Source organism: Helicoverpa armigera, chromosome 13 (genome assembly GCF_030705265.1).
Source record: "Helicoverpa armigera isolate CAAS_96S chromosome 13, ASM3070526v1, whole genome shotgun sequence".
Classification (NCBI taxonomy): Eukaryota; Metazoa; Arthropoda; class Insecta; order Lepidoptera; family Noctuidae; genus Helicoverpa; species Helicoverpa armigera.
Window position 1 is genome coordinate 12,400,491 of NC_087132.1, and position 121,896 is coordinate 12,522,386.

Consider the following 121,896-nt stretch of genomic DNA (forward strand, 5'->3'; position numbering starts at 1 on the left):
TCCGATCCGTCTCGGCAATAGATCGTGATTAGGCGCGCGCGCAGCATGATCGCATACTTATACTAGGGTTATCATTAAAAAGAAAGGTGAAATTAAGTTTAATAAAGATAATATTATAGTAAGTGTGTTAGCAGTGCAAAAAAAAATGTTTTTCGATGATTTTGATGTTGGAGATGACAAGCGTGAAATAATAACTTAAAATTAATTCCAAATTAATACAATATTAATGAAGTTTGTATTATTTATAGTTGTCTGTTAAATCAGCGTTAATGATTTTATTAACATTTTACATAACTTAAGAATAACAAATTATTAAATCATAAACCGTAATAGAAATGACACCTACATATGTATATCTACAAACATGATTATTAAGGAATCTAAAGGAGACTTCAACCTAAAGGAGAGAATCTAAAGGAGACATAAAAAAACGGGTGATGACGAACCCGTTTTTTTATGTCTCACTGTAGGCCAGGCCTTTTCACACACGAAAGTACTTACCTACAATACTAAGGCTAGTAAATGGCATTGAATATTTTATGGGTGCTATAAAGTAGGTTCTCCTCTAACAGTCTTTCTCGATCAAGGGGCTATTTAATACTAAAATAATTTTTCAAACCAGACCTGTATTTCCTGAAATTATGGCATTCAAACTAACTCTCTCTTATATAGTTGAGCCAACCCTAGTGCACAAATTGAGACGTCGGTAATTATTTACCCGGACATCATTAGGCGGTTAACGGATATAACTCTTCGATCGGTTATTGATTTATAAGCATCGCCTCTTAAGTGTACCGCGAGTGTAACAACCTTATTTATGTTCAAATACCATACTGCTCTAGTAAACAGTATTATGTAATTTTATATGTACTTTCAAAATTAATGTTTTGTTAATCGAAATTACATAATTACCTCATAAAGGCTTATAAGAAATTATATTTTAAGGGTTTTGTAGAGGAACAGTTTATGTATCCCTTAATAAGTCCAACCTGATTTTATGTAGGTATCTGTGTACATACATACGTGCAAGTACATTCGGCCACGGTTTCACCCTCATCCTGGGGAAATGATTTAAAAGTTTACTATGTTCGTTTTCAGGTTGTTTTTTCAGGTTGTTAATATCTCAATTGGTTTACCCGTGTTAGCTTGAGTGCGTAACCAATTACCATCGCGCAACGCACAGACTTTCGCATTTATTTATAATGTTACATCGGTAAGGATCGTTGACAAAATGATAATAAGTACATAATTAAATCCTTTAAACCAGAAACTTATTTAACCATGTCTCTTCAACCTTCGAGCAACGGTTCAGAAATAAAGTTTGTATAATTTCAAAATATTTACAAACATTGAGAACTCATTCAACTCTTTAAAATATTTAGTGTCTCATAAATATCTCGTGACGAACACAAAATAAATAATATTTTACAATTGTTTACATTGCTATTTGTGACAAACATAGACGCCATTGTATCGACCAGGATTCTTACAAAGAAGGTCTATATAATTTTACTGCAGTCTCTGGCCCAAACTAGACCACTCAGTGCCACTTTTTGGTCGAAAAAATTGTTTAAACTCATAAACTTCTTTCATTTTATTATGTGAGGTTGTCATTGTTTCAAAACTATTGTTTTTGTTTGAGATTTACGATCGGAATTAATTTCGTTTTTATGATAGTTTTTATTTATCGTCCAAGTCAAAGAAATGTTGTCATATTTTCACATTGCATAGAATTTTTTAATTTGGTAATCGAGTGAGATCATTATTATGCTTATCAGCATGCCTATAGTGCATTTATATAACTACTATATAGGTAGGTACTTGTGAAACAGATAAAGTGTTGTACTTTGTCTGTTGTTCTATATTGTTAGTACTTTGTACTATGTTGGATTTTCCAAGAACGTTCGAGTGCAAACTCTAGTTCCTTTTCGGTGACATAACACCGCACCAATAGAGACTGTTCATAAAAAAATCTGAATAGGATCCAGCAAACTAGAGCACTCACCCTCACCAGCAGCAGCTTCCAAGACTTCTCTCCCTAACAGCCAAATGTTTCCTTACATCCCGTCGCGTCCAAACACCCGAAAACTTGGTCTTCAACTAGAAAAATAAGTAAAAACAAAAAGTGCAACATTTGTGTACATTTACGACTGCCGTATATCAGAGCTGCCCCCCACGGGTTTAGAGCCCCTGAATGGTCACAATCGCACAATACTTACTCGTCACAATGTCTTCCTAATTTGTTTTGGTTGTGAAGTAAATCCTTATTGTTTCATTGATTTGTTGCTTTGATTTGTATTTTTTGTAAACAATGTACAAAATCTACGGGAGATTTGTTGGTGAAATTGTTTGTAATGTTTGTTTTGTGATGCTTTGGAAATGTTTGAAATGTTTTTAAAAATATGTTATGTAGAAAAGTTTGAATTTGATTGAATATCTTTAATAGATTTCAATTTAATTGTTAGCATTGGTGGTACTGAGGTATGTATGTAGCTGATGGATAGAACTGAATCTTAGACTTCATTAAAAACTATAAATAATTTAGAGACCCATTTATATACCTACTTACCTTATAACAACTAGAACATGTTGAGCCTGAGCATGTCTTCCTGGCAGTATGGTTTGTTTGAGCGCAACTGAAACACAGGTAATGAAAATAAGAACATAAATAGGGACATAAGCACCAAAACTTTTGATAACTTAAAAATCTATATTTTTCCATAATCTTCTCACGTCGACACCATTCGACTTTACGCTTACAAAACCGTAAAATTCAGAATAAAATCATAAAAGTGAACCGTTAAACCGGACATTTACAGCCGGTGTAAATCAGGGAGGGGACAAAACATTGTTTTTCGTGTCAATAAAGTTTTTTACTTTAGGATTTTTAATGATTGGCCATTCGTTTTAAGTCGTCAGTATATTAAGCAGTATTTTTATCAGAATCGCTATCTGTTACAAAATCATAAATCGAGAAATTGATTGTGAATTAAAAAGAATTACTACTTACCTTATATGTATTTCAAAGTTTACAAAAATATTATTGAAATGTTCACGAAATGAAAAAACGGATTAATTTCATCATTCAACCTGTTCACTTTTTTTTTTCATTTTAGCAAAAACGCGCGTACCTTCCAAAGTCAATCTGTCAAACTTTCATTCGTGGAACGTGCAACGGCAACACCATTCAGCCTGTCCGTACAGTGCGCCCATTGTTCTAGCTTCAAACAATGTTAAACAAGCATTAGGACGCATTGAGAGCCACTGTGCGGACAATGCAACCACCTCGCACTATAGGAAGGATATAATGACGAGAGATGTATACAGGGTGTGCGCTTGCAAATTTTATATTGGCACGATTTCATATGATGGAAAATAATTTCTGCCAATGTAAGAATATGAAAGGACATTCGTTCTGGATATTAGGAACTATTGCTTATGGACATTGATTAAGGATATTATGAATTAATGGTCAAGACCAATAAAATTGTTGTACTGTTGAAAAAAAAAATATAGCAATACAAGTTTAACCAACATGAAATATCCAGTATCAGTTATGAAACATAGGCACTAGACAGTGAACAATCTTGGAAAACTACTATGCCGTCTGTACTTAACCAGCATTCTTCAATAGAAAACAACCCCTATACAAAGCAAGGAATAACGGAACAGCCCAAGGCTGAACTGTAACCGCGCAGTAGCACCCACGACGAGTGATGGATGACTACACAACACTACTTAAACAAACGTCCAGCCACAATGGACGCACCAGCGGGCGACTAAAGACAATACAAGACGCGACAATTGTCGATAAATTCAAGGAACAGCACTGCACATAATGCTGGCCGTAATTTATGTCACTGCGCAACAACCGTTGTTGTTTAAAAATGGAATATCATTAGGATGTTGACGTGGATCTTATTTTTGTTTATGGCTCATCAAATGTTTGTTTAGTTTATAGTTATTTAAATATTAATATTTAAAATAAAGTCATTAAAAATCGGAATAAATGAGCTTTTAATATTTATGATTATGTATGATATTCGTTAATCAGAATTATTGTTTTTAGATGAACCGGAACTGAACGGAGAGAAAATACTGCAACTACAAATGAAACCATTGTTTTGTATCTCGCTCACTTTTTCAAAATCTGTGTTATTCACCCCTTATATTCTTTTGCTTATCAAATTATTGCTTTTCAGAGCTTTCATGTAGCTATTTCGTAGCATTTTCAGTCATTTTTGACTAAGTATGTAGTTACCCAAGCAAACGATTGATATTGAAACCAATCAGGTTGTCAGTTCATAGCTTAAGGCAGTGATAAACATTGCACAAGCCATTGATATGTATTGAAACAATATTACGAATTACGATACCAAACGCTCCGGCAATTTGTCACACCCACGCGCACAAAAACTTGTTAATATTTTGAAAACGGATACCCATTTCATTAATTATATTTAGGCCGTATGTCATTTGTAACGTCTCAATCAGCCACAAAAAACTGTTGATTATCTATTAATGATATTTAATAGCCAAAACTTGAATTAAAACCCTGTGATTTATGACGCACCATCTATTTTGAGAGAACACATCTACATAATCCGTTCATTATTAGAAAATTATATTTTTTTAATTTGCAACATTTCCTAATTATGCTGGCAACTACGAAAATATTTGATGAATGATACGGATATAGTTAATCTTTACGATGGCCCAGTCGATCAGAATTAACTTAAGTTATTAATTTAAAATGGTGTTATGTATTGTTATGTGAAAATCTAATATTTTATCTCCTAGGACTTGATTCTTTTTTATCTAAAAACGAGGCTATAGATAGAGTCATTAAAGATAAATGTTATGTACCTATTTTGAATTGGTATTCTCAATCGAATTCAACATGCCCTTTTCTTTAACATGTAAACGAAGACAATGGTTTATTAAAGCAATCACGTGTGCAACAAACAGACAGAAATATGTGACAGGAAGAAAGATTACGGCACTCTATCAAGCGATCTGACAACAGAGTTGAATTCCTACGATTTGTCCCGTCATTGTCCCTCGTAAAAGTCGGGACAAAGCGGGAAGAGGCGTGTAATGCTGGTTGTAAAACAATAAACCACCCAGCGCAGGCAGCGCGCAGCTACAGCGCTCGCAGCGTGAACCGAACGCGCCCATTGTCCGCGCTCACTAAACACATCCCAATATGGCGCGCGATCAACAAAAGTGCGCCAATTCTGACGTTTCGACGTAATCACTGGCTTGAAAAACATTTTTTTTTTGAAGTCAAATAATGATTAATTTACTAGGTATTTATTAGCAAATTGATTAAATTATTATTATCCCAAATAGTAGATAGTAATGCCCCTTAATTTTTCAGCGGGTTTTCCCAAACATTACTGGTTTGTTATCAGTCTTCAATAAGATTAATTGAGCTTTACCTACGCATTAGGCAAGTTTCAGATTAATATGTCAGATAGCAGAAATGTCGACATAATAACAAATATTTACGTAATGTCAGCAGTATCATGCACATCAGATAGAAGATAGGCCATCTAAATATATAGATACCTATCTAATAAATAAGTGGATCCCAAAATTACTGTTCAATTGCATACCTTCTTTATTTTTAAAATATTTATCTTTTTGCGGTGATAAATATTTAACAACTTACAATATATCAAACCCTGCTCGTATATCAAATATATCTAGAGATAGTCTGAAACCCGGGTAGGTAGTAGGATTTAAATCGGGTGAGTGGTTTTACCACAAAACCTTAAAAAACAAAAACAATATATTTTACGTACTTATGATTTTGAAAAGATTAATTGCAATCTAGATAATTCATATAAAAAACTAGCAAAAACCGGTTCAGTTTCAATAAATGTCCGAACAACAGCTAGATAACGTTCCATTATTGTCAGACAATATCTAAACTGCTGATAATATCTGAACTAGATTTCATAATAAATTGAAAGTCGATACAGATGGAGCAGCGGTTGCATATATGAAATAACAAACAATTGAAAGATCTATGCTATGCATTTAACTTTCATGAGTTATTTTACTAGATCCAACTTATTATTTCAATAGCTAAACTTAGGTTGTTAAACCTCCTGCCGGAGCTGCTACCTAGGTATATTGTTCGAAAATGTTGCCGCGGCCCTGGTACCTATACCTGGCTTAAGACGGACAATGATGGGTTTCAGTTTGTAAGAGTCTGACACTCCCTCACACTGCATCCACAGCGGGAGAGGTCATTTGATGATTTCCTTTAAAAAAGGAGATGTTAAACCTAACGTTTTCTATTCAAGCACTCCGCCGGGACAGTATCCGTGGTGTAGCCACACCTGGAAGCTATTCCTACCCTTATTTTTAAGTTTACTACTTCTTAAAAAGCAAAACAATTACAAAGCAATATTAAAGTTATTAAAGCCTTTTCCCAGCTATGTTGGGGTCGGCTTCCAGTCTCACCGGATTCAGCTGAGTAGGTACCAGTGTTTTACAAGGAGCGACTGCCTATCTGACCTCCTCAACCCAGTTACCAAAACCTTAACAATTACAAAGCAATATCCAGATTCGTAAATAACGATAATATCACAGTTTAAGGTCATTAGAGCCCACGCGACAATGATGTCATCTCATCCCGTCATCACAATATATCGATGCACGAGCTTGAGATAAATCTATTAGGAGCCGACGGCCGTCGATATTATTTTAATGTTATAATACAAATTATAATAATCTTGGACGCCATATTTATAGGCCCGGTAATCTCTTTTGATTCGCCGCTTATGAGCTAAGGCTAAACGTATATCACGACGGATTTTTTATGTTTTTGAAAGAGGAAAATACAGCGTAGTTTGGTTTATAGTTAAGTGTTTTTGGCTGAGAAATTGTGAATTTAATTGCATGATTACCTTTTTATCCTATTGACAAAATGACCATGCACGAAGCAAATTGCCTTGTCAGTCAAATTCAAGACACTCTTCTAAACTCTCTGTTAAAAGCCCGCAAATTATGCTGTACCTAACTCACCCCCTTTTAATATCCGAATCAAATATCCGCTTGTAAAGTTCCTTGTGAAGTGTGCGCTCCCCCTTACGAGGTGTAAATGCGGCGTGATATACGCGCCGGGATATATCGGGGACAATTTATTTGGAGCCCAACAGCCTCGCACCCTTTGCTTCCTCACTAACACCTAAGCAAGGCAAAACCAACCCTCTGTCCTCAGCAATAGAACTTAAAATACGATAACAAGAGTTACAAAGATCGCATTAAGTTATCTTAGGAGGAATTTTAAAGCTTATATTAAGAGGAATAAGGTAGGTTTTAGAACGAAGGGATGTAAGAAGGCTTTGCGCTCCTCGCAGGCACCGTGCTGAGCCGAGATGATTGCAAAACGAATAAATAATGCACACATGAACTGCGCGCGCGCATATTACATGTCACACGTATAAATGTGTTTATTTTTAAACAGGTAACGACTTTTTAAGTTATTAAAATTGTTGTGTTGTTGCGAAAAAAATATTAAAATTACTTTTCGTGTTATTAGTTTTGTTGTTATTCATTCATCTTAGCGTTCAGATATTTTAATGAAATGATATTACTTAGAAAAATCAACGACGTCTCACTAAAGTGCTATCTCTGACTATAGGTACCTAGTCTTGATTTCAAAGAATCAAACACGTTTTTGAAAAGAAAAATGTTGTAAGTTGTAATAAGTTTAACTACCAAACGAGCTTCAATGACTTAGGTAAACTATAGATCTTGTACAAACAAATGCAGGTTAATTAGTATCAGAAGAACACAATATAAAAATGTAAATGATGACAACACGATACTTAGCGGTAGGTGCTTAAGTACATGGCATAAACAAAAAGGTTTTTTTTTCTACTAGATCTTCAAACCCATTGAAGTAAGGCACAAACCCTTTTCCAACTTCCATAGACTCAGCAGATACCAACGAGAACAAAGCACATTTAATTTCAATAAAATATTTATTCGAACAGCAAAACAGACGCCATTTGATTCACCTTTTATTTACACTAGAATAATAGCATTGCTTATATAATTAAGGCTGACATTACCAAGCCGTGTTCACAAACCTAAAGGCTTAAACATGTGAGGAAGTGGAAACCCGATGCGTTTCCGATGCTCGTTCGTAGGCGGGGGTTAGCGATCAAACGTGCCGCCGGCTGGCCACGCCCACCCCGCCTTGTGCGCGCACCGACAACCCTTTCACCGGTTGTTCGTTAACTAATAGTTATGTTGCTTTTGTTTACTTTGAGTCAGGTTGCGTACGTGTTGGGAAACTACAGGAAACTGCTCCTGCTTTGTGTGGCGTGTTAAAAATGTATGATTGATAGGCTTGGTTGCTGATGAAAACTTGATGCAAAGGAAAAAAGTATACTAAGAACTTGGAGTAAAGGTTGACTGTATCCACCTCCTTCAAGAAATTATAAAAGATTTTTTAAACGGTAGCCATGCTATGTATGTTTGCATTTAAACTACCTTGGTTTAATTCACGAGTTAAAGCAGTTACGACACACGCCAGCTGCGTCAGTAAGCTCTAACGTTTTTCTTCGTATGGCACACCTAACTATTGTTAAGCCTCGGTAGAACTTCTGTTACAGTTACAAGCAACAGTCCGAAAAATCTAAACTCGATGTACCTAGGTAATATAAATCTTTATGTTACCTAACAACGATGTTAGTACAAAGGTTGGTAAATACACTAGGTATCCATGTAATTATTGTTGTTCTTATCTATTACAGCCATATGACCTTTTGACCGGTTCAAATGTACATGCATTTTCTTACATCACTTAAAAGTTTAAACTTAACATTCGGTAATTTTACTAAAGGTGTAGCCTTAACCTCTTATCTACGACATCATCTTCATACATGGGATTCTACGGAACATTACCAAAGGCCGTGATGTTCTATCATAACAAATAATCACCATGGCAACCGTGAATAGGTTACAAACAATAGCCTTATTCATCAAGTAGGTAACTTAATACCGCGGCTGTGCTTCACAAACACTTGATACCTACCTATTTCATGTTTTTACTAAACTTTTTTGTAAAAGTAAACACCGAAGTTTAATGATGGTTCAATTATTTAGTTATCATTGTGCTTTGTGTGATTTGCCGACCCCGCAATTCCTGGTTAGGAAAAGGCTATGAGATTAATTCTTTGTCTGTAGTCACAAGTGTTGTGTGTATTTTGCGATACTTAGGTGTTTTTTTACATAATTATTGAATAGAAAAGCGGAAAACATACAAGATTCCATTACCTATTACACTTTTTCTACAAGTTTTTATATTATGGTCTTGGTGTGTTATTTAATTTACTTTGGTCTTTAAAGCATTTCGAAAAAGTTAAACAGCTAATAATTTTTCCTACATAGGAAGGTACCTAAGTAATTTTTAAACCATTGAGAGGGTGCTCAATAGATTTTCTGCTTTAAGTAACTTTTTTATGTACAGTCTATCTAAATATACCTAAGAATGTAACAAGGGGTGAGTTAGCATAAAAAACAACGCGCATAACATGTTACAGCTACTTAAAACATCAACAGTAACGGATACATCAGTGATGTGAACACGTTTGTTCAGTAACACGAGACCTTACACTAACAACTGTAACGAGCCAAAACACTGCATTGAAAACAGCAGCCCAATCTGTAGCAATATTGAGTTACACGCACTGACGGCTTGACGGGACGCACGCTACCACCGTGTTGACTTTAAACTTCTTTAGACTAATAAATAAAAACAACAGAAAATTTCCCTAGTTATAAATATAATATTTATTTGGTAAAAGGATGTGAAACCAAAACTTTGATTTTGTTTTCTAGCGAAGGCTTGTTAGCGCCATCTATTAGCGAGTAGCAAAACTAGTTTTTATAAGAATTACAGTTTTCTCATTACAGTTTTTGTGTGCGTTCGCGCAGCGGAATGTTGTTGAATTTAAAGATTTTAATTATGCAGATAATTAGTGTAAGACGTCCTATAATTGTGTATGGTAAATAAAAATTTGTGTATGCAGCCATTGTGGAGAAATTCACCAAAAACAGATTCCGCTGGGCGAACGTTGGCGAACGTTGTCCTGGCGGAACTTTTTTTAATTCATAGACTTTAGAAGAAAAGAGATGTGTCCGAAAATTAGTGTGTATTTGTGTATAATTGATTATGTATGAATGAAATCAGTGCATGCATAAACTTCGGAGAAATTCAAGTTTCCGCTACGCGAACGTTTGGCCATTAGCTAGTTTTCATATAAAGCGCTTACATAGAGAGCTGTAGATTTTTACATACGTTGTTTTGAATTTGTTTATATTTGTTTAAAAACAGATTTAGAAAAAGTCGTAGGGTTTAAAAGATAAAAATATAAACGTAAGATACACTTATTAGGTCTTAGTTCTTAAAGTATGCAGTTTGGGGTCTAGATTTTCACGTTTACACAAACCTTGTAAGTGTCTCCAACATGTTGCCAAGTATCAATGATGTTCCGTTAGTAATTAAAAAGTTATAGGATATTTTACCATGAACAGATCACTGTTTACAAAGCAGTCGAATATCACGACGTTCTAAAGGAATTGCATGGTAAAATTTATTCCAATAATTAGTTTAATCATTCAACTATTCACTTGCAAAATTTCATGTCATTAAATTCAGTAATTAAAGAAAGACAATTATAATACTGACGGAGCATCGAAACCCTACATAATCCGACCAAGTTCGGATAGCTACAAAAAAGCGGCCGTGCCATTGTATAAGCAACGTTCTTAACTTGGTAGGTTAGTATTTATTAATATGGTACAGTAGCGTATACAAGCGTTAGGAAAAAATAAAACAATTGTATTTCTTGATTGAAAAATATTTTTTTATAATAATGTCACTATCTACGATAAAAATAAATCTTCAATTAACAAGTACTTCTCTATTTAAATATCCGTGTACAAAAATATTTTTATTATTATTACTTTCATAAATTACTTGACTACGTGATTAAAAATAACGTTAATAAACGTTACGTATTTTAACTAAAATGTTAGATAGTGGCATAAAATGTCGTAGATAGTGGCGTCATTATTAAAAAAATATTTTTCATTCAAGATATGCAATTGTTTTATTTTTTCCTAACGCTTGTGCACGCAACTGTACCATATTAATAAATATACTAACCTTCCAAGTTAAGAACGTTGCTTAGACATATGGCACGGCCGCTTTTTTGTAGCTATCCGAACTTGGTCGGATTATGTAGGGTTTCGATGCTCCGTCAGTATTATAATTGTCTTTCTTTAATTACTGAATTTAATGACATGAAATTTTGCAAGTGAATAGTTGAATGATTAAACTAATTATTGGAATAAATTTTACCATGCAATTCCTTTAGAACGTCGTGATATTCGACTGCTTTGTAAACAGTGATCTGTTCATGGTAAAATATCCTATAACTTTTTAATTACTAACGGAACATCATTGATACTTGGCAACATGTTGGAGACACTTACAAGGTTTGTGTAAACGTGAAAATCTAGACCCCAAACTGCATACTTTAAGAACTAAGACCTAATAAGTGTATCTTACGTTTATATTTTTATCTTTTAAACCCTACGACTTTTTCTAAATCTGTTTTTAAACAAATATAAACAAATTCAAAACAACGTATGTAAAAATCTACAGCTCTCTATGTAAGCGCTTTATATGAAAACTAGCTAATGGCCAAACGTTCGCGTAGCGAAAACTTGAATTTCTCCGAAGTTTATGCATGCACTGATTTCATTCATACATAATCAATTATACACAAATACACACTAATTTTCGGACACATCTCTTTTCTTCCAAAGTCTATGGATTAAAAAAAGTTCCGCCAGGACAACGTTCGCCAACGTTCGCCCAGCGGAATCTGTTTTTGGTGAATTTCTCCACAATGGCTGCATACACAAATTTTTATTTACCATACACAATTATAGGACGTCATACACTAATTATCTGCATAATTAAATTCTTTAAATTCAACAACATTCCGCTGCGCGAACGCACACACAGTTTTTAACTAATAATATTAAATCAAACGCAATCAGTAGATTATGTTTGATTGTACTTATATTTTTTTTTACAAGAGAATGGAATAAAAACTGATACAAAAGAATAAAACTTTTGAGCTGCGAGTTTCTCATTCATCTATTCAAAACGCTTTCGTAAGTAACACATTATTACATACTTATTAAAATTGTTGGACCGAACATTTAGACACCTTTCGGCATCAAGGAAGAACACTTGACATTTCCATTATAAGTTTACACTACAATGCTATTCCCACGACTGGAAAGCGCATTTTTATTTACAAGTTCACTGATGTGGAATAATCCGAGTGACTTGTTGACATCCCGCTTTGTGCGCTTTGTTAGAATTAAACTTTGAAATACTTAATAAGTATTCTCAATGGCACTGGTGCAAGGTGTTTCTTATGGTATTTACAATACATTTTATACAAATGGTAAGCTAGGTAAAGCAGTAGGAAAGTGGATGAGCAAATATCAATGTTGTAGACATTACTACACGCATATCTTAACACCAATAAATCAAAATCATGAAAAATAAAAGATGTTTATGATAAAGTTCAGGAAAGAGCATGAAAAATAATTTTGGTACTTACATAAAAAACTCCGAATAAGCATCCAAGTTAAACACGTACAGCGACATCTGTCGTTGAGTAGCATATTTAAAGCAACTCATCAAGTTAAATGAACATATATAGTATTCAATGCTTAAAATAGATGGCGTTGCAATAAGTTCCTTAAACTGGATTTTAAATTACTAGAAAAATCTCTTTATTCTTTTTGGTTTTGAATTCGCTGGTTTTGAATTTATATGTTTTACATAAAAAAATATTTAAAGAATAATGGGTGGACGCAAAGATGTCTTTCAGCATTTTTTGGGCCATTGCTCTTATATTCATCATCATCATCTCAGCCATAGGACGTCCACTGCTAAACATAGGCCTCCCCCTTTGATCTCCACAGATACCTGTTGGAAGCGACCTGCATCCAGCGTCTTCCGGCGACCTTTATAGGGTCGTCTGTCTGCTCTTATATTATTATTTTTTTTTTTAAATAAAAGATCAGAGTCGGGAAAGGCAAGATAAGCATATCTAAACAAACCTAGTTCAAGTCAGTTAAACTAAGGATAGACTTAACTCTAGCCATACGGCTGCACCTAATTCTATAGGCAACCATAATAAGAGGTCTTGTATGAAGGTAGGTAGGTACTCTGATTAAATTACCCACTAAGTATTTAATTATACACTATTTAATTATACACTATTTAATTATATTCCGCTGTCTTGAAATGGTAACCATTTCAGTAGGTATCTATTTGATTTGGACCTAAAGTCACAGTCTTTTTACACGAAAGCAAATGCAATATACCTACCACGTAAGCCACCACCAAACTGGTCTTCAAAGTATATTGAGTTCACAAAACAAATTAATGCAAATTATATTTATCATCTCCTCATACATATGCATATTGTCAGAGGATATTTTATTAGTGGTACCAAAAACGATCTCAGCCAGTTGTTCCCTCGAACTGAACCAGCATGGACTTCACTGACAAAGTGGTGCTGGTGACGGGCGCGAGCGCCGGCATCGGCGAGTCGACGGCGCTGCTGTTCGCCGCGCTGGGCGCGAAGCTGTCGCTCGTGGGCAGGAATGAAGGCAAGCTGCGCGCCGTGGCGGCCGCGTGCCACAAGCTGCGGGGGCTGCAGCCGCTGCCCATCGTCGCGGACCTCGGCACCGACGAGGGCGTCGAAAAAACGGCCAAGGAAACACTTGATCACTTTGGGAGGTAGGTAAAAAGATGAATATGGTAGCTATTTTGTATGGAATAAGGTAGTTAGCCGGGGATCGGCTATTTGGGAATTCAACCAAGAGCTAAACAACCAGCGGTAACTGATACAGCTTAACTTATGATTTGAATGTAGAAGCATAAGGTACCAAGGTAACCAGGTCCCTGCGCATCCTGAAGGTTTGGGATCCTAATCCAATAATCTTATAGTATGCGTTATTATCATGTGCAAACGCCTTTGGATTAGGATAAACTCCGAAAATTTATTAATATCGCACCGAATTCCTATCGTGTGACCGGTTTCTTATCTTATAATAGTTCAGTTATTGACAACAGATTTAAATTAATAATAAGGAAAATATTTGGATGTTCAAAACATGGTTTCGTTGCATAATTATAAGACTTGTTTTCGGCCTTGAGTAAATTCGAATTGACCTGACATAATCAGATTTTTACTCAAATGAGCAGACTTAGTTAGTTTTTCTGATATTTAGCATTTCAGTGCTGGTGCTAGACCGGGATTTTTTCTGAGATAGCCCTTCCCTATATCCTCAACGCTCATTACGAATTTGCACGACAGGCTAGACGTCCTGGTGAACAATGCGGCCGTGGGTGCGCGGACCAACATCCAGCTGGCCACCATGGAAGACTTCGACCGCGTGTTCAACGTGAACATCCGAGGAGTGTACAACCTGACGCGGCTGCTGGTGCCCGCGCTCATCCAGTCCAAGGGGAACATCGTCAACGTGTCCAGCATCATGGCGACCATGGTCACCACGGGGAACCTGCCCTATAGTCTTTCCAAGGTACACAAGTCAAAAAATATTCTTTAGTGATTCAATACCAAGGGTTTTTGATTAAAAACTTTGTTATTTGTTGACAGGCTGCTCTGGACCACTTCAGCCGTTTAATTGCTTACGAGTTGGCGCCTAAAGGAGTACGCGTTAACGTTGTCAGTCCTGGCATAACAGTGAGTAGTGATCCTAATTTACCTACAAATTTAAACCCAGGAATTAAGGCACTAATGACAAAACCCTTTTAGGTAAGCACCTTCGTCCAACGCTTAACCGGCTACTCGGATGAAGAGTACCGGGCGTGGCTGAAAACTGCTGAAGGCACGATTCCTATGGGAACAGCTACTACTGGGGACGACTGCGCTCAGATGATAGTGCAGCTGGCCAGCAATGAAGCCAGTAGAGTGGTCACTGGCGCCGTGGTGCCAGTCGACGGCGCTCTGCAGTTTGCTGGCTCGGGCAACAGTGAGATTTTGAAGGATCAGGTTAAATGAAGTGTGTTTTGTTATTTTTGTTCTGCCCTACATTGTTTTCGGTGTCCTTTACTTATTAGCACCATTATTGTATTAATCTAATACAACTTTTTCGTTTGGTTTATCTATGTATATTTGATATTAGCAATTAAGTTAATTGACAGTTGTAAACATTCAATTATTATGTAGGTATGTGAATTTAGGTACATATGAGCTGGCGAATATAGCTTTTTATTTCTCCAGGTGATACTTATTTCGCGCCTCAATGCATATGGATGAAAATACTTCACACACATATGATGAGATCTTATTAAAAAAACGTGTTTGATACCCGCACAGACGAACTTGTTGTTGTATTGTTTTAGTTCAACACGTGTCGTCCAGACACAGGACATCTGAGGATATTTTATATTATAATTTGATAGCTTTTATAAATATGGAGTGTCTAGCGATATTTTAAATTTTGCGTTGTTTTGACAATATTTTAATCAACCTGTTTCGGTACGAATATTATTAAAGCTTTATTAAAGATTTAATACTCTGATTTAAATTAAATTACAATCTAGCATCAATTCCTGCACAGCAATCTTACGTCACAACACACCCACAGTTCAAGTGAATCCACATTCCTGTTTGTTGAGACTTCACTTCAGCCCGACTCCCTAAGTACTCAAGACTTCATCTGCTGTGACAATAAGTTCGCTGGGGGAGCGAATCTCAGCCCTCCGTCAACTTCCACTATAGTGCCCGTGACCAGGCGGCTGTGGTCACTGGCCAGGTGGACGATCATGCGAGCAATGTCCTCCCCCTCACAGACCTTCCCCATGGGGGTAGCCGCGGCGGCAAATGATAGCCATTCTTGGTACTGCTCCTCAGTATAGCCTGTCATACGCTTCACTATATTTGATACCTGAAAAGTTTAACAACATAAGGTTTTACTTACAGCCAAAAGTATCTACTTAGTTAGAGAGTGATACCTGAGGATAGACAGGTCATGTGGTCTATTTTGATATAGAGAGAATCAGTATGTATTCAAGATAAGACTTACCGTAACTCCAGGGCTGACGGCGTTGACCCTGACGCCCTTAGGAGCCAGCTCCAGTGCGACCAGTCGCGTGAAATGGTCTAATGCAGCCTGTGTACAATACAAACAAGATAGGTATAAGTTACATGCAGTGCAGGTTACGTATTGAGTAAACATGTTTTTTACGCTTTTGCATAATAGGTAACAACTCCACAAACGGCTGAAATTGCAATTCTTGTTTAATATTGCGGAAGGCGAAACAAACCGAGACGAAGCGTCGCCGTTAATTTTAATGATCAAATATTAAAAACATATTTGTTTAAAAGAGTCCATTTATCTGCCGACTTAAACAAACTCCACAAAGTACCTACCCAGTTTCCAGTATCATGAGTGCCACTTCATCTTTGTATTTTGATGACGTGAGATAATTTTGTGGGATTGACAGGATGCAGAACGGTAAATCTGATTGTGGACAATGTACACTGATTTAGTTGCTAACCTTAGCCATGCCATAGGGTAAGCTGCCCACAGCGACGACTGTAGCTGCTATACTCGACACGTTGACGACATTCCCCTTGGACTGTACGAGCGCGGGCACGAGCAGCCGCGTCAGGTTGTACACCCCTCGCACGTCGATGCGGAACACCTCGTCGAAGGTCGCCATCTCGGCCAGCTGCAGGCACGTGCGAGCGCTGATGCCGGCGTTGTTCACCAGCACATCCAGCCTGGAACACGTTGATGTGGTCGGTTATATGGTGCTCAAGTTATAGCATTAAATTTGCCATAAATACCTACAAGTGTTTGAACCATGGAAAAGGATATAGGATTCTTTGATAGTATATTTGAAATAGTGTGTTGAGTTCTGAGTTACCGAAATTGAATTTACTTCGTTCTTAAGTTTGACTAATGCAAATACATTTGCATGGCATTTTGAACCAAGAGTTTCCGTAGTACAAGTACAGTCGAGCAAATGATAAGAAAAAAATATGTTGTGTCGGTCAACAACATTATCTGTCTTTGTTTATGACTGATAAACTGAACAAAATGTTTGCACCTACATATGTTGTCACGTAGGTATCTGTTAATATGTATTATCTGTAAACGTCTACCAAATCTTATTCACTCTGATTTGCGGAATCAAAGGAAAAATACTCACTTTCCAAAATGGTCGAGTGTTTCTTTGGCCGTTTTTTCGACGCCCTCGTCGGTGCCGAGGTCTGCGACGATGGGCAGCGGCTGCAGCCCCCGCAGCTTGTGGCACGCGGCCGCCACGGCGCGCAGCTTGCCTTCATTCCTGCCCACGAGCGACAGCTTCGCGCCCAGCGCGGCGAACAGCAGCGCCGTCGACTCGCCGATGCCGGCGCTCGCGCCCGTCACCAGCACCACTTTGTCAGTGAAGTCGATATTCATCTTGCGTGCGGCTCAACTGAACGCCTGATAAGTACTGAAGTACCTACTCGCGTGCACAGCAAGCGATCGCATCCCGCTAGTAACTGTTCTTAATACCTACATAAATAAAGTCCACATCAAGTTCGTTGACTGGATAATCGTAGGACGCAAGGTCCAAGGCCCTATCGATAAAATGGGATGAAAAAGCAAATTTAGTGTAGGTAAACTGTAAATAAACAATGCCTGTCTAGTAATCGCAAAAGAAGATACAATAATATCTTATCGCTGCTGATTTCACGCAGATTATACGGTTGTTGATAAATCATAATAAAAAGAACAACGGTACAGATAAATGGTTGCGATTACAAGCTTGACTATCTTGTAAGATATTTTTAGATAAACGTCGCATGAATCTTACTAAGAAGAATGAGAAATATTCATAGATAACGATTTTATGACAATGCAGTTTCGCAATTTTCAAAATTCAATTTATTGCCTTTTGTTTTAATTTTGTCCCTCTGATTATGCCGATGGCTTATTGAGGTGAGGAAGGACCTCTACTTTTACTCGATCCACAGTAGGCACTCCTCTATAGTCGTCCCTTTCAGATATCTCATAATATCTCTCTAAACAATGAATGTGTGCAATGAAAGTCTGTATAAACCAGTAGGCGAGCGAAACTTGGGAAACCCTTGATCGCATCGCTTTTGATAAGTAGGTTCCTCCAATTATAATAATCAATGACTTGTAATTTCTTAATGTTGCACATCTTTACGTAATATTATGAAATAGCTAGGTATCTTAATATTCATTTCACGAAGATATGCGTGGGTCCGTACTGGGGTACATACTTAAGTACTTAATTGTTCAATTATACAGCTGTCAAAGAGCAAGTAATGACAAACGCACAAATCAAAAAGTAAATTCACATGCCTGAATATTAGTTTTGTTTCTACCCTCTGTTTTTTTTTAATTTCTTTAATTAGGTAGTACTTTCGAGTACCATTCTATAAATAAATCGATTTTGATATCATGTCTTCATCACGAAGAAGTTGTCTCAATAACCCTGAATGTATTTTGTTATATTTGTGGGTACTACATAATAAAAAAGTTCAGGAAACGTTTGCAAAATTTGCTCTGAACACTTGAAACAGAGGGTCAGTGGTAGAAGAAACCGTATGGGGTTCGGGGTGCCTATACCATGGAGACAAGAAAAAAATAATACCACAAGCAGCACACGAGTATAATGCGAGGATCAGCCATCACTCTTGAATCACCCACCCGCATTGAGGAAGAGTGGAGATAACGATCAGTCCTTCTCAGTGTGAGAGGAGGCCTGTGCCCAGCAGTAGAACGATAACAAGGCTGATGATGAGAACTTTACCGATAACAAATCATCAAATGACTGCAAGATTCCACTGGACCTCTTTTGAATCATCTGGCAGCCTGGGCAAACTCAGGTCGCTAGGAGTTCCAACGTTCATCTCCAAGAAGCTACGTCTGGATTTGGCAACTAATATCACGTTTTGACTTTTTCTACTTGTCATTGCGCATATCAAGTTGAAGTTTAGATAACATGTTCTGAAAACCGACAAATACCGGTAGGTACTGCAATACCTTAAGGTAAGCACTGTAGATAACGCTAAGACAAAAACATAAATATCGATCTTCCGTATTTGTTAATGTTACGCAAGAACATCTTTTGCGTAATATTATGAAATTCCTCCCCCTTCATTTCAGAACCGCAAGGCGGTGCACGGTAGGTACACATTACCCGTACTTATACAATGGGATACCATAGTGCATACCGACTGTTTCTGTTAAGTAAATCCCTGTGAGATTATTTTTTCCCTCAGCTTGCAGTTCTTGCCACACTGCTCTAAACATATTTATGGAAAAATAGGTCCGAGGACCCTCGCGGTTTTCCAAATATCAACGAAAAATGATCTTCTTCTTCCTCTCCTGTTCCCAATTTTATTTGGGGTCGGCGCAATATGTCTTCCGCTTCCATTCTTCCCTGTCACTCGTCAAACTGACACTCACTCCCTTCTTATTCAGAAAAATGGTATTGGAATATTTACCAGTATCTACAATTAGAATATCTAAACTTGAAATCAGCTTTCACACCTTTTAAAATCAATGTAAAAATATTGTCTCCTAATGGTTTCAAATAAATTATTAAGTACTCCTCCAGTCTAGATGTGAATTACTTTTACAGGAATATTCACGGGCATTTTGAAAAATCATGACGACATCGACAGTCCTAACCATTTCTTCTTGATACTGACCTATTTGATAAAGTAGATATGGCTGACAATCGCAAAGATAGTAACCACTTATATATAGTGAGGTAGAACGGCCTTAAGAGTCAGTAGTTCTCTAGCGATTAATTTCGGACCACGGTAACGCTGCACATTTGAGGCTTTAATTATCACTACAAAAAAAAGTTAACATGAACTTCGACTTCACCGGCAAAGTGGTGCTAGTGACGGGCGCGAGCGCCGGCATCGGCGAGTCGACGGCGCTGCTGTTCGCCGCGCTGGGCGCGAAGCTGTCGCTCGTGGGCAGGAATGAAGGCAAGCTGCGCGCCGTGGCGGCCGCGTGCCACAAGCTGCGGGGGCTGCAGCCGCTGCCCATCGTCGCAGACCTCGGCACCGACGAGGGAGTCGAAAAAACGGCCAAGGAAACACTCGACCATTTTGGAAGGTGACTTTTTTTCCTTTGATTGAGCAAATCACAGTGAATAAGATTTGGTATTTATAAGTAACAAGTGCCAACTAATAACAGATAGTTTATCAGATGCAAAAAGTGACAGATAATGCTGTTAAAGAGGAGTTACGACCCCTGTGACCCTCCTTTTATAACGTAACGTAACCAAGCACCTAGGTGCCGAACGCTATCACTCATGACTGAAATCGTTGGGACGCCAAAACATTTGAGGTCCTCTTCTCGCCACTAGGCGTCCCGACGTTTGGCATCCTGACGCAAGAAGTCCCGACACACCCATTAAATCACTCACTTATTCTTTATAGACTGGATGTTCTTGTGAACAACGCAGCTGTAGGCTGCAGGACTACAATCCAACAACTGGACATGAAGGCCTTCGACGAGGTGTTCAGGATAGACGTGCGCGGCGTGTACCATCTCACCGGTCTGCTGGTGCCCGCACTCATAGAGTCTAAGGGCAACATCGTCAACATCTCCAGCGTAGCCGCGACGATGGTCTCTGTTGGCAGCTTGCCTTACCCCATGGCAAAGGTGAGAGGAACCTCTAACCTAGATTTGATATTTGGGTTGAAAGTTCGTTTCCCATCTTTGAGGCTGACGGATCAATTTATTTCTGTTTCAGGCTGCACTTGACCATTTCACACGTAACGTGGCGTTAGAGCTCGCTCCCAAAGGTGTCAGAGTAAATTCCGTTAGTCCAGGAGTTACTGTGAGTATCATCTATGTTACGTCAACATAACAGTACATATTGTAACAATATTAATAGTTTGTATTTCTTACCATGAAAACGCACGTCATTTCGTTATCTCGTATAACATTTGCTCCTTCTTAGGTATCGGAATTCGTGACACGAGTGACGAATCAATCGGAGGAGCAGTACCGCGAGTGGCTGGCGCAGATGAGCAAGAATGTGCCCATGGGCGAGCCGTGCCTGGGAGACGACATCGCTAAGATGGTGGTGCACATCGCCAGCGAGCACAGCCGCCTCGTCACCGGCGCCATTATCGAGGTGGATGGCGGCCTCAGGTTCCGCGGCATCGGCAATGCCCTCACAGACCAATAACTCAATAATTTTTGTCTGATGATTCGGCGAAGTATCTATATTATTTTGTAAATATTCGTGATATTATAGTAAAGATTTTTTGTAATACATTGTTACGATTTATTTCTTTCTTCTTAAAAGAGTTTTACCCATGTTTTACACGGGGTAACTATTTTACACATTATTTAAAGGCAACAAAAGGGCTCGTGGCTAATTTAAAGTCGCGCGGATCGATCGATCATAAAGTTAAGCAACGCTTGGCGCGGTCGGTCCGTGGTGACTATCTTGTCATGACGAGTTCTTCTATGTTTTGGAAGGTGCGAGAAACTGGAGGGTCCCGGCTGTGATTTGAATATTTTTGGCGGCCTTTACGGGTAATCAGAAGCCAGAAATTCTGGCTGATAATCTGTCTTACATACCTAGTGGTAAAGGGTTGCCCATGCAATCGGTTTATATTCAGATTGGCAGTCATTCCATGCAAAACACTGGTACATACTTAGCTAGCTGCATCAGGTTAGACTGAAAGCCGACCGTAACAAAGGTTGTTGGGAAAAGCTAGGCAGATGATAAAAAATAAGCGTGAAGTTTGGAGTCGCAGATTACATCGCTGTAACCGTCTACTGCTACATAATTAAAACGATATTTCTGAGGCATCAGAAATACTATGACTTCTTCTTCTTTCGTGTCGATGACATTTCTTATGAGTCTTATCGTGAGACTACACTTTGTCAGCCCCATATCCGCCACAGCAAGAGCACGGCCGAATAGGTACTATGCTATGACTGATTTCTGTTTAAAAAAACGGGCACCGAGCCCTTTCAGCTGAGACCCAAGAAATTCAGATTTCTAGACAAATTGTTTTTAAAATCTCACGGGACAGTCGTATAATAAATCTGAGTATCTGACTTCTTTTCTCCTTTTATTCCCTATTTTCTGTTTTTTATTATTACGTTTTGTTATACGACCTGAAAATTACATGACGTTGATAAGATATGACGTACCGTTCCTTGCATTCACGTACCTAGATCAGCGCCATCTAGTCATCAGCTAGGAATAGAGGAAAAAGATAATCCCTCATTGATCTTTAAGATTTGGTAGTTTTAAAATTAGGATTGTTTTCTCTTCTCGGGTCTTCGGCCTTCTTCTTTCTACTCTAATAATCTAATACTTCTAATTTTTATATCAAACAATGTTTAAGGTTCTTCCAACCTACAGACAGACGTGTTGCTGGGGAGTTTGTTGCGCCACTTCTTCTTCCCAGCAAAAACACAAAGGAAGTGGTGAAGGGTGGGCGTTTTGGGGGCTGTCTCATGTAAATTCCTGACGTTCAAAAAGTGCTGTCTTGCAGCCAAGTTTGAATAAATGATTTTTGATTTTGATTTTACGAGCCTTACCAAAGCATTTGATTGTATTGAGCATATTACCTACTGTCTCTTGCTCATTATACGCTCAGCTCCTACGGAATTCTTGCCAAAGTCCCTCGTTTGCCCTCTCCTATGTTACAAATAAACAACAAAAAGTGCTTATAATCTAGACCAGTGGTTCTTAACCGGTGGTCCGCGGACCACTGGTGGTCCCTGGAGGCATTCCAAGTGGTCCGCGAAGCTTAGCTTCGCGACGTTGCTATACGTTATCTAACTTAATTTTTATCGAGTTATAATTGCGAGCGGGGGTTTTCGCATGGACGTACCTATATCGGGTGTGTTGTACCCCCATTCATGTAAATGTATGTTTGGACTACATTTACGTAATTTTGGTTTTGAGTCTTAAAAAATAATTAAAATTCCGCGCTCGCTTCGCTCTCGTATTCAGGAACTATATGCCCTTATTTTTGCATTTGTCAACAAACAAAAAGTTAAGTACGTTTGGGCTAAATTTTACGTTATATTTGGTTGTAGTCCAATAAAAATTTTGCGCTCGCTTCGCTCGCGTATTCAGGAACTATATGCCCTTATTTTGACATTTGTCAACAAACAAAAAGTTAATTAGGTACGTTTGGGCTAAATTTTACGTAATTTTTGTTTTAAGTCCGATAAAAAATTCGCGCTCGCTTCGCTCGCGCATTTAGAAACTACTTAGGCATGTTTTTCTTTATTTGCATTTGCTTACCTACACAACTGCCGCCATGTGTTTAGCTTTGAGTAGAACTGACCCAAAAATTCATTTTTTTTTAAATATAAATAATAAAGAAGTGAGTGCTAATTTAGGTAAACCGATGAGGTGGTCCCCGGCAAGACAATCTTTAGTTAAAGTGGTCCCTCATGTCAAAAAGGTTAAGAACCACTGATCTAGACGAACTCGTCTGGCACAATATTCAAACAGGGTGTACCACAGGGTTCAATACTTGGTACCATTTTGTTAATCAAAATGAACCATAATGAAACATGTAATTGGATTTTATATGATTTCTTGAAATTCAAACTTGTATAAAAAAAACTAATTTTGGAAGCAGCCTTTAATACAAGCATATAACATCGATCAATAACGTTAATTAATATTTACAAAATTAATCCCAATTAGAGTGTTCCTCACGTGGAGTCCTGCAGCATTACCTACTACCGGCTATGGGAGTGAACCGGAGGCCGCCGTCCACCTCGACGATGGTGCCGGTGACGAGGCGGCTGTGCTCGCTGGCGATGTGCACCACCATCTTAGCGATGTCGTCTCCCAGGCACGGCTCGCCCATGGGTATGTTCTTGCTGTACTGTCCCAGCCACTCGCGGTACTGCTCCTCCGTTTGATCTGTTATGCGTTTTATGAAGTCTGAAACCTGGAAAAGAAGAAAATTCAACATTTAACATTTCGGATAATCAGCAAATTGATGAAATGACCAGACAGAATAATCTGACAAGCAGTAGGTAATAAATAGGTAAGCAATTAAATCAACCAATTAAAGTTAAGCTAGTTTCTGCAAAAATATCTCAAAATTAAAAACTGAATCTCTTACCGTGATTCCCGGGCTGACTGCGTTTACTCTGACGCCTTTCGGTGCGAGCTCGAGCGCCACTATGCGAGTGAAGTGATCCAACGCCGCCTGGAAACGATCACATATTTTTATGAAGTTCTGGTGTTAGGCATAAAAGGTTTTTTTACTCTCAGTTGGGCGAAATGCCATTTTCGGCGATAACCAATACCAATCATCAAACCGGTGATTAAATAAATCTAAATGAAAAGTCTATATAAACTACATTAGGTATGTACAATGACAACCTTCCGTTAAAATAGAAGACGTGGTCGTGACGTGTCGCAGGATTAGCCTCTGTCATTCGGCTGTTAACAACTTTGCAGATTCAACAAAAACTTTGACATCTGTTGAACACTTGTCTAAAAAAAGTATGGCTGTAAAACGGACCTTATTTAATCCGCCATCTTGGATCTCCGCCATCATGGATTTGTGTCATGTGAATTTTTTTTTCGTATTACTGACAGCAAACCCTTTCATTTGGTGCATTGCAAAACAGTCAGTCCGCCATCTTGGGGGGGCCGCCATATTGGATTTGAAATGACGTTTCTTAGCTAGTCATGTATTGTCATCAAAACTCAGAGCGTGTGAAAAGTTAATCAGATATTTAGACACCGGTAAGCAGCCCAAGCTTATAAAAAGCGTGTTAAAAATCTACACGCTACAGCACTGTACTCAAGCCATTCTCACCTTCGCCATGGAGTAAGGCACGCTGCCAACATTGACCATGGTAGCGACTATGCTGGAGATGTTGACGATGTTGCCCTTGGACTCTATGAGGGCGGGCACCAGCAGACCGGTGAGATGGTACACGCCGCGCACGTCTATCCTGAACACCTCGTCGAACGTCTTCATGTCCAGCTGCTGCAGGGAGGTCAAGGCACCAATGGCTGCGTTATTCACGAGGACATCCAGTCTGTAAGAATAATTGGATGAGTGAATTCAAGTAGATAAGTACACATTCTGTCAAGTGGATACGTTCTGTACGTAGGTACTTAATTTGTAGCATGCTGATAAACAGGGTTTTACGATGGCTGTCATGGTCAAGACAATGTAGGGAAGAGCTTCACACACAGTAGACCAATGATCTCCATACAAAGATCACAATGTGGAGAAAATACGAAAAGCCTATTTTGAGCAGCTAAAAATGGCGTACTCTCGTCTGAGAAGACTATGACTATACTGTAGTAGAGGTAGGAATGGTTATAAGAAGATTTTAAATAGAAGCACTCTCAAGCTTAAATAATTCGCCAGATAGCTACATATACCCACTATTTGATCTGCAAATTTTCTTCCGAGAAGGACCACTTCTTAATCCCAGTATAGATTTCGCTATTTTCGTACTGTTGATTGCCTAAATTGTGACCTTCAGCGGCGATTGGGGGCCATGTGCCGCATTCAATTTGGACAGCATATACACAACGTGCAATATACCCACTCTTATAACGAATGTACAGACTTAGGTACACCACTAGGCTGTGTCAGAACATACGAAAAACATGTATGTGATAGGTTTTAGTAGATACATAGTGTACCTCTTTAATATAGCTAAGATTCATTCTATCGCATAAAAGCTATTAAAATCGATTAAACAACTAGATCCCTAGTGAGCAACTCGTTGCTCCTTTAATCAATTTAATAGGCAATCCTGCATTTGAAGGAAACGGTTGCTCATGCTAATCTCCAAGACTAACAATGTAATTACCTACCCATTAATCTGTAAATTACATTTAGGTATTTGCGATATCCAGGAGCTAAATTCCGTCGCAATTAGTAACTAAAGTATCCATTAAAATTATGAAAGTGGTACCTTCCAAAATGGTCGAGTGTTTCCTTGGCCGTCTTTTCGACTCCCTCGTCGGTGCCGAGGTCCGCGACGATGGGCAGCGGCTGCAGCCCCCGCAGCTTGTGGCACGCGGCCGCCACGGCGCGCAGCTTGCCTTCATTCCTGCCCACGAGCGACAGCTTCGCGCCCAGCGCGGCGAACAGCAGCGCCGTCGACTCGCCGATGCCGGCGCTCGCGCCCGTCACCAGCACCACTTTGTCAGTGAAGTCGATATTCATGGCTGCTTATTTTTTGAATTAGTAATATTCTAGGAACAGAATGTAGCCACACGTTACAGAGTTACCGTGGTGTTTAGTCAATTACTTGAGCGTTACTGAATCCTAACAGAGTTTAGCCTCGGTATATATAGGCTCTGCCGTTAATCAAACATTGCAAGTCATGCCCGGTATCATAAATGGTTTGTATGGCTGTTGGATAACATCCTAAAATTAGATTCTTCGTACAAAAAATTAATTAGTAGGCAGGACATGCTCCCTATTCGGGAAAACAAATAATAAGTAAACGTAGGGGGGATTGACAAGTCTATTAACATTGAAAGCCTCTACGTTTTGTGGATAACATCAGCTATAACTAGGTAACCTACTAGGAATACACAGCCAATATTAATTTCACACATCATCGTGACTGTTCATTTTATTAAACCTATTTCATAATATTACGCAATGATTAAGGAAGTTGCAAAATTGCACAACAATATAAAAAAATTGGTAACGTATCTTAGTACTGAAAAATATTTTGGGTAGATAGGTAGTCCAGGATCCAAACGTAGCTATTTTAAGAATTTATTTAAAATAATATTTTATAATTTTGTTGTACATGCTATTCAGGCCTTTGAAATACCTACGTTAAGTTACCGTGTAATTGTGCCGCCAGATCTTATAGTGACCGATTCATTTGTCCATTGTTTTTACTAAGGTAAAATACATAACTGAAGTCCAGAACATAAAGTTGCACTAGCACGTCGGGATTTAAAATTATACCCCTCTTAACTTACTGGATAATTTCTAACCAAAGCATTATATAGTATAGTTACTACTTTCCCCGGTGTAACAGCACCGTGGACCGTGCGGCGCGGGCATGCCGTTCATTTGTCAGCGATAACTTGTTATTTGAATTTGACCCTTAATTCTTACCTCATAAAAACATTTTATAACGCCAACATGAAACGCTAACGGCGCGGCGATAGCGAGCTTTCAGCTACCCTACAAAAGTTGCACCGTGCCGTGCCATTCATGTATGCCATTACCTGAAGTCTAATCTAATTTGCTAATTTGAAGCGCTCTACTTGAAAAAATAACTCACTGCTAGATGAGGAATATTGATCTCATTTCCATTATGTTGCGTTTATACTGGACATTAAAACAACAACATTTTACAGTTAAGATTAACTTTACTATGCAATTTTAAATACATAAAAGCTACAAAATATAATACACAAAAATTTAATAAAAACTAAATAAAAAGTTCAGTATTACCCTACATTAAAAAATTCGATAGATATAATAATTATTATTATGCCATAGAAAGATAGTTCAGTCGTTCAATGTGAATGGAAAAATACATACCTACTTGTAGTTTTAATTTCAAATTACTATCAGTCTTTATACATATAGGTATGTCGCTCTCCGATCGTATAATTGGCTAGATCACATACAACCTCCCCATTTTTTGGAAAGTATCCAGCGATATGCCAAACATTATACATACACTATGAATGGATTCCTCTTGCCGACTTTACCTTTAAAAAGGTACATACTAGGCATGTGGCTAGACGACCTGGCAGTAACAAGGGGCTCGTATGAATGGAGCCCTGGGCACGCGGCTGTAGTATCCAGTGGACAAGGTCATGATAGAGGAATATCATTATTTGACCAATTATACAAACAGCTGAAGATATTATGTGATATAAACCAACTGCATGTAAACTATTTCAAAATAAGCATCAAAGTTGGAAAGTCTAAAACCATAATATAACATATTTAATCTGGTATAAAATTTTTACAATCAATAAAATCAATCAATTGATACCAAATATACTGATGTAATCAATGTTCAGTATACTTCATTTTATTACATTTGACATCTAATATGCATGTACATACTTAAAATATATTTCATAATAGGTGTGTCAATTTTCCCATTAATTGATCGAGAATGAACTACCTCTACAATGTGCCACAGTCATGGATAAACTTAGATATATCAGTGTATAATACATTACAATATACAATGGCACTGTATAAAACAAAGATTTCACACACAAATCTTATTTGTGTTCCAATATTGTGTTTATGTTGTCAGTTAGCCAATCCAACGCGTGTCTTCTTGCCGCGCGTCGACGTCACGCGGAGCGGCGACCGCACTGCTGCGCGACTGGCGAAGTAACAATCTTAATTAACACTACAGTCTAAACACATTCATCAATCACAAATATTCTGACGGCCCTGCTTCGTCAACGCCTGCCTCAGTTACATTTATACAACGAGTATGCAATACACTAGTATCATAAGTTAAATACAATTATCTAGATGCTAACATGGACATACATGTCGATAATATACAGAGTGCAATAACATTACAGGCACTGAGCAAATTTATACAATTCTAGTCTTGTCAAGCAATGGAAGTCCAACAAGGGCAGAGGAAAAGTAATGCCTTATCTTAGTGATTAAATTAGAACAGCAATGTTAGCTAAACCTGATCAAAACCTGCTACAAAATTATCCAATTTGGGGCAACCATGAGCCAATAGTTAAAGAATATGAAACATTTATCATATTTGTGTTATTACAAATGGAATGTGTACAATTTTTATACCTAATGTAAATATAAATTCATTATTTTATCTAGTATACAATACTAATGACGTATAGTAGAGGTCCCTAATCCAATTTAATCAGTAAGTGAATAAAATGCTCCATGTCTACAAGTTTCCTTTACATAAGTTTATTGACTCTACCCCTGTACATCAAGTATGTCTACATCCATAAATGTCAATCTGCAAGAAAGCCTGCGACAAGTCCATTGTCTTATGCACAGAAGAATTTCCTTTGCTTGAGAGGTTCACTATCATCACTGTCAGAGAAGCAAGCAGCAAACCCACTCTTGTCTCGTAGAGAGTCCCGTAGTGGACTTTCCTGCTTTTCAAGTGCTTTCTTTGAACGTGAATGTCTTGTGATCCTTTTCTTCTTCTTGAGTGTATCCCTCTGAGGTGTGGGGCCGGCCACATTCATGGTCACCATGGAGCTCACCTGCTCTGTAGAATTGCTCAGAACCAGAACAGAGTTCTCAGGCTGCCTTAGTGTTAGGCCAATGTTCCTGCCACTTCTAGTCCTAGAAACCACTGCAGCTTCTGGATTCTCTTTTCTATCAGAATTGTTAAAGTCACTTGAATTTTTACTAATCTTTCGTTTTTTGTCTGCTTGGTTTGAATCACCAGTATCCTCTACCACGTCTGATGTGGTTTGATTGCGGTAGCGTTTCGGATACCGTGATGTGGTGCTCTGTGACTGGAATGATACATTCAGGTTGGCCTTGGCTCGAGTTCGGCTGCCATCCACTTTATTGTTGGACTCCTTTACACTTTTGCTATTTTTTACATCCATGAACTTGAGTAAAGATGTACTTTTGCTAACCTTGACAGACTTATCAACACCCTTGGTTATTAAGTTTAGCACATTTTCTGACTCCGTACTGCAGTTCAGTGCTGCCGATTTAGGTATTCCGGTGTTCATAGACTTGTTCACACACACTACCATAGTGTTGTCCTTCTGTAAACATTGCCGTGATTCTTTCACCAAGTTCCTACTATTTTTACATCTTAACTTTCTAGGTGTTTTGGTAGACTGTATTTTTGTGGACCTTATGTAATTAGCAGTAAAGCCAGACACATCACTGAGATCTTCAAACTGTCCACTGTGCAGCTCATTTTTAGACCTGTTCACCTTGCTGGCTGGCGTGTTTCTTTTATTATCCACAGTCTGGTCTCCTCCTGCTAGTAACTCTGGAGACTTCTTCAGCTTCTCGGGTGACTTGTGTTCAATTTGAGCATGTTTATTGCCATTGATTAGACTATTATTGAATATCTCAAAGGAACTATTAAGCTGAGTGTTGTTGTTGAGGGTCTGTTGTGCCTGGCGCACACTCCTTCGTAGGTTCATCACCTTGGGAGTGGATGTGATCACTTTATTCTTCTTGTGCAATGTAGTCCTACTGTTTTTCTGTTGTCTTGATCTCTTGGACTTGCCTTGCACTGAAGTGTTCTTGATATTGAAGTCCAGGTCTGAACCTAATGTGTCAGACTTACAACTACTCATCACAGTGGGCTTCTGCTGTTGAGAAGAATCAAAGTAAACATTTTGCTGCTTCTCCGCAGACCCAGAGTCGTCTTCTAACAGAGACAGCTTTCTCTTCTTTTTCTTTTTAGGCGAAGGCACCTCGGCAGCACTGGGAACACTTTTTGGTTTACTTTTGGAACACTGTGCTTGCTCAGTTTGATTTTTAACATTGTCATAGTTCATCAGGCAAGGTGCCCGCTTGGTGCAAATCCAATAAGATATTTCATCCATGTTGCTCATAAAGGGAGCGAGTGGTGCGAGAGCGTTGGCGGCGACGAGACCCGCGTGAGCTGGCACCATAGCGCCGCCACCTGCGCCGACAGCACGCGAGCCAGCTGCCGCAGCGGCGCCGGCCACACGCACGCGCCCGCCGCCGCGTCCGACGCCGCCGACTGCCCGAACTGCCCGCGGTGCCGCAGACACCCGATCTCTTCCATTTTCCTCGTGAGACTCACATTCCATACACCTGAAATGTCAACATTTTCCTCATCACATAGTGTCCACGTAACAGTGACACTGCTCACACAACGGACATGTATACTTACTGTTCAAGCTCTCGGGGTTAAAAGCAGAACACTACGAATAATCTGTTACATAGGAACTTACACTTCTTTAGTATCGAGATGAAAACCAAGCGGTGCCTAGATGAAGTGCACACAAGTTGTAACGGACATTTGTAGCGATAGTTCCAATAAAATAAAAAGTCAAATGTAACAATACAATATTGGTAACCGTTCAGTATATTCTCTGCCCGTTTTAACGATATTGTTACACAGAAACTTGAAATTATAAGTATTTCTTTTCACATCATCACAACAAAATAGTAAGGCAAAAGCAAAGCAAACGCGCTTGGAAATTTACCAAAGACATCTTGCAAAAATATATTTCCACCAATCAAAATACTCGATCGAGACTTTATCATCTGTCAGACTTTCTCATTGGCCATTAGAAAATAATATAAAATAGTCAAAGCGAACAAGCTTCTCTATGTCTATGGATAGAGTAATGACAATAGTCAATCAAACCTTAAAATAGAGGTCTCAAGTCTCAATAAAAAGTATCTTGAATCCGTATTGCATATAAGGAAAACCACAATCATGTATCTTGATAATTTTAGCTTAAATTTTTAGTAACAGCAAAGTTCAGTATATCTTCCAATATAACTAATTTTTTTTATAATTTTTATGTGTAAGGCTGGCCCCAGACCTACTATCACCTTTCTTTTCCATCTCGCCATTGCGGCACACAATGCCGGTCAAGCGGGTCACACCTCTTTCGAACGGGTGAGAATCAACGTTCACATACTTTACTTATTAGTACTTTGTAATATGCGCATATTGATACTTACAATTTCCGATAACGATTCCCCAAAAAATATCATCTATAATGTTAAGGTCGATCCTTGTATTTCTTATTATATTTTTCTATTTGTATGCCCTGTGTGGCGGATCACGGCACAAACATATTTTTTATTTAAGACCTATTTTAATACCTGTCTATCACTAATAAATGACTTGATTTGATATAATACTTATAATAGAGTGTAAGGGTCTATTCTAATATATAGATAATTCTTCAATAATGCAATAAAAAGAAACTAACAAATATAACATTGATTTCGCTTTATTATTTTTGATATGCAACTTTAGCAAACATTGCCCCATTCATTCGCCATGTCTATTTTGTGATTTTGACTTTGACGTTTCGTTGCGCTTTTTCGCGCCATATCGTATCGTATCTTGTCGTGCTACTGGATGTCTGTTGTAGACATGCGCAAAACAGTGCAACACGAAGTAATGTGATATGTCATTACATTTCGTGCCGAGTAATATTACAGTTTACCATCACTTCAAACATCACGCGTGATGTGGCGCCATGCGATAGCACACTGTCGCGCATGTTCTAATGTAATACAATGTTTAGGTGTAATAGAACATAACACTTAACAGTGAGCGATATGATGTTTCATAGTGATGTTCAACATCATGATGACATGAATGAAAAGTAATGAGCACTAAGCTACCACCCGTCGCGCCGTATTTTACGAAATTTAACAAAGTTGATTTCCCTTCATACTTAAACCTTACAAATTACTAACGGTTTTTCCAGGCTTAGGACTGGCAATATTCATGGATTAAAATAACTATGAAAGTGTAATGAAATATCCCATGAATATAGGCGTATTTAAAATCAACTTTATGTACAATGATTGCATTTTTTTATATACATACTAAATATACTATATATACCTACCTACTATATACACATTAAATATCTTTATATTTATATTCATCAGAATTATTATACATTTATGTACATACCTACATACATTAATATAAAATATATACATAATATACAGTATCTATTTTTATATTATACACACATAAAGCTGTAAAATATTTAATTACAGCTAATAAATATCAATTCTGACAGTTTTTTTGTTTTGAGTCGTGTCCGTCTCTCATTCAATATTAAGCCAGCTTTGAGAAGACACGCTCGCACGGTACTGATGTGGCTGTGATGTTTAGGCGTTTCAGCATATATTTATATAAGCGCGGATACACGCACTTCCGATCTTTCCACCACAGCAGTGGATTTTCCGTTCTTTAATAAGCGGTTCCTCCATGTACTTATCGAACTCCACAATACCGGCTGCAGTCGGATTTTGGGAATATGAGCGGAAATTTCTTCATCGAACTCATCCCAAATAGATCCAGTTTTCGGCTGAGGAACCGGTACTTCTTCAACAGATTCCTGCAAAACCTGGGTGCGATCTGAGCCAATTCTTAATTTCAAAGTTGAAGCAGCTCTTTCAAAATTACGAAAGTTACTAAATCCGCTTTTTTTAAAACGCGGGTCTAATATGGTCGCCTCGCAAAGAAGCGTATTATTTTCGACTTCTCCAAACCGTTGCTGCATCTGAACTTTCAGATTATTATGCATCTGCTGAATTTTTTCATTGCACTCGGGAACGTATTTGTTTAGAGCCCGGTTAATAATTTTACAAAATACTATGTATTTTGAGGCAGAAACATACATTTCACCACTAATCTCAACCGTTATTTCGTAAAAAAAAAGTTCTGTCGCCTTTTCAATGGTCAGCCAGTCGTCCTGCGGTAAACTGATATCTGGACGCATTATTGCGAGAGTGGCGATAAGGGCTTCCTTTATTTTTATTATTCTTTGTAGGGCATCATACGTGGAATTCCAGCGAGTAACGACGTCTTGTTTGAGTTTTAGGGGCGAAATATTCATTTGTTCTTGTATCTCGGCCAATTTTTTGCAGGAGCGCTGCGGTGAAAATATTCAATGACATCTTTAACCCTACGCATAGTGTCAGATATGGCGTCCAAACTAGACTGCACTACTAAATTAATAGTGTGCGCATAACAAGACAAAGAGCGCCAGCCGCCTAGTCGTACAGCACTTAAAATATTTGCTGCATTGTCGCTGACGATCACATTCACGTACTGACGTATGTTCCATTCTTCAAATTTTGTTTCTAAGAAACTTTTGAGATTAAGGCTGGTGTTCTCCTCAAACTCTATGCACCCGATCATTACTGTGCATAACTTGTGGGTGTCCGTATCAATAAAATGGGCAGTGATAGCAACATAACCATCTTGCACAGAGGATGTCCAGGCGTCTGTGGTTATACAAATAGCTGCAGCTTTTGCTATCTGTTCTTTAACTTTTCCAGAACTTTTGCATACACTTTAGGAAGAATGCTCTGACAGAGTCTTCCGAGTCGGTAGTGTGTAGCCGGGATTCAACATTTCGACAAACTTCCTAAACTCAACTTCGTCGACCATGCGAAGGGCGTGGTAGCCTTTTGCTATCATCCGAACTAACTGTTCGTCCAGCTGCTGAATTCGGCTTCTAGGCAGAGATTTTTCGTTTGAAGATAATCTGCCATTGTAGGTCCCTGCTGAATCTGCCTATGGCTTACCAATAAATCAGTGGCTGTCTCAGCTTGTGTACTGCATGAAGGTACCTGTTGAACATGCTCCATAACGCTATGCGAAACATGTGGTTCAGTTTCAAATGTTGTAACCGTTGCCGGTTGTCTGCTGCTATTTATTTGGATCGTGGGGTGAATAGATTTCATGTGCCGGCTTAGACTTCCTATCGAGCTGGACGAAACTGCCAATATACGGGAACAATAGCCGCATTTCGCCTTTTTGCTGGGTACAACTTCATCGAAGTGATTCCAGAGAGGGCTAAATTTCTCTTACTCGCCATAATCACTAATAAAATGTACCTACCTACACGACGAACTTGCAAAAACGAAAGTCTAAAAGCTAAAATGTTTCTAATTACAGGTATATTTACAATTTTACTAACTTATTGTCCTTATTTACAGTTTAGCACATTTAGTGTTCAGAATGTTCACAGTCCAATACTATCTACACACACACAGTTACCTATATTGATTGCAATCACTATCACCTATCACACTTCAGAGATACAATTATCGAGAGTCGACTGTATTTAAATAATGACACGACCTTGACCGCGTAAGCAAACAAATAAACTAACTAAAAATATCGAAAATAACCGAAATTTGAAAGAAAAAGACAGTACAGTAGAAATGGAGTACATAGTCCATACATTGTAAAACGATACAACGGGTGGTGTCAAGAAAATGTAAACCTTTTGCAAATTACAATAGAGTCCTAAATAAAATGTTAAACCACCTGACCGAGCGAAATTCAAGTCGCGCACGCCATGTTCGGATCGGAACTTACGAAATAAACCGAACATAGCCGAATAGAACGCCGTGCGCTCTGCATTCATTTCATTCATCGCACAAGTCATAAGTGATGTCGAGAGCTGCGCGACCGCGTAATGTTTAGTGTGATGTGTGATGCTTAATTTAGTCGAGTAATGTGTGATATTACTCTACGCGGTCGGGTAATATTACGCGTAATGCATTACTCGCATCACTTACACATGTCTAGTCTGTTGCTGTCATTGTTTTTGTCGAAACTAGTAGAATACTCTAGCCATAACAGAACAAAATGTTTGAAAATTAGACTGATATTACTCAGAAGTGATTGATAATGCGTGAAAATGAATGATATTCAGTGTTTGATTGATCGTCAGCTTGGCATTTGTAAGAGCTAAACAATATTTTGTTTGATACAACGAGGAAAGCAGGTAATAGTAATGAAATGAATGGGTTTTTACTTTTTTGCAGACTGTCGGCTGAACTACGACAATATTTTAAAGCGGCTGGTGGTGGATAGTGAAGAATCCTTCTATGGGCTGCAGAATGCAAACATCGCGGCTAACTTCGACCAGGATCCTCCGATATTCGCGTGCCGATTCTCGGAGGCTCCCGGTTACGAGCATATCCTCGCTCTCGCCAACGAGGATGGCAGAGTTGCCATTCAGGTACTATCATTAACATATTTAATGTTCTAAATCAATGCAGCAGTATGACAGTATCTCTCACGTTTACTTGCGATTGCAGGATACAACCAATGTAAAGACTGCTAGCACATTGGAAGGATTCCAGTGTCATAACAATGCTGTTTTCGATTTGGCGTGGATGCCACAGCATATGAACTTTGTTACTGTCTCAGGTAAGAACAAAATCTTCTAATATATTCTAACCAAATATCACAAAGGTCATAATCTAATTAAGATATTATGTGATTGTGAGTTCATGTGTATAAGTGCTATCTTGCTCGGTACCAGTGAAGGTTAAAACCTGGTAATGCAATTAACTCAAGTATTGATTCTATTTGCACTGTTACTATTTCTATAGTAGTAAAATAACATTGCACAAATTCACTTTTCCCTCACAACCCAATAGAGCTATGAATAGCATCTCTGTTTCCAGGGTATCTATAATATGTACACCTATTTACTATTTTCTCCATAATTATTAAATAGTTTATTTGAACTTGTAAGCATAACCAAAAAAGCATCTCACATTTGTAACGATTATCTGATAAGTACTTATAAACACACAAAATAGTAATAAATGAGTATGATAATATGTAGTAATAGTAGCAAAATTCTGACTTTTACCAATATTCTGAGGAATTTTCTTCGGAAGTAGTAGAAACAACCTAACGTTTGTCAGTTTCAAATTACTATCCAACCGATTATCCAGAATGGTCGATGATTTTCATAGCTGATGTTTAAAGTTATGGAATAAGAAATACCTACAAACTTTTATAAAAGTACTAATGTCAGCAGAGTTTAGCTCAAGTAGGAAAAAACTTTTTTTTAAACTATTAAACAATGCTTTTAGAGGATACAGTGTAAGCTTTAAAAGCCCCTCGATAGATTGTACTCAGGTACCCATTTTGTTGTACATATGTATTAATATAATGAAATGCATGAGGACATAGTATTCATGCAAGTAAAAAATATTTCAGGTGATCATACAGCTTGTCTGTGGGATGTAGCAGAGGGGGCTCCTAGAAGGGTTCTCGTATTTTCAAGTCACACACGATCTGTAAAAACTGCAGTATTCAGGCCTACCGAACCTTCAGTGTTTGCCACGGGTGCGCGGGACGGACACATTCTGGTGTGGGACATTAGAGCCAACAACCAACCTTCAGTTGTTCTCAAACCAGACAACTGCCTCATGAACTGCCACTCCAGCTTTAACCCCAAGACCCCGGGCTCGCACGGCAAGCGGCCACGCATCGACACCCCCCGCGCCATCAGCATCACTGGCCTTGTCTTCCAGGACGACATGACCCTCATCTCCTGCGGAGAGTGCGACGGTAACATCAAGGTGTGGGATCTCCGCAAGAACTACAACATATACAAGAGAGAGCCACTCCCCAAACATTCCATACCATACTGTGGTAGTTCCACCAAGAATGGATACACCAACCTGATAGTAGACGATACCAGAATGAGACTGTATGCCAGCTGTATGGACAATGTCATCTACTGCTTCAATATATCAACATATAACGCTATGCCAGAGCAGAGGTACATCGGCCACCAGAACAGCACGTTTTACATCAAGACTTGCCTCAGTCCCGACTGCATGTATCTAGTGAGCGGCAGCAGCGATAAGAACGCGTACGTGTGGAACGTGAAGTACTCGGAGCCGGTGGTGCGGCTGGCGGGGCACTGGGCCGAGGTGACCTGCGCCGCCTGGTGCCAGCTCGGCGACACCAAGCTCGTCACGTGCAGCGACGACGCGCGGCACAAGCTGTGGCGCATCGGCCGCGACGTGGCGGACCTGCCCGCGTCCGCCGCCGCCGAGCTGCGCGGACGCGCGGAGCTGGTGCCGCGGACGGACATCGCGTCGCTGCCGCAGTGGGGCGCGTTGGACAAAACTCCTAACTCGCTCAAAAGGAAACTGGTCACGACGCCCGGCTCCTACAGTGCCAAACGAATGCGTTCACAAGGCAGCGCTTCTATCAGAAAAACAAAACGTTGCCTCACAGACCTCATGAACGCTTCTAGAGATACAGAGGAAGCTGAAATTTCAATCAAAAGGCTGAAATTGGAACCTCTCCCTGAAGAAAATGAACCGAAGTTACTCCCGGCAGGAATCAAACGTCACGGAGATTGTTTAGAACAAAGTCCTCCAAGAAACATTCAAATCGACTCACCCGACGATTGGTGTTATATACCTAAAGCGGGCTCTTCATTCATGACGCCCACTAAAAATTATGAAAGTAGAAACTGCAAGTTGTTATCACCGAAAGGTATGAAGCCGTTATCTCCTACTAGTTCACATAATAGATCTCCGGAGACACCAAACAAAGTTAGAATCATATCATTCGGCACTCCTACCAAGAACCTTCCGAACTTCGTGTTGGACGGCGAGGCGCCGCACCTGCGGCTCATGTCGCCCGTCAAGAAGAAGGACGCCACCACGGACTGGCTCACGCGCATCGCCCGCGAGAAGCGCAAGTGTGGCGACGCCGACAGGACCACGCCCGCGCCGCTCAGCCCCAAGGAGAACGTCCCCGCCAGGAGAACTTCCGTGTCCGAGAGAACTCCTAAAAGTAATAAGAAAAGTAGAACGCTATTCAAATATTTTAATGTAACAGTCAAAGAAAAATAATTAAGTAGATTTATGTTATGGACTGATCTAACGTACGTTTCTTTTTTAGTATAAGTGAAGGTACAATTGATATTTCAAGTATGATTGTGATGTTTTTTTAAATAATTAATTTATAATTTGATGTGATTCGATGTGTAGGAAGAAAGAAGCTCATGTTGCCAGACAGAACAGGTAATAAAATCAAGTTCCTAAAATGAAATTTTGACATAGGTAAATCTCAAAATTTACATGTTTATTTGTAGATGTGTAAGCTTGGAAAATAACAATACAAATCAGTTTTATTAATCTTGACGTCATAGAAAAAGTGTCCGAGTGCATGTTGATTTTATACTTCGATTATGTATTTTGCTATTCGTGCATTGCTATTATGATATGTGGTCAATTTACAGTGATGCCGGCTAGAAACATACGTAATAAATTGCATTTACAATAATACTGTCGTTATATGTATTTCCATAAATAAATGTCAACTAAAATAAATCTAGTTTTAATTTTAAATCCCCTGGAAAAAACGTTGTTTAAGCTCAAGTTCGCCGACAAAAAGATACAACACTATTGTTTAAACGTTCAACCATGAAGTGTCTTCTCGTTCACCATCTTATAGATATCTCTGTTCAGAGTGCAGACTGCTTCATGAATCAAAGGACGTGATATAAACATAATTTGTGAGATTAATTCGATACAAACGAAGTGCTAAGCGATTTTAAGTTTTCCTGTAGGTAGGTATACTTTTGTTATACCTAAATATTATAGGGCGTATACGTGGTGCTGCTACTAAAATGAACTGAGTACTGTTTACCCCAAAAATGTTACCTTTAATTCATCATGGATTTTCAGAAAGAAAAGCGAGAACTTAAAAGATGTGTGTGATACTGGTAATACACTGTACATACCTTAGAATACTATGTGTACTTGAGGTAGGTAAACCGTTGTCTTGGGGGTTGTAGCAGTTTATTAATGTTCTGATTTTCAGTGTCACTTGCATAATACAAACGCATGTAAGTTTAGACTCTTAAAGCATCTTTATTTCTAGGTAAGTATTTATTATAACTTATGTAATAATTTGAATATTCACAATATGTACTTTGTATGCTTATTGGATTCGTAGGGTTAGCGTAACTAAGAATATTCAGAAGGTAGGAAGCTAGAGGCGTAGTCTAGCTCCAGCATGAGGTCGGCGCGGGCGCGGCGCGGCGCTCGTGTGGTGAGCGATGCGTCCGACAGCGCGGCCGCTACTGCCGCGCCCGCCCGCACCCCCGCCGGCGTGTTGTGCCTCCGCGCGCGCCGCCTGCCCGCGCGGCGGCGGCACAGCTCGGCGTAGAGCTGCACGAAGCACACGGCGGGCACGTCGGGCGGCGGCGCGGGCGGGGCCGGCTCCTGCGGCTGGCTCTCCACAGGAACGGGCTCTACCTTTGGTGCTACTTTCTTTGATTTCTTCGGGATAGTAAATTTTGGACCCACATGCGGTCTTCTCAAAGGTTTCCGCAAAACTATGAGAGAATCCATTCTATTGGGTTATTAGAATAATAATTGTTCAATCCATATGGGTTATATAATTTGACAGAAAATTTGTTTATATTCACTAAATAAGTTGTCAATGTCAGATATCATACTTAAAGGGTTCTTTCATGGTTCTTTAAAATTAAACGCTTGTTGTAGAATCTAGAACATCCTTACTAATATTATAACTGCCTCGTTGGTCTAGCTGTCGCAAGTGCGGCTGCTGAGCACGAGGTCTCGGGTTCGATTCCCGAGTCGGGCCGAAATCGCTTTGTGGGTTTTAGAAGACTTTCACAAAGCAGCCCGGAGCTTGGAAGCTGGTGATTGATACACCCGTGCATCGGAGAGCACGTAAATGTCGGTCCTGCGCCTGATCTCTCTCCGGTCGTGTCGGATGGCCGTCCCATCGGGTTATGAGAGTGAAGGAATAGAGAGTGCACCTGCGTCTGCGCAAATGCTCGTGCACTATAATATGTCCTGCGTAGTTGGCTAATCTCCTTACATGAGAACAGCCGCCGTAGCCGATAATCGGCTAGGAGGACATCATCATCATCATCATCAAATGCAAAAATAACTGTGTCTCTTACTAAACCACTGAACTGATTTTAATAAAATTTGGTACAGAGAGTTGATCTTAAGAAAGAACATACATAGGTAGGATAATTTTTATCCCGGAATTTTGAAGAGTACCTACTGTTAGAAACATGATATAACCAAACTCGGCGGAAACTAATAAAATAACCACGGCGGCCACGGCGGCTATTCTCATTTAAGGAGATCAGCTAGCTGCGCAAGACATATTATAGTGCACTCCCTATTCCTTCAGAGGCCATGAGAGGCCCGATGGGACAACAATCCGACACGAGCGGAAAGAGATCAAGCGCAGGACCGACATTTACGTGCTTTCCGATGCACCGGTGAATCAATCACCAACTTCCAGACTACGGGCTGCTTTGTGAAAGTTTAAGAAAACCTACAAAGCGATTTCGGCCCGACCCGGGAATCGAACCAGAGACCTCGAGCACAGCAGCCGCGCTTGCGACCACTGGACCAACGACGCAATAACTAATACAAAATATGTATCATCTGTCACGCGATTAAAGACGGGCTAGCTTGAACACAGGAACCACAAAGAATTTTGGAAAGAGAGTAGTTCCTAAACTCTATAGGTACAGATGACCACAAGAGCTCATGTCAACATGTTCGCCAAAAATCGCTCAAAATTGACTCTTGTGCAGCAGTTTTGGAACTTTGGATTTGTATAGCAACTTTTGGAATTGGCTGTACTTCTAACTTCTAAAAGTAGGTAAGTAGGTATACTTCTCTAGGAAACCACTCAAACTTTCTTGTCTTGAAAACGACACGAAACGAGTATATTATTTAAATAAGAATTATTAAAATCAGTTCACGTACACAATCCGTCTAGTATGTAAAAATTATAATGTATTTTTTTCAAATTATGCATTTTACCGAGAGATGTCGCTGTGCGCTACTTCGCGTTCGTTGTTAATTTTTTTCCTGAGTTATTATTGGATTCCTACACTGACCGTGGCCCAAAATGCTTTTAGCCGGTAGTTTGCTGATACATAGCACAGTTATAGCATAACCAGCCTCTTGGGCAGCTGGCCGTCACGCTGGCTGTCACCTGCGTCCCGATGCAGACCACTTACCGCCCTAAACACATCTACTTAGTCGAAACTGATGTAAAATTTTCCTTTCTCTAGATAGGTACTGACATCGTGTGGCGGCATTGTCAGTGCATCGTGTGTAGTGTTGCAAAAAAACCGTTTTTTTTCCAGTGTGAAAAAAAACCAGATAAAAAACTGTTTTTTTTCTGGGCCTTGTTTTTTTCAAGAGTATAATAACTCTAAAATTGTTAGGGCATTTACCGTTAAAGATTAATACTTAAGGTTACATAATAGAGTCTTAGGTTTATTCTTGAATCTACGGTACTTTTCTGATAAAACAGAACCAAATTTCATGAAAATATTGGCAACATTCATTGATATTAACTCAACGAAAGGGAAATTTTGAAAATTGAACTAAAAAGTAGGTTAGAAAAAAAACCAAATTTAGAAAAAAAACAACGATGCAAAGTTTTTTTTCATGTTTTTTTTCAATAAAGTGAAAAAAAACAAATCGTTTTTTTTCATTTTACATCACTAATCGTGTGCACAACTTGATATCGTGGTAGTCAACTGAGCTCTTGTAGTACAAGAGTACGGTGGCTATATAGTACCAGGGACAGGGAATAATGAAACATTGATGTAAGATGTGCTTTTGCTCACTCTTTATTACGCTTGTTAATATATAAAAACATAATATAAATTATTTTGTAAAATATCACCACTGATTGATGCAAACAACTTGACCGCAAGCTCGGCTCGAGTGCCGCACGATATAGTCTACGTACTACCTCGGTTACTGATGCTATTACACACATTTATATAAATAGTTCAATACATTTTATAGTACACATGTTTAACATGTTTCACAAGAAAATGTATATGAAATCACGAAATTGCAATATTTTCTTAATTTTTTGCATTTTTCAATTGAATGTGTATAGAGCACATAACAATCTGCAAATTCGTGTTTCAATTTCATTCACGTGTAGTCGGGAGCTGTTTTCTCCTCTATCTGACTACTCATAAGCTATATATCCCCTAGAAAACCCATACAAAAATGTCCATTATTCACATATTACTGCTATTCTCGTAGTCGGCTAGAGGCGACACAGCTCAGCATCCGATACCGAGTGTCGGCAGTCAGGCTGTTCCCGCGTAAACTATACCAGCAGTGTGACACATCGTTGAAATGAATTTAAAATTATTCATTTCTACAAATTAATGTTGACAATAATCATGTAAAAATATGTAATTTGTATGTCGAGTGGCGTTGTCGAATGTATTAGTATAATTGATATCTAGTGATAGATTCGCAAACATGGAGATCGACATTGGACGCGGCCGGCTCGCAGTCGGCTGGGCTCGATAACAAGGAAACGTCAGTAACGAAACTAGCAGAAATAAAAAATAACACAATTAAAGAAAGTCGTTAACAATAGATCGGGCGAGGCCGGCAGGCGACGCTCGCATACAATTTGTTATACCTACTACATCTAAGTCTGCACTTATACTACGTCTCTTAACGCTATGTACATACAATATCTTTATCCAAGCGATTTAAAAAAAAGTCTTAGTACTTTTTATCATATTAATTTGAAAATTTGTTAAATGTCTTTATCGTTAAATTCACTGACTCCACTCGCACCACGTTAACTTTATTATGTTTCATTTTTTTTCGTTTTCGTTTTATAACACAATACAAGTAACAGAATATTTTAGCCCCGCTAAAAAACTACTAACATAAGTATACAACTAGAGTACAACCGATACAACTCGTACGAAGCGCTCGTGCGGTCACTGCCCGCAGGAGCCTTCATAGCAATTGACATTTAACTGGTAAAATATAAACGTTAATCTACGAAGGAATCACGTTTTGTGTGGTGAGCGCGGGTCAGCCCGCAGCTCCCCGCATGCGGGGCCACGACGCAGCCCGCATGCGGTCCGTGTCCCCACAGCCCGCATGCGGGGCGTGGAGTCGGCTGCGGGCTGGCCCGCGCTCAGCGTGTCAGTCGCAATTCGAGATCAAAAACTCGAGGCGATTATATAATGTCACACCTCCAGTGACGAGCGCCGCGTCGGACTCCGACACAGTACAGTGCAGTGTAGTACAGTACAGTGCTGCTCGGCGGACACGACGCGACGATCGATATCAGTCCATTGAAATATCATTACAATACCATTTTATCACAATAGACAAATTAAAGTAATTTCGGGCACGGACCCGAGCGATGGCCTCGTATAAACTTGTAGTTTCGTTGACATCATTAACTAAATATTTATTAAAAATCCCGCGTTCTGACAATCTAGTCGAGTATCAAACTGATGGATAAAAACACAGTATTCAAAACGAGTAAATTCTTCGAAAAACAGTGTCGGCTTGCATCACCGGCCCGAGTGGCGACTGGCGACACCCCTTAGTATCGTAAGTTTGTACTTTGATCATTATTAGAGTGCAATTTACAGAGGAACTGGATGTCGGCCGCCGCCCGGCCGCGGCCTGCCGGCGGCACACTGCGGTCTGCCGGCGGTACGCAGCGGTCTGCCGGCGACACGCTGCGGTCCGCCGGCGGCACGCAGCAGTCTGCCGGCGGCTCGCTGCGGCCGGCAGCGGGTGGCGGTGCGAGGGCGGCGGGGGCGGCTCAGTGCCGACGCTCTGGAAAACACAAAGTTCTTTGGCCTATTTCCTCTCATTTTTTTCCTGTAAATTGTGTGGTTAAGTAACAAGATCACTTATGGAAGGTTGGTTTAGACTTTTAGACTGCTGATTAATCAATTTCATAGGACTCTTGAGTTGTATGAAGTTTGTCAGCATTAGACCTCTCAATCAATGGGATCCATTTTCCTAGGACCATCACACTCGCGTGTCCCAATAGGTCCCAATTTTTTGAAGCACCTGTAGTAAGAGTATAATAACTGTTGGTATCCATTTATTTTCTTTCTAGATTTTCAACATTCTTTAGTCAAAAGCCATTCAGTATATTAGGATATCCTGGTAACTCCGAGGAGGTCAGATAGGCAGTCCCTCCATGTAAAATAGTGGTTCTTAGCTGTATCCGTAGACTGCAGGCTGACACGGAGATAGTAGTGAAAAGGCTGGACAAACGTTGATATAAAATGTGCGTGTGTGTGTGTGGGTACCTGTGTCGGCGCATCACCAGCAGAAGACGGAGAGCTCGCCGCCGTGCGCGCCGCCCACCGCGCGCCACGACCGCACGCCGCCGCCCACCTTCAGCTGGGGACACTTCAAACAACGTATTCATTGCCATACACGTCCTCACGCCTGTACTCGCTTTGGTTATACATCTGAGGCGTAGGATAAGTAAGCATGAAAACTAAGTATATCACCTATGCTAAATACATTTCTGACGTATGGAGCGTACATGCGTGAGGGTGGTAGAACTACTCAGAAATCTTCTCAATATACAACATCTTTAAAATTAAATAAGACTCGGAACTGAAAGAATAAATGATATTGATTTGCAAACCGATTAAATACAATGCTGTTAAACATCATATCTCCTATCTAACTTGAGAAAAAACACAGAAATAAACTCAAATGTCTCTTTTAAAGTCTAAATATCATGACTGCATCATAAATGAGCAAAAAATTATGGTTCTACTACTGATCGCTACCGAATTATGTTTATTATATATCTACATTGTAGAAAAAAACTTATTTTAAGTAAATATCGCCATTCGTAGAACACAACCTTAGAAACTACTCTATCATCAGTATAAATCTCGTAGAATCCAGTAAAATTTAAAAATATTCCATAACAAGGCAACTTCCTGTACGCAGAAGTATGCGATTCACAAATGTTGTGTGCCGTATAGGGCGCGCTGAGTCGATCTCTCGGAACAAGAAGCACGTTTGAATCGCAACACTTCTTATTACTTGGTACGCTGCCCGATAAAAAGTGTAATGCGTCGAGTTTTCATTCCACGTCTCGCCATATAGGGGGCGGCCGTGTTTAGCCGGTCTGCGCGCGCAAGGAATGCTGTTCATTGATGCGACGTCGCGGACACTCAATGAACCCGCCGCGGCCCCATTGAGTGTCCGCACCACGTACCACTGCACCCTCATCATATATTTAATCAAAATCCTTTTCAATTACAGAGGGTTGTTGGGTAAAACAGTGACACAGCTATTTTCAAGGTTGGTCCTTCCAAGGGACTTTTCACTCCCTTGCATCGGCCTCAGCCTCAAAGGACCAATTATCTTTTTCCCAATCACAAGAAATATGTATCAGCTTAAAGGTATCAGCGTAATTAGCTATTCCAGGTATTTTTCTCGTCTAGTTTACTAATGATTAACACATAGAGTGTAGTGTAATTGGATCAATGTTCAATTACAATTTGGCACGCCTTGAATCAATATGTAATTATATCCCGGATGTGGTTTGACGCGGAACACTTGACGGTCAAGAGCTATCGAATTCGCTGCTATAATAAATAATGCTATTTGTTGTGTGTTACATGACATAATGTTCCAACAATTGCATGTGAAGGACATCGACATAAATACTCCGACCACGCGTAAATCTCTCTTTATCTTACAACTCAATGAAAGAAGATGAACTAGGAAAGTACTTGTTTATCCAAAACTATAAGTAACACACACAAACATGTACGAGCTATCTCCCATGATATATTCAGATATTATATCTTGTTTGATAAACGATCTGATAGGTGGTAAGGATTTATATTTATCATTTTGTTTACAAGTGTTAGTTAACGTATGAGTTATGCTGTTGTTATTGTCTATTGTGAGAATATCGGCCACCGATACAACAACATCTGGCGGGTGTCTGTGTGTGCCACAGACGCGAGCGCCCGCATGCCCGGGGTCAATGATCCGCTGCCCGATAAGGGCGTGATAACGTATCACCAAAGGTGCAACCATGAGCCTAGCTGCATATAGCGGCTTATGTAAGCACATGGCCTGATAGCGACACTATACCTACATCGGTGTAGGTATAGGAAACGTTTGTTCATGATATCGGATGGGGTCAGGAGGTAAAAACCGTCAAAATTACGAACAAGATGGAAAGACTGATGAAGAAAACCATGGCATGCTTAGTTTTTAATAAAACACATTTAGAACAAGAAGGTAAGTATAGCAGAAGACCGTGGCTATCGATTTTCCTCGACGCTGAGTCGTATCGATATGATTTCCGGCGTCAAACATTTGAGTATGATTTGGCACAAAACGTGACGCTCAGAGCTGAGGATACACCATAATATTGATCGACCAATGAGTAGTAAATACTACCCCGTTATGCTAGAGGTTATGAATGGTATTCAGATCATCTTCAGTTTACTCGTATACTCCATTGCTCCAACCACCAAATTGTGTGTCCTATCTCAACCGCATTACACTTCAGGAGTCACAGACTAGCAAACATCGACAAAAGAGGAGAATATAACTGTAGAGAAGAAAATATATATGTAAGAAAGCCTCTGTAAACTGACTGTGTGTTAAACTGATTGAAGATTAGTGACATATTTTAAAATATCCTAATTGGATTTGTGTTTAAAAAGCTTCATTGCTATTTCGTTCAACTTATAAGCCTAAACTGAACTCCCATCCAGAATGAAAGGGCATGTACACTAATAATTTCTAGCAAATACAGAGAGTGAGGCTTTTTCGCCAGGTCGGTTAGCCCGTGTGGTGCTCGAGCCGCGAGCGTGGGAACGCGGCGCACATGTGCGTTCATTATGCGTCGCCATGTGCGCCGGCGCAGATCACGCCATCACACACTATTCACCACAGAATATACTGACAAAGATGGAGGTGCAGCTCGAGCCGAGGTTATTATATCCGCTATTTTATGACCGTTTCTGTACAGACTTAATAGTTCTAAACTTAGGTTATGTGCGCTGCAGTATCTTATCAACACTGTGGATCGCGCTACGGGGGGCGAGAAAAAATAAAACAATATGGTTTAAGTCATCATCACAACATGTGTGGAATTATGGAAATCTGGATAATATCGCGAAAGCACACGTAGGTTATTGTGTATTTAGGATCTAAAACATTTCAATGTCAAAAGAAAAAATAAATAAAAACCGTGCATATCGTATCATTTATGAGCAATTAGTATGCATTTTACAACTCATTACCTACGGGTATTGGGTGACCCGTGTGAACTACTGAGCGCACCAGTATAAGTGAGCAGGTATACTTTAATTACTGCAGAATTGCTCTTACTTGGGTGTTGCAACGCCTAGAAAATATGAGCTGCAAGTTTATATCAGCAGAAACAACCGTAAGGTGAATTTTAGATATTCTGTTTATGGCCATCAAGATTTAGTTATTATTAAGTCAGTGGAAGTGAACTAGCGCGAGATTATAAGCAGCCAGTACACAGAAGGTTTTAATTACATTTCTAGTTATCCGTGTGAGCAGTATTATGTTGTGCAGCCACTAATTACCGCTATAATTGATATCGCACAACTATGTAACATCGAGTGCATAAATAACGTACGTGTGTAGGTAGCTCCGGCGTTTCATATTAATATACAGCTCACAATTATGAGCCACGGTCCTCAGCTATTAATAAAACTTGCTGGTTTTTAGATAAACTATTATTTTTACGTAATTTAGAAGGTGTTTCACTTCTATCAACCCCTCAATTCATCAAGCATCAATCAAATCGACGTATTTCGTAACAGCTCTAAGTTGTCATTCGTGAATTTTCCGAGCAGTTAATTTTACTATGCAACTAACACAATTAACTGTAATCAAGCTACGAGTTGATAAGACTTGAAGTTAGCTCATTACTCTCACATAGCTATTTTATTTCCTCTTTAAGCCGCTCTCAGGCTTATTAAATAACTAGAAAAATGCTGAGGAAATTCTCTTGCATGTAGTCGTTTATTTTATGCTATAAAACCCTGCCTTATAATTCCTTTGAAGGTCGCTTTGTGAAGATAATGTTTAACTTATGTTCGTGAAGATGTTATTTCGCAATACGATTACGTTCTCGATATACCTTCTAAGTAAATCAAGGCTAAAAAGAAAAGTGTTTTACACAGGAAGTACCTACTTAATACCGTGCCAAATACGGAAACCTTAACATAAATGACTGAGCAGAACCTGTGTGCAACAGGCTAATGGACGAAACAGTTTTTGGGAGTACCTAGTTGCCTCTTAGTACTCCTGAACTTCACCTATCTCGGTACCTCCGTCAAGAAACCCTGAACATCGAAATCGTAAAGGTAGATAAAGAAAGAAGTAAATAAAAACTAAACCGCAATCCCATAATAGTTTTAAAATGATTCATAGGTTTTATTGAAAAGGCTGGCCACCCATCGGTGCTGGTCGCGAGGTAACGCCGGCACCGTGACCAAGCGATCTGGCAGCACTGCTAACTGTTCCCGAGCTGTGACTAAACGATAACTATCTGCCATTGGCTGCCTATCTCACATTTGCGTTCGGAATTAGTCGCGGTTACGTTTTGGCACATTTGGGAAGATCACTCGCTAAGACTTGATATTGTGATTAGTAACAGTTAAATGCCTTTAACACATTTCGAAGGCGCTTATACGACCATTGTTTGGAAGAATTCATCATTGGATAAACGATGGCAGTGTACAAATCACAAATTCTGCAATTAAGTCCCTGGATATGGAATTCCTCGGATTGTGAGTGCTCTTGAACAGGGTACACATGGATATTAGTGTTTCTGTAAATAGCATCCACGAGTGGCGATATGTACTTATACGCGTGACTTCCGTTGGCTGACGAATTTTTGAAAGTGACCGTCCAGAGCGTTACAGAAATATGTCAGGCGGCTGTACCTGTTGCATCTTGTCGAAGTCGAGCGCGGGCCGGTGTCGGCGAGGGGGCGGCAGCGGCAAGCGCCGGCGCCGCGGCGACAGCGGGGCCCTGCCGCGCGCCGCCGGCCCCACCGGGCCCCCCGCGGGCCCCGCAGCACCCGCGAGGGTCCCCGCGCCCGTCACCCCACACGAGCACACTCCGCGTCGCGGCTTTAGAGCCTCCAGCGGCGGCGACGTGCGGAAACGCACCGGTGTCTCCACCTGAAAATGCCCAGATATCTTCTTTATATACAAAAGCTTCAAACCCTGGTGATACAGGCTCCACTCGGACAAGCGGTTCAAGGAACTTGCCAAATATACTCCATCTTATGGCCACATTAGTAATCCAGGTACCTAGGTCCTTTAGTTGCAAAAACTAGAAAAATATTTTAGGAAGCACACCAATCGGTGGATTTCGTTCTAGATTTGGAACTGAACATCAGGTCGAGCAAACAAGAAGTGTAGGTAGTGATTAGAGCACACATGAGGTCGGATGCGACTAGTGGGATGCGGTGTTAGCATGGCGTACCTTGGTGTCGTCGTCGTCGGAGGAGGCGGGGCGCGGCGCCAGGTCCCGCAGGTCGCGGTAGGGCTGCGCGGGCCACTTGCGCTTCTCGGGCGCGGCGGGCGGCGGCGACGACGCCCCGCGCCGCCGCGACTCCGCCGCGCCCGCGCCGCCCGCGCCCGCGCCGCCCGCCGCGCTCGCGCCCTCCGCCCCGCGCGGCAACCCGTTGATCACCTGCACGCCGCACTCTCACATCACTATGCTTCACTCATTCGCATGGGGACTCGATGTCGGCCGAGCTCATATGTTTACGCTTCCATCTAACGTGTTCATGTACCAGGTGAAACGTTCGTCCCACGCAACACACACCGAAGGACCCTGATATTGGTCCAAACTGTCCAAGATATGTCCGATATATCTCCATTCATCCGGGACTTATAACATAGCAACTTAAAATTCTAGACCGAAAAGAAGTGCTCCCACAGCTCCCACAGCTTTTTTGAAATATGACACTGTATTATAGGACATGGGGCAATTTTGATCCATCTTCTTTGTTTATGAGGATTGATGAAATAATTTAGTGTCTTCTAGTCACTAAAGGATCTAAACCAAAAATATTGATGAGGGCGTCGTCTCTGCGCCGATGCACTCAGCACGTGTATTATAGCGAGATACATTCGCGTCTGGCGATAACACTTCCAAAAGGACCAAGAATGGAAAGAAAGGGCATACGAGGTAAACTCTCATCTGAGAAGTAGGTACGCGACGGCGTTGAATATTTCAGCGTGTAATTAGAAACGCGTTGAGAAGTCGCGCCGAGTACTGTTAGGTGCGGCGGAAAAGTTCTGCGGAGCGCCGGCCGCTCGTTTATTATGGATGGGCCGCGGCCCGCGCCGACGAGCCTTTGTGAGGCGAGCGCTGCTGCGCCTGCTGCCTCCGCACTACCACTGCCACACACGGTCGACACCTTCAACTCAACTTGAATAGCTGCAATAGGATTTTAATATTTTTGGAGTATATGGTGGTTTAGTTTATGTACTTTAAGGACTAGTTCTTAATACATTTTAGGTATGTTAGGGTGCCAGAGAATCACTATTCGCCTAGTGGAGTGGGTAACCACTCCAGATATAGAGTCTCCTACGCCTCGTTTGTACTGGTTATGGCTACCGTGCCATCCGAGGATCACGTTACCGAGCTACTTAAACGATTTATTGTTTTTTGCTGAACCTGAACAGTTCTTCTAGAGCATTGACTGTATAGAGTAAAAATAAATGCAAAAATAAATCACAATTTTAGCAGAAAGAAATATCAACATTACTTAACTATAACAATATTGTGACAGTTTAAGAAAATGTAATATAACTCGAGCTCCAATCCGCCAATTCCAGAATTAAAACAAGATGTACTGCTGCGAAATAGTCCAGAAAGCGCCTTGAGCCTGTGCATATTGGAATTAGTTTGCGAGGCAGGCAGGGTGCTCGAGTCATTAAAGTGTTCGACGGGCAATAACATCACGTTGCACAATAAGCCGCGTCCCGGCGCGTCGCCTAGCTGTCACACACTAATAAGCCCTCCTTAGCGGGCCATGCTGAATACTTCGCCAGACCAAACAATGCAGGAATGGCTTTACGCATTTAATATTATCACACGACGTTTTTCTTTCTTTAGAAAGCCATTTCCGTTTCCTTTTTGCAATTAAAAAAGTGCGGAGACAAAAGAATTTCTAATTTCAAGCCAAGCGCAAGATAAACAAATGTTATGCAGGCGGCAGACGGGAAACAATGAATAAAAACTCACGGATTGTTTTGTCTTGTTACTGAAAAAAAACAAGCAAGCGTCAACTGAAGACAGGGAGCGTGTGCAGCTCGGCAGCTCTCCACGAAAAAAATGGCAGCCGCCACTCGTATCGATCCACAATTTCGCGCGCTCCACATACGCGTTGTAATTGAAAATAATTGTAGTGACTTGATAACCTAATTTGTTTACGAACCACCGGAGCGGTAAATCTGGTTCGCGATCTAATTAGAGGCTGGTCGCATCGCCGCTGTTAATTGTCCACGCACTCTGAATACACTTGCAGATTTATTTTTGATCCTCAAAACCCAAGCAGTCTGAAGAATAGTGACTAGGCCAGGTAATGGGCGACGTCGGTCGAGGTGTAGGTACGCCTTAACGCATCTTATAAAGGAGTGCGGTACACAACTCAGTGGGAGACGAGTTGATGGTTCCATTATTCCGCAGAGCAGATAATCGGCCACAGTATAGCTATAGAGAGAGACCCTTCAGCAACAATGGAAGTCGACAGCCGGCCTGCACACCGCACACCGCATGCTGCCGACTGCCGTAATAGCAGTCGAGGTGCCGTCACACCCCATCGCTACTGTTTACTGTATCATTAGATTGGACGCTAGGCAAAAACTATTCTGCCCGGCTTACACGTGTAATATGATGTCAGTCTTTGAACATACAAAAACAGCTTAATTAACTGCCAAAAAAACGAAATGCAGATCTCACAATGCACGAGTGAGATGGTAGCAAATAACATAATTTTGTACGTATAGAAAAAGTGCATTAAAAACCTTCAAATTAGTAGAACGTATGACGCTAGGTAGATGAGGTCGGCAGTTTTTTTGCTCGCGTCATTTTCGCTCGCTCGCCTCGCCGGAGGGCGTTCACCTGCTCTCCTAACTTTTTAATCTCTTCACGTCATATAACTGCATCGCTCCTATGTATCTGTCGCGGAATTATTAACTAAGATGTTCAGCTCGCGGTGCTGCTACACCGCTCGAATTGAACCGACTGCATCTGACACTACGCGCATCATCATGCACTTACATGTAGGTTTGTGTATCCTAATAGCAAAGTTATTTGACACGCTTCGTAGGGACGATCGAGTGGTAATTAATTATACACAACTTTTTATTGCTAGGATGGGTTACGTAATTTAAAAAGAAATAAATGTACTTTTTAATCGAATATTATGATTTGCATTCAGTTTGTTTAAATTGTAGATTATAATGAATTAAGTTAGACGTATTATTTATTATTGAATTAAGAGGGTTTGGAAAATGCCTTTTATTTTGAGGACTGGTTGTTGTTGTACGTTGTACATTGTCATCTTGTATGTTCTACAAATTCTCAAGGGGTGGCAATTTTGTCGAGTTCAATTCTGACTGATTTAAATCCACCCATGCGGCGACCTTCAGAACTTGGGCTTAGCGAGTTCTCGTTCATTCAAAGAAGAGCTCCTGTCCTCATACGATGAGGGAGGCGCCATTATTTACACCAATACCGGCGACCTGTCTAATTGAACCATACCTGCCGCCTCCATGGTCGAAAATATTGAGGTGTACGTCAAGTGTCTACCTAATAGGCCCCCTGACGACCACTACGGGGTGCGGATGGGATGCAGGGGGGTGCGGGAGGCTGTGCGGGCGGGGGAGAGGTTGTCTACGGCTGTAATTTAGTTGCGGCGTGTCGTTGCGAATTAATGCGGCATGCGAAGTGCCGGACATCGGCGCTGTGAGATACGGCCCAGTCTCCCGCCTCCGTTGCGCAACCGACCGCTTTTTATTGACGACCAATTGCCAACATAAAAGTAATCAATTAAACTCCCAAACTTAAATTGGCGCGCAATTATCAGACCGGTATTTTAAATGGATAAAACATTTTCACGTCACATTTTATTTCGAGCTGAAGGAGAGGAAAGGGATCCATACTTGCAGTCAGGCAAGTGCCCCCTGAGAACAATGCCGACGTCTCCGCGAGTATTAAGTGGCTAGATCCAGTGGAACCCACTGCCGCAGACAAAATGGTCGCGCTCAAGAGAAGAGTCGGCGAGCATCAACAATAGCGGGAATGCGAGCTATCAGCAAAAAGCCCAGCGTTTAACTCCCGACACCAATTACGTCATCAACTACTCTCGATAGCGAATTATCTTTGTCTTGCCACCCCTGGCAGACTAGCCGGAGTTTTTCTGCTCATATATAAGTTCCATTACATTTGCCAGAGCACAGTCTACTAGTACTAAATGAGTTTTGCAGTTAATTCGCTCATACGGCGGACTGCTCAATGCAATTAAGGGCTCGAAGATCATTTAGGCACTGTGAATATATAGTTTGAATTTGCGAATAGTTACAGCATTTTAAGTACGCAAGTGTTGCATTTTCATATAAAATAAATTGTAATAATATTATTGTGTCATAATAAAACTGCTAACCCCGTAACCATAAAATAAATTCTGCAATATCCCGTTTTCCCGTTGGTTGTAAACTTGTAGCTAGATAATTTAAATAAGTAATCTCTAGTTACCGGTATTTTAGTTTACAACCAATGTTGTATTTTAATTTCATCAGATTATAGGATTGAAGCGTTTCAAAAGTTTTAACATGAAACACTGAGCGCTGACGTGGAGTCTACATCTAGCGCTTTGTGACTCGCAATTGCTTTGATCTCACGCTTTGAAAGATCTCAGATTATGTAGTTTTATTTGGATTTTAATAACTCTACTACAAATCTGCTGCATAGTCTACTGCATTCTCCTGATTTCTTGTAGTTTTTTATCTAGAGTACTTGTTACATTTTGCTGTTAGCTGTTACCTTGTTTATTCGACGTTTATGTGACGATGCACTTTTATTTTAATTTAAAATAAATAATGCGATAATAACATAACAATATTTTTTTATAGTGAAACTTCTTGCCGGTTTTTTGAGTGGGTCTTATAATTATTACAAACGACTTATCTTAACAGAAGCTGTAGTTCAAGCTGTTAAACTCACTTTAAGCTTATTGAAATTGCCCTTAACCCTTGCTTTTTATGATACTTTTTTTACTATTTATCCTAGTAGTCCGTAGCCTAAGCATATACAATGTCACTAATTGCAGCATTGGTAGTAGACAAGAGCAGACTGCACATGGGTTCACAAGGGTCTCGCATAAGACACCTGACAGTGGTCATTAACCAACAGGTCCCAACAGTCATCTCTGCACAAAAAATCCTAATGAATTGTATCGTGAATCCTAATCGCTATTAAGTGTAACAACAAAGCATTGAGGGCGGTGTGAACTCGCAAGGTTCTCGTACATCTCGTCTGGTGGGAGTAGAAGGTCGAAATTGAGATTAATTCTGAGCTAGATTACATTTATAGGCTGTGCGTGAGACCTAGATCTGGGGGACAGTTATTAAATCGTTCAGAACAAATTAAAATGTATTGAGTGTAGCTGGCTATGCTACTCTGTAGTACTAAGCAACTTGTTTGCTTAGGTTTGATAATATTTATTTTAGTCCAGTTAATTCGACTAATTACATGTACTTATCAGTTTTGCAACATCAGCATGATATGTATGCAAAATTTAAATTATTTTGCCCTCGGTCTTACCCTATTGGCTGCGGCATGCCTCATTTTGCATATTCTACTACTATATCCAGAGATATCTATGCTTATCTCTAGATATCTATGGTTGTGTGTTGGTGGGACTTATAAACTATAACAAGAGTTACAAAATAGTTCATATCAATTGATATTTCGCTCGGCCGACATCTCTGCGTATGACATAATTTACAAGATTGAGCATCGGGGATTTTTCTGGGACATCCAAATGCAACGTCATAAAGATAAATGATTATAGTATGCAATAGTACTAGTGAATGTTGATGTGCATGCAGTGTATCGTGGAAGGTGGTTACCTCTAGTTCCTCCTCGGAGGAGTGGTGGTCGTACAGGTGGTCGGGCTCCGGGTCCGGCAGCAGGCGCGGCGGCGCGGGGGCGCACGCGCACGCCTCGCCGCCCATGCCTGCGGGACACAACACCGCTCAGTTATCATCAGCAAGGGATCGCTTACATCTCGCAGACGAATGGCCTTCACTTCTCGTGTGAAAGTAATCAAAAGTTGATATATCGCACACATTGAAGGAATTTAGAATGTATTATTGTAGTAACTATTCAGAAAAGATGCTATGGCTGTTCAGCAAGTGCCAAACAAAAATCATGGAACTCCTAGTATCATTCGAAGATCGATGACTTTTCATATGTTTTCGCTTGTTTGATTTTCATATACATGCATAATGAAACATAGGATAGAATGGACGTTTATGATGTAACTCCGCTGAAATCTGCTGGCAGACGTATACCTATATAAATGTATACTCTTTGTAAACTGTTAATAAGACGTATGTTGAATGCAGCGCCGTAACTCCTCGTGTGTGAGGAGTTCAGAGGTAGTGCCTTCCTTATAAGTATGATTATTGTCGATCACATCCATAAAATTAAACAGTACCATTCTCATTTAATACCTAATCTATAAGACATGCACCGACTGTGCATAGTTCTATACAGATTATTTAATAGTTACATGGAGTTGACCCATGTAAAATATCTTCTTGGCTTGTGTAAAGGCAGGTTACCTATTCTCTCTTCGGTAAGTTATGATCCACAGGAAGTTTAATATTCGTTAATCTAGTGTATCGACTGTGTGTACAAGTTGTGACAAGAAGCGGCTAGTCTAGTCCAGGGTTCCGCCTACCACGTAAGTAAGCATCTAGCTGCTATGACTCATGGCGCGTATAACATTACGTTGACCTAACTACAACTGAAGCTAAACGAGCTTAACTTGTACAAGGATCGTCTTTTGTTCGTTCAACTCTATCGACCACTGAACATCTAAATTTAAAAGATATTAAAACACATTTTACCAGTATGGTTATAACAAAGATAGAATTTATTAAGAGGTCGTCATCGTCGATAGCTCGATTGATTACGTTTAAGTTAACGAGGGTAGAGCGGAAGCTGCTGGATGCACGAGACACAGGAAGGAGGCGGTAGGACCGCGAGAGGGGCCGGAGACGAGGGGAGAGGGCACAAAGGGAGGGAAGGGAGAGAGGGGATGTTCTTGAACTTGCGGCGAGAAGGCTGCGCGGCGCCTGTGCCACTTGCACAGCATGGATGTTACCTGGAGACCGGCGGGGTAAACACTTCACTACCTTTAATGCACGATACCATGAACTGTGCACATGTATATCTACCTGTACACTTTTTATATCCATGTGTTTACACAACTTGTTCGCAGCTGATGTCAGGAGGCGTACATATTATCTTGATGTCATGTTTACTAATTACTCTAAAACAGAGGGCACACGTAAGGTATACAAGGATGAGTGTTGTTTACTCAATCGTGTAGCGATAAAGTAGCGACATCCCGCATCTGACGATCGCAGATACAGCGAGTACCCTCTTATGTTGAAATATTGAACTGCCTAGATATGCAGATAGCACACAATCCACGCTGCCGGTGAATGTATCTCGGCAATTGTAAATATTTGTATACGTTACAGGCATTAATGACCATCGTGATTCCTGGCACTTTCAGTTGTGTATTACGTTAACAGTATACTTGGCATATCTCTATGTTTTCATTTGGGAAAGAGCCGATACTAATGCCAACAAAAATATAAATGTGTGTACTTGAGTTCTCTTCGTACGTCCCTGAGTTTTGTTACAGGATTTGTGATATTATATCAACTAGAATCAAAATGTTTCCTTGATAGAGCACACCCTGTCGTTAGTGCATTGTGGGTGCTGGCTTTAGTTTTTGCTTGTATTGTGAAGACGCGACCCTCCAGAGCAAGTCGCGCTGCATTGTCTTGACGGAGGAGTCTCGGCGAAGTTCGCCAAGCCGGAAGAAACAAGGGAAGCGGATGACGATCCCGATAACGATGGGTGTTTGATCCTCTCAGTTAACCCCCAACTAAGATAAATGTGTTTGTTAAGGCCACATTCATCACTATAGTTGATTAGGGTTCGAAGGAGGCTTGACCCGCCGAGTCTCGATAAAGGGCTCGCGTCTTAACCTTACGGTATTATAGTTGCACGAACTAATGAATGAGGAAACTTATTTGATCATGTAACAGACCGGACCTTCTACAATATTGATTAGTAGCTACAACCATCATATGTAATAGTCTAGTGGTCCTCCGTCCCATCGAGCTATGAGATTGACGGAATAGAACAGATGCCCTCTTATTATAAAACGCGGTATCAAATAAGTATCGGCTTTTGTACTACCTTTAATCCACCTTTAAGTACGACCTTGAAAAAACGTTATTACAAAACGCAGTTTATCGCAAGTCCTATTACTATCTGTAGTACAAAAGATAGACCATCGAGCCCCCTAGTTTAACTGCAGTACTTAGTCGACAAACGTCAAATTCCGACATTATTTACTTTTGAGGTTATTTGTTTTGTGATGAAAAAACGAAAGTGGACATAAATATGTGTGATTTGGAATACTTGGATGTGTTAGAATACTATTCAGAGTGTCCGGGGACCCAACAGAATGCGTCATCGACAAAATCTCTTCAAATTACCTGACGACAATTTTCGATATAAATATCGATTTACGTTTTTCGAAATAATAGTCAATTGAATGCATGATGATAATCCAGGATGATCCTATGATGCTCAACTGGGCTCGCCATAAAGTAAGTAGCCTTTACAGTGCAAGTAGGTTGCCAAAACATCCTAATTAATTGTATAAGAGTCAAAGTTTTTATTATGGATGTTTGTTTATGTTCCACGCATAAACTACCACATAGATTTTGATGAAACTCCGAAAATATATCAGATTATCATACAGTCTACTGTTTATTTACAGATTCAAGACTATTTTGGCGTTTTGCACGCCGTATCTCTGCCAGTAATATGCAATGTTTGTAAAAGACTGGAAGCTTGCTAAAATGTACAAAAATGCCTAGATGAGAAAGGGAACAAGATTGTGTGATGAAGAACAGTCTCCAACATGTATCAGTGCATTTGACTGTATAAATAGACATCGGAATAAAATATAATTTTCTACTTTTATGTTGTTTCAAATGTTTCATTTTCTTTCGGTAATTTAATGCACACGATATTCTGTGTGTAAGTTATTGTGCACTTAATTTTGAAGAGGTTCTAATTAGATGCACAACGTCTTATTTAATCATTTAAATCGGGATGAAAATAATCCAAATTATTTCTAACCTAAAAACAAAACATAACTCGGATACGCGCGCTGACGTTCCGTTATAAGCGCAAACTCGATAGTTGTTTAAAAGAGAATAATTGGATCATGTATATCGTTAAAAGATACTAGAAATATAAAATTACCTTTAAAGGCTCGAGCAGACCGGATGCGTATGCGTAACCACGCGCGTAGCCACACCGCTTGCGTAACGTAGACACGCGCGTCGTTACGCAAGTGTGGCCTGTCCATACATTTCCATACATTACAACTCATGGTTACGTCGTAACTACGCGCGTGACTACGCGCGTGGTTACGCATACGCATCCGGTCTGCTCGAGCCTTTAATAATAAAAAGTAATATTTCCAACTGCAGAGATATTTTTTTATTATCATAGTTATTTATTTTTCATCAAAATAGACTTAACAAAATAATGTAAAAAGGAACGGCGCATAGAATTCGGAACGATTGAACGAATTATTTAAATATTTGTTGCTTATAATCTGTGGATATTATTTGAACCATAGACAAATCGAAGTACTAAACAGTCTTCTCTTAGTCTACGTTTTGTAATAAGGATGTAAAGACTATCGTAAGTACCGTAACAAACCAAGACGTCTTCAGTCGGGTTTAAACCACTACTTGCGGCAGTTTTTATAATAAGAGGGATGAAGTCCTTCTTGCCGATTTTTCTTCAAAAACCAATACTTCTTTAACTTCAAATTGGCTTTGGAAGCCATTTATTTACTTTAAATTTTAAATAACTTTGTATTATTAATAAAGCTAAATGTATAAAACCAGAGGATCAAAGACGAGAAAGAAGTCTATCCTATCTTTTTCTATACACATATAAAGTGTACACAATGTTTAGATAAAGCATGAACAAAACAATAAACCATAATACTATGCCGATTTTTTGTTGATGCCGTTCCAACAAAGAGTAAGAGGCAACAATAGTAACGTAGGCAGTTAGCCTTATTAACAACAGGTTTGACTTGTTAAAAAACATGTCGGTTTGGATCAAGCGGTGTGTGCCGCGGCGTTCATGTAGCTCGCTTGTTCACCTTCAATGAACAGCTTACTGTCTTTCTATTCAATAATCTAAGCCCTAATTACAAATCTTTATAAAACTACCCATCTTAAGTCGACCAACGCTGAAGCGATGAGTAATGATTATGAGGCTGCTGCTGCTGTACGTAATGCGGTAGCTTAAACTTAACAGTAACAAAAGAATTTAAGAAATTCAACAGTGACTCAGACTGTTTATCAATTCAACTCAAAACTTGATTTCTGACTCGATACACGTCCACGTACAAGATTATATATCCCAATTGAAACGCCGAATCGAATAGGAACCGGTTGTACGACTATCCAAAAGTCGGTAAACAAACACACCTAGAATCGGCGACAGTAATTGAGACATTCGAATAACAGAGTGTTTAATATCCAATTAGTTTCCGTAGTGTTCTGGGAATTATTGCAAAAACCTCCATGTTTCATCTGCATCAAAATTCGTTTCGCACCAACATCGACAGTTCATCAGGGCTAAAACACTTTTTATATTATATCCACTGAACTTTTTATATTCTATCTGAATCAGCATAGGCAAGCCTTGCAAGAGCAGTAATGTCTAAGTGGGGAGAAAAGTTGAGAATGTTGCCGAGTTACCCCTTATGGAACAACGAGCACAAAGATACGGATCATTAAAACACAGAAAGTGGCGAATGGGAACAGGCAGCCACCGACCAAGTTTTAAAATAGCGATAAAAATCGTTACAAAGGGATTATTTTCATCGTGGGGTAGAACAAATTAAAATAGACAGCGGAATAAGTTTCTAATTTTGCTCCACCAGGGGTATAGACATGTTCAGAGTTATTTTGCATCTCTGTTAGTTAACTTTTTTACTACAAAGACAAGTCTAGTCTAGTCCTTTGTTTACTTTGCATTAAAAAAAACTGTTGACTTGCAAGTAAGGAAGCAGAAGCGTAATGCAAACTAATAGGTAAAGAAATAGTGAATAACAAATAGCGAGTGGAGCCAACGCGAAGCTAACTGAAAGCCTCGCAGCGATGTCAATGTCCCGCTCGGAGGAGCATACAAAGTGGAGATAAGGTCCGCTTCGGCAAAGGGCAACTACTTACGTGTGCCACAATACTGTTCCGCCTGTGAATAATTGAAAGGGCTCAGGCCTGCCCGACGCACAGATCTCGCTCTCCACTTATCTTACAACTCCAAATGTCGATTCTATCCGGCGAGTAAGAATGGAGCCGAAAGCGGACGTCGTACGGTTCAAAGTTGGAAGTGAAGCAAAGAGAGCCAGGCAAGTTATCGCCGTCGGTCAAATCAAGATTGAATGCGCCGTTGACGCGGGCGAGTCACGACACGTCAAACTGTTGCTGTGAGTCTATACATCCGCGTGGCACTTTGTGGAGCCCTGCGCGGCCTGTTCGCACGCAAATCTGGCATTCTGCTCACACGCATCCACCAGTATCTTATTAGACGCGCTCCTCAAACTGATTAGTTTATAACCATGCCTTTGAATAAATTTTTACCTTTTTGAATGCTTATACCTATACTAGGTATAGAAGAGAAACTTTATTTGATAACTCGAAATAATATTGGCATTGAGGTTATATCAGATCGTGCGAAATCATATATCAAATGTCCAGGGAGGTAACTACACAGTATTGATTTTCCTGTAACAATAAAAAATGGAATTTGGGGAACTTCTATTAATCAAAGGAATGATTTCGATGAGAAGATATTTCACGCGGATGCCTTTAAAGATCATTCACTGGAATGCCCGAGAGAATAAATACCTTTATAAATGAATTTATAAAATGAGAAGCTGATAGGAAACGAGCCTATAAAATACTAAAGATGATAAAAATAAAGCTTGAACCGAGCTGAATAATGGTCAATGTCAAAGTTAAACAGTTATTTAGGCCTTGTTAGCGGTCACGTGCCAGTAGCTTGTATTTTTGTTAAATGTTTTTTAGCCTTCAACTCTGCACATGAAAGCAGTATTTAAAAAGCACCTACAACTTATAAATAGCTATATGTGTGGGTCTCGTTAGGACCGAGAATCTCAACTATGACCACAGCAAATTGGCCTTGGACATTTGTTGCTGAAAGAATATTAAAAAGCATCCACATCTAAAATGCAATCGCACACATAAGCGAGTTCAATGGAAAATTTTATCGAAAAAGAATTTCATGCTAAATAGCACCGCAACATAGCAGCAGTTCGTGATCTCAGAAACTGAAAACTGACAGCAAAAACATCTTTCATCTGAAATAGCTATTATGATCTCTGCAGCCGATAAAAACACAGTTGAAAAACTATATCTTCAGAATGTTCTCCATTTGGAATGCAAATGCGCGTCGATCCGCGTGTCAGCGTGACACGGCGGCGTGCGCGTGGGCAGCCCTGCACGTAATGGCTCCACCATGGCACCGAGACCGACGCTAATAAACATCGCTTCGTATTATTTAGCCGCAACCTTCCCGACTAAGCGATGTGCCTTCACTTTAGCCAGCAAGCATTGTTTGTTACTTGCACACTGTTTATGTACAAAATATACATTCAGGCCGTATGTGTCATTATGCCGGTCATCACTTTGCTAGACAGATTGGCGCTCGATGATACCTACATAAATTGTAATGGGTAACTGGAAAGGTCTTACGGAATACGTGTACGTGTATGCGTCCCACGAAACGCGAGAGTTGGCCTATTCTGAGGCGAGGAGATCTCATGCCAAGTGTGTGTGTCGTAAACGACATTATAGTAACGTAACTCTGCGTAAGAAGAAAGGAGACAGCGTATCTCCAACTCTACACAAATTGAATCCCTGTTTCCGCGACGCAAGTTTGAATAACTATCCGAATATGCTAAGATAATCACAACTATTAATTTATAATGATCAGTATAGAAAGAGCGCGACTGTTCGCTTCGAGCCGGTCAAGTTCAAGGTGCACAGCTATAAAAACAATATACGTCCGGCGGCCATTAGCAAACAAAATGGCGACGATTAATCATCAAAGATTACTGATGTATTAGAAATGTAAATTTTAAGGTCAGAGAGATTAAATATGTGGTTATATAAATGTTTATAATAGGAATTTGAATATGACCTGTGTTTGTAAATACAGGTGGGAATGTGACAGCACGCTACGGAAAACTTCGATCGATCGATGGATCGAGAATCGCTGCCGAGCGACCTTGACGAAAATATTGATATAATGGCACAGATTATGTGACATTTACCAGGCCGAAACTTATATCATCTGATAATTTATAAACAATTTGTTTTTGCTCGTCGTTTTGTAATTCCCAAAGTTATATTACAAACTACTAGTAATGGTAAAAAAATCAGATAGAGTTAGCTAGCTTCACATATTGTAAATTCCCTGTAGCTGTGTTAGCTATGCATAGACAATGGCATGATCTATGATCTATTTGAAGACAGCGACCACACGGAGATTGCTATTCTAGTATTCCAGAGTATCCAATGCATTTCAAATAGCGCCGTTTCAATATCAGAAGTGCTCACGCCAACCCTTCAGTTTTGTGTTCCATGTATCAATGTTACACTCCCTCTAGTTATATCATCATGAGTTATTTAGTATCACTATGGTTTAAAAATTGTTCATCAAACGATAAGTATTCCTTAAAACCATGTTTAGCAACAAAACGGAATCGTCCAGTCCTTGTCGACGACATGCAAACATTGCACGATTTGCATAAAAATCTCAAGTGATTCGCGTTTGCAATACTGATTTGGGCATCGGGAATGCAAATTCTGTCGTAATCATTAGTTTCGATTTTTTACAAGAGATTATTGGAATCGGTGTTCGGATTTCAAATTCAAATAATGTCTTCAATTTTGAGACCGAGTTTCGAGAGCAAACGGAGATTTAGAAGGTTCGTAAGAACTGTGTTGTACTCCTTTGTGGTTGTTCTTCTAGCAGTGTTTTGTCATCAATGAGGGCCACTTTATTTGGTTTTGAGTGATTACCATGAGGTCTGGTGAGCGTTGAACCAGCGCCAATATGAGCCATTAGCAGTGGTGATAATGAGCGACGTGGCGTTATTGTGCCGCAACGTCTAGCGTATGGTAATGCGGCGGACAGTCGTACGTGCGCCGCATACGATGCCGGCCACGTCGCACCGCTCCGAGCTGTTTAGCTCCACACCACTATGTAATCTGTACAATAATGCTATACCGAATATTTCGTGTATGACAGCAAACAATAAGCTACTAAGACACGTTCGCAGAATCACTTATTATTGTCCATTGAAAGTTTACAGTCTCAAGGATCCAAGCAAGTCATGATTTGCTTTGCTGGTAAAATGTTGAAATCGAGCAAAATATTTTAAGTTCAAATTAAGGACCTACATTTTAAGTAAAGGTTATTGTTGTTCTACCAAATAGTATGGCATTAGCGTGGGGCTAGGCTCTACAACATTATCCACGCCACGTATTGCGCTCGACTCCTTTACTTCAAAGGTCTCTGTGAATACTCGTCAAACCTTATTAGTTGCTAGAAGCTAGCTACCTGCAATCACGATTTAAAGCATAAACATGAATCGAAAGGAAATATTAACAGAGTCAAAAGCATGTAGTGTAACTGCGTCCTGATGGCTCACCAGGACTCTTCTGCACTTCTTCGTAAGAAATGTTTCTGATAAAGTGCACGACTTCCCTTTCGTTCCTTGCCAGCAGTTAGTGTTGTGTACTGCAAATGCACTTTCCGACATTTCTTCTGTAGCGATGTCGATGACGCGCTCAGTGCCCAGCTCTGGACATCCGCCAACGACAACGCCAGCCGCGATAACATCTCATTTGTCCTCTTTATTACCCAATATGATTGATTCTCTAAGGCCAAACCTTTTCGGTTACCCCTTAGTATAACGTGTTTGTAATCTACGTACGTGGTGTGTTTCAGATACTGATAGTGTAGTTCGTGTCAGCTGATTCCAATTGTAGCCGTCATTTTAAGCTGATCCATATCTGATTGATAGATTCGGTTCATAAATTGCAATATTTCATGCTTAACAAATAATCCGAAACGCATTTAGATACATAATTTGTTTTTATTTTTATGATCCTTGTTTGTGCTCTTCAGACAGAGAAGAACAGATTAGATATGTACTTCAACGGCACTTACTTGTTAGATAGTGAACCCTCCTCTCATGAGTAAAACATTTAGTAGTTATTTGGTCAAAACTAATGAGCGAGTAAGAGTTCAAACAAGTAAGTTCTGTAAAAGGCAACCTGTCCAAGTTTTGGCGGGTACAAGTTCATTATAAACCTGTTGTGTGTGGCCGCGTAATGTCCGCTCGCTGGCTGTGTGCTGCGGCAGTGCGCGTGAGAGCGTGAGCGCTCGCTGGGCTAGCTCGCAACCAAACGAGTTCCAAGTTTAGCCATACACCGAGGTTCCCGCTAGCCGTTTCGATAACATCCGCCGATTATTTGAGAGAAACCGAGTAATGGACTGTGCGTTTCAGCTTTCGTTTGCACGCAAAGGGTTTGTTTAGGAGCAAGCAGGCAGGCTGTTTCAACAATTTACTATGGCGAACAATATGGACATCTTCGCGGTTATGCCACGATCGGCTTTGTGGCAATATAATAAACTGTGTGCGTCGGTAGACTGGTGGGCGCATGTATAATTACGGTATAAAGTTGAACGCTCACCTTGGCCGCGGCCCGAGCAAGGCCAAGGTCGTTAAAGCGTGCCGCTCCCCCCCCCCATGCCCCCTCGTGCCCCCCGCACCACACTCCTCTCGTCCGGCGGTTGCACGCGCACGCGATTTTTTTTGCACAGTGATGTAATCTGCAATTCGGCGCGAGCGCAACATGGCCGACCATCACGCTCAGATAAACATTTCTTACAGCGAACTTTTTAAACACCCAATTCTGTTATTAATATTATAAAAACCATATTTTAGATCGTGTGATATGTTCTGTTGGGGAATGTTAATCTTAGCCCGTTTGTGCCAAAGCCACAAAACTGAAAGAATGTTGGCACGTCTCGGGGCCGTAAGAAAGTTGCACCTGAATCAGTGGCGAGCGGATACCTAACGTGTATCTGCTTAATGAAACACATGACGTGCGAACTAGCTCTACAAACAACTTCAATACACAGACACCAGCTTACGTACAGATCGCTGCTGGCCGACATTCATGTTTGTTTTTAAATCTTTTGTTATTCAAATAATCTCCTACTCCGACTGATCAGCACATAGTAGTGGGGTACGTGGAATTAGGAAAATACATTACGAAACTCATTGATTACTCTACTGGAAACAAACTGAATGGGATATCCTTTTAATGTTACATTCAGAAGAATTATACCAAAGAGTGTTCAAAATATTGAAACCGTAAGAACTTATCTGAAACTGAATTCCAATTTCCAATTGGAACGAAAATGTTTCTGTATCATGATTTAGTAAGTCATATATTGGAGAGCGGAGTACACCGCAGGAATATTGCAATGGTGTTTGTCGCCGTATTGGAAGCATTAGCGAGGCGATGGTGTGCACCGGAGCCGACGCGGATCGCGCGTAGCAAGACCGCAAGACGCGTCGCCACCGCAAGCCACTGAGCGTGCGTTACACACGCGATTAGACCCACGCCTTGCACTGCCTGCCGCATGTTCTACAAGCCCAAACCAGGCTTTGCTTGCACTATAATAATGCACAAATTACTTCTTGTCGACAACATGTTGAACCTACGCTTAAATCCAAAATACAAATACATATATCACTTTCGTAAGATCCTCAGATGTTTAAAAAAAATATGTCAAACCTTTGGTGCATTATACCGAAACTGATTACTGAAGACATTTTAATGCAATTATGTAATTTGGAGGATGGTTGAATAAATTCAAAATACTATTCTAGCTAATCGTCAGATTTCAGCTAAAACTTCATCATTTAAGTTACTCGAGTAACACTTACTTGATGAGTGATGGATGTCTCTGATTTCTAAAGTTCAATGCCTTGGGTATTTCTACTTAACAGCAAATGGCTGTTGATAATAAAGAAACATGAAATCGAGTGACACTTTCATGTTTTTGGTATCTGGCAGCGTTGGCAAATGGCAGCCCTAGTTATTTCCGTATGAATGGCGCGCACCGCTCCGCTCTTCCTGCGCGCCTTGCCAAACTACAGGAGCGACACAACACAGCTGAACACTCGCTACTATATTCAGACGCGCTTACTATCAACAACCTCACAAACTGCAGCCACTGATCGCATTTACAAGATGTGTTTTCCTTGTACCCGTCCTCCCATGAAACAACGGGATGCGACAAAATTCTGAAAGACATTGTGACAAATCGGAATGGGATATATTTTGCTACAATATAAATATGTGAAGAAATAGTACACCCAATACATGTGAGATATATGGAAGCATGGCACAATACATATAGCCTAATCGCATTGGTTGTTCAGCAAGGACGATGAGTTTAGGAGGGATGGTCGCTCGCTAAGCCGGCCTGAGCACGTCTGAAATATTGAATGTGACAACAGGTAGCCCCTCCTGTTAAGGCATTATGTTGGCGTGCACTCCGCTCGATTGAAATCAGATTACTGGTGTCCCGAGGGAGATGTTACCGAATGTACTCGACTACCCCTTCACGTTACGTTCCCAATCAGACATTAGTAATGCAAACGGTCAGCACACGTTGGCATTTAATCTCACTCTCAAAGTAGGCACACTGTGGTGTTGCACCATTATATTATTAACGTTCTCTTAAGTTATTTAATTGGATGTGAGTTTATGTGTCACTAAATGCTTCTCTGTCATTAGAATGGCTTTGATACTCCGTACAGAAAATAGCAGCAATCTTCCGTAATAGTCGGCCGACGGCCGCTCGGGTTGAGTCATTAGTTTGATTGCTATGGTATGGCAAGGTGCACCCAAACCATCGGCCAAATTATACTGACGTTTGGAAGTGATTGTAAATAAGTAGGTGACGATGTCATTTAAAAATAAAATAAGATTGTTGTTAGAAGTGCAGCGGTGCCGGACCGCGCTCTGTACGCTGTAGTACGCGCGCGCGTGCGTGGGCGCACAATTACGCTTTCAACTGGTTTGCTCGCCGCATTGTAACAGGAAAGGAAATTTTCCAACAAAATACCTATTGTTTAATTAAACTGCTCGTTTGTTTTTATATGAATATTATTTAAATTATCGTTAACCTTATTCTAATTAATGTGAAAATACTTCCTGCCTACCTGTTTTGATAAATAAACATGATTGTAACAGGGCTGAGTAAACAGCAGCTACGCTAATAACAGTACTCGCGTCATTAGCAAATAATTAGTAAAAATATTGACGAGTGTACTGTGTGTGTTAGGTAGTGTGGCAGAGATTTGTCAAACTGTCAACTATGACGTGGCATGACAAATGTTTCTCTATGAGATTTGTATATTAACAATAGCATTGCTGATTTAGGTACCGGTCACAAGTATTCATAAAACTTTGGATCCATATCAAAATTAGGTATACATTATTTATTGCTTAAAGCACCAGTTGTTGTTTTAGGTGTAGTATGATTAATAAATAAGTCGGGACATATTTGCAATGTACAGACAGGTCGTATAAACTAAGGAAGAATTAGATTTGATATTTTAGGATCCGTAACCTTTCAGGCTAGTTGTATTTGGCTAATATCAAAATTGTATCTTTAAGAAGTAAGCAAATCAACATTTAGATAGAATATTGGGAAAGGTTGTAAGTAAAGATAAGTCAACTCACTGATATCCGTGACGTCGTTCCACTTCATGATGACGTCAGTGCAGAAGTCACCTGCAACAACAATATATTATAGCATATTATAGTGTGCGCATGAGCATAACTCGGTGTTTGTAGAGTATTGTAGAGTATTTCGTGGAGGTTGGCGGGAAATCTTTCAATATGATGAGCAATACGGTCGATATTCATCAGCTAACAGAATGTCCCGCGACTTGGCACAGATTCTTTTTTCATATTGGTATTCCGTGAATAGATTGAACATAGAATACATCAGTCCTGCCAAGCCCTTGTCACAGTCGATCAAGCAAGTCCCATTCAGCCAAATCATTTTCAAGTTAATTAATTAAACTTCTATTTATAACTAAACTACGTAACGGTATTTCATACTGCAATTGAATGTAGAATAAATGAAATTTACATTATAATGTTATTATTTCATCTGTGAGAGTGGGAAGTTTCACAATGATTGCTCCTTTAATTATAAAGAAACATAATGCTAAAGAATTGGCAGTGAAAAAATGTGTTATATTGCATACAATGAGTGTTGGTCTGCGTCTAGCTAAGTGTCGGCGCACACGCGAGCCGCTGATTGTTCTCGCAGCTCGTGCTGCGCCCGCGTACACATTTCCTCTACATAGTACATCAGTACCGCGAGACCTGATGCCAGCCAGCGTGTTTGCTGTCAAACAACAATGACAGACTCCTCGGCATATAGCTAACAATTTGTCTTCATAAGCCATCTTCGTCAACGTGTATTGATATGCAAATGCATATTTTCTATTCAGCACGAGTCGTCTGTAAAAGCCCTACGGGAAAATTCCACCGCGCTAGTCGCTTGAAACTAATCTGACATTATCTGATTTTCTTTCAGATTTGTGTTTTGTGTGGCTGATAAATACTTATCTTGTAGGCAAAGATAATGACAAAAACAATAAGCGTGTTCTAATTTTATACCAAAGACATGCACTTTGTCGATAAGATTAGGTTATCGGTAGTAAATAAAATATATAAGAGATTGGCAATAGGTAGCGTGTGAGCGCGGCCATCGCTCGTCGTGTTTCCACACTCGAGTATCTGTTGCAACACGCAATAATAATGATGGGATCGATTAACGTTAAAGCGCGCCGTACAATGTGACAGAGCGATGCGATGTCGCGTCACATCGCACTTGTGTTCTCAGCTTACCGGCGCTTTCATTGTGTGCCTGTTACTTTACACCTAATGGCGGTGTGTAGCCGACGCACGTAAACGTTCACACTACAAATATTTCATAGGATCGCCTGAGCGCACAATTAGTGCGGTGTAGCGCTGCACCGGCACCGCGCGACCTCCGCCCATTCTATTTCAACTGAGTGTTTGCAATCCGCACCATTCATTAACGTTCACGATCCAAAATGTAAAACAGTGCGAAAGGTTTTTATTTTACGAAATCCTAAAGTAGCCGGGAAAATTCAAGATATCTATTTTCTGCGAAATCGTTAGCGCAGCAATACATCGTTCAGCAGCGTGGTCTTGTCTTACATTTTGCTGTGGTTTGTTTGTTCATTTTAATATTATTTAGGGTGACTGATTTATTGGAATAACTTCTAGTTATTTAGTAGAAGGTAGTAGTAGGTCGACGTCGTACTAGACAGCTCTCTAAACGTGTTTCAGCGTTGAACTGAGATCCTTATCCAGACACTTTTTGAAGTCGGTTAATAAAAGATAACACAAAGCACTAATGACAAGCCTTTCAAAGGTTTTACAAGTAATCTAATCTTTTTGTTATGTTCTATCAATATATGACAACTTATCTGTTGAGGAAACATTTAAGTTTCGCGATATATTTGCAGTCATCAATGGCTTTTGTGTTTTGATGTTTTAGATTACAATATAGTCCCATGAAATGTCTTTTTCAAACATTTTTACATTGTCATGTTACATTTTTACATTGTCCGTGAGTGGAAATCAATTGTTGAAGGAAATTCTGGAATGCAAAGAAAACAAATATTGATAGTCAGATAATTGCAAGCAACTGGTTCATATCATAAGTACGTTTGATGTGACAAAATAATGAAATCTTACCTACATAGGTATTTACAGTTGGGGATTTGTTGGGCGAAAATTCAGTGAAAATCTGTATTGATACTGTAGCACAGAACTATACCATTTTCATTAAAACTAAAGCATCAATAGATCCAGCGCATCTGGCAGCTCTATTGGCCAGCAGGCTAGCAGGCAAGGTAGGCAACAGCCACAGAATTAATAAATAAACGTATCGCCGTCTTGCACTGGGTCATTAAAGGCACAAAACAATAAATATCCGCGACGAGCATGTGTCGTCCCGTGGCCGGCCGCGGTCCGACCCACTTTAGGCGACCGGCGACCGGTGACCGGCCGGCGACCTCGCGATTTCCTACTCCTTTCGCTAATTCATTACGGATTAATGAGCTTTAGATGCAGCGCGGTGTTGCACGCTAATAGCTCGTCATGATGCGCCGCCAATGCATCGCTCTCGCTTACAGACGATGATGATGTACACGTAGCTACTACATTATTTCGTACATCAAAACTACCAGATTAGACAACGTCAAAGATACGACTTAATTATACTGATTATTTTTCCGACCCAAATATCGACCAATAGAATTGCACCATTCGACGTCACGTGGTACAACCTACATGGTATTATACTGATAATTTTTTTTGAATATTTTCTCTGGTAGTTGCTACGTCAAACTGACAGGTTGTGGCCGACATTTGGGACGGAAAAATAATCCCCCGAATACCACACGAGCATCAAAATTATCTGGCATTTCCCTCAAGGTTCCCTGCAAACAAATAAAGTCGTCAAGTTTTTCAGGAATAAAAAATTAGGATTTTCAGGAAATAATTTTGAAGCTCTTGTGGTATTATAAGTGAATATTGACCATATGAAAAGTTCGTTTCATGAGGCGAGTCAACGCGGTATTTTTATTTCTGAACCCACATCTTAATTTGAATAAATTACTTTTTATTGAGAATGTTCTGTAGCAACAAACATTCTCGAGTAATGATTACGTAATTGCACTTAACCCTAATTATATTCTAGGTACACTGTCTAGATGCTACCTAAATGGAGACGAATGGCAATTTCCTATAATTACAATCTTAGAAGAATAAGACAATAAAGCATTAAAACAATAAAATGATTGTCGATGGTCCTGCATCTGCATAATGGTGTTGATGTTTGTAAGAGTTGCTTTATATTCATCCACGTCAGTCAAACGAGTGGGCCATTTTAAATGGACGTTCACCTTTGGCTCGGGAACGTCTAGCTGAGCTACAAACGTGTTTTCCTAATCACGAACACCCCGGAGCGCGAGCATTCGCTTCACAATGAGCTAATGCGGCTCGGGTTCATACAACCTCTGTACAATCACTATGTATATCGCTCCTCATGACTTTACACATTTATTTTGCTGGCTCGAAACACTTATTACAATTCAGATCATGTTTGCTGTATTAGCAATCGTTACGAATATTATTTTCCGATTTTCCTAAAAAAGAGGTCAAGTTACAAGGCTGACACGACAACAAGTCTGATGTAGTCGATAACTGTTGTCGAAAAGTCGCCTTTTAACGAGGATTTGAGGCTATTATTTTTATTGACAGTTAAATAATTAAAATGGTATTCATAAAATTTTCCATTAATGATTAGACATCTCGAGCTCCGGCAGTGTTGCTATTCTGCTAGATAGGAAAACGTATAAAATAGTGTAAAGTTACATACACTCCATATGAGCATTTTTTCTTATCCGATAATTAGTGCGACATGGTGCAACGTATCGGAGTAGTCGGGGCGGAGCGCCACTGGCAAGATACGCACAGTAAGTCATATTGTAAATTCTATACAATAAGTGATTAAAACTTTAGCAAAAAGTACTCCAGTCAGGGTTCAGAAATAAGCAAAACTGAGATCTCCAGATTCAGCTTAATAAGAAAATTGAAAGATTATTTCATTGGCAATACAGACCCGTTGTGTCATCTACGTATAGACAAGTGGAGATCTTTATGGGTCAATGCTGAAAAGGGAAGCCGGAAATGTTCTCCTCATTAGAAGCTGGGATCAGTAGTGGTGGTGCAGACTGCGAGCTGGTGAGGATTTCGCAGTTGCGTTTCTGTGCGGGTCTGCAGCGCGGGCAGCGTGCGTCGCGGTAACCTCCTCGACCCCGTTTCGGTTCAGAGTTGAACGGCCGCGCGTACCTACTGCTTGCGCCCGCCGCCCGCACCGCCGGTGCACCCAGATACCTCCCACCACACACCAGCTCACTACTCACTATGCGCCATAAACACACGCTTTATGCCAAACCGACAAATTATATGCCTCTAGGGAAACTTTACAGCTTGACAGCCCAACCAAACTAGAATCATTGTGGAAACGTTGCATTCATGACCCAATCAACTATCGATAAAATGGGGGCGACAATGTCAAGACAATTTATCTCAATTGTACGAAAAAGAAAAATTGTAACGAGATTTGGCATGCGTACAAAAATGTTCTACATTTGAATAAGAATCCGTGTTCAGAGTTGTTTCATTACGCTGAAACAGATAGCTGTTCATAACACTTACTGATTCTGACGTTTCAGGTACGTACCTATCGTTCCAATGTTTCATGTCATATGGAAATATACCTTGACGTAGCATACAAGCTGACACATTTTATATTATTACTAGATACATAGATTCTTTATTAGGTCCACTAATTTTTAGACGTTTGGTTTAAGAACTAATTAAAGTAGGTGACATAATGGGCGGCCATATCTTTCAGACAACCTTTGGGTGGATTGAGACGAGAAGGAATATTACAGAATTGGAGTATATTTACAACATGAAATGAAAAATTAAAACAATAATTTTGCGATTATAAGTAGTCCGTTGGTGAATTTGAAAAACAATGAATGTGGATGGATGGAGAGATAGAAGTAGATCAAGGAAAACATGGATTGTTTACCTGAAAAATTACATAAATAAGAAAGTGGATTTTAGTATTAAGACTGACAGAGAGGAATGGAAACGAAAAACATTGCGCCGATCCAGATGACTTGGGAACAGGACAGGAAGAATATATGGTGTTGACAGGATAACAGTGAATGACAAATAAGTCCACCATAGCTGATATAGGAATGGTATCAGAAGCAGCTGTACGATGTGCTTGATGGATAAGCATAACAATAACAATGCAAGACCCTATTCACTTATTGCTCATGGCTATTCGGTCTAATTCACTTTTCGTATCTTAAATACATGCCATAAGCCTACCATAAGCCATAAGCCTACCAGGAAAAAGGTCATAGCTGGGCATCGCCACGAGTGTTGCCAAATGAACTATGCATAAGAACTACGGCTATTTAAGGACATTGGCTCACGAATCAATTGCAGTCGATCGATGACTCATAACAAGCTGGCTTCGTTGCTCGGTAGCGTCGAGCCTACAGCTACTGGTATTGACGCTAAGATGCCAGCGAACATTGTTGTACCGGGCAGAGGTCATCAGACTGACTGCACTGATGCTACATCTAACTGATTATCATTTACTTGACATTAGACTGATTGTCAGGTGCCGCCAGAATAGCGGCCGGACATAGGGCGGCGTGTCACATTGCTCGTGTAATGACAGAGGCACGGCTACTCGCACCTGTACCTACAACTTCATTTTACAGATAATATCCTGCGCCGCGACCTACCACAACTAGGTATGTATAATCACACGTTATGTAACGCAGGTGACGTGGCCAGCACACTGCGCTAACCAGGTCTTCTTCTGTTTGTGACTCAATCATCTCTCAATGGAATTGTAATTAAACAGTGAATTTGTTACATCTTCATCAACCGCTACTAGAACAAGTTTCTTATCATTTTGCATGGAAGTAAATACTGCAGGTATATTATACGCAGCTTCGAGTGAGCACGGATAAAGTTGAACGATTAAAATTGCACACGTTACTCGTATTGTCGTCCTTAGTGACCAGTGAACGGACCAAACAACATTCGCACTGATAAATTTAAACAGGTTTCAAATTTTATGGTTTAGCCACTTAAAAAATAACATTTAAAACCCCATCGAGCCGGCGGGCGTAGGGTTGCTCATTACTAGGAGCGGTGCTCCGAGCGCTCGCCGCCGCCAACGTCTCGTAAAAACGATATTCGAGTAAAAACAGTCCCGAGAGACCGGGCCGACCGGTGCCGTGACATAACTTATACTAATAACAACCTCGCTAACATATGTTGACGGAAATCACGTATTACAGCCATGGTGAGTGCATGGTGTTTTTTACTGACGCAAATCACATTGGCACAAGGAAATTGAAGTAACAAACTACATTCATTACTGACTTCCCTTCTCCGCGCAACGAAAATATCAAAGATTATTATTATTATTATTCTTTATTGTACACAAAAACATTTAAAAGACACACACAACACAGAGAAGACATGTACAAAGGCGAGCTTAACCCAGAACTGGGTTCTCTAACAGCTATGTTATCTTGTGTTAGCCACCGGGGCCCGTAATGTTGGAAGTCGATGCAGCCTCCAATCACAGCAACATATCAGTCGAGCTCATCAACTAGGACTTGCGTAATATAACACACTATCTAAGTTGGCTCTCTTCACTTCATAACATCAGTAATCAGCGAAAGGGCTCACAGATAACTTTATAAATACTTCCGCAATACACTATTACATAAGTGGTCTCTTGAAATTGATTCGTTCTGGCGTTTCCGAGGAACACTTGCTTGAAACTTCAGATGAATTACAAGGACCCATATTTTGGGAGATAGGCGGACTCAAGTTGCAGAGCAAAGCGTCAGTAATTTTCAGCGCTTAAATTCACGTTATTCTCACAAACACCAACAAACGTTTGAACTAGGGATTCAAAGATGACCCCCAAGCTAGAGCAATACGTTTTGTGAACTCTGAAAGGGTCGTGCCAAAAATTTATGTTGCAGTAGTACTCAAATCTAAGAAAAACTGGGTATGAAAAGAGAGAATGTTACTTCTGTAAGCAGTCCTCATGGAGTAACAAATTTTATCATAGGCCATAATTTTTCATTGCGCCTGCTTGATCCTTACACGATTAAATGCTATTTTTTTTGCCTACGTACGAACGAGATTTAATGGTTATACCTCGACAAAAAAATCTGACATATAGCTGACTTACAAAACAACCTGATTTATGTACCTATCTCTTGTAAGTACCTAAAAGAAACCTGTTACTGGTACGTACCTATCACCAACAAAAAAACAGATACTATAAGTAACCTTCACCAGCAGTCACCGAGAGCACATCTGTAAAAAGCCGCCAACAATAGAACAGTTTTATAATGATATAACGAACCACAAAAACTGAGTTACGTAAACCTCTCATCATCGTAACAAAATAGGAAGTTAACTAACTGTAAAAACTGCTGTGGAGCATGTTCGAGTAGGCGAGCCTGTGTGGTGAACTGATCGCTCTCCGGCGCGGATGACCTACAAGTGCAACGTGGACACGCGACTGCCCAGCGTTCGCTAATGTGAACAGCTGATTAGCTTCACGACGCTTACCACTAAATGGTGTATTGTTCCGCGACCACTACACCAGCGAGACCACTTCAGATAAGCTGAGTGCACCCAGCGCCGCGGCCGCCAACTGCGTCGCTGCCAACCTCACGGATAACCAATGCAATGCAATATTCAATTCTCACAAACAGCCTCAACGCAAGAGTATCTTAGAGCTCCCGCAAAAAAGGAGGTTCAATCACAATAGCAACAAAATTCGTTTGACGTGTCACCGCCATGCCACGCGCGACCAGCTTCTCTAGACGAATATCGCCGTCTTGACATATGAAATAACAAGTATATATTTTGGAGTCCTTCGATGATGACGTATGTATCGACAGAAGGCAAATATTACAGAAGAATTTTTTCTCACCGTATCGTGCGGTCGGTCACCACGCAATATGGTTATCACTCGTATAAGTTTTGATTATGCGTCGATTACGGGCCAGCTGACCGGCGAGAGGCGCGGGGCGCGGGGGTGACGCGCGCCGATTGGCCGTCAGCCTCATAATCTTGCGCGAATGGGCTGCCCACTGCGCACGCGACTCTTATTATTCCTCGTATTTGCTTCTTGAGACTTGAAATGTCCATGCTATATGTCGGCAAGTGCCGGCGACACGTAATGTGCCTAGCTGCCAGCTTAATGTGACCAGATACTTGCAGGTTTCCATCTGGGTGCAGCTTTGCTAAAGATATTTCAAATCTGGTAGCAATTTCATATAAATTGAACTGATATAACTTATCGTCTGATATAAGTGGTGCACATTTACTTAAGTCGTTTCTATTAAGATTGCGGATCATGACATGTTTATTGGCGAATGTTTGTCATATAAATGAAGCAAGGAATCCTACTTGTAGCTGAACATATACATTCTGCTTACACTATTTCTTGCCCTTAAGGAAGCAATGGAAAATGATCTTTATAGGAACGGAAAACAAAAACGCAATGTGGACCACTTTAGAAGTATCATAAGGAAGCGTGAAATTACTAGGTTAAGCCCGAGTTATAGACAGATAAAACCTAACAGTGTTGTAAATAGCAACAAAATATAAGAGTGCTGTGGTCCGCGCACCACGCTACACACACTAAGCACTGCGCGGCTGATGCCTGCCTCAATGCCGATCAGTTAGCCATGTAGGGACACACGCCGCCCATCATAATGAGTCACAGCCGCGCCACTTTCTTGTATTCTAAACACAACTCAACCCTGAATTTTGGCATTGCGACATTCGAAGTTAGAATGTTGCAAAACTACTAACATGAAACGCGAATTTATGAAGATTCGATGAAACTAGTTTCTAGCGAGAGCCACTTTACAACATTTATGGCAAACATTTTACTTTAAAATATACCAAGGATAGCAGAGATTACGACCAAGAATCAGACCATCGGGGCGAAGACCTCTTAATAGCGTTCACGTGACCAAATCGTCCAACAAATTCCTGTGTTTTTAATAATATCGAGGAGGACAGAGTGCGCTCGTTCATCCGGTCAGTGTGCTCCGCACGATTTCCTAAACAACTAAACAAGACAGTGTAAATATTTTGTAATACATTTACGAGTTACAATGGAGCAAAACATCAGCTCGCCGGTTCGGTCAGCGCATTGTTTATTAGAATTAGTTATCGCGCTATTGTCACGACCTCGAACCCAGGAATCATCGGCACGCCAACGAACCAGCCGCCGCGATTACCCATGCAAGTAATCTCCCAGTACCTGCGGCCAGCGAGCAGCGGCGAGCGAGCCAGCAAGGAATGCGCTCAATTATAAACTAAACATTAAGCTCTGTATCTAATGCCGGAGCAATGCAATCCATGAGCGGACATTCGGCAAATTACCTGCGCTAATAGCGCGTTTGATGAATTTACCAAGCAATTTGGCTAATCATATATCTGAGAGTAATTTACATAAATGGATTGAAGCAGCATTGGTTTGATGAAGACAGGCTAGTATGAACAGAACATGTAAAACGAAATTACTCTAATTTAGGCGCAATGGAAGTTTTCGCCAAAATGTGAGGAGACAAGATATCATCTTGTTAGATCCCAGCAAGTGACGGCTCCAGTCAGTTGTCAGGTCGGAGCGGGTACAGTTAGGTGCGCATGCGACGCCGACGGGTACGACGGCGCGTGGTTTTTGCCCTGCTGCAGTACACGCACTATGTACAGCACAAGCGGCGCGCGCCTTGTTGGGCATGCGCGAGCGCAGGGGGCCCATTCACTGCGCAATTGTCAATTGATGGGGAGAAACACGATTCACCAGTAACAGGGCTACCATCGAAGTGATTTCATTATAACAGAAAAGCTCCTGTATTGTATAGTAGCTGAAACAGTCCATGAGCAGAAGTAATAGGAGAAACAGGAGCTAAGGCTTACTCGACTGACACATGGCGCTGCTTCGAAGAACAGCAATGAGACTCATAAAAAGAATTTGCGGGTATGTAATGGCTATTGAGGTCTACATAAATATCGATTGATGGAGGTTATAGGCATGTAGGTACTGAGAAATGAGCAAACAAAATATTGTCCAGGAATATGGTCGCACGAAGGTAAAGGTGGACAGCACGAGATCTTTTACAAAAGATTATTTACCTCGTGCTGCGTCAGTGTCAACCCTGTTGGTTTCGCATCCGGTAGCCATCTCCTCGTGAGGCAGAGCTTCGGAGAAATAGCTACCAATTAATTTATCCACTTTTGGAGATATGTTTTATTCATAATATTAACGACGCACGGCGCACACACCGCGCACCGCGACTCATTGCAATAAGGTTTCAGATTCAACGAATCTGGCATTCAAATGATATTACGTACTTATTTAGATAAGACTTTACCATTACAAATACAATACTAGTATAAGTTTTGCATCGTTGAAATCAAATGTTAGACAAACGAATGTTTGCATTAGCTTCTCAGACAAAATTAAGAGTCTCTAATTTAGACACTTTTGTGGCGCAAGAATTTACAAAAGTTGTGATCAGAACAAAAGCGGGGCAAGCGAAGCTCGATACCTAGTAGGTACTATTGTAATATACGACCAGCCAAATAACCTAGAGGTACCCCGCCACAATATACGCTGCCATGCACGTCTAATAATGAGGCTATTTACAAGCATGATGTCACATACTTTAAGACAACATAGAGGCTAGCCAAGCGCGGCGTACGCGGCTGCGCGCGCGCATTCACCTGAACAAACACGACACAACACACCCTGATAACTGTCAAGGACATGTTTCAATATTATTACCGACACTCACTACTCGTGCTTTTTGCACTCTGCGGACGTATCTACTCGTATGCTGATCAAATCTACGGAACTTCTTATCGTGGACATACTTACTTATTCTTAAAACTTGAATTTCGTGAAAACATCTCTAGGTATTTTTTTTTCTGAATGCGAGGTGTTCCTCCAGAACTCGAGTCAGAAAGTATAAAGAACCAATGAATAATTCAGTCCAAGACATTTCTGCTAAACACCTTGAAGTAAATTACAATTTCTAGAGGTTTAGGAGTAGATATAGATTTGAATGAGCTGATTAGAATGAAAGAGCTGTATTTACTTCCAACAGATCTAAATACGTATTTCCTTGAGCATCAAATGCTGCTATACAAATAAAGACCATCATTTTTATGTAAGAGGTTTAGTATAGTAGAACAGTCGCACTATGCTTGCAAAAGTGTGGGAACCTTTAGTAAGGGTAACATTTGCTGCAGACGGCAGAGGTTGTGAGAGAGCTGAATACTGCGCTGTCGGCGCATATCCTGCAGGTTACCGACAGAGGCTAGCCATTGAATAACCATCCCTAATAGCACGGACAAATCAAAGCGACACTGCGTGGGCTGACAGTCATTCTTTCCGGCATTATGATAAGTATCATATGCCTAAACAATTATATAAAAATAAACATGACTATATTTTAGTAACAACAACATAACAATAGATATCGTGTATTTAATTCGCTAATCGCATGCTTGACGTAGACGTAGTATTTATTTACTGTCATACCGTGACGTGTAGTGCGGGCGGCGCGGGGTGCGGGCGCGGCTGCGGGAGGGAGGATGGGGGGGGGAAGGCACACTCGCCGGGTATGATCCCACGATTGTTCCTCGCTAGCTTCGGCCCACGACTCCGCTTTTTGTCCCGACATGATCGACGAGCATTTCGCCGAATGTGATTTGTAGATGGTAGTAAATCTTGTGTTTTTGTGGGACTGTTTTTACTTTGTTTCGCGGGATATCGGAGTGTGCACGAGGGATTATCTACAAGGTTACACCGAGTTTATATTGTTTTGATACACAAAGAGACACATCGGCTAGGGATATGAAGTGTTTGCTGTGAACTTTGATTGTCAGCACATCTGACCCCGAAGTGATTATAGTCAAACCTGAACTGGAAACTACTCCTCATAATATATCCACAACTGGCCACACCACAAGTGGGAACAAAGCTACTGTATCTCTTACTTACATTTCCCTAATCATTTAAAAAGTGAATGAAACGATTCCGTAGGAAACAGAAGAGAGCGCATCTCACCCATATCCAGCGTGAGGTATCTGCGGCAGCACGGGGACACTGCACAGCTGCAGAGCATAGCACAGAGCGCGGAGCAGCGCGCGCGACACGCCGGCTACTGAATGTTCTAGCGCAGGCCGCGCTCCGCACACACCCGATGTGCAGGGTTATCGCCGCCCGATAGCGAATTAATATCAAAACATAACACACTCACTCGATAACACTTGTTAGCCATGCACAACGTTTTGCTTTTAACTACCTGGACTTAACATCAAACATACTTCCCTAAATATTCTGCAGTTTCTTGGCAACCGAGGCAGTCAATAGACTACCAGACGAGATGTCAGCGTTAATAAGGTTAACAAAATAAATGAATGTGACACTCATAATTACAAAAAGTGTTTATCACCTATCACAGGTTAGACTGATTAACATAACAGCGTATTGAAGTGCACAACAACTCCAAAACAAGATACTGACAATAGTTACAAGTACATTGACTTGATAACCCCGAATAAGGGCTAAAGCTGGCAGCATAGCAACATGATAGATATGTTATCTTTGTAACTGGATCACTGTTCGGTTTCGACACACTGCCCTCACCGAAAGCCACCTCCGACGAAAATTTAGTTTTTAAAGATGCTCTGTGATCACCGGTTACAAAGCCTTCAATGGAGAACGATTCAAAATCTAGTGTAGGAATCATTCGCCATGTTCCCAGACTCCAACATGTACTAGATTTAGGTGCAAAACAGTACAACCAACTGGTTTTTAAGTGCCGTAACTGGCTTTACCTAGACTAAACCGGTTAGAAAAAGTAAGACCTAGATCTAATCGTCTGAGACCTGTAATACCTGGGTGTAGTACTAACTTTTACGATACATGTAGTTTTTTTAGATACTTGAAGAGTTTACCAAGGTGAGAACTGAGTAAAACGCATAGTAAAAAATGAAGCGTGTATTAATGGGAGACGTGACACTGAACCGACTAGATGTGCACATCGATTGATCAAACTGGACAGAGATTCAAAATCCAATAGAGATTAATATAATAGAAGAACAAGTCCGTATGCAATATAACTGGAAGACATGAGCAATTCGGTTAAACAAGCGTCAACAGTGTCATAAATCGCGCCTGAAACATTTGACCTTACATCGTTCAAGATCAAGTATCGATAAGGCTCTGGCAAGGCGTGTTGTGTTATCACTATCACAGTGCTGATGTGCACTGATAGACTATCACAATCAATCAGCTCGCGAACAACACCTAAGGGTTTAAGGTCAACTATACTTATGAATGAGAAAGTTTTTAAGTTACACGCGAGAGGCTGGTGGTGATAATACCAAACATTGTACCAGTTCTATTTTGATTTCTGATTCCTGATAGGCGGTAGCTACAGGCACTTCACTATCGTATACTATAGGTACATACTATGGCAATACAAGGAGTCATAGTATTTATAAAGGAGTACCTACGAGTAATTGTGTAGCTCGGCGCTAATCCTGAGAGCTAACACCTTTATCTGTTGACCGCTGTGCGCACAGCCAGCAGTGTGAACTGGTATACACGTGACGGAGCGATGGGCTACTAGACTACCTACTAGGAAAGTTTATCATGTTCTTGCCACAACTACACAGTCTGATGACTATCGAAGATTCAAGATCCTAAAGGTAGAATTCCGTGGGTAGCGGCTGACGCAGCCGCGCGCGGCCTACGACAGTCGTCGGCCGCGCGCGACAATAGTCAACATATGAAAATGTATGGCGCCGCTGCCGAGGCCAGCGACAGTCGCGCGCGGCCGACGAATTTCGTAAGCCGCGCGCGGCATTGTCTTGAAATTAGTCGATTTTGTTCGTCCGTTCCCTCTAGTCGAAGTGCTAATTGATATCCTTGAAGAAGAAGAGGATGACGTGTTGCTGTGGCTGTATTATGAAAATAGATTACCAATCTACCCTATCTTTAAAAAGTAGAAATGATGAAGGATACTACCAAATACTGATTCAAAAGCATTTGTATTGTAATGAAAACAAAAGGTAGTTTTGCCGACTAAATAAAAAACAATTCAATTCTGGTTTTACTAAAATTCTATAGATGTTATTAAGCGCTACACCATGTTGAGATGCATACGGCGCGCGCTCACGAAATTCGTCGGCCGCGCGCGCTGTCGCTGGCCTCGGCAGCGGCGCCATACATTTTCATATGTTGACTATTGTCGCGCGCGGCCGACGACTGTCGTAAGCCGCGCGCGGCTGTCGTAGCCGCTATCCACGGAATTCTACCTTAAGTAAACATACTGGTTTGGACAAATTAGAGAAACTTGGCTTCAGGAAACTGGCTTCAGAAAATTCCAGGGAATTTGTTGATGAGGTCAAGGTCTTATGTCGAAAACAATTCCAACATGAAAATCGTGGAACGCTTTTTTGGTACCTAAATATTAGGTGAGTATCATTCTAGTAACAATGTTCTATTAAAAGCTATCTGGATCTTCCCAATATTTACTGATAAACCAGTTAAACAAGTGGACATAATTAAATTAGTAACCTATTATCAGAGTAACGGTCCTCACCTATTGAAAGTACATATTAGGGCACTTGACCAGCCCAAAGTAGTGCGTTATCACGCGAACACTATTGACACAGCACTTGGAGCCCTCGGCTTATCGGCGGCGTGGAAAAATTTCATAACCCTTGTAGATAGCAGCACATTCGCACGTGTGCAGCGTGCTCAAATCTAATTATGTTATTAGTTGTGTTGCGTGCCTTCTGCAACTGTGCCGGTGCACACAACCACCAGAATGTCTACTTCGCACAATGTAGCTAAAACATAGCATAGCCAATGACACCTAGATTATAGTGCTATGTTATAGCAATATCCTGGTGTTTAAGAGTAGCTTAATAGGTATAAGTAGTCAATAACTTGTCTTCATCTAATTACAAATCTCAGCAGGAAACAAGAGTGTCCCCGGTCAACGGGGTGGGCAAGGACCCACGAATAATTATACATTCATATCATGACAGTGGCCCAAAAATTGGTCACACATGTTCCCAATGTGAGGATGCACGCAGGCTTATAGAAGACTGGGTATTCGGCACAGAGCTATTGAGTGACGGCGAGGAGTCGCAGACTGCGTGCCGGCCTCGCGGTAAATACATATCGCCTTCACTGCTGACGGGATAATTGGGGACACGCGGGTACTGCTGATGTTACTGCTCGGAACCCTACAGTACGAACTACGGAGCTAAGCGCGGCTTCTATATCACAACACAGTTGAACTTAATAAAATGATATTCAACAATTAGAATAACAAAGTATATTATGAGTAGTCGCGGTGTGCGCACATGACAGACGAGCCGAGCAGTAAGCATCGTCGCTAACGTAACAAGATCCTGAATGAAGCCTAGGCGAGAGTTGATAAGGTAATGAATGTAAATAATACTATAACACGGCTAAGATATCGTAGATGTAATGAAATGTAATCATTGTCAGCCCGCATGTTTACATTTAATGTGGAAACGGATGTAGGCATCCAGATAGCTTGTACAATAAAACTAGCTGAACATAATACATAATAATAAAAAGAGCGTCAGCAAGTGACAGGAATTAATTTTATTTCAAACATTCGTATAATTACCGCATTGCATGACCATTGCAACCATTAAGAAATTGCATAAAAACGAGTTCCAGCGAGCTATCAGGACAGGCTACATTTTTTATTTTCCATTGTCCGTGTAAATACAAATTACCTATACAATTTTAGACAAGGACTATCAATAAATCCTACAATGTCAATCTCAGTAATAGCGAGGAGATAGTTTGTTGTTAATCTAGAAGCCAATTTTTTTGATAATTATAATGATTGCGTTTAGAGGAAGGACGAAATAGGCGAAGCTATGAAACACAAACATTACATAATACTACGTGTGATTCTAGAAATATAATGTTTATTGACCAAACCATTTATTGAACACACCCTAAACTAGCAGGTGTTGTTTGTATTGGAGACAAAACGTCACAGAGCAAACGTTATCTTCGAATCCGCGGTCAGCTCGCTAACCGGCGATAATCACCAATGTATTTAATAACTTCAGACTTTGGCTCGCCGCGTTTAATTATGACGAGCTCCGTAACATCTGCGAGCAGACGAGCACGACACGTGATCCTACCCGTACGTACAATAATACCAGCATCAATCACCGCGTGTCAAGTTATCACAATTTTGACAAGCACCCATATAGGAATGTCGACCGCCTACTGCCAGCGTAATGTGCCCAAACGTAACGTAGATACAACATTATTATTTCGATTTAGAATCCTGAAGAATTTCCGTCTGCAATTTTATCGATATATTCGAAACATAAAAATTTAGGACTGAGGAACGAATAAGCTAAAGTTTATTTAAGAGATTGGGATACCTTTCTATTGCTTTAGGAACCACTGAATAAACCAGACAGACAATCATCAACAACAGAGAGAAGACCCCAATACAATGAGGACAGAGCACAAAAAAGCGTTGCAAGGCCTGGTGACCACGCCGATATTGTAACAACTGTCAAACTACAAATAATATGAACAATATCGTCGTGTGGCCTGTAAACACAATATCTGTGCAACCCCACAAAAATATTATGCTTTACACTCCGGACACAAATAATTATCATGCTACCAATCCATATTTCCTTGTTTGAATTGCTTTATTTATTTATAATTCATAATCACTAGCGATCACTCAGTTATAAACGAAGCATTCATAAGAATATGTTATTAGATAAAGTAGATTATAAAACTGCTCAATTGGACAGTTTTACGGAATAGTCAAACTGGAGCTGAGGACAGGTCATCCAAGTAGAAGCGAGCTTAGAAAGAGGCAAATACTTCCCTGCGATAGGCCTAAACTCAACTCAACGTAGCGGCCTTTGGACAGGAATAGGCCTAAAGACAATGGAGAAATACGAAGTGAAACAATCAACATGTCATCAACGTAGAATTTTATAAGTCAATCATGAGTTTGTTTTTAGAATCAGATATTGATTAGTTAAAATTATTTCAAGATATTTGCCCATGCCTGCTTTCCAGAAGAGGAAGGAATAGAATGAGGAGACTACTATATCAAATTCAAATAGAAATAAGAAGTCATTACTTTTATAATTTGGAAGTTTGAGCATTGTGGAAGAGGCCATTGTACTTTCAAACATTAGGTCAGTAGCTTAGTGCTGAACCTAAATGCAGGCTGATCCAATGCCAGTATTTCTCATTCCGGAATAGGATACATACCTATGTAGTAAAAGCTCAATCGTCCTTTGTGGAGCCTCACCTTCCACAAACAGCTCTCAGAAGCTTCCCTATTGTTTGAGATTTTGAGGACAACCACACCTATTAATCGTTCTGCAATATGCTCAGAACCAAACCACATGAAAGCGGTTAAATTTTCAATCTAACAAATCAAAATATAAAGACCCTAGTTCATACGGAAGAGGAAACTACCCAGGGCAGGGTACATTTTCAGATAGTTTAGGAGCTTCCAGTCATTCTGCTTTGTGCTGCTATAGGCCTATCGCATTGTGATCTCAAATGAAAACACCTCATTTAAACGTTCATGAAAATTAGACATTACTTATGAGCGATTGTTAACATTCAGCACCCATCACCTATAGTATTGAATAGACAACATTGCTACGTGAGATGAAAACTCAATCATAAAAGGAAGATTGTAATGGCTTCAATATTAGCGAACTACCTCTTAATAGATAGCTTCGGTAATATTTCAATTTACGTCGGATAACGTCGATAAAAGTTCAAGGTCGCCTGTCAAGGTCATATCAGACATTAACAAAGAAATGGGCCTTTATCACACGGAACAGCCGGGCGCGGAATGAATACTGTTCGCTCGGTGCGGTGACAAAGCAAAAGGGTGAACTGATAACTGGTTGTTAATCATCCGCGATTCCGGCGTTTCAGGTAAACTCAAAAGAAAATAAACAGTACGTACCGCACCTGGGTGGGTCAGTATGCTAATAAGATTCTAATAATACTAGCGATTAACATACACACAAGGTAACACCTACATCGTATGTTGTTTTTATTCCATGACATTATCACCTGAACGTTATCAAATTCAGATTGGTCGTCGTGTGACGGATTGCAAAATCGATTTTCAATTATCGTGGAGTGTAGTGTGTGCTCGTGCCGGTGCTGTACTCACCGGGCGGGGCGGCGTCGTCGTCCGACTCGGTGCCGGAGTCGCGCTCCTCCACCTGCAACAGAGAGGCGCTCAGTGTGGAGCCGGAGGAGCGGTTCCGCTCCTTTGTTCGCCGGCGGCCATTTTCTGGTGGCGGAGTGACCTTCGCAGCGGCCGGGGCCGGCGCCGACACCCACCTTCTCGGAAACGCTCTCCTCATTCAACGAATGCGTTCGCAGCTTGTGAGTCAGGAATTTGAGCATTATTGAGCGTCGTGGGGCCGCCGTCCGCACTCAGTCCGCGCGGTCGGGCCGCACTATACGCGATCGCGACCGGTACGTCCGAGCGCCTATGGGAAACGTTCCAAAAACATTTTAAAACTCAATAACATATCCGCATATCACTCGCACGCGTCCGCACCCGACCGTCTCCTTCGAACGCCGGACTACTACTAGTTTAGTTAGAGTAGCCTTGCGTACGACGCAGTCAGCTGAAGTGGGCACGACTCATTAATACCGAAAGGGCCTAAGAGCGATTGCGCTAAATACTGCGCCCCGGAACGAAATTCACGATCGAAACGATAGATACAACCATCGCACGGATAACTAATCGTTTCATAGCTCAAAATCTCTGTTAAATATAGCGTAAAACATTTTCGAGTGGCACTACAAATGGACTCGCCCGGCAACCCATTGATGACAAAGAACCGGAACACGCAGAGATCGGACGCGATTGGACAAAACATTACAGAATAGGATCGAAATTTAATGCAACATGCTGCATCTCGCTCGCACACTCGTCGCTTAGCGCTCGCCGCCCGCGTGAGAGCGAGACGCAGCACATACACACTGACAGTTATATAATACTGCTCTGATAATAAATCGCTGATAAAAAAGTTGCGCATGTTAGCACACTGTGGACATTCCATCACATACTGGCACCGGCAAAATATTGACTCTACTAATATTTATAATTCGACAAGCTTGTTTTTAAGACATAGTTCGGCATCTTAATTTCCATGGCTATTTGTAGTTCGACCTGTACGGTCAATACGATACCATATTATGGTAGAATACTGAGTTTTGGAACGAAGCTTTGTCTTCGTAGTCGGGTCCATTCTATCCTAACTGAGCTATGATACCGACAGAGCTACATACCTACAATAAAGTCAATAGACTATGTGCTACGCGTTTTATTGTTTTAGTGGTTTCCATAAGTGTTAGAATGTTTAGTTAGTGAGGCTAGAGGAGCAGCTGTGGCATAGGTGTCGGTGTCGGGGTATCCTTATCGAGCCGGCGATACTTACAGCGGGCAGCGCGGCGCGCGACGCCATGTCTGTGCGCCACTCGGCCGCGTTCGGCAACGCTCGGCGACGCTCGGCCACGCTCGGCGGCACTAGCGCCGTCTAGCTCGCACGTCGGCGCGGCTGTTCAAATGCAACCTTTGCTTTACTTACCCACTGAGGATATCCTAAGCTTTCTTTTATCAAGGGAAGGATCATGTCAAACAGCAAGCCAAATCTAAGATTTTCCTAGAATATAATTTAAGTACTAAGTAGATTTTAGATCAAGGTTTATTTCATATCATTATATCCAAGGTGCACTTTTAGGAAGTATATTAAGACATAATAGTTAAATTATGTATATTTATAGCAATGGTACTAATAATGATTTGTGATTCATTAACAAACGAACAATTCGTGTATTGGCATGATTTCTATTGGTACTCAATAAATTAATTAGGTATCCGCTGACCTTCTGGATTCAAATAAACTTTGTCATCATTATTTTGATCGCAAGTATTATTTCTGTTTCACAACCCGTTTTGGTTTTATTTTAAAGATTTTATTCAAAGGTTACTTACGAATCCAAATACTCTGGAATAAAAAAAATAAACAACTGAGAAACGTTAAATTAAAAATAAATAAGAAAATTACGTAAAAAAAAACATTTTATTAAACGGTTTTATTTTTATATATTTAATTGTCAATATCAATGGATACGTTCGCTCATACCACAAGACCTAGTTCGTAGACTTCTAAAACAAGTGGTTTTTGGAAATTCTGTGACCCGTTGTCACGATAACTCAAATTATGTATGGGTTCATATGAAAAATGTAAAAAGTGTGTGTTTGTATGTCTGAAGGATGTAGGAACTAGATCATAATAGCGAAGTGTGACCTGACGACGAGCGTGGAGTACGAACGTTTGCGTTGTACGCGAACAACAACTAGCAACATCACATATATACATAAGGCACTAAATAAACAATTCCTTATTTATATTACTAGGTATATTACATAAACTTACAAAGTAATCAATGCGACAACTGTATGCGTTATTCTGTTTGCTAGAGAATCGACTATTGTACATATAAATGGGCACTTGAGTGGCCTGTAAAATTTCATATTTTAGATATGCTAAATTATTCAAATGTTATATCGGAATATATAAAAAAAAAACTACATTTTAAGGAGGATAAGAGATATTGAACACAGAACTCGGAAGTAATTTCTAGCACTAGAAGAGGTACGAAGGAGTATAACAATATAACGACACAGACAACAACAAATCAACAACCTGTAGTACGTACTACACAATATATATATAACTACACACTACGCTACATACACAACTATTTACAAATTAAGCAGATAACTGTCATATTAGTGTTACAATAACGTCACTATTTCGTTGATCATTGGGTTGCGTTAGCGGCAAGACACTTATTATAGAATAAACATAATCTACCACTAATTATAACTCAGATACAAAATGTTATCAATGCAGTCAAATGCTGGTTTAGGGACACTTATTGCTCACGATGTAATAAATCAAGTACTTTGGTAGACTCCCCAGTATGACAAATTAGTTGTAAGTACGTATTTTTTGGTAATTTTGGTGTAAACTCATCTTACCATACAGTCTAAGAGACAGACTTTATATAGACAAGTGACTAGTTCAGTTCTACCATGATGGGGTTTAAGTAATTGATTGTATAACACCGTGTAAGCGTCCCTGGCAGCAGTTTACTTTAAACTATTTATATTTAATATTATATTTAGTGTACTTACTTAGTAGCCGCCATGTTTATGTAGGTACCGAGTACATTACAAGTAGCTCCGACTGTATTTACATACAACTACGTATCACATACATGTATATTATGCTCTCTACTTCAACTTGTAGAATATAATATTTAGCATACACATATTACTTAAAATATAATGCTATTCTATTTTGTATGTCATGCTAACACGAGGTTGACAAGGTTTTCTACCAGCACACTTTAGAAATACATATTATGCAGAACAGACCTTATAATATGACATAGTCTCATTTAAATTTATGTTAACTGTAAAATTAAGATATAAATGCTTGTATAAATTTATCACGACTGCTAATCAAAATACACTACACAATTTATTCAATACATAATGAATACATACATAATAATATGAACATTTTAGAGGTGTAACAAGTTTTATATTATCTACAATAATCTACATGCTTGCATAGAGAACCGGATGGGTGAGATTTGAGCTCACGACCGACACAAGTCATTAGTCATATCAACAGTATCCTTGTATCAATGTTATATAAGTATATTTTTGTCATCATATGGTGTTTGTTGACAATACACGAGGTATTAGCGAGGCTGAGCCAGAACTCGGGTGAATAGTCGAACAACAGGGATGTAATAGTATGTGCTACTGACACTACTCCCTGGGGCCCGATTCTCCTAATTTTATTTAAGCGACATACAATTCAGATCCAAATGAGATCCAATCTCGACTCAAATACGATTGAAGCGTATGTGACATTCCGCTATTTTTTCTTTTAAATAAACGTTCTTATCCGTTTCGGTGATTCAATAATGAATCATATTGTCTGCAAATGATTTACGATTGCAACATGATTGTAGAGCAGACTACCCTATAATAGACCAAATGGCAGAACAATTGCAAACCAATCTATTGGTCTTATATTAGTAGCAGAATGCACGCTACGGATAAATCTGCTATTGCGATTCAATTGTTATTCAATTTTGTCATTATTAACTAAGCAGAATCGGGCCCCTGAGATACTGATCACGTTTGGATGATCATGATTCAACGTACGGCTATAACCAGCACTAGATTGCCTGCTACCATTGTGTAAACCATACTGATGGCCTGTGTAGAGATACGAATTTCAAAATTCTGTCTCTAGTTAGCAAATCACAGGATAGATACTGGGAATAGACGTAAGATTGTAAATATCGTGAGCCGAGGAACAAGTGAAGTGCTTCGAGCACACTCGCGCGTTAATTGTACTACGTCATATTTATTACTGGTTTATGAACACTTTAGATAACATATTTACAACATTTTCCGGAATTGTCGAGTAATTTCTTAAGTGTTTGAGACTTGTTTACGTTTTATATTTACGATATAATAACTTATATATAAAGAGATTCGACGCACAGCGCCTAATTTTGGATTTCACGCACTGTCACAGTTTAGCGGTGAATAAGAAAATTTACAAAATTAAATACCTTTCTTTGGTATATTTATGTTAAGTTAAAGACATTTTACATATTTTTTGTGCATAAATTACGTTTATGTTGTAGTTAGTGGTGACAGTGGCGCGAACATTTTTAAAATTCTTACTAACGAAATTAAGTCTGATGAAAAGTTCTAACATTCATCAGTAAACCGACTAGAACCTAAATGTTCTGCGATCGCAACAATCGACTGATTATTGCTTAATATACATATACGTTAGTTAGTTGTATTGGTAAGATAATTGTTTACATATGTAAAAAACTCACGTCAAATTACCTTTCAGAAGTCCTACGCTGGATAGGGAGTTTTGTGCATTGTGACTGTTGGCACTATCAGGCAACTTGGCGTTCAACGTGAGTAGTGGGTCGGCTGCAAATCTGGAGCGGTTCATATGACGAGCAGTTCGTCCATGAGGTATTCAGAGTTGTTCCGTATGAGGTCCTGCAGCTGTGCCGCCGCGTTGTTGAGTGCTTCTAGTTCCGGCGCCAGGCGCGTGCAGATGTCCTGTGGTGGTTCCCCCGCGAGGCTGGCGGCCAGCGTGGCGCCCATCTCCGGCAGGCGGTAGCGCGTGAACGGCACCACCGTCGGCAATACCTCCGTCTCCTGCCCCAGCCCCGACACACTGCAGGACCAGGCGGCATATTATTACTAATATACATATATCATTCAAAACATTTATATAAATAGACGAAGACAACTTTTTCATCCAAAACATTTTACCCTATATTATAAATAGTAGATACTAAAAAACATAACTAGTGCCTACAAAAAATATTTCACTGTAAGAGAAGCTACACTATGTACACTGAACATGAGCCATATTTTATCCGAGTACGAAGTTTCCCTGAGACAAAAAAAATAATAAATCATGGTATAGTTACGTGGCGATGAAGAGCTTGTGGTAGTCGTTGTGCATCCTGGGGTTCTCGGCGATGATGCTGAGCAGGCTCGCCACCAGCGCGTCGCCGAACTGCGGCTCGCGGTACACCGCCACGCGGCCCAGCAGCGGCGCTGCCACTATACACACACAACACATATTATTAGTATGCTACTGGTCTCTTTGACTTTACTCATTCAATATAAAAACGTGTGACTTTCTGGAAGGAATTAGAATCGAAGTTGCAAAATGATTAGTTACAAGTGAACTAACGAGACGTTTGGGATCTTTGAGAATCTGATAACAATTTTTGGTATTAAAAAGAAATTTCGGGTCCAAAGAAGGCGTGTAGAAACGCAGACAGTAACGTTATACGAACCCATATCGCGATCGAAGTCGAGCGGAATTTGCTCCATATTCAGATAGTCTGGTGTCAACAGTCGTTGAATTTATTAGGCTTGTGTTTAAACACCACCCAAAAAAGTACCTATTTTACTACCAAAAAAATTCTAAACGGTTACCAAAATGGATAAATGGTCACCAAATAACGTTTCCAAATATATTATTAAATGAAACCATTTTTTCGTATTATTGACTACTAAAAAAATATATGAACGCCTTTAAAATACACTTAAGACCAAATATTATATATTGTCACTACTTAGATGTTACCAATTATGTAATATCATGACTCCCAATTTGGTCATTTTTGTTAGACTAAAAAAGCTAACGATCGCTAGAATATTTCCCAAATACCAATTAATATACTAGGGTTCCCAAACGTACGTCGCTTATTTATTGTTATATGAATTTGTGTGTAACTCAGTGCGTTTAAACTGTAAGCACGCAACATGCAGCAAGCATGGCTTCTGTCACGGCTCCGGCGCTGCGTGGCTCCGGCGGTCCCATGCGAGCTTATCGTCGCAGATGGTTTTCACGCTCACCACCGCAGCTTCGGCTTGCGCCTCAGCCGCGGCGGCGAGCGTTAAAACTACCTGCGCCTCAGCTCGCAGGCCGCCTCGCCCCTCTGCGCCTACGCGGTTTTGAATTGCACTCTAGGGGTAGGGCAGACAAGACTACGTGGAGTTGGTTTTGCAGCGATTCGTTTTCGTCACTAACTTTGTTTTTTGGTAGTAATATTAATCTTTTAGTTGGGTAGAATTTGGTGACCATTAATCCATTTTGGGAACCAAAAATAATATTTGTGCGAGATTTGCGATTTTTCTGATGTTATTTTATTTTTTTTTGGATCATAATATTATATACTTTAGTGCCCTTTTAATAAAGTCAATTTATTTTTTTTGGAGTTGTTTATTTTATTTGGTGCCTCAGCTTAGAGTCTTAAAAATATTTTTGGTGACCGCCTAAATTATACCCAATTTATTACATAGATACGAAGATATTTAACAATTAGTAACTGGTGTGACCTTTGATACTTAATTCCCATCCAGTGTTGAATTACTTCACCGGACTGGGTCCTAGGCTGGCACTCGGTACTCACGCTTGGGTCCGACGTCGTGGTCCTGCAGCGGCTTGCGCATGAGGTCTATGGCGGGCGTCTGCAGCAGCAGCAGGCGCAGCCCCGGCCGCGACAGCGTCTGCCGCGCCCACGTGCTCGGCGCCGGCGCAGACAGCGCCACCACCTCCGCAGAGTACATGTCGAACACCTGCCGACACATGCCACGTCACACCCGCTCATGCTGTAGCCGAACAAACTGACACCACACATTGCCGTGGCAATTAAGTCAGCTACAACTAGGCAGTTAGGCAAGTAACAAGTAGGTAGGTAGGTAGGTACCCGCAGGACTATGTCACCTAACAACACAATCTGTCGCGCACCGACAGTAACATCCCCTACAGTAGGCCATCAAAATATCATATCATACGAATCATACGAATAAATAAACCAATGCGGAAACCAAACAAATATCAGTGTCCTCTTTGAACACTCAAAACTTAAGGAAAGACAAAACATATTTGGGGGATTTCATGGAAACTATAATATGCACCTAATTATAATAACAGGATACAAAGATTTTTATCTACATCAAAATTTTGGAATCAGCCGTGTCAAAAAGATCATGTCGTACCTACCTACATAATTCCTTTTTTAGTATATAGGTGCACAGACCTAAAACAGTCCGGTGTAAAATACTCATGACCTCTACAAGGTTCAAGGCCTACAAACCGGTGCAGTTTACAAATCAAAAGTTGGCCCATGTCGGTCATCCTGCATTTGTATTGTAAAGATTGCGCTGCGGGATACGATCAAAGCAAAAACATAATAAACTGTTAAAGATCAAAATAATGGAATACAATTTCTCTTGTTGATATAAAGGAAATTACCTAACAGGTTATTTTTTACTTTATTTGATTGTATTATTTTAATCGTTCAGAAAAACCCGATACCTAATAATCTGAAGATCGCTGAGGATTTAAAGAATCTTCATTTAGAGTATTTTCCTTCCTCTCGTTTTTTCGATCGAATAGCGAACGCAAAAAAACTACGAATCCTCATGTTAAATCGACATAAATACTTAAATTAAATCTGATACCATATCCGACGACAGGCAGTCTCATTGTAGATTTGGTAAATGTGCTAACTTTGAGCTATTTCATTTTTGAATATCTGTCACCACGGATGTGGCCACCTACACAAACTCTAAACTGTTATCGTCAGAATATGCCCAATTATTTTACAGAATAGCATTTGCGTTATTTTCCAACACTATCAAGATAATGTTATTAATACCGTCATCACACATGGAACATTCCTAATCTGTAGATATTATGGTCAATTATTTAGGACTCCTTTAGGCAAACTAATCAACGGTCGGTTATCGGCATAGCGTAGGAGTAATCAATCTTATTTTAGATAAACATAATTGATATTTTTATTACACATGAATGACATTACACATGTAGATCGCGCGTGCATAATATTACTGTGCTGTTCAGTATACATGTACAGGTTGTTAATTTTTGTATGGATGACAATTCACAGCAAAAACAAAACATTTTAGGGATTTTTAATAACATTTGTTCCTTATTCGGTATTTTAGTTGAGTAATAAACAAAACAAACATTATTTTCTACGAAAACCATATCATACAAACGAAATTGTATAAAATATGTTCTGTTATCCATAATATCCATTGGGCTGTACTGTAGTAAAAGAGCCGAAGGAGTGGACTTATCGAGAGTGGACTTAAATAAAAGGAAAAGACGTGCATACACCACAAGAGACTTTGATTTAATTTCATAGTTAAATAATAACAAGTTTTAAAATAATACTGTGAAAGATTCGAATGTCCGTAATGTTACAATCGTTGCAGTTTGAAACTGGAGCTACTTAGTTTAGGAGGGCTTTAGAAGAGGTTCGTTTCAGTACAACGCAAGAAAAGTGTAGTACTGTGCAGTCAAGTGGATGATTCCGTCGCACGCGCACGTGATTGACAGGTGCCGAGCAATTATCTCAATTGATTACTATTGACCAATCTTCTGAATTACAGCTTATTATAATTGCGTTGAAAATGCTGATAACATAATTGCTATGAATATGCCAATAAGTTTACTGGGCAAATTGTTCATTTCAAAAATATCTACATTTTTTTTACGATAACATAATGTAGCTAGTACCTAAACTGACACTCATAAAAAATATTGATTAACATTATTTTTTCCAGAGGTAATGCATTTTGTTATGCTAATTTTCTTTAACAACATACTTTACCCGATAATGTAGGATCGAAGATCATGTTTCTAATAAATACTACACATACAAATAAGGGAGCATATAGAAATGGAACTGTTTCTTCGGGTGGAATGCGTCTACACGCCGCATGTAGCTGGAGCAAGTTAACATGTGCCAGTGACAAGTGACGAGCACGCGGGTGGGTATTTTGCTTTGGTACATGAGCGAGTCGCTGGATTGTAACCTACGCATGTGCCTCTGCCGTGTAGATGCATCTTTGTTGCAACTGTTCTGAACTGTAATAACCGTAAGAAAAATAGATTTTTTCCATAATGAATATGCATGTTACCCGTGCTCCGGTGGCGGCCCGCACGAGGTCAGCCAGCGCCTTCACGAGCGCGGTGCCCGACTCGCCCTCGCGCGCGTACACCAGCAGCACGTCGCCGCCCGCCCCGCCCGGCGGCGCCGGCGCCGGGGCCGACCTGCAACACCACACAAGAACATGTAGCTCATCACTTACACACGACAAAACACTTTCAAAAGCAACAACTATGAACCTTGTCTTCAGCAAGATCCCACGCTTTACCTTAACCTAATAGATCTCTTTCTTGACATATCAATCAACAAATGACCCCTCCCGCTGTGAGTTAGCAGCGAGGGAGTGTCAGATTTGTACTGACTAAAAATCGCTCGTGTTCCTTCGTAGGCCTTTTACTTATGTACCAGGTCCACGGTAACTCTTTCGAACAATCTCGCATCCCCGACAGGTTCTTGGCAGAACTGCCATGGACAATATAATGCTTTACGACAGAAACCTGTAAGTAACTTAAGCCCAGATATTTTTTTTTTTTAATTTAATTGGGACAAATTGCATCGCAATTGCGCATGTTTTAGTTAAATTGAAAAAACTTTGAATGACATAGCATGTTTAAACATTTTTTCGCCAAGATTATGCTTTCAGTTCAAAGTAGGCCGCTTCTACTAGTAAAACAAGAACATAAAAGATACTCATGCAAGCAAAGCATAAAACGTAAACATGTAAAAACTAAATACATGTCGTCAATCGACCATATCACTGGCGATAATAAAGATAACAACAAAGGATTGCTTTAATTGCACTACTAATACAAGCGGTGATCTCGGACAATGGAGAACATCAAGCGACCACATACAAGGCACGGCTAGACAGGGACGCTCCTTATTAGGGTTAATGTTGGCTATGGAAGAAAGGCTGCTCAGGTCATACGTGTGTCTATGCAAGCAAATAAAACTATACTACTCATAGTTCGAGTACATCTGAGTGTCTTACAATTGATTCTATTTGCACCCTTACCGTTGACAGCTCTTAAAGGCGACGACCGGCGCCTTTGTTCTATTTCATATTGACTCAAAATATTTACTGAACCTTGGTGACCAATTAACGTGCTAACGTTAATTACGAGAATTGTACAGAACATATGAAGGCATACTTGTTAAAATATATTGATTGTTTGCATGTACGTGAACTGTGGTGCTGCACAAGTTGACGAAGACGAGCTAAGGTGACTCGGTATAACGTACAGGACTGACTGGCAAACAACCATTTGTTTTCAATAAAGAATAATAAAAAGTAGGAAAACTAAAGGAACTAAAACAAACTTACTGAATTGCCAGTCATCACCACACATCAATAAAAAGGCATAATTTTGCTTAATATGTGCCTTGCGTATAATGCAACTCCGATCTGATTGGTGCTTAATACTTGTAGCTTGCATAATGAGCTAGTAGAACCACTTCAACAGTTGAACACAAATTCAAGTTTTCTGTATTAGGTATTTATTTGTGCCAACAACTTTGGACATTATAATTTGCAACGCGATATGAAACAAGACATGTTTAAAGGTAAAGAGCTCGAAGTTCTCAAAAGAGTGATACATATACAAAATTATTATGTATTAAAACAAGATATTTGTTAATGTTATAGAACCGTAATCAGACTGATAGATTGGATACTCTAGTGGGATCCACAATATTTATACTTGAGAAGTTTTGAAGGTAAGTGATCTAGGACCCTAATCTAATGTGCCAATGGCAAAGGAAAATGGTGTCAATACCAATTCGCTACGTATAATGAATTTAAATTCATCTATACCTCAGAGGTATCCCTAAAAGCAATATGGACAATTCAAGTTCCACAGTTAACTTGGTAATCTTATATTAGGAATATTATGTAGATTTGAACTTCAAAATGCATGATACGTATGCGTCACTTTTACGATTGTGACAAACAACAATTTTGATAGCTTTTTTATAGCGTATTGATCAATTGGCATGCAAGTGGCGGCCTACACTCGCCTAATCCAGCGCCAGCCTACAAGAGCAAGCGTGCCCTGACCACTCGAGTACACATTGTCTGTGTTCTAAGCGTTATTTATAACTAGCTTAGTAAGAATGGCATCATCTACATACAGGATATCTAGCTAATATTGAAATATTTTTTCAAATTGGTCCAGCAGTTCTTGAGACGAGATATCAGCATACGCTCAAATATTTCGTACAATAGGTAGGTACACTTATCGTAAGTTCGGTAGTGGGGATTAAAAAAAATCCAATCTTTGTATTGAGTCATAATTGTTGTTTATGCATTAAATTATTATTTATGCGGACAACATGATTTCTTTGTCGAAGGAATAACAAAACCGTCGACTGATACGCCCAATAGGTACCTATCTGTTTTATTTTCAGTCACATAAGTAGCTGCTTTGTATGTAGGCTATCAAAGTTACCTGCCTTTTCACAACGACCACCAAAACTAAGCGAGGTTGACTTTCCGCTCCCTACGTCAACAAGCACTCCATTGCATTTAAATTGTAGATTTTCAAAAGATAATAATAGATATGTTAAATTAATTTTCAACACAAAATATCCTCTTTCCTCTTATGCAAGACGTTAAAGATTCCTATGCGTGCAGTGCATCAATCGGTCCAAAATGTGACGTCAAGTCGTAAAATATAGATTCCTCGAGCACAGGGGCGTGCGAAAAAAGTCCAAAAAACTGCTAATGCAAATTTAAGTCGCTCAGGCGGAAAATCCTTGAAACTAATAAGAATTGACGATAACTCTAAAACCATGTTTGGAACCGACCTTGCGGAGTGTACTGGAATATTTCTCGTGTGTCCCTAAAAATCATGAACCTAAATTTCACTATAGACCGTCACTTATAGATCACCTAGTACGAAATAAATGTTGTAAACATCGACTAAACAAACACTTAAGGCAAACCACAAAACATCCATCAAAAACATTATAAAATGTTACCTTATCCAACATTTTTTCAAGTGTTTATCCTGGCCAGCGTTTAATAGAAACACATTGATTAACCAATAGCAAAAAAATACCACAAAATAGGAGGAAACTAGATATTTTTCCTTAAAGATAACATTAACCTTAGACCTTTTGTTTCCGAAAGATAATACAGTTAACAAGTCAAGTTGTTTTTAACTGAAAAGCATTCAATACCTAGGACAGCGTATCGGTGAATCATTGCTACGATAGTGTCAAGTAGCAGGACAAATGGACCAAATAGTTTTTTCTATGTACCATTTCAAGATAGACTTTAAACTTGGGTACCCAATATTGCAGTAACAAAAGATTTTCTGCTGTTAGGAGACTTATTAGATCGATAAGCATGTTTTCCATAAAACAGCCCCCAACTTGTTTTTGTTTTTTCAGTTTGTTAGTTGAGATGTTTCATGTAAAATTAAAATCCTAGTGAATAACAGTATCGAGTCTTGGTGGCGGGTTGATGTCCTGCGTGAGGTTCATCGATAAAGCGCCGCTATAGCTACGCTCCGTTGACGCACACGATATAAATTACGTTCTCATCTGTTTAATTCACAAATACTGAATCGTCAACAACAGCCGACAGATAAAATTAACTACATACATTAATTTTAGCGAGGGTTGGAGGAGTTCTCAATAATAAATTATAATAGAGGTCATTGCAACAAAATTAAGAACAAATAAAGTAAGTTTACGGTACACGTCTTATACAACTTTATTAAGTTTGTTGTTATGTATGAAGAATATTATTTACATTACTATTGGGAGCTATTTACAGTACTATTAGACCGTTACGATGTCCCAGGCGTTCAAGTTTCAGAGTTATTCACTATTCAATCAAGTATTACGCCCCCAAAAACAAGACTAGCGCATGCGCATATAATCACATGGTAAAGATAACAGTGTCACACAAGTCAATCAACAATATACGTCAATAAATAATTTCTTCTCAAATTATTGATAACACGCGTTAGGCCGAGAATATGAGTAGCCACAAACATGATTGTTTTTGGCAATGTCACTTAAAGCTGCAACTGACGTAAGTTTTGCAACGGTTAAGTCATTAAATACCGTTCTATCCTATACTAGTATTATAAGGAGGTAAAATTTGTAAGTTTGCCAAAAATAAGAACAAACTTCGGCAAGAAAAATGTAACTTTTGAAGGAGTACAGTCCTACAACAAAATTCCTACTAATATAAAGAGGTTGCCGTCATTTAATGCATTCAAGAATCAGCTGGCCCAACATTTAATAAAGAACAGCAAAGCATTTGACCAAATTATTTGAATGTCTTGAATGAATGCAACACTCAATAGGCAATTAAGTATAGACGAACTCGATGTTTTATATTAGATACAAGTTGTTTATTGTTCTCATGTAAGTGACTGTCTTTTTTGAAAATAGATATCTAAGTTAGTATGAAGAAGGTAATCTTTGGGGTATTTCGTTTTTTTTTTAACTGATAGATAGCTTCAATATTCCTGAGTGCCATAGGCTATATTTTATCCCCGTACTGGTGAAAACCCGCGGGGAAACGGCTAGTTTAAAATAAAACATTAAAGAGAGACACGTAAATTAGAGTAGTGGTTTAATAGTTGGGGACTCACGTGGGCCAGAGCTTGATGATGCCGTCCATGAGCTGCTTGTAGTCGATGCGGCGGAACAGCAGCAGGCCGGCCAGCAGCGCGGCGGCCAGCAGCAGCGCGCCGCCCACCAGCCACCACGCCAGCGAGCTGCGCGCCTCCAGCCGCGGCGCAGACACCATCTTGTGACCTGTACGACGTCACCATCTCATACAGAACTATCTCACCTCATCACAATACCTACTTATACAGCTAGAAAGATAATAGAAAATACTTCTAGATGACTCTGTTATGCATAATTGGGAACATCCCAAGATAAAGATGGGATAATTCATAGTTCATATCTCAACTGGAATAACCGAAATCTTGGGCGGTCCGAGAAGGTCAAAAACAATAAAATTATTACCAACGTGATTGATAAGGTATCAAAAAGTGCGGTATTCTGTTATACTACGTAGTGCAGAAATGCTAAATGGTTTAATCATTATAATTGGAAGGCAAACTAAAAACATTCAAAGCAAAGGACTTTAATTCAAACGGATTTGGAAAGCAATAAAAGTATTGAATATTGAGTAGTGAGATAGGTGCACAAAGCCTAGCAATCCCAACTCAGAACCATGAAACAAAAATCATAATGTAACATAAATACAATAATTGCCATGGAACAAAATATAGTAATAACTTAAACTACTACTTTCGCTAAATACTACAATACTTGCAATATACTCATTCCAAGTATAGTCATGGAAAAAAAATACCTCAAAGGGACCACTTTCAGGACAAGCAGTGCCTTCCTTGTTCACTGGCATACTAAAAGAAGGCATTTCTCAGTAAGTATTCTATATCATCCATAAAGAACCATCTTATAAAACTGCTACGGATCTATAAACTTCGTTAGTAATAAACAAGAATATCGTAGTTTCATCCGAAAGACTTGCACTGCTGGACAAAGGCCTCCCTCAAGGTTCGCTCCTTATAGCCGTTTTTAACGGCATCCACTTGCTTTCCGGGCGACTAGGCCAGGTTGTCCGTCCATATAAGGTTTTCTTCAAAATTACTCACACTAATTAAAGGTAGAATGGATCGTGTGACTATTGACGCTTCGCGGTAAGCACGAGATAGACCCGTGGTACCGAATGTCACGTAAGAGCATGGTACAGATACAAGTACTCACAGAAAATGAAAGTGACGAATTTGAACTTGTTGAAGACGCCGGAGGTCCAGGGCCCGCCGTGCGTGAGCTTGGCCTGGTAGCAGCCGTACTCCGGCGCCAGCGTGCAGTACAGGTGGCGATCTTCCTGCACGCTGCAGTTGCTCGTCACGTCGTGCAGCTCCCCCAGTTCCTACCACACATACAACCAAATTTTATTCTAACTAGCTGTTTCTCAAGGTTTCACCCACATCCCAAGAAGACTACTACAACTGCCTTCGAAATGCCCTGACCTTACAGCTCTATCCTGCGATTTTCACACTACCTATAAAGTTGATACCATGTATTTTATCAGTCCAATATTACACTGTACAAAATCATTCATTTTTCTAAGTGCACACAAAGCACAGATATTTAAAGTAATTTATTTGCATGGAACAACATCCATCATCCTCCTGCCCTTATCCCAATTTTATTTGGGGTTGGTGCAGCATGTTTTTCATTCCATACTCTTCTATCTGCCGTCATCTCACAAGTAACATTCTTTCTTACCGTATCTACTTTCACAAAATCCATCCATCGTTTCTTTGGTCATGATATGAACAATCTAATTATGTCAATTAAAATATCTTAGGATGTAACATAAAATTACCTTTGTATCATTGTTGTACCTTTGGATTATCACAGTGTAATCTACTGGAGGAATACTCAGGATCCAATCCAGAGTGACGTATTCACTGCAAGGCAAACAAGCTGGTTTAGTAATTATCCTTGCCACATTATACTAGCAAAAGTTACTCTATCTGCCTCTCACTTTGAAATTACTGAATTGATTTAAATTAAATTTGGTACACACTCTTGAATTTTGGGAGAAAAGGGATGGCATAGCAATCAATAAATATAATATATTATGTATATAAAATTTGTTTTCTCACTAAGTAATAATACATAAAGAGAGCTTAAAGGATACAAATGACTTGAAGGAACCATTTTATGAAGGGATTTCAGGAAGGGATTTTTTGATATAATGTCTCCTTTAAATGAAATTGTGATAGCGAGTGGGGAGTGTGACATCTCAGCCTCTACACTCTACAGAGAGTACCATGACTGAGGAGATTTCAGGTCAATTGATAATATTAATGCATTCACAAGGGTCCTTGTATAAAAAATAAGAGAGTTAACATACTCATGGTTGACAAAGTTGACGTTAGCATTGGCTGCAAAGACATGGTCCCAAGTGATGTTGCTGTCAATATTGAAGAAAAAGTCGTCTGGACTTCCACTGTCTGAATCAACTTTCAGGATACTCTTCACTTGATAGCAGCTTTTGAAAATTAAATCAAAGTCTGTGGACAGGCATACCTGCGGGGAGATTAACATCATGATTATAAAAAAAATATATTATTCTGCTACTACTATACTATGCATTTCTGTGCTATGTTCTGGTGATTCTCATCCCCCCGAGCACCCGCATTTTGGCGGCCTACTTTCTTTACATAATTTGCGTTAATCTCATTTTGTTTCCATGGGTTCAGCATTTATCAAAAATTCCGAAAAACTATTTGAATAATTTTCGAAGTCTAAATACTAATGATTTTCATTGTATATTTAATGTCAACGGTACATTCAGTATACTCACACGGGTACAGTTAGGCATATCAGCAGGCTTTAAATCTAGCGTACTGATGGAGTGCTGCGGCCCAGGCTTTCTCATTGCGTTTTTTTCTTGACAGGTTTTATTGCTTTTATTATAGTTGAGATCAATCTGCCACTCGGTCCACTCGCCGTCCTTCGTTTTGCAGAGTTCTGCAGTGTACCGACCCACCACTTTAGGCAACGACGTCGACGGGGTGAACGTCATGGTAGCATCAACAGAACCATCATCACTACACCTGTATCCCACTCTAGCCGATTCGGCCCTTGTTTGGAATAACAGAAACACTAAATACACAGCGAACAACATTGCAAGCGTTTCTTGCAAAATTATGTAAATTATAACTTCATGTCAAGGGCTGTAATGAACTTAGAACGTTATCAATGTTCACCGCAAATAGCCCGAAAAGTTAACAAGAACGAGCTAAGAAATAATCAAAGTATTGACGTTATTAAACTTTGTTATTATACCATGAAAACAACAGTTCACTGTGCACACACGTCAAGAACTACGATGTACGCCATTTTCAATACAGCAGACCACAGATAAATACAGGAAAGAGTTACCACAGACAATTACAGATAATCTTAACAAACAAAACCCAAAGATAATCGTTCTATTGTACATATTGTGCAAAACGTTTGACGATTTTTATAAAACGACTAGTTTTTTTTGCACAATAATATTGCATGATTCCTTAAATGCACTGAATCGGAAGAACTCCAAAAATCTCTGACGATTGCGGCTAACATCATAAGAGGTTCCCATGACTTCGATTTGTTCGGCAGGTGGCGGCCGTTGTATGTCAATAGTTTATAATATCTACATCAGTAATTTATAATCGAAGGTGGAAGAGCTCGTGGCTAAGACTAATCCGATTAAGCAAAGCTTGAGTCAGTTCGAGAATGGGTGACCATCTTGTCATGACGAGTTCTTCCATGTTTCAGAAGGCTGTCATTTCACGTCTGTGGCAGTCCTTACTACGGGCAATCTGACATTCAGTCTTTCCAAGGGGTTTTGGGTTGTCTGGGTAGCTAGGTTGAGGTCAAACAAGCAGTGGCTGAAACGCTGGTATTCAGCTGCATCTGGGTTAGACTGGAAGCCAACCCCAATATAGTTGGGAAAAGGGTACGGAGATGATGAATAGTTGATATAAATTAAACTAAATAATTAAAATAAATCGAAAAACAGTAGTTTTAAAATAAAAGTAACATTTACTCATAATATTATCTATTAAACTGATTGCATTCGTTTTCTAACGCTTAATATAGGAATAATAACTTAAAATCACAAGACAAACAGAGGTGCTGAAATATTCATATTCCAATCTGCTGCGCCAGAACCGCATAGAGGGCCAGCGAGGTGAGGCCGAGCGCGGCGGCGTGCAGCGCGCGCAGCGCCAGCAGCGCCCAGGGGCTGAGCGCCAGCAGCGCGGCGGCGGCGTCCTCCAGCAGGCCGCGGTAGGGCGACAGCGCCAGCAGCGCCAGCACGAGCGGCGCGTGGCGGCGCGGCAGGTCGCTGCGCGTGCTGAGCCACACGAGCGCGGCGGAGGCGGCGGTGTGCAGCAGCGCCACGTTGGACTCGGCGCAGGCGCGCACGTAGCGCCACGAGAACTCCGAGCCGCGCGCGCCCACCCACAGCATCACGCTGCGCGTCACCACCACCTGCAATGCCAGCCCACATGGAAATCAATTAGGTTATTAGATTAGCACTTTTTCTGGGAATATTATCTCCAAAATAGCGCATATAGAGGTAGACATAGTGTTACGGGCAACGTGTGATTGACTGGGCATTATTAATAAAGACCAGCCATTATTAATAGTGCCCACTGCCCAGACTTATCAAATTTCCCGTAACATAATTATACATGACATAGATAGAGATCAGGCTTTGTCACTGGGACTTCTTTAGTAGTGGGGACTTGGTGCAACAAACCTGTTTTAAGTACACTACATTAAATTTTTGTCTACATAAAGTGCAAAGTATTTTTTTGCTTTATGAAGGCTGTTAGTGTCAAAGCAATAAATTTCATCAAAAACCTCTTTGTCCGTTTGCACGTGAAGAATAAACATACAGAATAACTAATATGATAAAATCCAGAAAATTCTTTAATTTTTTATAGCTTTTCAGGCATTTGTTATAAGCAGTAGATTGGTAATTTATCCTATGTATTCTTATGTAATAAAGTGGAAACATTTTTTGAATTATATGCCTGCAAAGCGACTGAACTAAGGTCAAAAATTCATTCACAGTTGGAAAGCTACACTTAGCAGTTGTTGTGGTAAGCGGGAGACTAGACTGACTAGACTGTCGTGGTAACTAGAAAATCTAAGATAATCTAATCAACTAGAAGGTACTATACCTCTGCACTTGCCCATCCTATAGCAGATGTGAGGATCTTTGCATGGCCTTTTCCAGGCACTGAATTCAGGGCAAAGTAAATTCCCAGAAGGTCTGCAAAGTCTACTGTAGCTTTCAAAATTTCCTGAAATCATAATAGGGTTTTCATTAGTGACTTAAATATCCAACAGTCCCATTGACTTATGAGAGTATTAAATGTTATTTAAGGTATACATTGTTCCCCAGCGGGGCCCAGCAGGGCCAAGGCCTGCCGGGGCTGCGGGTTGTTCGAAAGAGATACCGCGGCCCTGGTACATAAAAGGCCTATGACGGAACACGACGATTTTAGTCAGTAAGAGTCTGACACTCCCTCACCGCTGCTAACCCACAGCGGGAGGGGTCATTTGATGATTTTACGTCGATAAAAAAAAAAAAAAGGTATACATTGTTTATACATACATAACAGGTTCTTACTATTGCCTATTGTATATTTATTTGAAACCCAAATCTGGCCAAACACAAGTCATAAGTAGAAGTAGGTAAGTACCCATGTAACGAAAGTTTGCGACTGAAAACTTCTTGATTACTCAAATAAAACTAAATAAACACTGATGGCAGTATTCATTCCTTGACCCGCATTATACTTATAGAGTGTAAAGAATTTCATTGTCATTGACAGGGAACTGCCTTATTTTAAGTATTGTATGTGATGGCAACTTGAACGTCAGATTGAATTAAATTCAGAAAAGGAATTAATTTATAATTTATGAGGAATACATTACCAGAAACACATTGTATTCTCCAGTGATATGATTACTGTCGCTATCGGGGAAGAATGTAGCCAGCAACAGCATCTTGCACAGCTGTGTGAAGATATACAGGCCTCCCGCGTAAACACATTTTGAGAACGTAGCGTATTCCGATCTATAAGTTTAAAAATAATTAAATTATTATACCGTGTAGCGGTGGCAACAAGTAACCTGCAAGAAAGTTACTTACATTCCAGAGAACTTGTATGCCATGTGGTACGGTGCATACACGAGTGCAAGGCAATTTCCAAAGTGGTAGAGCGTCATTGTAAAGTATTTATGTTTAATTTAATTGAGCTCAGTTAATAATTTAATAAGGCATCTGATTCTGATAACAACTCCGTTCGATGACCTATCTGTCGTTTCTGTGTTTCTGTCACTGTCAAATACAATAATCGTAATTCCGTTCCTCTGTTCATATTATAATAAGTAGTAGAATTGTAACTGGGTTCGAAGAAAGCATTGCCAAAAATAAAATCAAAAGATTAATATAGCCTGCCACTCAATAACATTTCTGTTAAAATACAATATTAATATTGTATTGTATTAATATTGATCCCTCAATATTCTTCATGAATCGAGCGTCAAAAGAATCGTCTGTAACGTTTCTTTTCTCCCAATTTCACAGAAATCTGTGAGATGTGATAGGTAATTTGAGTCTTGTGAGTTTGAGACGAATTCTAACCTTAGAATAAAGCTAACAACTATATTTAATTGTAATAACCTTATGCGTAAATGACAATTTAGTTAGTATTCTTCATGCATGCATAAATAATCTGGAGACTCGCAGACTCTCTAATAACATTTTGATATTCTTACGTACGTGAAATGAAATGTCATTTTAACGCGCCAATTTCAGCTTTGACGCGGATCTTGTAAAAAGTGATTAAATTTTACTAATGTGGATTCTCTAACTTTTTAGTTGCACTTTCCAATTGTTATAAATTATTTTTAATATAGTAATGTTATTTTAAATATAAATATAGTTTGTACATTAATTTGGGAGATTTTAAATGTATTGAAAATGTAAGTAGGTACAAAGTACTGCAAGTATTTAAATAATAAATATTTACCACTATGAATTAAAAAAATGTTCACTGCCGGGAAGTTAATCCAGTAATCACACATTTTTGTCAACAAGTGTGTTAAGAATGTTTATGATTTGGTGGTCAAAAGTGGTATGAGAGTAGAAAGAGATGCAAAATAAAGGGGAACCTATAAAAAAAGGGTTGGTTTTTAACCCTTTCGTTTTTTAGCACACGCGCAAAAGGGTAAGGGGTAAGTTGTCCAATGGCAAGGCAGAGTTTGGGAGATTTAAAATTTTATTCGTCCGCAGTAGTCCGGACTGTATTTGGTGGGTGCTCCGGATAACATGTCACTGTAGTTCCCTTCTGGGAGAGCTTCTTACACAACCTGTTTAGTTAAATGAGAGGGTGCAATGCCATTATAGGGTTATTTAAATTCAACTTTCATGATGAATAATAAGCCAGTTCGTGAATATTTAGTTCACATTAAAATTTTATTGATATTTAGATTTTTGACATGTGAGAGACAGTGGGTGGTGGTGATATTTATTGTGCCTGTACTGGATTGTAGTTTATTAGTTTCTTTTGCTGTTGGTGAGTAGTTTATTAAATTATTTTATAGGTAGAGTCTTCTTCTTATATGCTACAAATTAATTTACTGAAAAATATTACTATATTCTCTGATATGAATTATGTAGATAATTTAAGTTCATCTATTTTAAACTTAAATGTAAAATGATTTCTTCATAAATGAACGCACAGATAACTGAGTAATTTAGGAATTAAGAGACCTGTAAGATAATGAGCCTTTGATTTATTTAAATTACCTAAATAATCATTTTTTGAAGTTAATGATGATAGGGTACTTATAGAGTTTTTGCTATTTCTACCTAGGTAGGTTGTGCCTGTTAGGTAACAGGAATAAATTGTTTATAATTGTTTTATACATGTATACCTACCTACCATTCATGTAAATAATACCCAATCTCCAAAAAAAAAAGAAAATTTTTAAACTAGGTACTTAACTACTTATTTAATAAAACTTGCCCAGGTTCAAAACATTATATTAGATACTTACCTACTCTTTATCAGGTCTCTGTTAGTGGAGGAAGAATGCATTTTTAGTAAGTAGGTAAGTATGTACATATACCTACTTAAATATGTAGGTACCTAACCGAAGCAGGGTTCAGCATCCAGGTCCAAAAACGCATTGTTAGATAGAATAAGCTCAGAAACTGTCCTGAGTGTCAGAGTCATTCGGTCAAGTTTGTGGCGAAATTACCACAGCACCGATTTCTAGAACAATACACAGCGTATTCTTCTACAAGCGTTTCAAATAAAAGTATTTTTAACACAAAAAAACCTTTGTAGGTAGGTATATTATGGCTAAAACAACAGCCAGACAAAACTTCCTTACCTACTCCCGATTTTAACTAGCATCCCCCACTGGTTTCACATGCTTGTTGTGGAAACTATTTCGTCGTCGGATAAGTGTGAAATGAGTCCTCGATGGGTTATGCACCAAAAACCATCGACACTAGCTGAAACTAGCTCGTCGGGTGATTAAACCTGCAGCCACATAAGTCGGAACAAGAAATTGCAGCTCACTCGATAAAACGAAGACTGTAATAATGTTTAAATCGGACCAGGTATAGTGTCCTAAAAAAACATTACTTTCAAGCAAACAAAGAAAACCCTCCAACTTTATAATATTAGTGGCCAGTTCCATCGGATACTGAAAAAGTCTCTGATAGAATATGGAATATAAGATTATATATTAGGAACTACGAACTACGTCGTTTACAAGAACTTGTCTGACAGAGTAACTTTTATTTTCACAGTATGTAAAAGCAAAGAGAGTAGCAATACGAGTGTCAGGCAGAAATTATAAGCATAGGTACTTTATCTGGCGGATAGCATTAACTATAAGACAGCTAACTGAAACTTTAACTGTAGATAATCAGTGAAACTGGGCTTAGATGTTTAATTGGTCAGCGGGTTTTGCTTGCGAAAGGACACGCTCGATTAATTAAGCTCGGCTAAGCTTAAAAATAATCGAAATCAAAGCCTTAGATTACAATATTTCTACCTTATGTTCTAGGTAGCATAGAATACAATTAAATTAAATATTTGACTTGGGTAAACGTTTAATTTACTTGATTACCTACTGTCCAGAAAAGGGGCTCCAGATTGATAGACTAATGTTACATCAATAGATTACAATGTGCTGTGCTGTCTGACATTTCAAAGTAACTACGTATTGTATTATGGAAAAAGGTGCCCATCTAATGAATTCCGTAATGTCTCGTATTCACAAATATCGTACCTACGAACATTTCATAAAAATGAAAAGGGAATAAAACTCGGTGTCGTGAGGATTTGAGTCGTGAGTGGACACGTCATCCCTCCATTATAGCATTGTCCGCACGACAATGGCGATAGAGAATAAAGAATCGCGGCCATTAGGTAAATTTCCTCATACATTTTTTGCGTGACACCCTCGACGCGTAAAAAGTGGGGAAACGTAACATTTGTCATGTGGCAGAGACTAGTGGACGCTGCTCTCGCGAGATCTCAATCTCGATGTGGCGGCCTGAAGAAGTTTTTTCTCCGCCTTAATCGAGTGGGGTTGAGCAGGTAGCGCCGCACATGTTTTGGCACCAATATGTGTAGGTACCTACCTAATATTCTAGATGTTTAATATCTATGTGTTACATCTACCTACTTAGTTAAATCTTGTAAAAATGATTTATACCCAGTTTCAACGGTTACTGATAAAGTCTTTGATAACCTATCGGGAACTTATCTGACCGTGCGTATACTTTTGGTTTTATAGGTCTCAATAGCAATATCTGGCAGAAATTATAAGCAGCCTAAAGAGACATTTTATCCGTAACCAATGTTACCTGATAATAAATACGAAAATTTAGGTAAAATTATTTTTGAATGGGAAGAATTTGAAATAGTCAATGAATGATGAAAAATACATAGAGTTAATCTTTAGCAAAACTCAAACATTGGCTATTTCGTGAATTTTTGTTCTTAGGTAAGTATGTAGAGGTACGTACCTACTTATAAATATGAAATCGAAGAGTCCACATAATATACCTACCTACTAAGTATACGTCTAGATTTCAAAACTCCACTCCCATTTAAATATCATAATAGTTGTGAAAAGTTCGCATTTACAATTTAGCTGAGTTAATTACTTTAAGTATCTACCTAATAATAAACCATATCACACAATAAATAACTCTTAAATAAATACAGACGGGTAATGAATCCCGCAAAACTGAAGTTTTTACTATAAAACTAGAAATTAACACACCTATGATTATATAACAGTTCAGTTTAGGACTCACTTCACCTTCCCGAATCTATGAAATTTTACCAATCTATTGTGTCGTCTGTACCTAAACAATCGTAACGTTTATCAAAAGTCTCATTCATTTCAAACTCATTTTAATCATAAAATTCATTTTAAAGAATAATGAGATTCTAGGTATCCTTAGCAACCATGATTTTCATGGAAGTAATGCATATAGTATTGAAAGTAAGATATCTATGGTGAAGAAGATACTTTAATACCTGTGAAAAGAAAAAAACAAACAAATCAAATCATCTTTATTGTGGTATGCATCATAAATATAGGTCTTAAATAATAAAAATGAGTTCAGGGGCCCGATTCTCCTAATTTTACTTAAGCGCCATTCGATTGACGTTCGACTCGATTCGACTGAGATCCAATCCCGACTCGATTACGATTGAAGCGTATGTGGCATTCCGCTATTTTTTCTTTGAAATAAACGTTTTTATCCTTTTCTGTCATTCAATAATGAATCATTTTGTCTGCAAATGATTTACGATTGCAAAATGATTGTACAGCAAACTACCGTATAGACCAAACTCATCAAAATAGCAGACCAATCGCACCCCAATCAAATGTCAATCGAATACGATTGGTCTTTTATTAGTAGCAGAGTGCCCGATATGGTAAACACTGCTATTACGATCATATTGCGATTCGATTTCTATTAGATTTTGACAATATTAACTTAGGAGAATCGGGGCCCTATGTTCCCACCCTTGAGGCATACAATAATAAAATACCAATCAGAGGTTTACACAATCAGTCATGTTAGTCTCGATACATAACTAAAATAGTCAAATTATAAGTAAATAAGTATACAAATTCAATTTCAAGTCACAGGTCATTATTATATTATTCAATCAATGAAAAAATTAACATAAAACGTTATTACTGTACGTCCCACTACATGAAATATCTAGTCAGTAAACACATTTAGTAAGTAGGTACCTACCTCTAATCTACTCTAATCTAAATAATCAGGGTAGAATGACCGTTTGTGGCCACTGTACTGTTTTTGGCCATTTTGTTCAAATAAACGATACAAATGCATTTATAGTAATAAATCATTACAATTTATTTTAATATGATTTTTTACAACTCAAAAATATGGTTACAATATTATATTTTCTTATAAATTAATTAAAATGTTAACTGGCCAAAAACGGTGCTAAGGTGGCCAAAAACGGTACTTCTACCCTTTAAACCTACCCCGGAGTTGCATTGTCTAAAACTTTGCATTCTTCATGTGAAGCAGCATCCGACTCTGAACTACGTAGGTACGCAATCAATAATGTATTATAGGAAAATAATTTCAATTTGCTGTGAGAGTGGTGGACAGGCCGATGCATTATTCAGCTCACGTATGGTGCAGGCGAGTGTGCCACGCAGATAAGCGAATATTGAGCCGAAAATACCGAAAGTCCGAACATTCGGCCGTGTCGCCGGGGGGCCTTATCGGAAACGGCTTACGGTGACCCCATGCAAACTCCCTAATGCGACATCGCTCACCGGTCCCCACGCGCTGCCCTCCGGCGATCGATCTCGATGCAAAATTGCCGATAGGGGCTGCTAGTTTTGTTTCTTGTGCGTAATTTTTTATTGCGATATCTCGATACTCCCGAAATGTAGTTACTTACGGTCCGCAGGTGGCCTTTGGACAGAGATCTACGGTTTTGAACTTTTATAGGCACAATACATAATGTCCGTTGCATATATTCGTTATAATGCGTGCATTGTGCGTAGGTGCTGTAGGTAGGTACTACTAAGGTACTTAGGTAATAGGATTCATATTATGTTGGTGAGGTCTATATACTTACCTATGTAATGTGTAAATCTATATTACTTCCTGAGTTATTTACACTTTCCCCCAGCGCAAGCCACCGACGCTTCTCGCATATTTATTCATAGGCTTGTGCGTATTTTTTACTTGGTCATAAATATTTAAGGCGGTTCGTGCCACTAGTATTTTCAATTCGACAGCGACGTCGGATCCCCTTAGATTTTAGGCTTTCTCTCTTTCCGCGGATTAGAGCGGTTTGATGTATGGCCGCGGGTGGCGGTAAATCAAATTTTGATTGCTATTTTCTTTGTGGAAAGTCGGAATCCTCCGCCTGGGACGAGCGTCGTGTAACGTGGGTTAACCGATCCCCAGGCGCACCCCGCCCGTCTTATGTGGATTGTATGGACAAGACATACTTTCCTATATTTCGTATTTCTTTTTTGGGGATTGATGTAAGATATGTTCAATTATTTCAGCATACCGATATCATAGCGTTTTTGTTGTTTCTTTTATATTTTGAGTTAGATTATATCATGATAGGTAGGTACATAATTGGATTAAGAATACAAAGCTTTAAGATTTAAAATACATGTAGGATAGCATCAAACTCTCAATTACTTTCCTATGAGTGTGTGGATTAGATTCCAGGTCTGGCAAGTATTCTAAGTGTATCTTGGACACCAAGAGCTGATTAAAGGTAAGGAAAACAGCTTGGGTGAGCCTCGATATAAAGTTTAAAATCTCCAATCCGCATTGAGCAAGCATAGCAATTCTACTGAGTAGTTCTGAGTGACAGTAGGCCTGTTCCCAAAAAGTAGGTACACATATCGTTCAGATGTCGATTATATAACTATATACTAACATACAATTTCATATTATATGTTATATGTTATGTTAGGTAGCTATCTATTTGTTAGACCTCCTATGAGATACAGAGTAAAAATTAAGCGTTCCTCTACACTCCCGCCGCCACCGCCGGGACGAATTGAAACAAATTTAAGTTTACTTAGGGCTATTGAAATCAAATTTGCTTGGATAAGTAGATCTTAGCGAAATAACTGTCAAGTTCGGGGAGACGGGCGCAGTAACCGCGTGTGTGATCCAATTGCGGACCGCTCTAGAGGCGATCCGAACGGATGGAATCAAATTCAGCCGCCCTTTAAATATTTGAACTGATGCTGGAGGCAGTGCGGGGCTAGGATAGGGACGGGCTTACAGGGGGAACCACTGATCGCAAGTCGCTCTGTCAATGTATCGTCGATGTCTTATACTATTCAGAAAATTTATCTAACTAATATTTAATTTTGATAGTTTACCCAGCCATAAACACGGAGGAGAAAGATCGAGGCATAAACATAAACGAGCCTAGGATCTTTAAAGTGTTCCCTAAAATTGTTAATGTTTCTTTCTATTTCAGTAAACGAATATTATATTTTTGTACATTACTTAGATATTACCTACCTACGGCTATCATACCTGCCCATACTTACCCAAGATTAACATCATTGACCTTTTGAGTAAAGCGATCCAAGTCTCATTAAGAATTAAAGCGTGTTGAATACTGCATACATAATATAAGTATGTTTTAGCAAGGCTGAAGGAACGGCCAGCGCGGGTCGGCCGCGGAGGGTGGGCACCCACCTTCGGATAAAAAAGGATCTCGAAAAATTCTCGACCCTTTTTATACTAAATAGATAGCTAACACGGCCTGAGTGGAGTTTCAATAGATGCTTTCTCGACGGAAGAAGCGACCTGTAAGGAATCGAGGGGCCCAGTGAAAAACCGTGTTATATATCTACCATCTTGTGTAGTGCGTGTCACACAGTTTTTCCTTTTATTTTTTACGCGTGCCCTCCTCAGAGGGATAAGAGGAATTCTTTTTAAATTGGAAATGTTTTCTAAGAGGATTACGATTTGCGGAGGTGTGCGCCGATGTTGGGCGTTGGGAATAAGGGATCGCATTACTCTCTTTTGTGTTTAACATTTTCCAAAATTTCTTTATTATTGTGTTTGTATTAAGTGGGATTGATGTAATTCATGCTTTAAGTGCATTGGTTTCATTTAATTTTACATTTTGTAACCTTATACCAGAATGTTACTTAAGTAAGTATCTACTTACCTACAACTTTATGTGTCATACATAATAATTATTTTACTTGGAATTTATTCCTTCCAGTATTTTGTTCTGTTGAGGATTTGGTCCCGCCCTATCATACACTTAATTCATATTTAGGCTATTCAGCAAAAACGTTAGTATAAAAATATTATACGTGCGTAACGAACAATGGGACCGATATTCCATTCCAAGTGACCATTACTCGTGTGAAGTTGATGTAAGCACAAAGCTTGGGACGATTGCCGAATAAGGAATATTTTTTCTATGCCCATTTTAAACATTCTGCCAAGAAAATCTTTATCGTGCTTATAATAGAGGCCAGTATTGTTTACCGCAGTGGGCTCGGAGTGACGCTGGGAACCGAGGCGATTATCCCCTGCAGTTGCAACGTTAGTGACGGGGATTTGGTTTAAATTTTGAAATCGCCCCCGCCCTTATTGCTTATAGTCTGCATAATTTGAAAGCTTTTGTTGAGTGCATAAACTACTGACAAGTAAAAATATAATATTTAATGGTCAACAGAATAAAATGTGGAAAGCTTAGTTACGGGTCATCATTAGGTTTCTTCTACAACTAAAATGCATTTAGTGAAGTAGTTCCTAATGGAGATAGGCATAGAAATTTCAAAAAAAGAGGTTAAGTTTGTCTCGCACTTTGGAGCAAATCTTTAGACTAAGTACTTTTGGTTATGTATACCTACCTAAGTACAAAGTTCACAAAATCAAGAAATACGTTAAAATAACATCATATTCTGAGATAAAGATTTAAGATTTCACTACCGTTTAATACCTATCTACTCAATTCCCAGAATTCCAAACAACTACTTACCTTTTTCTGGTATGAGCAAGGCATTCAGCCCAAAACACGGCCATGCGTTAGAGGCCTGTAGCGGACACGCGTTATTTTGAAAAATATGATCTAACGCAAGAAACACTATCTACAAGTAGGTACCTATATCGAGGAAAAATTACTCGATTGCATTATTTCTATCGACTTTGGTTATTTTCACAATTGGCAAAAATTTGCCATGAGTGGTTATTAAAATGTAGGGCTACAGGTACCTATCCATATTTTTCTAAGGGTCTAAAGCGTTCCCATTTTTTATACGGGTCAACAATAATTGAGTTCGCATCGACGATGTGGTTGTACAATAGCTATTGTAAGTTTGTGACAGGTGGTCACATTTTGTACAGCAGCCACACTAGCCTGCGTCGGGAGATTACCTCTATTTACGATAAACGATAAGACGGAAATGTCAATCGAATTGCTGCTATTGAGATTAGCTATAAAGATTTAACGAGAGTTTCCGCCTTCTGTCGGTACTTAAACACCTATTATTGGATTTGGATAATTCTTTTCAAAGTTGTAGGAGCCTACATGCTGACTTGACAGTTAAATAACCACCAAAGAATCCAGTAATAAAAATAATTACTTATATAAAATAATTGAAACCTATAACCGATTCCGATTAAAGTAGGCACCTAAGGACATCATCCTCCGAGCCTTTTTCCCAAACTATGTTGGGGTCGGCTTCCAGTCTAACCGGATGTAGCTGAGTACTAGTGCTTTACAAGGAGCGACTGCCCTGCCTGACCTCCTCAACCCAGTTACCCGGGCAACCCAATACCCCTTGGTTAGACTGGTGTCAGACTTACTGGCTTCTGACTACCCGTAACGACTGCCAAGGATGTTCTATGACAGCCGGGACCTACAGTTTAACGTGCCATCCGAAACACAGTCATTGGTGTCTAAGATATACTTAGAAAGTACATACAAACTCAGAAAAGTTGCATTGGTACTTGCCTGACCTTTAATCGAACCCGCGCCCTCATACTCGAGAGGTTGGTTCTTTGCCCACTAGGCCACCACGACTTCCTAAGACTTTCTTAAGTAGGCACCTAAGGACGTAATCCAAAAAGTACAAACTCTGATTGAATTGAATTGAATTTTAAATATGATTAAAAGAAAATTTTTGTCCAAGATTATGTACTGAAACAAAGTATGCTGATGTGTAGACACACATTTTAGTTGAGCATTTACATTATGAATGTGGTTGTAATGAGGCCAATATTAGTTATGACTTATATAGGTATACTTATATCCAACTATAGTTTTACGCATCATTATAAAGACCAGACCGAAATGTTTTAGTAAGTGCAATATCATGTCGAATTATCGCCAGCGGCCGACGCTAACAACAGTACGTAATGTGCGGTTCATGCTGTATTAAGATCATTTTACTATTACTGCTACATCTTGGAGGCACATAAAACGCCTGTAACTGGCTGTAACTGGTAACACGACACCGGTCGTCATGCCAAATGTCGCCAAACACACAATCACAACTCACACTAATCAAATCATTAAGAGCTACGTAACTAACTAAATCCCGCGGTTTCAGTATCAGCCTGAGTACCTACTCTCAGGAACGAGTTGCACTTGAATGAAATGAAGTAGTTACTCTGTAATTTGCTTACTTCTTGCGAAGATAAAAAGTAGGTATGTAATGTCCTTTCCCAGATTTAAATTAATCTTAGCTGTATTGTAGCAGAAATATATGACCGACAGATTAACTTGTGCATGGTGAGTAGAAATACTAGAAATCATTAACAATGTATGGTTACAAGTAAAATAGTTAGCTATCACTTAAATTACATAAAAGTGGCTTGTACCTATGGATGGCCATCCTGGCACTGACTTGGTTTTATTCTTCTTTTAAAGCAAACAAAACGATAACTTGCAAGTAATAAAACACGGTTCGGCTGGTCACATCAGTCCGCCTCCCTATGGTAATAAAACAGATACATTATAAATCGTATGGGATATTGTCCACCGTTGTTATAGTCAGAGCGGCCGCCACGCGTGACGTACTTAAATCGTTTTTATTGTTTTTTCACGGCGACATATCGCAGCATTAGTACAGCGTTATAATATTTTGCTTAGTACACAATAACTCGCGGACATAAACCATGTTATGTCGCACCATGTTCACGGAAATTAGGCTTCGTAAAACGTTTATAATGTTTTTCCACGTGTACCATATGGAACGTACAAGAACATAATATAAAGCTGTTGATGGGTTCGACTTTCATTGATATACTGTGGCCAGTAAGCCCAGGTGATGTTTCATTCAAAACTCGTTTCCAATTAATGTTCCTAATCAAGTAGAAGTGGAATGCTTCAATGAAGATTCGTCAGAAATCGTTTCTCAAAAATGGCTGGCCCATTTCGGGATGGTCGCACTTTTATAGCTCTACTAAATTCCGATGAAATAATATCCCTCGCATAATAAACAGTTCAGTTAGAACCTAATGTTGAATCGATTTTCATAAAAAGTGGTAGTATTAATATTAGATGGTCCAAACGTAAACAGTTATATTTGTCATAGGTAAGTTTGATCTTGCGTGCTAGACGGTATTTTGGCGAGTGTTTCCTGGCATTACTTCCAGATTATGATAGACGACTGATGGAGATGACTGATCTATGTATTGACACGCCTCGAAGTGATCTCCAGTAAAAGGGTTGCGAAGTCTCTGGCCCATTAACAGTAAATGATGGATGAGTCTCTTTGTCTTCTCGTGACTTGATATCGCTTTTAGATACCATGTTAATGCTGTATACATTTACTAATATTTGCTGTAGTTCAGTTACTGTCATCTATTATTTAATAAATATGTAGTGCCCTTTAATGTGTAGGATAAATTGTACGCGCCCATGTTATACCTGTAAAAAGCTAGTTATACTATCAACAGTAAAATATTATATTTGAACGAGTTTGATTAATTTTGTACAAAAATCTTTGCATGCATAATGTATTCTCACACATTGTGTCACTTCAGTCGTCAAAGTTGGCTTTCCAGTTTCAAATATCTAATGTTATATTGTAACAGAAAGAGGCCAATTTTTATCCATTTATCTCGATTTGACGTGAATTGAGTGACTATTTGACTGGCTCACCAGTCGACATGACTGGGCACTTGGCTAATCTATTTACTCCATTAACATACATTTTGTGAAAATTTCCGAGGCCTGAAACGGCTCCATGATTAATATTTGAGCCGTGACTGGGCGGCGGTCGGACTGAGCGCTTAACCGAGCGGAATGTATCGCTTATCTGCTACAAACATACAGCTTTGGATGTGCTAGTCAAAGCTTCACCACATACCTATTGACATTACATATTTTCATACGCGAATTTGATATAGGTAAGTACTTATATCTATATCTAGAAAAATATGGATATTTTATTAATGAGTTAAATGCGTAAAGGAACTCTATCTAACACCTGTAAGTTCAAATCCTGTCTCCTTATCGCTTTTCTATATATCCAGACAGCAAGATAGTCATACCATTTAAAATTCGCTTTCGCAAATTCAATTTTATCACAAACTGAACATTATGTTACTGTTTTACTGAGTAAATATAAGATGTTTTTTGGGGATCATTTTTTATGTGGTCAGCCTAGGGGTGGTGACGGCGATGGCACGCAATCCATTAAAGCTGAAAAAACACTTGAAATTCAGCGACTCATACAATAAACATCGTTTGGTAAGTCGCGAGCGAGCTTTTTGTCGCGTCCACACAACCGCGCTTTTTGCTCACGCTTCTTCTGTAGAGTTTTTGTGCGAGCGGGAGCCGATCGCGATACCACAGTGCTCTTCGTATTCACTACCTAATTGAATAATTTTGGAGTTGTTATCATTGTTTTGTTATTTTGATTTGGTTTTTAATAACTCACAATCCGCTACACTTCATTTCTATTAAGTACATGTAGTTGAAGTGTTAAGCCACATAATAAAAGAGAAAATGTTATTTAAACAGTGGTTAAGCTTTCATTGTACATTTCTCATTTGAAATATCTGCCAAAATGGTAGCCGGTTGAATTGGAGTGAATGATATTTATGACGGCAGTGTCCAGCGCCTGTGGTAAGGGTCTTATTATTCAGCGCATAAACCAGGGAATATTTTAGCGGGCGGCGACGACGCCGAGGGATTTTGAACGGTGCCCGAAAAAATTGATGCGACTTATCTCACACGCGTGTTCCCGCCAAGATAAACGTAGGTATGACATGTTTTATGTATGTTTGGATTTAAGTTCTCTGCCGTTGACTATGCGCACTACGAGAGGGGCTGGCACTGAGGGTCTACACCAGTTACTTTATATCAAGATTGTATGAATCTTTACGATATGTTATGAGCCATCATACTTATTACAATACTAGCTTCTGCCCGCGACTTCGTACGCGGATCCTGTCCCTTATGCCAGCGACTGCGGGGTCAGCAAAAGATCTGGATCGTCTGATGTTGAATTTAAAGGGCCCGTTGACGGGAAAACAACATAATACGCAAAATCATTCGAAACATTCCATATATTTAACTTTTGTACGTCAACGGCAAAAGCACAGCAGACTAAACAAAACGCTAAGAACTAAAGCGCAATAGGCATGACCATAGTGATAAAAGTAGTGATTCTAATTAGTCCGCATTTAAGTGGTTTTTCTGAACGGACCCTTAAATAACAAAGTAGTGGTGACCTAGTGTTTAGAGAACCGATCTCTTAAGCATGAGTGTGTGACTGCGATTCCAGGTCTGGCAAGTACTTGCCAATGCAAATTTTCTTAGTTCGTATGTACTTTCTAAGAATATTTTGGACACCCATGACCGGTTTTTGGAGGAGCTGTCTTTTCTAGTGTGTCGCGGCTGTCATTGAACATCCTTGGCAGTCGTTATGGGCAGTCAGAAGCCAGTAAGTGTGACCAGTTTTACCAAGAGGTATTGGTTTGAGCGGGTAACCGGGTTGTGGAGGTCAGATAGGCAGTCGTTTCTTGTAAAACGCTGGTACTCAGTTGCATCGAAGCCGACCTTAACGTATTTGGGGAACAGGCTCTTGAGGTAATAAAAATAATAACAATGAGATTTAACGCAACAAAGTCGAAGAGTGGGGGCTCGTGATGTCACGTCTATGTAAAATTTGTACTAAGAAGTGACTTAACACAAAATTCAAGCGTTTTGTATCTTCGTTGTTCTTTGTTTGTGAAAGAAAAGAAAAAACACTTGTCCATTATTTTAGGGTTATCTAAAAGACGGACTATTACTTTCTTTGATTCACCATGCTTATTTTGTATAATTTGTATCAGTGAACGTCTCCGACTCGAGAGACAATGAGTAGCATATTCTTTACTTGAGAAGTTCTCTAGAGATATGGATGTAGATGCGTAAATATGCCAATGACGGAAGCGCGCTTCGCGATCCGATGAGATTTCCTCGGAGCAAGTTGCAGACTGATGTGTTTTAGATCTTCATTTTTTATAAGTCAGCAGAGAGTGCTTATCAGATAGAACAACTTTTGCTAAAACGTCATACCCGTATATGCTACAGAGTAGCTGGGCTCTTGGGGTTCCACACCAGGTGTTTTAGATCTTCATTTTTTATAAGTCAACAAAGAGTGCTTATCAGATTGAACAACTTTTGCTAAAACGTCATACCCGTATATGCTACAGTGTAGCTGGGCTCTTGGGGTTCCACATCAGGTGTTCAAATCTTCAAATTTATTCTCTCAACCGAAAATGCTCATCACGTGGAACAATTTTTGCCATGGCACCATTTTTGTATCTCTTATAGTTTTGTTGATCTGTTGGTGTTCTGCACCAGGTCTTCAAGTT

At 39.7% G+C, this 121,896-nt stretch overlaps 9 protein-coding genes across 14 annotated transcripts; 3 read left to right on the plus strand and 6 right to left on the minus strand.

The window, feature by feature from the left end:
• The first annotated feature begins 13,571 nt into the window (after window positions 1-13,571).
• On the plus strand, window positions 13,572-15,163 carry LOC110379824 (3-oxoacyl-[acyl-carrier-protein] reductase FabG). The gene is made up of 4 exons (XM_021339632.3): window positions 13,572-13,861; window positions 14,442-14,667; window positions 14,745-14,831; window positions 14,904-15,163. The coding sequence occupies exons 1-4, from the start codon at window positions 13,614-13,616 to the stop codon at window positions 15,147-15,149; spliced, it is 807 nt and encodes a 268-aa protein (XP_021195307.1). The 5' UTR covers window positions 13,572-13,613; the 3' UTR covers window positions 15,150-15,163.
• A 461-nt stretch (window positions 15,164-15,624) lies between these two features.
• LOC110379827 (3-oxoacyl-[acyl-carrier-protein] reductase FabG) lies at window positions 15,625-17,658 on the minus strand. Its single transcript, XM_049840748.2, has 4 exons — window positions 17,309-17,658; window positions 16,652-16,877; window positions 16,177-16,263; window positions 15,625-16,038 (listed from the first exon to the last, which is right to left on the minus strand). The coding sequence occupies exons 1-4, from the start codon at window positions 17,560-17,562 to the stop codon at window positions 15,799-15,801; spliced, it is 807 nt and encodes a 268-aa protein (XP_049696705.2). The 5' UTR covers window positions 17,563-17,658; the 3' UTR covers window positions 15,625-15,798.
• A 2,246-nt stretch (window positions 17,659-19,904) lies between these two features.
• On the plus strand, window positions 19,905-21,418 carry LOC110379826 (3-oxoacyl-[acyl-carrier-protein] reductase FabG). Its single transcript, XM_021339634.3, has 4 exons — window positions 19,905-20,247; window positions 20,574-20,799; window positions 20,891-20,977; window positions 21,101-21,418. The coding sequence occupies exons 1-4, from the start codon at window positions 19,994-19,996 to the stop codon at window positions 21,329-21,331; spliced, it is 798 nt and encodes a 265-aa protein (XP_021195309.3). The 5' UTR covers window positions 19,905-19,993; the 3' UTR covers window positions 21,332-21,418.
• Window positions 21,419-23,747: 2,329 nt separating this feature from the next.
• On the minus strand, window positions 23,748-26,440 carry LOC110379815 (3-oxoacyl-[acyl-carrier-protein] reductase FabG). Its single transcript, XM_021339624.3, has 4 exons — window positions 26,083-26,440; window positions 24,963-25,188; window positions 24,258-24,344; window positions 23,748-24,080 (listed from the first exon to the last, which is right to left on the minus strand). Exons 1-4 carry the CDS (start codon window positions 26,334-26,336, stop codon window positions 23,859-23,861), a joined length of 789 nt encoding a protein of 262 aa, XP_021195299.3. The 5' UTR covers window positions 26,337-26,440; the 3' UTR covers window positions 23,748-23,858.
• Window positions 26,441-28,082: 1,642 nt separating this feature from the next.
• LOC110379814 (uncharacterized) lies at window positions 28,083-31,341 on the minus strand. Of its 2 annotated transcripts, none has more exons than XM_021339623.3 (2): window positions 31,061-31,341; window positions 28,083-30,920 (listed from the first exon to the last, which is right to left on the minus strand). In XM_021339623.3, exon 2 carries the CDS (start codon window positions 30,914-30,916, stop codon window positions 29,147-29,149), a length of 1,770 nt encoding a protein of 589 aa, XP_021195298.2. In that variant the 5' UTR covers window positions 30,917-30,920; window positions 31,061-31,341; the 3' UTR covers window positions 28,083-29,146. The 2 variants fall into 2 exon arrangements, with proteins under 2 accessions (XP_021195298.2, XP_021195297.2); XM_021339622.3 differs by having other exon boundaries at window positions 31,000-31,341.
• An 803-nt stretch (window positions 31,342-32,144) lies between these two features.
• On the plus strand, window positions 32,145-38,984 carry LOC110379821 (protein lethal(2)denticleless). The gene is made up of 5 exons (XM_021339628.3): window positions 32,145-32,210; window positions 35,415-35,570; window positions 35,655-35,851; window positions 35,931-36,042; window positions 36,847-38,984. Exons 2-5 carry the CDS (start codon window positions 35,528-35,530, stop codon window positions 38,502-38,504), a joined length of 2,010 nt encoding a protein of 669 aa, XP_021195303.2. The 5' UTR covers window positions 32,145-32,210; window positions 35,415-35,527; the 3' UTR covers window positions 38,505-38,984.
• A 3,288-nt stretch (window positions 38,985-42,272) lies between these two features.
• On the minus strand, window positions 42,273-87,934 carry LOC110379816 (serine/arginine repetitive matrix protein 3). 5 transcript variants are annotated; one of them, XM_064037652.1, is made up of 9 exons: window positions 87,168-87,934; window positions 86,995-87,046; window positions 68,726-68,776; window positions 55,646-55,752; window positions 50,152-50,192; window positions 49,983-50,047; window positions 49,436-49,675; window positions 44,771-44,864; window positions 42,273-44,285 (listed from the first exon to the last, which is right to left on the minus strand). In XM_064037652.1, the coding sequence occupies exons 1-9, from the start codon at window positions 87,231-87,233 to the stop codon at window positions 44,090-44,092; spliced, it is 912 nt and encodes a 303-aa protein (XP_063893722.1). In that variant the 5' UTR covers window positions 87,234-87,934; the 3' UTR covers window positions 42,273-44,089. The 5 variants fall into 5 exon arrangements, with proteins under 5 accessions (XP_063893722.1, XP_063893725.1, XP_063893723.1 ...); XM_064037655.1 differs by lacking the exons at window positions 86,995-87,046; window positions 87,168-87,934 and adding an exon at window positions 80,751-80,999; XM_064037653.1 differs by lacking the exons at window positions 86,995-87,046; window positions 87,168-87,934 and adding an exon at window positions 80,817-80,998.
• A 1,095-nt stretch (window positions 87,935-89,029) lies between these two features.
• On the minus strand, window positions 89,030-104,344 carry LOC110379820 (uncharacterized). Its single transcript, XM_021339627.3, has 9 exons — window positions 103,780-104,344; window positions 103,327-103,502; window positions 102,793-102,877; window positions 102,165-102,333; window positions 101,015-101,180; window positions 96,436-96,568; window positions 93,894-94,059; window positions 92,397-92,532; window positions 89,030-92,137 (listed from the first exon to the last, which is right to left on the minus strand). The coding sequence occupies exons 1-9, from the start codon at window positions 104,101-104,103 to the stop codon at window positions 91,903-91,905; spliced, it is 1,590 nt and encodes a 529-aa protein (XP_021195302.3). The 5' UTR covers window positions 104,104-104,344; the 3' UTR covers window positions 89,030-91,902.
• A 644-nt stretch (window positions 104,345-104,988) lies between these two features.
• Window positions 104,989-107,315, minus strand: LOC110379825 (BOS complex subunit TMEM147). The gene is made up of 4 exons (XM_021339633.3): window positions 107,134-107,315; window positions 106,917-107,058; window positions 106,157-106,279; window positions 104,989-105,458 (listed from the first exon to the last, which is right to left on the minus strand). The coding sequence occupies exons 1-4, from the start codon at window positions 107,208-107,210 to the stop codon at window positions 105,111-105,113; spliced, it is 690 nt and encodes a 229-aa protein (XP_021195308.1). The 5' UTR covers window positions 107,211-107,315; the 3' UTR covers window positions 104,989-105,110.
• Window positions 107,316-121,896: the final 14,581 nt, after the last annotated feature.

What these genes read in the sequence shown, in the direction of transcription:
- LOC110379821 (XM_021339628.3), top strand. Translation starts at nt 35,528, where the DNA reads ATGAATGATATTCAGTGTTTGATTGATCGTCAGCTTGGCATTT. An exon ending in TGATCGTCAGCTTGGCATTT is followed by an intron (nt 35,571 to 35,654) that starts GTAAGAGCTAAA and finishes ACTTTTTTGCAG; the next exon opens with ACTGTCGGCTGAACTACGAC. An exon ending in GAACTTTGTTACTGTCTCAG is followed by an intron (nt 36,043 to 36,846) that starts GTAAGAACAAAA and finishes AAAATATTTCAG; the next exon opens with GTGATCATACAGCTTGTCTG.
- LOC110379820 (XM_021339627.3), bottom strand. Translation starts at nt 104,103, where the DNA reads ATGTTGTTCGCTGTGTATTTAGTGTTTCTGTTATTCCAAACAAGGGCC. An exon ending in ATCATCAAGCTCTGGCCCAC is followed by an intron (nt 96,569 to 101,014) that starts GTGAGTCCCCAA and finishes GTGGTGTTGCAG; the next exon opens with GTCGGCCCCGGCGCCGGCGC. An exon ending in CCACGACGTCGGACCCAAGC is followed by an intron (nt 92,533 to 93,893) that starts GTGAGTACCGAG and finishes GTGTGTGTATAG; the next exon opens with TGGCAGCGCCGCTGCTGGGC.
- LOC110379825 (XM_021339633.3), bottom strand. Translation starts at nt 107,210, where the DNA reads ATGACGCTCTACCACTTTGGAAATTGCCTTGCACTCGTGTATGCACCG. An exon ending in GCATACAAGTTCTCTGGAAT is followed by an intron (nt 107,059 to 107,133) that starts GTAAGTAACTTT and finishes TTAAACTTATAG; the next exon opens with ATCGGAATACGCTACGTTCT. An exon ending in GAGAATACAATGTGTTTCTG is followed by an intron (nt 106,280 to 106,916) that starts GTAATGTATTCC and finishes TTATGATTTCAG; the next exon opens with GAAATTTTGAAAGCTACAGT.
- LOC110379827 (XM_049840748.2), bottom strand. Translation starts at nt 17,562, where the DNA reads ATGAATATCGACTTCACTGACAAAGTGGTGCTGGTGACGGGCGCGAGC. An exon ending in ACACTCGACCATTTTGGAAA is followed by an intron (nt 16,878 to 17,308) that starts GTGAGTATTTTT and finishes AACGTGTTCCAG; the next exon opens with GCTGGATGTGCTGGTGAACA. An exon ending in CCGTCAGCCCTGGAGTTACG is followed by an intron (nt 16,039 to 16,176) that starts GTAAGTCTTATC and finishes TAAACTTTTCAG; the next exon opens with GTATCAAATATAGTGAAGCG.
- LOC110379815 (XM_021339624.3), bottom strand. Translation starts at nt 26,336, where the DNA reads ATGAATATCGACTTCACTGACAAAGTGGTGCTGGTGACGGGCGCGAGC. An exon ending in ACACTCGACCATTTTGGAAG is followed by an intron (nt 25,189 to 26,082) that starts GTACCACTTTCA and finishes TTATTCTTACAG; the next exon opens with ACTGGATGTCCTCGTGAATA. An exon ending in TGCCTTACTCCATGGCGAAG is followed by an intron (nt 24,345 to 24,962) that starts GTGAGAATGGCT and finishes GATCGTTTCCAG; the next exon opens with GCGGCGTTGGATCACTTCAC.
- LOC110379826 (XM_021339634.3), top strand. Translation starts at nt 19,994, where the DNA reads ATGAACTTCGACTTCACCGGCAAAGTGGTGCTAGTGACGGGCGCGAGC. An exon ending in ACACTCGACCATTTTGGAAG is followed by an intron (nt 20,248 to 20,573) that starts GTGACTTTTTTT and finishes TATTCTTTATAG; the next exon opens with ACTGGATGTTCTTGTGAACA. An exon ending in TGCCTTACCCCATGGCAAAG is followed by an intron (nt 20,800 to 20,890) that starts GTGAGAGGAACC and finishes TTTCTGTTTCAG; the next exon opens with GCTGCACTTGACCATTTCAC.
- LOC110379824 (XM_021339632.3), top strand. Translation starts at nt 13,614, where the DNA reads ATGGACTTCACTGACAAAGTGGTGCTGGTGACGGGCGCGAGCGCCGGC. An exon ending in TGCCCTATAGTCTTTCCAAG is followed by an intron (nt 14,668 to 14,744) that starts GTACACAAGTCA and finishes ATTTGTTGACAG; the next exon opens with GCTGCTCTGGACCACTTCAG. An exon ending in TTGTCAGTCCTGGCATAACA is followed by an intron (nt 14,832 to 14,903) that starts GTGAGTAGTGAT and finishes AAACCCTTTTAG; the next exon opens with GTAAGCACCTTCGTCCAACG.
- LOC110379814 (XM_021339623.3), bottom strand. Translation starts at nt 30,916, where the DNA reads ATGGAATGTGAGTCTCACGAGGAAAATGGAAGAGATCGGGTGTCTGCG.
- LOC110379816 (XM_064037652.1), bottom strand. Translation starts at nt 87,233, where the DNA reads ATGCTCAAATTCCTGACTCACAAGCTGCGAACGCATTCGTTGAATGAG. An exon ending in CCTCCGAGGAGGAACTAGAG is followed by an intron (nt 50,193 to 55,645) that starts GTAACCACCTTC and finishes TGCGGCGTGCAG; the next exon opens with GTGATCAACGGGTTGCCGCG. An exon ending in CCGACGACGACGACACCAAG is followed by an intron (nt 49,676 to 49,982) that starts GTACGCCATGCT and finishes GGGCATTTTCAG; the next exon opens with GTGGAGACACCGGTGCGTTT.